Raw genomic sequence first — 144,179 nt, forward strand, 5'->3', positions numbered from 1 at the left:
CATGGGAGCAGATAAGACAATATTAAGACAAGCAGAGGTTCCCCAGAGTTGGGAACTCCTCCCAGGACCACGCTTACATGGTGTTGGAGGATTGACTCAGGCATTCCGCACACGAGATTCCCTTGTGTGGGAAGATCCAGAAGGGACTACCGGACGCTTTCAGCCTTTAATAGCTGATATAAGCACCAATTTATTGGGAAGAGACTTGCTGGAATCTTTAGATGTAGTGATATCCTCAGACACCTCTGCAGGACACCACACTCACTCCTGTGAGACTGCTAGACCCAAGCAGCACCCCCAATACTAACTGCCACTGTTCTTAACAGAACTCCCCGCTTAGATTGGCTTTCTAATGAGCCTGTCTGGGTGGAACAGTGGCCTTTGCCTAGGGAGAAGCTAGAAATTTTAAAAAAACTCGTCCAAGAGCAGTTATCTTTGGGACACATTCGTCATTCTCGGAGCCCATGGAATACTCCAGTCTTTGTAATTAAAAAGCGCTCAGGAAAATGGCGCCTCCTCCAAGATCTTCGTGCAGTTAATAAAACCATGCAGGTTTGGGGCTCCCCCCAAAGGGGTTTGCCTCTTGCTTCCGCAATTCCCACAGGAATTCCAATCATAGCTATTGATATACAGGATTGTTTTTTCTCTATTCCCTTACACCCACAAGATTGTAAACGTTTTGCTTTCTCTGTTCCTTCTATTAATAATGCCAGCCCCGCCGATAGATTTGAATGGGTGGTACTGCCCCAGGGCATGGCTAATAGTCCTACTATTTGTCAAGAGGTTGTTAAATCTGCCCTTTTCCCATATATTCATAAGGGCCTTAAGGTTTTTCATTATATGGATGACGTGTTAATATGGGGAGAATTAGATACAGATCTCTCCGCCCTACGTGATTTTCTAATCCCTGCCTTAAAGAGAAGTGGACTTAATGTAGCTCCTGAGAAGATACAGCTAATCCCTCCAATATCTTTCTTAGGCTCAGAGATTTCCCTAACGCAGATTCGTCCTTTAAAACCTTGTGTTACTTTTCCTTCTAATCTCACTCTTGCTTCTTTACAAAGTTTTCTTGGAAATTTGAATTGGCTTAGGCAGTATCTTTATCTGCCTACGAGCTGCCTGCAACCACTGTTCGATCTGTTAAAAGGAAACAAACAGCCCTCCTCAAAGCGTATGTTAACCCCCGAAGCATCCTTGGCTCTGGAAAAAGTTAACCAGGCTCTCCAGGACATGCACCTCGTTCGATTCTCCCCCTCCTCTCCAGTAAATCTTCTAATCTTTAACTCCACCCCCATGGTAGTGGGGGCATTGTGGCAGTAACATGGCGTTCTCGAATGGCTTCATATGCCAGTAGGCGGAGCTCCAAGACTCCTTACCGAGATTGATGCCTTAGCATTTATGGTTCGCCAAGGAAGAAACAGATCGGTTCAGGTCTTAGGAAGGGAACCAGATTCAATCATTCTTCCCTTTTCTCTCACTGATACAGAATGGCTCATACGCCACCATTCTCGTTTTGCCATAAGTTTAATGGGTTTTCCAGGACAATTAGATAATCATTTTCCCTCTAATAATTTGATAGCTTCTTTACCTCTGTTGCCTCTACTAGTACCTAAACTTTTCTCTTGAGATCCCATCCCCTCTGCTCCTACAGTGTTCACTGATGGTGGAAAAAAGGGAGCTGCTGCCCTTATATATTATCCAGACCAGCAATACCCCAAACCTCTCTTTACTGAACTTCCTGATAATTCCCCTCAGTACAAAGAACTTTATGCTGTTTTCCTTGCATTAAAAGCTGTACCAGAATCCTTCAACCTTTTTTCTGACAGTTTGTATACTGTTAACTTACTTCCATGGCTTGCTCGATCTTATGTAAGAATTGATGACAACCCACTTTCTCCTCTTTTAATTCAAATTGCCTCTATGCTCTGTTCTCGAACCCATCCACTGTATGTTCAGCACCTACGTTCCCACAGCCCTCTTCCTGGTCCCCTGTCTGAAGGGAATGCTGCAGCTGACCGCCTTGCCTCCACAGGAATTCTCCTAGCCTCTGTCTCTAATCCTGCTGACTTTCATTCCCTAACCCATGTTAATCTTAAAGGTCTTCAAGCTCGATTTCCTGATATTCCTCTGCCACAGTTAAAACGTATTCTTGCTACATGTTCCTCCTGTGCAGGTCTAATCAAAACACCTGCTATTCAGACTCTGGGGGTTAATCCTCGAGGTTTAAAAGCCAACACTCTTTGGCAAATTGATGTTACCCACATACCTAACTTTGGCAAACAAAAATATGTGTTCCTCTCAATTGATACCTTCTCTAAGTTTATGTGGGCTACAGCTCAGACTGGAGAAAACTCAAAAAAGCTTATAAGCCATATGCTCTCCTGTTTTGCTGTAATGGGGTTACATCTTCAACTTAAAACGGATAATGGACCTGCTTTTACCAGCAAACAATTTAAAGATTTTTGTTCCCTCTGGAACATTACTCATACTACAGGCATTCCGTATAATCCACAGGGACAAGGCATTGTTGAGAGGGCCCATCAAACTCTTAAGGCTCAATTAAATAAAGAAAAAGGGGAAATGTACCCCCCTAATATCCAGCTGGCAAAAGCCTTAACTACATTAAATCTCTTTAATATTTACAAAAACTCCGACCAACCTCCTATAATTCTTCATTGGCAAACACCACCCACCCTCCCAACTATTAAAGTCAAATGGAAAGACCCACTTGATAAAATTTGGAAAGGACCTGACCCCCTGTTGACTATGGGGAGGGGTTTCGCATGTATTTTTCCACAAAATTACTCCAAGCCTGTTTGGGTTCCTGCCCGCCATGTCCGGCAATACCCACATGATGGTGCTGATATCCCTGAAGAACAAGAAACACTGCAAGAAGACTGGCTGCAAGAGGACAGGCTACAGGATGCACCCCAGGATCCATAATACAGCATGGCAGAATAAAAAAAAAATCTGATTCACAGAACTCCCCCCCCCCCCCGAATGAATGTCTTATGCTATGACTGGCCAGTTGTGTTTTGTGAGTGAGTGAGTGAAAAAAAAAAAAAATTGAGTGACCAAAATTTTTGTATGACCCATTGTGCTCAGAGTACTCTGAAAGTTAACTGACTTTATATCAAACGGCTGGACGCAGCCATGGTTTCTGGAGACGTCCAGAAACAGTCCAAAAATTGTTCATTCCCCCTTTTGATTTCTTTTTTAAGTCTTGATACCAATATGAAATGTTTAGTCTTAAACTGTGTGAGTAAAGATGGTTCAACTATGACAGTAGTTCTAAATTCACATTTGAAATGATATATCTTATTTACAAGTTTTTCTCCTCCTGTGTGTTATAAACTATATGTTTAATATGCGTGTTTCAAGTTTGGTAAACATTAACTTAACAGTTAAATTGTAACTTCGAAGTTACATTTTTACGAGAAGAGGTAAAATCAATTCATTTAAGTAACTGAGTGTTTAAGGTAAAACTCTAAATATTCAATGTGACAATTCATCATCTCCTAAGTTAAAATACAGATTCTCTATACAGGACATTTTTGGAGGGCCCCCAAAAAAGTCCTGTAAGCTATCTTGTGGAAATTAATCCACAACAAATTTGGCATCAATCTGATATCGTAAATGTACCAAAAAAAAAAAATTGTCACTAAAATGTGTTAACTCTAGTAACCTCAGTTTGCTTAAAAACCCAATGTAAAAATAGTCAAGAATCAATATATGTAACTTAAACTCGGTATGAAAACTTTGCTATATAAAGACTGCTACATGAGGTCACGTAAGATGACCTTTACACAAAATTATAAAGATACCTAAACCAGTTATAATCATTGAGTTATCAATTGTAGTAAACTTCTAATTTGTTACAAAGTTTTTTCATAAGTAATTGACTACAGCTATGACAAGCCTTCGCATAAAGAAGCATCTGCTCATATAGAATCCCCAGAAATCCATCTTGGACCCCTGACCTCTGACATCACCCACAATTACAGCCATCCCCAGAAACCCATGATGTGACCTGACACGATCTGGAGAACCTGATTCACAGACTCCGAAGGACAAGACTTTCCTACTGCCTTTCTCTCAACCATCGGTGTCTGCTCTTCCTGCTTCTGTTTCACCCATCATGTTTTGGCGGTTCCAGGTAACTCTCTACAGAGAAGAAAAGTTCCGGTGGCCGTCCTCCTCCATCAAGATAGACGTGTGGCATTTATTTCCTGGCCGTTGACATTGGACTGATGCTTCTATAGAACTTGCTGGACACTCCTTTTATACTGCTGGACTTCTTGAAGAATAACTGTAGCAGTTCATAGAACTTACCACCAGCTGACTCAGGATTTTGCAATGCCAGATCACCCCTCTAGCCCCTCGGCTTATCAGGCCCCCACTCCTCCACCCATCAGGCTCACTCTGTCTCTTGCTACTCTTACTTATCCCTCCCTGTCTTGTGCTAGTTATTTTTGAAGACACTTACACACTATCATTCTGCTTTCTTCCCAACAGGTTTCCGTTCACCCCTACACTGCTATTCCCCTGACAGAGATGAAGCCTTTTACAGACATTGACCCAGTTATATATGGCCATTAAGTAAGAGGAAGATGTTGGGGAATTGTGAGGATATGGTTGAGCTTGGAAGGGCTTGAGCCTGAGGGGTGTGTCAATCCTGTTAGTCTCTCTCTCCACGGAGAGGTTGAGCAAGGAGGGACAGTAGAACCCCAAAAAAGGTGTGCCTCTTATCAGTCTCCCTGCCTCACAAAGTGCCCCGCACTCCTGATACTATGGCAAAAAGTTAAAAAGAAAGGGGGAGATGTTGGGTAGTTGCCATCTCCCCCTGGCTTCTGCTTAACCATATGCCTATATAGGGATTTTACTGATCCAAAGCTTTGGTCTATTTACATAAATCACTTTTACATAAAGCACTCCAGGGCATTGGTGGTTCTATGATAGGATTCTCTCCTGCTCCACCCCCTCCTTGTCACACACTGATCCCTTCTTTGTCACACTCTGATTTTCACCAGTCACTTTTCTCTCCACCCTCTCTATATCACATCCTGTTTCCACCCTACTTGGAGAGTATAAAAACAGCTGCTCTTCTGATTAAAGACACTTGGAAATTGCTTTCCGGCTCCGAGAGTTCCAGAGTGTATCTCCTGCGGAAGTTGGTGCAGCACGAGTTCCTGATCCCTCTCCCACACAGCAGCCTAGATCAGCTCCAGTTGAGTTCTCTCCAACCCAGAGAGCACTAGCTCGGGAAGAAGTACCCTCAGGCTATCCCGGCAGAGAGAAGTCTGGAAAACTCTCAGAAGGCTAGACATGGACCTTCCATATGACCCAGTAATTCCTCTCCTGGGGTTATACCCCAAGGACTCCATAACACACAACCAAAAAGAGGTGTGTACTCCTATGTTCATAGCAGCACAATTCATAATAGCTAAAACCTGGAAACAACCCAGGTGCCCAACAACAGATGAGTGGCTGAGAAAGCTGTGGTATATATACACAATGGAATACTATGCAGCTATCAAGAATAATTAACCCACCTTCTCTGACCCATCTTAGACAGAGCTAGAAGGAATTATGTTAAGTGAACTAAGTCAGAAAGATAAAGATGAGTATGGGATGATCCCACTCATCAACAGAAGCTGATTTAGAAGATCTGAAAGGGAAACTAAAAGCAGGACCTGATCAAATTGTAAGTAGGGCACCAAAGTAAAAACCCAGTGGTGAGGGGTAGACATGTAGCTTCCTGGGTCAGTGGGGGGTGGGAGTGGGTGGGAGGGATGGGTCACAGTCCTTTGGTGGTGGGAATGGTGTTTATGTACACTCCTAGCAAAATGTAGACATATAAATCAGTAGTTAATTACTATGAGAGGGGGAAATCAATTGTATGTCTCAAAGTTTCTCAAAAGACAAACTGAATCTTTTTAATATATAGGCTATGTATTTGATTTGCGGACTCTCTCAAAAGCCTAGACCAAGTAGATTAGAAGCATCCAATAGCACAGCTATATACAAGATACTGGGTACTGTACAGCAAACCATAATAAAGGGACTTTGCAAAGTTAACCCAATTAACAAATAATGTGATGATAATATTAACTATCGATTGTCTTTTTGAACCCTAAGACAGCAGGAACCTCACATCTTCACTATAGAGCCCCTACTTCCCCCAGTCCTGGAACCCTTGGATAGGGCCCACTTTCCCGTATGCATCTCCCAATCCAAACAAAATAATATTGCATCCGCCGATCACAACCTAACCAAAGGAACGATAGCCACCTCAACATGTTTCACCTCAGACTGTATCCAGAGACTTCACGTGTGTAATGACAACCCTTCAGCTTCATTACTCAGGTGAAACCTTTCCTTTTATAGTACACCCTAATTTCATCTCAGGTAGTTCACTTTCTAACAAAGTCCCATAACCTAGATATACCCCAGTTTCTGTGAGAGAGAGTTTATGTGCACACGTATCCATAAACTACTGGAAAATATATACCTGAAAGCAGTAGTACACTAGAGTTTGCAGTGAGTACCTCCCTAACACTTCCTCTCCACTATTCCAAGCTTGGGATCCATGATTGCTCAACAAATTGTTTGGCTTCGTATGTTAACTCTCTTTTCAATCACCAGGTTCCAGATGCCACCAGGATGCTGGCTAGGCTTCCCTGGATTGAAGACCCCACCAATGTGTCCTGGAGCGCAGCTTCCCCAGAGACACAACTTACTAGGGAAAGAGAGAGGCAGACTGTGGGTATGGACCAACCAGTCAAAGCCCATGTTCAGCGGGGAAGCAATTACAGAAGCCAGACCTTCTACCTTCTGCAACCCTCAATGACCCTGGGTCCATGCTCCCAGAGGGCTAGAGAATGGGAAAGCTACCATGGGAGGGGGTGGGTTATGGGTATTGGGCGGTGGGAATTGTGTGGAGTTGTATCCCTCCTACCTTATGTTTTTGTTCACTAATCATTTCTTAAATAAAAAATTAAAAAAAAAAAACCACATGATTATCTCAATAGATGCAGAGAAAGCCTTTGACATAATCCAACACCCATTCATGCTCAAAACTCTACAAAAAATGGGAATAGATGGGAAATTCCTCAAGATAGTGAAGTCTATATATAGCAAACCTACAGCCAACATCATACTCAATGGACAGAAGCTGAAAGCATTCCCCCTCAGATCGGGGAATAGACAGGGCTGTCCACTGTCACCATTACTCTTCAACATAGTATTGGAAGTTCTTGCCATAGCAATCAGGCAAGAGAAAGAAATCAAAAGTATACAGATTGGAAGGGAAGAAGTCAAGCTCTCACTATTTTCAGATAATATGATAGTATACATAGAAAGATCTAAAGATTCCAGCAGAAAATTACTGGAAGTTATTAGGCAATATAGCAAGTTATCAGACTACAAAATCAATGTACAAAAATCAGTGGCATTTCTTTATGCAAACACTAAATCTGAAGAAGAAGACATCCAGAAATCACTCCCATTTACTGTTTCAGCAAAATCAATCAAATACTTAGGAATAAAGTTGACCAAAGAAGTGAAAGACTTGTATACTTAAAACTATGAGTCGCTACTCAAGGAAATAGAAACTGATACCAAGAAATGGAAAGATATCCCATGCTCATGGATTGGAAGAATAAATATCATCAAAATGAATATTCTCCCCAGAGCCATATACAAATTTAATGCAATACCCATCAAAGTTCCAACAAGCTTCTTTAAGAGAATAGAACAAATACTACAATCATTTACCTGGAACATGAAAACACCTAGAATTTCCAAAACCATCTTAAGGAAAAGAAACAGAAATGGAGGCATCACACTCCCAGACCTTAAAATATATTATAAAGCCATCATCATCAAAATAGCATGGTACTGAAACAAAAATAGGCACACACACCAGTGGAACAGAATTGAAAGCCCAGTAATAAATCCCCACACTTATGGACATCTAATCTTTGATAAGGGGGCCCAAAGCATTAAATGGAAGAGGGAGACTCTCTTCAATAAATGCTGCTGGGAAAACTGGGTTTTAACATGCAAAAGAATGAAATTGAACCACTTTATCTCACCAGAAACAAAAATCAACTCCAAATGGATCAAAGACCTAGATGTCAGACCAGAAACAATCAAATACTTAGAGGAAAACATTGGTAAAACACTTTCCCACCTACACCTCAAGGACATCTTTGATGAATCAAACCAAGGAAGACTAAAGCAGAAACAAACCAATGGGACCACATCAAATTGAAAAGCTTCTGCACATCCAAAGAAACTATTAAACAAACAGAGAGACCCCTCACAGAATGGGAGAAGATCTTCACATGCCATATATCATACAAGAAGGTAATAACCAAAATATATAAAGAGCTCAGCAAACTTAGCACCAAAAAAGCAAATGACGCCATCCAAAAATGGGCAGAGGATATGAAAAAAACATTCACTACAGAGGAGATCCAAAAGGCTAAAAAACATATGAAAAACTGCTCTAGGTCACTGATTGTCAGAGAAATGCAAATTAAGACAACACTAAGATACCACCTCACTCCTGTAAGAATGGCATACATCAAAAAGGACAGCAGCAACAAATGCTGGAGAGAATGTGGGGACAGAGGAACCCTTTTACATTGCTGGTGGGAATGTAAATTGGTACAGCCTCTGTGGAGAGCAGTCTGGAAAACTCTCAGTAAGCTAGACATGGACTTTCCATATGATCCAGTAATTCCTATCCTGGGGTTATACCCCAAGGACTCCATAACACACAACCAAAAAGAGGTGTGTACTCCTATGTTCATAGCAGCACAATTCATAATAGCTAAAACCTGGAAGCAACCCAGGTGCCCAACAACAGATGAGTGGCTTAGAAAGCTGTGGTATATATACACAATGGAATACTATGCAGCTATCAAGAACAATGAACCCACCTTCTCTGACCCATCTTGGACAGAGCTAGAAGGAATTATGTTAAGTGAGCTAAGTCAGAAAGATAAAGATGAGTATGGGATGATCCCACTCATCAACAGAAGTTGACTAAGAAGATCTGAAAGGGAAACTAAAAGCAAGACCTGATAAAATTGTAAGTAGGGCACCAAAGTAAAAGCCTTGTGGTGAGGGGTATACATGCAGCTTCCTTGGCCAGTGGGGGGTGGAATTAAACTAATACTTAACAATCAACAAAAGATTAGTGACAGTGCTAAAATGTGGAAGCTCAACAGTACACTTCTTAACAACTTCTGGGTCAAAGAGGAAATCAAGGAAGAAATCAAAATGTTTCGAGAGTTCAATGAAAATGAAGACACAAGCTATCAAAAGATTTGGGACACAGCTAAAGCAGTCCTACGAGGGAAGTTCATAGCTATACAAGCACACATTAGGAAACAAGAAAAATCACAAATAAACAGCCTGATTACACATCTTAAATACCTAGAAGAAGAACAATAAAGGAACCCTAAAGCAATGAGAACGTCAGAAATCACTAAAGTTAGGGCAGAAATAAATAACATTTAGAAAAGGAAAGCCATACAAAAGATCAATGAAAGTAAATGTTGGTTCTTCGAAAGAGTAAACAAATCGAAAAACCTTTAGCCAGACTCACAAAACAAAAAAGGGAGAAGACCCAAATAAATTGGATAGTAAATGAAAGAGGAGATATCACAACAGATACAGGCAGAAATTCAACATATCATGCGAGGCTTCTATGAACAACTATATGCCACCAAGCTAGAGAACTGGGAAGAAATGGACGATTTCCTAGATACCTACCAACTTCCAAAACTAAGTCAAGAGGAAGTGGATAACATGAACAGGCCCATCACAGCTAATGTAATTGAAACAGTTATCAAAAATCTCCCCCAAAATAAAATCCTGGACCACATGGTTTTATGAATGAATTCTATAAACCTTCAAAGAAGAACTAATACCTCTACTTTTAAAAGTCTTCCAGAAGATTGAAGACACTGGAATACTCCCTGCCAGCTTCTATGAAGCCAACATCACCCTGATACCAAAAGCAGACAGGGACACAACCAAAAAAGAAAACTACAGAGCAATATCTCTGATGAACATAGATGCAAAAATATTGAACAAAATTCTAGCCAACCGGATACAGCAGTATATCAAAAAGATTGTTCACCATGACCAAGTGGGGTTTATCCCAGGTATGCAAGGTTGGTTTAATATATGTAAATCAATCAATGTGATCCACCACATCAACAAAAGCAAGACCAAAACCCACATGGTCATATCAATAGATGCAGAGAAAGCCTTTGACAAAATACAACATCCCTTTATGATCAAAACACTACAAAAAATGGGAATAGATGGAAAATTCCTGAAGATAGTGGAGTCTATATAGAGCAAACCTACAGCCAACATCATACTCAACGGGGAAAAACTGGAAGCATTTCCATTAAATCAGGTACTAGACAGGGCTGCTCACTATCACCATTACTATTCAACATAGTGTTGGAAGTTCTTGCCATAGCAATCAGGCAGGATCAAGGAATTAAAGGGATACAGACTGGAAGAGAAGAAGTCAAACTCTCCTTATTTGCAGATGACATAATAGTATACATGAAAAAACCTAAGGAATCCAGCAAGAAGCTTTTGGAAATCATCAGGCAATACAGTAAGGTGTCAGGCTACAAAATTAACATTCAAATGTCAAGGCATTCCTCTATGCAAACACTAAGCTAGAAGAAATTGAAATCCAGAAATCAATTCCTTTTACAGTAGCAACAAAAACAATAAAATATCTCGGAGTAAACCTAACCAAAGAAGTGAAAGACTTGTATACTGAAAATTATGAGTCACTACTCAAAGAAATTGAAAAAGACACAAAGAAGTGGAAAGATATTCCATGCTCATGGGTTGGAAGAATTAACATAATCAAAATGAATATATTACCCAGAGCCATCTACAAATTTAATGCTATCCCCATCAAGATCCCAAGCACATTTTTTAGGAGAACAGAAAAAAATGCTACAAATGTTTATCTGGAACCAGAAAAGACCTCGAATTGCCAAAACAATCTTGAGAAAAAAGAACAGAACTGGAGGCATCACACTCCCAGATCTCAAACTGTATTACAGGGTCATTGTCATCAAAACTGCTTGGTACTGGAACATGAATAGACACACTGACCAGTGGAATAGAATTGAGAGCCCAGAAATGAGGCCCCATACCTATGGACATCTAATCTTTGACAAAGGGGCCCAGACTATTACATGGGGAAAGCAGAGTCTCTTCAACAAATGGTGTTGGAAACAATGGGTTGAAACATGCAGAAGAATGAAACTGAATCACTGTATTTCACCAAAGGATGCATTGGATCTACCTTCTTGTGGTGCATCCCATGAGTACCCATTCATTGGGGAAACTGACGATCCTTCCTAGCCGACTGAATCCACATGGATCCCAGTCACTTTCAAAGCCAGCAACAAGCAGCTCCTGACAGCTTTCAACCTGACGCTGTTGACTGGCTACAGAAGAAGGGCAAACGCTAGAAGAAGAAGAACCAAATAGAAAAGTAAATTCCAAGTGGATCAAGGACTTGGATGTTAGACCACAAACTATAAAATACTTAGAGGAAAATATTAGCAGAACTCTTTTCTGCATAAATTTTAAAGACATTTTCAATGAAACGAATACAATTACAAAGAAGACTAAGGCAAGCATAAACCTATGGGACTACATCAAATTAAAAAGTTTCTTCACAGCAAAAGAAACCACTACCCAAACCAAGAGACCCCTCACAGAATGGGAGAAGATCTTTACATGCCATACATCAGATAAGAGTTTAATAACCAACATATATAAAGAGATTTTCAGACTCAACAACAAGACAACAAATAACCCCATCCAAAAATGGGGGGAGGACTTCGACAGAATATTCACCACAGAAGAGATGCAAAAGGCCGAGAAACACATGAAAAAATCCTCCAAGTCTGTGATTGTCAGAGAAATGCAAATAAAGACAACAACGAGATATCACTTCACTCCTGTGAGAATGTCATACATCAGAAAAGGTAACAGCAGCAAATGCTGGAGAGGGTGTGGGGTCAAAGGAACCCTCCTGCACTGCTGGTGGGAATGTCAATTGGTCCAACCTCTGTGGAGAACAGTCTGGAGAACTCTCAGAAGGCTAGAAATGGACCTACCCTATGATCCTGCAATTCCTCTCCTGGGGATATATCCTAAGGAACCCAACATATCCATCCAAAAAGATCTGTGTACACATATGTTCTTGGCAGCACAATTTATAATAGCCAAAACCTGGAAGCAACCCAGGTGTCCAACAACAGATGAATGGGATATAGGATTTTTATAGAGAAAGGTCAAATGATTTTAGATATCTCAGAATAATTACTATGTAAACACATATACAAATAGCTCTCAAGGACCAGGCTTAAAACCAAATGTACTTAAATAAAATAGTTAAAAGGAATCAGGTCACAAGTAAAGGAAATCAGCTCATCTCCCTCCAAACAGCATCAGGGAATGAAGACACTGGGGGAAGGGAGAACTTTTCAAGTTCATTAAGAACCTTCATTTAGCATTAGCTGCTGTCAAATGTCTTGTGCAGCTACAGAAGTGGCACTTCAGCTAGAGCACAGGGTTTGCAAGCAGGAGGATCTAGGTTTGACACCACATATGCCAGAGTGGAGTGCTCTCTCTCCACTCTCTCCACACTGCTCTCTCTCTCTCTCTCTCTCTCTCTCTCTCTCTCTCTCTTTCTCTCTCTCAGAAAGTCTTGCTGAGCTTTCTGACATTCGTCAGTAAATACAATAGTTTGTACATGCATAACATTTCCCAGTTTTCCATATAACAATACATCCCCCACTATGTCCTCTGTAATATGGAAATTTTTGTCTTGGAAAGTATTGACACACTTTTAAATGCTTATTTATCTATTTATTTATTTATTTTAGAAAGAGACAGAGAAATTAATAGGAGACAAGGAGGTAGAGAAGGGAAGAGAGAGAGAGTAATGGGAGAGGAGAGAAAGACCTGCAATACTGTTTAATCTTTCATAAAGCTTCACCCCACCCCACCACACTCCCACAGATTGGGGGTCAAGAGTTTGAACCCAGATCCTTGTTAATAATCATATGTTTGTGCTCAACCAGGCGTGTCATCATACAGCCCCTTCAGGATACATCTTAATAAATTAGTATCAATCTTATCTCAGGTTCAAACAGTATTTCCCAAATGTCAGAAAGCCTATAGTAAAGGTAGGATCAATAACAATTATGGCCACCAGAAGCAGTGTAGTCATGATGTGAGCACCAAGTCCCAGCAGTAAACTTGGTGGCAAAAAACAAACAAACCACTCCTGTATAAATCAGGTGGTTACCTGAGTTATTGTTATTTCTTATACATTAAAGCAAAGAAATTAGTTTGTTGGCCACTTACATTCTCAATAGGAGTTTACATAACTGGAACTCACATGATTTCCCCTTAGTGTTAATATAGTCAGTCAATGTTTAAGTCATTTTAATCATTACTTCATATTTATGAATCTAGTAAATAACTCCTTGATACGTTTTTCTATCTGTACAGACTAGTCATTCAATGACCAGTCAGTAATTTTATTATTTTCTTCTAGTTTCCTCACTAAACTTACTTACACATTTTAATTTATATTTTAGTAGTGATTCTTTATTCAAATGTTCATTATCATATCTGTATCAAATTTGTCAGTAGCCCTTATAAAGAGATAACCCATCTACACAATTGCCAGAAAAAAAATTCATAATGCCCCAAAACAAGCTATTTGATGTTAATCATATAGAAATGAAGATACCAAAGTAAAATTAGATTCTTCCTTTTTATTCTTGTATTAGGTAGAAACCCAGAGAACTGAGAGCTGATATACTCATCTAACTAAAATATATTCCAAATGGAAGCATATAGCAATTTTAATGTTTTGCCACATTATTTTCAACCAAAAGTAGTAAATTTAAAAATGCATTTTAGTATCCCAGATGGGGAAAGTAGAAATGGAAAATAGGAAAAAAATATTTCACTCGGTTTTGGAAGAAAAGTACGTCAATTAGCAGATTTTAAATTATTGGCCTGCTTTCACAAATTAATGTATTTTGGAGGAGTGTGTATATGCATAGAGGAAGTTTCATAGTATCTGTTACTATTTCTTTAAGAACTGTAACTTCGGTAAGAAAGTAATGAGTTCAAAGAATTAGAAAGGCAACAGGAGCCTTCTAACAATTAGAAGGATCTGTTAATTAGCACAGAATATGAATCTTAAGCTTCCTTGCTTATCGAATCACTTATTTTAATGAAGTAAATGTGGATCAGAAACCTTACTAACACACACACACACACACAAATAACTATAAGCAAATATTTAAATGAGCAAAAAGCCTTTCACAGAAATCTGATCCAGTACCACAAGATGTAAAGATACTAAAAATTACCATTACCACATTATATATTTCCTGTTAAGGATTTGTGCCAAGGTAATTCATGGGGATCAGCTTTATAAGTAATACAGAAGAGCATGAAGCATGTCCACCACACCAATTTTTGCAAACGGTTCGTTCCGTACACCATTTTTTTAAATTTATTTTTCCCTTTTGTTGCTCCCTTTTTTTATTGTTATAGTTATTGTTGTTGTTATTGATGTCATCATTGTTGGACAGGACAGAGAGAAATAGAGAGAGGAGGGGAAGACAGAGAGTAGGAGAAAAAGATAGACACCTGCAGACCTGCTTCACCACCTGTAAAGTGACCCCCCTGCAGGTGGGGAGCCAGGGCTCGAACAGGGATCCTTAGGCTGGTCCTTGAGCTTCACGCCATGTGCGCTTAACCTGCTGTGCTACTGCCTGACTCCCAGCATACACCAATTTAAGAGGTTAGAGAAAACAGAAGTGAGAAAGTTGGGGATTAGCATAAATAGGGGTGGTGAGAGTTGAAGACTCATCATTGCTCAGTAACAGCAAAGAATAAATGAAATGTCAGGATTAAAGTAAGACTAGTGAATTCAATGGAAATTCAGAAAAATATATGACATAGGACTTTTATGTTTGTGCATTTGTAGAAATGTATCATTTCACAGGATTTTAGTTTATCATTTAAGAATCTACTTTAAGTGCTCAATCAGTGCAATGTTTCTAAGTATCTCCAGTAGCCTTTACTTTCTGCTTTCATACTATAAATTTCATTACATTTGTGAAGCTTTTATTTATGTATGGCTGTCAAGTACTACAAAACACTAAGAGCTTATTTTACTTATGAACAAGACTGTTAATTAAGTATGTATGACCTTTTTACCTAAGAAGAATGTGATGGTATGAACCTAAAGTAAAAAGAAAAGAGTGAAAAAGAAGAAAAAGAAGCAGAAGAGAGCAGGATCAACAGCAGGCCAGTATCTATAATGAACTTCCATTTAGAAGTCCAAGAAAATATTTTGATTTCTTCAAAATCAGGGAAAAAAAAGTTTTGTCTGATGAAACTATTTTACTATATAGCATCACCATATTTATCTTTATATTGACATTCTTTTTAAAGTTTTATTTCCAAATATTTGTTTAATGAGAAATAGAATAGAATAGAACAGAATATATATAATTAGAATAGAATATATACAATTTTTTTTCTAGAGAGGAAGGGGAGGGAAAAAGACCACAGTACTGCTTAGTTCTGGCTTATGGTAGTGCTATGGATTGAACCTGACACCTCAGATCCTCAGGCATGAAAGCCTTTAGCATTATCATTATGCTCTCTCCCTAGCCCTATACTAACATTGTTATATTCTTTTTACTAGTTATATTTTAATGGAAGGAGAGACCCACAATAAACAAACAAACAAAAAGATCTTAGAGCAAAAGAAAATCATGATAGAGCACAGAAAGAAGTAAAAATGACGAAAGTAAGAATCTATTTGCTTCCTGTGTCGGTTTTCATATGATAACAGTAAATGTTCCCTATACCCAGAAATTCAGGAGATTTTTCTGTTGTTGTTTTTTTATCTACCATCTAATAGTGTAAGTTGGTTGTTATGGAATAATAGTTTATGCATTAGAACTGGATATAAAGTGTCAACAATATAGCTCATATGGAGAGTGTGCCTGCATTGTGACATGCAAGACCCAGGTTCGAGTCCAGCCACACATCTCTGGAAGTTTCAGTTCTGTGTTTGAAACAGCTCCTATACATAGAATGTAAATTGATATGTGAATTCATTTTTATGACAATCCAAGATAAGTGAGATTGAGTTATAGCTCTCTACGATGAGAAAATGATTACCTTGGGTAAGGATGGACGAGGTAAGTAACAAAATGGATCATCAAAATGACCCCTGGAATCCAGTAATAATCTAATTTTCTACCTGTGAGTGACTAAATAGCTATATTCACTTTGTGACAACTTATTGAACTTATTATTTATGTGTTTTAGGTATGTATATCTAAGTAAACAAATCTTTTAAAAAAGTAAGGTAAAAGCCATGAAAATAAGTTCTGACATGTACTTAATACACTCTCTTCATACTCCAAGCAAATAAATTCTGATAGTTTTGAATTGTTCCTATTAAATGTGCCAATTTATGGAGGAAATTGTTAAATGATATGCAAGCGTGGATGTTTCTGATGTAATTTGGTGGAAATAATCCATATGGGTATACTATAGGAGAAAACATGGAAGATGATAAGTGGAATATAAGAATATATTTAACTGAGATAAAAATAAAAATAAAGGCAACAGAGGAACACATTTGCTAAATTTCAGAAGCTTCAAAGTAAGTTTGCTTTATAGTTTTTAAAGCTTGCTTACGAGAGAGAGAGAGAGAGGCCACACCACAATTTTGTCCTAGTCTATAGTGCTGTCAGAGATATAATCTGAGGCCACAGGTGTGGAAGTGTTGTACTCTCAAAGCTGAGTTCTCCCTGGCCCTATCATTTTCGAGATTTAGCTATTCAAAATCAAATGAGCTGGCAAAAATATGGTAACCAAACTGCCTTAGATTTTAAGAGAAATACAGGTGTGATCAGGTAATGAAGCACAGGATACATACACCATGTATCAGCGTGAAATGATCCTGAAGTCTTATAATTTTGAAAACACTGTTAACTCACTAATAAAAAACTGAGAAGATTCAGTTCCCTACTCTGAAATATTTTTTCTGATTGTAATATAGAGTATTCCACATCGAAAAGTTAACTAATTTGATGATTTCTAACTTTTATATTTAAATTATTGTATGTAAAAGTTACAATGGGTAAAGCAAAAAAGGAAAGAACATATTCCACAATTTATTTTAGAAGTAAGGAGGAGTAAGAAGCTTAAAACTATCAATGCAACATTGGACAAATATTTATAGCCTGGTGATTCTAAATAGTTTAATGTCTTCTGTATTCTCCCTGGCACATTTGGGTCTGAAACAGATGAATGATAAAATTCATGCTGGGTTCTGCTCTAGTCTGCATGTTATTGAGCAATCATCAAAGTTAGCCAGCCATTTAAGGAGTAGGTCTATTATTATCTTGTAGTGACGAGGTCAAATCAGTCAGGTTTGAACTCTCATTAGTGACGAACAAGGATCTCTGTGCTATTGCCCTTTAATAACTTACAATACAGAGAGACGTTGTAGTATCTAATATCTAATCAACTCAGGAGCCGTAGGTTTGTTGCAAGCCTCCATACTCTCCAGTATAAATAACCAGTTATATTCTGTGTAGTCCCTTCAAACAAAACAAAACAAAACCCTGCCTGACAGCCATATGTGTGTTTTAAATAGAGGAGAGGATTCTCTCGTGTTAGCACATCATTATCACCTGGCCTAGGAGACCCCCATAGAATTACAGAAAAATAAATTACAGAAATACAATTGGCCATTTAGTTAGGCTATATAGTTTCCTTTATACTTCTTGATGACTGGTAATTTTTGAGACATCTAAGTGTACAATATCATTTACAGGATTTCTAGTCACATGAAAGTATTGTTGGTGAAAAAGTAAAGGTAAACCTCATTTTCAGTTCATAGTCAACCTACCCATTAACTCTTAACTGGGGTCCTAATTCTCACTGTGCATTATATTTCCATATCCCACAGAAACCCATTATCTCATCATTATTTATCATATCAAACACCTTCTTTTAATTTTGACTTCAATAGATTTCTTGTTAGAGTTTGGTGGCGCACGTGTGTGTGTGGGGGGTATACTCCCTTTCCTATCTCCATCCATCTATTTTTATAAAGATATTTACAACCTTTGGGAGAAAAAGAAACTGTTTACACATATAACTGCAGCTAAAATTCAGATTACTAATTCTCTGTAAACTGTTTGATCCAGAACATTGTTAGAAACTTAATTGCTTGTCAAAAAAGTAAAAATACTTTTTTTGTTATGAGTCCATCAAGCAGTTAAAGTCTGCTAGTGAAAATATGTTCTTTTATGGTAGCAGAAATTTTATTGATAGATACAAAAAATAGGAGAGAAAATGTGTAACAAACAATTCATTCAAAGATGGCTAATTTTTTAATAAAAATATTAGTGGGAAATTAATAGCTGGTTTTCATAGACAAAAAATTTTCATTTTCTTGAGGACTGAGGTGGAATTTAACTGTGATTTTTAAGGAAGTTTACCCTTCTTATATGATACACAAAAATTGGATATGAATAGAAAGTACTGTCAATTTAAATGTAAAAGGTAAAACTAGAGAATTATTATAAGAATACAGAAGTCAATATTTGTAATATCTACAAATATGATACAAAAAGCACAAACAACAAAATAAAAAGCAGAAAAAGAAAAAGCCTGGCACAAAAATAGATCTATTCTGCTTAAAAATGTCACTATCAAAAACCTGGAAGCAACCCAGGTGCCCAACAACAGATGAGTGGCTGAGAAAGCTGTGGTATATATACACAATGGAATACTATGCAGCTATCAAGAACAATGAACCCACCTTCTCTGACCCATCTTAGACAGAGCTAGAAGGAATTATGTTAACTGAACTAAGTCAGAAAGATAAAGAGTATGGGATGATCCCACTCATCAACAGAAGTTGATTAAGAAGATCTGAAAAGGGAAACTAAAAGCAGGACCTACCAAATTGTAAGTAGGGCACCAAAGTAAAAACCCAGTGGTGAGGGGTAGACATGTAGCTTCCTGGGCCAGTGGGGGGTGGGAGTGGGCGGGAGGGATGGGTCACAGTCCTTTGGTGGAGGGAATGGTATTTATGTACACTCCTAGCAAAATGTAGACATATAAATCAGTAGTTAATTAATATGAGAGGGAGAAAATCAATTGTATGTCTCAAAGTTTCTCAAAACACAAACTGAATCCTTTTAATATATAGGCTGTTTATTTTATATGCGCACTCTCTCAAAAGCCTAGACCAAGTAGATCAGAAGCATCCAATAGCACAGCTATATACAAGATACTGGATACTGTACAGCAAACCATAACAAAAGGACTTTTCAAAGTTAACCCAATTAACAAATAATGTGATGATAACATTAACTATCGATTGTCTTTTTGAACCCTAAGACAGCAGGAACCTCACATCTCCACTATAGAGCCCCTACTTCCCCCAGTCCTGGAACCCTTGGATAGGGCCCACTTTCCCGTATGCCTCTCCCAATCCAAACCAAATAATATTGCATCCGCCGATCACAACCTAACCAACGCAATGATTGCCACCTCAACATGTTTCACCTCAGACTGTGTCCAGAGACTTCACGTGTGGAATGACAACCCTTCAGCTTCATTACTCGGGTGAGACCTTTCCTTTTATAGTACACCCTAATTTCATCTCAGGTAGTTCACTTTCTAACAAAGTCCCATAACCTAGATATACACCAGTTTCTGTGAGAGAGAGCTTATGTGCACACGTATCCATAAACTACTGGAAAATATATACCTGAAAGCAGTAGTACACTAGAGTTTGCAGTGAGTACCTCCCTAACACTTCCTCTCCACTATTCCAAGCTTGGGATCCATGATTGCTCAACAAATTGTTTGGCTTCGTATGTTAACTCTCTTTTCAATCACCAGGTTCCAGATGCCACCAGGATGCTGGCCAGGCTTCCCTGGATTGAAGACCCCACCAATGTGTCCTGGAGCTCAGCTTCCCCAGAGACACACCTTACTAGGGAAAGAGAGAGGCAGACTGGCAGTATGGACCGACCAGTCAAAGCCCATGTTCAGCGCGGAAGCAATTACAGAAGCCAGACCTTCTACCTTCTGCAACCCTCAACGACCCTGGGTCCATGCTCCCAGAGGGCTAGAGAATGGGAAAGCTATCATGGGAGGGGGTGGGCTATGGAGATTGGGTGGTGGGAATTGTGTGGAGTTGTACCCCTCCTACCTTATGTTTTTGTTCATTAATCCTTTCTTAAATAAAAAATTAAAAAAAAATGTCACTATCAAGAAAATATGTGCAACTTGTATACTTGAAATGGTATATGTTTCTATAAGATTTAATGAACTGAAACTTTATAATGCAAGTGTAAATGAACCCAGTCTTACATTTCATGAAGTTATTTTTATGTAGTTTTATTTGTGATTGACAAGATCATAATATAATAGTGTTGGGATTCTTCATGTTGGTTTGGCCCCCTGCCCCCCCTAGCTCTGAGAGAAATGGTTTGGCCCTTGCTAGTTTTGCCCCCCTCTTTCTCCCCACCCCGTATGCTATGGACATGCAGAGTCCCAGCAGCAGTGGCAGAGGAAGAATGATGGGGAAGTACATGGTGTGGTGATTTGCCCCTTTGTGAATAAAGATTAAACTGCAGCTTCTCAGCCCAGCAGTGTGTCCCCGAGTCTGTCTCTGTCTACCACGGCGACGCTAGCCTGGACTGCTGGAGCCCCCGAACTTTAACAACATAATAGGGCTATAGTTCCACAGCATTCCCACCCCAAAATTCTGTCCACACCACCCCAACAATAACAAAATCTGAGATATGGGTTGACTATGCTGAGTGAAGTAAGTAAAGAATTGAAAGACAACTACCAGTTGATTCCACTCATATGTGGAATATAGATAATTGAAACACATAAGCCCATTTTAAATGAAGAAAGATCTAAACACATTTCTTCAAAGAAAATATATAAACATATAAAATAGATGTTCAAGATTATTATACGTTAAATGGATATGAGATACTAATTATGTCCAATAGATTGTAGCCAAAAGAATAAAATTAATATTAAGTGGTGTTGAGAACATGCAGAAATCTGAAACTATTTGTTGAACATAAGAATGTTGTATTGCAGCTACTTTAAAATATACGTTAAAGGAGTCAGGTGGTAGCGCAGCAGGTTAAGCACAGGTGGTGCAAAGCTCAAGGACCGGCATAAGGATCCCAGTTCAAGCCCCGGCTCTCCACCTGCAGGGAAGTTGCTTCACAGGCTGTGAAGCAGGACTGCAGCTGTCCATCTTTCTCTCCCCTCTCTGTCTTCCCCTCCTCTCTCCATTTCACTCTGTCCTATCCAACAACAACGACATCAATAACAACAACAGTAATAAAAATATTGAAAGAAAAAATATATACTTAAAAAGATCCTCAAGATACTAAATGAAGAGTTTCAATATGACCTACTCCTACTCTTAAGTAAATACTCCAAAGAAATAGAAATATATCATCACACAAAAAACAGAAACAGCAGAAGAGAAAAGAGCTTGCATGTCATGAGGTCTCAAGCTTATTCTCTAGAAGCACAGATGGTAGAGCTGAGCAGCGCTTTGGTGCCCCTTTGTCTCTTTCATTAAATAAATATATATACATCATATTCATATACTATTATGTTAAGTATAATATGTGTAAGATAATGCATATTAAAACATGCATATTTGGGAGTTGGGCTGTAGTGCAGTGGGTTAAGTGCACGGGGCGCAAAGCGCAAGGACCGGCTAAGGATCCCTGTTCAAGCCCCCGGCTCCCCACCTGCAGGGGAGTCGCTTCACAAGAGGTGAAGCAGGTCTGCAGGTGTCTATCTTTCTCTCTTCCTCTCTGTCTTCCCCTCCTTTCTCCATTTCTCTCTGTCCTATCCAACAATGACAACGACATCAATAACAACAATAATAATAACCACAACAATGTAAAAAATGCATATTTAAAATAAGGCAAATTTTCACCACAGCATTGTTCATAATAAAAAAAGAAATAACTATCATCAATGAATTACTATTAAATAAGATGTGACCTATCCATACAATAACAACTCACTCAAAAATTTGAATGAATTTCTGAAATATGGAAACATGAATTAATCTTGAAAATATCACACTAGATGAAAGAAACCCATCACACAAGGCCACATATTACATGATTCCACTTAATGAAATGTCCAGAACAGACGATCATGAAGGCAAAAGAAAGTATTCATGTAAGATGAATAGAAACTGGGAAGAAAATGATGAGTGCAGGGATAGGCAGTAACTGTTAAGGGGTAGAGTGTTTGGGAAGAATAATAAAAATGTTCCTGAATGTCTGTGATGATGGTTACACACTGAATATACTAAAAACAATTCAATTATTCACTTTAAGTGGGAGAATTATGTAATACATGACTGATAGTTCAATAAATCTGTTAAGAAAACCCATTTGGACAGGCATTATGTGGAAATAGATGTGTGTGGTACCGTACAAAAGCTTGTTGAGAAAGATACATCAAGGTGTCCTGGAAACAGAGCAGAGGGACAATTCAACTTTTCTGTGTCACTGATTAGTTTTTACTTATAGTAAAAAATAGTGTCTATCAGTGAGGGTCTCTGCATGTGTATGAAACAGAATTTGCTATACCCCTAGCTAGTGTTGTAAATATTTGGTCCATGGAGTCCTGTGACATTTCAGCCACCCAGATAGCTGTTTATATCTGCAGTTTGGTGTAAGGAGTGAGTGTGCTGAAGGCAGCTCATCTCACTTCAAGAGAGCTAAATGCAGGCATCCTTTCCCACTTCCGTGCACACACTGATAACTTGAAATTGGCCATACTGGGAGTATTTACACAATGCAAATCAGCAAATGCTACAAATCAGGGCCTCATCTCCATCCTCCCTTCTTTCCCCAATTCTGCTGCTAAATAACTGTCAGCATTCCAGTAGGTCTTCATGTCCGTCCTTTCAGAAAGTAACTCAGAAAATACCATACTTGGGATTCAGATATATTCATGAATGCTTGGAAAATTGAAGAAATTGTTCAGAAGCCAAATTGCCTAGGGGAAGCACGGAGGCTCTGAGAAAGAATTTGTTATAAGGGAGCACAGAAGCTGGCAGGATGAACCTTACTAGCAACAGAAGCTGAGAATTAGGAAGAATCAAATGTTCTGGGTACAACTCAAAAGGCACAGCAGCACCTTGGAAGGAAACAGCTTTGGAGAGAACTACAAAGTGCTAGACACAAACTTCTGGAAAGATTCAAAGCTCTAATAATCTTGGTATGAGTCCTTTGTTAGACACAAAGGAGTCCAGAGACGTCAGGTGTGGAATGACAACCCTTCAGCTTCATTACTCAGGTGAGACCTTTCCTTTCATAGTATTCTCTAATTCCATCCCAGGTGGTTCACTTTCTAACAAAGTCCCATAACCTAGATATAGACCAGGTTCTGTGAGAGAGAGCATATGTTCACACGTATCCATAAACTAGGGCAAAATATATACCTGAAAGCAGAAGTACACTAGAGTTTGCAGTGAGTACCTCCCTAACACTTCCTCTCCACTATTCCAAGCTTTGGGTCCATGATTGCTCAACAATTTGTTTGGCTTTATATGTTAACTCTCTTTTCAATCACCAGGTTCCAGATGCCATCAGGATGCCAGCCAGGCTTCCCTGGACAGAAGACCCCACCAATGTGTCCTGGAGCTCCCCTTCCCCAGAGACCCACCCTACTAGGGAAAAAGAGAGACAGACTGGGAGTATGGACTGACCAGTCAACGTCCATGTTCAGTGGGGAAGCAATTACAGAAGCCAGACCTTCCACTTTCTGCAACCCACAACAACCCTGGGTCCATGCTCCCAGAGGGACAGAGAATGGGAAAGCTATCAGGGGAGGGGATGGGATATGGAGATTGGGTGGTGGGAATTGTGTGGAGTTGTACCCCTCCTACCATATGGTTTTGTTAATTTATCCTTTCTTAAATAAAAAATCATTCAAAAAAAAAAAAAAAAAAAAGACTGAGCAGAACTCCAGAGAAGCAGCGAAGAGAAGCAGCTTGAAAGAGGAGCCCCTGAGCTGAGCATGCTGAGGCAGCCATGGCAGGGGAAGGCAGCTCAAATGAAATGACAGAAGAACAAAAGGTGGAGGAAGATGGTGTGGTACTAAGTCATTAGCAGCCAAGGCAGCAACATGGCACTAGAGAAACAGCAAAGAGAAGGGGAACCTTCACTACCACTCAAACTCATTAACATTTCTCCTTGGAGATTAAGATACTTGAGGGTTAAGGAACCTTCTGAAAAGAGACTAAACAACTGAGGTATATGCATGCATGTTTGGGAAAGGTAGCTATCACTCAGGTAAATTGGATATATATATAATCTTCAAACACATATCACGTTGACTTCTCTGCTTCTATTAACACATTATCAGCATCTTGGAGAAGAATTTATTTTATTCATCTTAGCTCCCATGACCATCATAGAGCACAATGTTGAGATTTGGTGTTTGACAATAACAGGAAAAACTAAACACTACTCTGCATAGTGTATCTTATGTATGTCTCAGCCAAAGAATTCCCTATGCCTTGCTTAATGCTATCCTTCTGTCAGATAACTCTACCATCTGACAAAACAGGCCAAAGTAGCATATGTAGCAAACAGGAGTTGTCTTGTGAAACCTGTCTTTCTATTGGGTTTAAATAAGAGAAGTTATTTATGTGTACCTGGTGATAATATAAATACAATGACTTTTCGATTCCATGTGGTTCTCTCTCCAACTCTGAGAAGCTATATTCTAGGCTGTATTAGCTAAATTGCCACTGGCTCTCAGTTTCTTCAGAGTCTATATGTGATACCTTGCAATACCTTGATGTCAATTAAAAAAAAAATAAGAAGAAAGTACCTTTTTCACAGCTGGGTGTGTGGTAACTTCTACAGTTTTAGGAGTGATACATGTCAGATTCATGAAAACATGGGATCTTTTAATGACATTGGAACCAGAGTGTTTTTGATCTTCTGCCAGGGGCCCTCTCCCTGCCTGTAGCCACTGTCTTTTTCTGTCTTACTTGTAAAAGCTAAAGATATGGAACCACCATGAAGATATCCTCAGTTGCATTACTTGTTATAGTTGTATCCTAATATCATTTGTATTTCTACACTAAGAAGAAAGCAATAATAACAATAATAATTCATAATAATAATAACTTAATTAGTTTTCATTTCTGAAGCAGTCTTCTATTATGGGGACAACCCTCTTATGATCTTCCACCCCAGAAAACAGTAAATAAGGCCTGTTGACACCACTGTATGGAAGAAAAACTGAATTGAAGAGACAGAAGATTGAAAACAATACAAGTGATCTATGATTGATTTTTGTACAGTTTCATAGGGGAAAAAACATCTAGTTATTTTTAAAAATACTTTGCTTCATTTTAATGAGAGAGATACAGAGAGGCAGACACAGAGAGAAAGACCAGAACACTGCTCAGCTCTGGTTGATGGTGGTGCTGGGGGTTGAACCTGGGACCTCAGATCCTCAAGCAAGTTATGATACATATCTATCTATCTATATATATCTATATATATATAGATATAGTTTGATTATATATATATATATACATATATATATAATCAAACAACTGTATATATTTAAGTATTTTGTGAATTATAAGCTTTGCCCAAATAGTTATTTTATCACTGAACTAGAGTATCATTTACATGAAGACAAAGAAGAATATTGCTTTTTTGTTTGTTTGTTTAATTCTTGTGGGGCTAAGTAGTATAAAGATTATGCAAAAAGACTCTCAGGCCTAAACCTCTAAAATCCCAGGCTTAGTCCCCCACAATAACATAGGCCAGAGCTGTGCAGTACTCTGGTTAAATAATAATAATAATAATAATAATAACAAATAGTTCTTACTGTGGATAGCAGTCATAAAGATTCCTCAAATAACAAATGCCTTTCAGTACAAAGTGTCAGTTTTAAAAGGTCAGAGGCCAGGGGCTGGGGAGAAGGTGGGGGGAGGGAAAGACAGCATAATGGTAATGCAAATGACTTTCATGCCTGAGGTTCTGAACTCCCAGGTTTAACTACCATAATAAACAAGAGCTGATGGCATAGAGTTCTGGTGGTGGGAATTGTGTGGAGTTGTACTCCTCTTCTCCTATAGTTTTTGTCATTGTTTCTTTTTTATAAATAAAAATAAACAAACAAACAAACAAGAGCTGCATAGTGTTCTTCCTAGAAATAAATAAATACATAAATCAGAAATGCACATATTAGCTGCCTACCTTGACTAGGAATTTTATAAATCTTATCTCATTTCAATGTCAGTAAAAAAAACTATAATATAATCGAGAAGTATTATCCTTGTTCTAGGGAAAGGAAAAGAAGGTGAAATTTTACTGGCTAGTGAAACACTTAAGATTTACACTGGTCTGTTTTCCATGTGCATATACTCTCTCTTTTACATTGAAGAGCAATTAAGGTATCAAAACAAAGGGGAAAGAAAAGTCCACTCTTCACAATAACTTAGGGATATTTTTCTGTTTTCAGAGGAGATATAATACCACAAGGAGAGGGACTGATCCATAAATAGGAGACATTTAAGCACCAGAGTGACATTTTCTTTCATTATTTCATTTCATGTCATTTGCCACATGTTTGCCTCAAATCCCGTGCATGTTCCTATACCTATGTAATATGCAGTGTGAAATTCTATGTCAGTATATTTAAACTTCCAAAAGTCAGTAGGTTCAGAGTTGTGATTCCCATAGCAACCATAATTCCACCCCTTTGTTTTTATATAGCATTTGTATAACGGGGGAAGTTGTTAAGTTTTATATCTTAATATAAATATGCAGTCATGTTGAGTGTCTTTTTATAGTTGCTGTGGGAACTACAATTTAGAATTTTCTGATTTTTCCTTGCATTTAAATTCCCGATCAGATTATCGCAATCACTGGCATTCCTCTAAATTTATTGAAGTGGAACTGGGTAAAAGGAATAGTAATTCTATTATAAATTCCCATAGTTTTTATTTTAAGATATTATTCAGCCGCCAAGGGAATTTTTTTTTTCTTACAGAAAAAGAGAACAGAAACACTGGCATATTTCAAAGTATAGTGATAAAAAGAAGAATACTATCATGAAGAAATGTAACATGATTTTAAGTATGTTCAATTCCCAAATACTTCAAAATTATTATCTTTTTTTAATTTTTAATTTTCTTTATTTATTCATTTGGATAGAGACAGCCAGAAATCAAGAGGGAAGGGGGTGATAGAGAGGGGGAGAGACACTTGTAAAGCTTTCCCCCTGCAGTTGGGGGATTTTTTTTTTTTTCTTATATTGAGTAGTGCTTACAAATAGAGACTGATGATTTTTTTTATCTTTTATTTGCAGGCATAAATGTGTATTTTACAAGAAATGAAGGGCATGAATGATTATAATACGATTATAACCTATGTGTCAGTGTGTGTGTGCACATGCACTGCATTCTTTTCACTCAGAAAAGATTGTCAGAATTAACATCAATAAAAGCAGTGTTTGCATATGATTCAGTATCCTTCTAAGTCTCGTGGGACTATGCTGTGAATGTGTGTTTATAGTCTAGAGACTTTTATTTCATAAGAACTTATACAAAAATCTTAAATTAAAAAATGCAGATATTCTTACTGAAGAAATAAGTTTGAAATAAAGATCTGTGCAGGCAAACTAGCCAAACTTCACTCCTAAAAATTTTTTATCATATAACAGACTTTGGTTACTTTTTGGTTTGTTGGATTTTTTTGCAACATTTTTTAAAACTCATATGCTAGCATTTCAGAAACATAAGTGTAAACATATCACTAATAAAACAGAAAGTAAGGGCGGGGGACACAGCATAATGGTTTTCAAACAGACTCTCATGCCTGAGGCTACTAAGTCCCAGGTTCAATCCCCCACACCACCATAAGCCTGAGCTGAGCAGTGCTCAGGTGTTTCTCTCTCTCTCTCTCTGTGTCTCTCTCAAAAATAAAATTAATAAAAAAAAATTTTAAAAAACCAGAAAGTAAACCACGTTACCTGACATAAGTTTAAATTGCCTTAGTGTTTTCCAGATAACATCTCCGAACCCATGTGAATTATAATATTTATGGTAATAGGCCCAGTTCTGTTCTTAAAAAAAGATCAGAAAAGAGTTTTTGATAAATATAGTGTTACTTTATGTTTAATAAAAAAGATAATATTTAATAATAAAGGCATATGTTTTCATTATGAAATTTTTTTGGTAAATGTTTCTTATCAAACTGAACTGACAAAAGCTCCATGGATTTTATGAAGTTAAAAGAGATGAAACATGTAGAGCTTTCTGACTTGTCTGGCAAAATGAGAACAATCCCCAAACTTCTTGATTAATAATATATGTAGATATAATGGACAAAGCTTTTCTTCAGGTTCACAGATCTCTAAACTGGACGTGTGTGTGTGTGTGTGTGTGTGTGTGTGAATTCAGAATTGAATAGACACAAACTGGCTGATTTACTCCGTCAAATTCCTAGAAAAATGAAGTTATCAACCCACTGTCAATTTAGTAATGCTTTACAAAAATATGATTAACAACCTATCTACTTGTGTTGATCAATAACTCTATTCTTTTCCTGAATTTTCTGTGCAGGATAATTGAATTAGGCAGCTGTGTGCAAGAACTGAAATCACAGCATTATAGGTTAACTGAAGAAACTTAAAGACAAGTGTCTTCTTCACTAAATGATTAACTACACAGATAAATCAAAACTCATATTTTTTGAGCTGACTGCTAAAAGGAACCATAGCCTGTCCAGCTAATATGACTCTAATCCCACAAAAAGTCAATGTGGATTCGCCCCCCCCCCCCCCACACACACACATCCTTGATCAGTTTCCCTCAAAACCTGTGTGTACTGATCTTGGAAGTTTATTAATGAAACATGAACATAGTGGGGTCTACATGAGGTGGGGAAAACTAAGATATTCAGATGTCACTATGGAACATGTCCTATATTCCTTCTTAGAAAATTCATAAATATGCTTCTCCTTGCGATGATCCAGCTAAATACAAAATTATCAAAAAATAAAAATCCTTGGCCAATGAATATAAAAGTATCTAATAAACAAGAAGCATTAAGCCTCTTTGTTAAAGTTAATGCAGATCATACGATTTGTGTAGACATTATTCACACGAACTGTATCTTACTCTTACATTTGTACAAGGATGTGTATGGTGCATGATTTATTTAATACTCTTCCCTCTGTTAGCTTGACTTCCCCATGCCTAAAGCATACATATTACATCTTCATCTTTACCTTATGCTTCAACTCCACAGCAGAACAATAGAAATTTTGCTGCCATGTCTACTCCACTGGAAATTCTGAAAATGGCACTGATTATCAATACATTTGGCCCCTCTTTAAGAATCTGAAATAAAGCAGCTATTAACCTGACAAGAGACATGGTCTAATTCTTATCTGACAATCTATGATCAAAGTTATAGTAAAACCATATTATCTGGACACTAGTGGACCCTAGGCAGATTATTTGATAGATTCAGATAAAGTCTGACACTTGTGGAACAATTCATAGTGACTCATAGTCTCCAAGAGCATAATATCATCATTAGGGGAAAAGAGTAAGCATTATGTTTAATTTCCCCCTACAGTGATATCTGGGGGGTACAGAGGAGAAATGCCCAAGAGAGAGCAATATCCATTAAACCAATGCTGGATTTTGACACTTATGATTACTCTTTCCACAAGATGGAAATGTCACTCACTGCTGTCAAATGGAACAAGTTGCCTCCGAGAGTGGTGCTACTCTGAGGACTCTGCCATGAAAGGGTCATTTATAACCCTTTATGAGAATTGTTGCTCTGAGACAGGAGATAATATTGTCACCTAAGCATGGAGTCAGGGTTATTAGTCCCTGCGGTGTGACTTATATGAGGGAAAGTTTAGTTCTGAGTATAAACTTCTCTTATCTTTATGTAGTTTTATATCCAGTATTGGTGTATAATTTAAACTGATTGACATAAATAGGAAAATAGTTTAATTCCAAGAAAGTTTAGTAATAAAATCAAGGTAAAAATTCCCATAAATAAAACATCATTGGAAATAATAAGATGAATCCTGTCAAAGAGAAACTATATTGCTGCTACCTATTTAACCTATATTTCTCTGTCATCTTTGCACACATACTTTTATTATTGATTCACATTTAGATCTCAGATAAAAAATAAAGCTGAAATTTAAATATATATATATATGTGTTTAAATTGATGCTGTTAAAAAATTGATTCCATTAAACTGTTTGGAACTAGGATCAACTATAGATTAGCAGTATGTTCTTGTGGGTGGTAAGGAACATTTCAAAATAAAATTGTTGCCTTGATCATCTTAACATGCTCCAGCCTAATTTTCTTAATTTCTCCTCACTTCATTTTCTCTATGGAATGTCCCTTTCTTCCACTGAGACCTGTGAAAGCTGTTCAGCTAAGATGTTGTCTTAATTTCTAATAATTCACTATCTTCAAAAGTAAAAGAAACAGATTCAGATGCATTAATTTCACTGGGGATATCTCCTAAAGACTAGGAAAGAATTACATAGTATTTGAAATTTCTGAATCACTGTGACTCAGAGGCAGCTGTCTAGCAGGAAAGACCATGCAAGGCAAATTACCTGGCATTTTCTATTATGTATGATTATCTGCTACTTTAGGTCATAAGCAACTGACTGTATGACAATCCTTTAACTAGGCTTCTGTACAATAATATATCAGGTTGTCGGAAAAAGTCATGGAACGCTGTTTGTTTGTTTTTCTTTTTAAAAAGCATTTATTTTTATTTTTTAAACATTATTTTATTTTGATAGAACAGAGAGAAATTGAGATGGAAGTAGAAAGGGAAAGAGACCAAGAGACATCTGAAGCACTGCTTTACAACTCATGAAGCTTTCCTGCAGGTGGGGACTTGAGGCTTGAACCTCGGTCCTTGTGCATGATGATACATGCACATAATCAGGTGCTTCACCACTTGGCCCCAGGACCCTGTTTGTTTGTTTGTTTGTTTGTTTTTCTATACAAAAATGTGTCATAACTTTTCTGACTACCCAATAGCCTTTGTTTTTACATGCATTATGTCAACAAAAAGTCTCTGATGTTTTTGAAGTCTTTTTAAATTTTTGTTTATTTATTGATAGAGGTAGAGATGGGATGAAAGGAAAAAAGGAGATTGAAGGGGGAGAAAGAGGAACACCTGCAGACCTTCTTAACTGTTTGAAAAGCTTACCCCCTGCAGGTGGGGACCAGGGGTTGGAACCCAGATCCTTGACATTGTAACATGTGTTCAACCAGATGTACTACCACTCTGAAGTCTCTGATTTTGTCCACCCTACTTCAAACTTCAATGTAACTAAAACTTTTATAAAGTGAAGATATTATTAACCGAACAGTAAACTGGCAGTTTTATCCATTTGGAAGTTATTTAAAGAAATTATTTTACCAAAACTACTTTTGACTGTAAAAGGAGGGTAAAGGCATGGCCTTTTAGGTATGAAGTATGATAGTCAATAATACTTGAAATAAGTAAGATTAACAAATCTGCCAAAGAGAAAAAAAAAGAGGGAGAGTGGAAGGAAGGAGAATATACCTCTATATGAAATGCACTACACTTTCTTGGTTGAATGTGAATTCTACCCTTGTGACAACAATCCTGTAAATCAACATTTTTTCAATAAAGTACTACTGACATTTTAAAAAAGAAGATATCTTCCACCTGCCTACATTCTTCTTTCCTCCTCCTCCTCCTCCTCATTTTCCTTCCTTCCTTCTTCTTCTTCTTCTTCTTCCTCTTCCTCTTCCTCTTATGCTTTAATATCTTCAATAGAAAGAAATGACCAATCAAGAGGAAAGATGTAAAACAATGACTAGTTAAATAGGGTTTATTTTACTGCTGTTTCATGTTAACATAAAGAAGTTGCTTTTATTAAATATATACACTACTATGTAACAGATGTTGCCAAAATTTGGAAAAATTAAACAATTGTTTGGGATCTCATACACACAAATATACATACACAGCACTTTCCTGGCTTTCCTGTGAGCCAGTGATCTGAGGAAAACTTAAGTGGATGGTTATGCATCTATGTGTGTTTGTGTAATTTTAGTCGACATCGATAGACTCATCAAAAAATCAGTAGAGAACTATTATGTGACAGCACTGCTCTAGATGTCTGTGATAAAAGAGAATATATAAGAACCCCTGTTATCAGAATGCTTATACTCTAGTGGGAGAACACAGATAACATGAATTTATGAATCAATCATATAAGATAGGTAGATATACATATATAGTTATTATAATAAGATAAGTGTTATTAAAAGAAAGAACAATGTAAAGGAAATTGTGAATTCTGGAAGAGTGGGGATGTGTGGTTTTAAAAACATAAATGTAAGGAAAGATCAAGTTTAATTGCTTATATTTGGGCAGAATCCTAAAGAAAATAAAAAGGAAAATATGCATACATGTGGAAAAAGTGTTTTCCAGTTTGGATATAAGCCAAGATAAAGGTCCTAAGTGGGAGCACCCAAGGTGTTTGACTAGAGCTGTGTAAGAATTATCAGGGTAGTAGAGAGTGATATCTCAAAGACTGAGAGGCAATACATTCGGAGAGGCTTGTAGCCCATTGAGAATACTGTTTGTTTTTTGCCGTTGGACTGTGTGCCTTTATGATGAATTTACCATTCCTGGCTTCCATGTTTTCTTTTCTCTTTTCTTCTTCTTCTTTTTTTTTTTTTAACTAGATAGACACAGAGAGAAATTGAAAATGGAGAATGAGATAGAAAAGGAAAGAGAAAGAGAAACTCCTGCAGAACTGCTTGACCATTTTGAAGCTTCCCCCTTGCAAATGGAAACTGGGGGCATGAACCCAGGTCCTTGTACATGATGACATGTGCATTCAACTGGTTGCACCACCATTTGACCCCTACAGTGAGTAGTTCTGAGTTTAAGAGAAGAAATAAAAATTAATGTAACAAATAAATGAAGGTATCAATTACAAAAAATGAATATAGATATGTCTTCACTGTTTAGGACCAATGTTGTTTCCATGGCCAATTAAATGGCATCTAAGAATAAGCAATATTGCTACTCCCTCAGTTTCACCCTCCACACTCCACCTGGCTCTCTGGGGGAGAGAAGTACTGAATGGTAAAGTGCAATTTCTGTGATATAAATACACCCTTCTTGGCTGATTCTGAAGATGGTTATGTTTAACAACCTGCTCCTGAAATGTTAAGTTAGCACAGAGAACCTGTAAAAAACAGTCACAACAAATCATTATTTGTATTCCACAGAGCAAACACAGAGTCTTTCACAGTACATGTTAAATGAATGTTTAATACGTTAATAACAACTTACCAATTTCTTAGAACCTACTATAAGCCAAGCATATAACTCATCCTTCATAAATAATTTCCTGAAAAAACATGATAGTATATAGAGAGGAAGTCATTATTTTTAGATTGAAAGTGAAGAGATTAATATTCATGAGGTAGAAATAACTTGGCACAAATCCCCTTGCTAACAAGTGACCATCAGAAATTGAACAACAAACTGTGGATACCTTTTCTCCTGTGTCGAATGAATGACTTTAAACTGGAATCCAGAATATCAAGTTTCTATTATTGATCCATTTTGTGAATTTTTCTTCACTATAAAATTATTTATTGAAGAAACAAAGCACTATTTTTAATTAAGCTGATTTCCACTAGGGCATCAAGTTTCATTTTGCACATCTTGTGGCTACAGTTTGGGAATGTTATTTTCTTCACCAGCTATAAGGACTATTGACACAGGACTACACACATCACTAAAAACATCTAAAATTCAGTTACTCATTTATAAGCACAATCCTATCACTAACATTACATCCTGTAAAATTCAATTCCATCATCATCTGTTCTGAGGACCATTTTTCTGATAACTTTCATTCCCTGTTAACTTTTAGAATAAAATAAGTTTTTTTGTCCATTTCTTTTCTTCCTTCCCTCCCCCAAATATTCTGGGATTATATCCAACAACCTATTAAAACTTAGTTACAATGACGCTTTAGTCACTACCGGCCACCCCATCATCTGGGGCCCTAGTCAGGGAATCCTGAAATTCCCAAACAGACATGATGGGCCTAGACTTTGAATAAATCCCTCTCCTTAATATTATCAGTCATCTCTATCAGGAACAACAAAATAGACCCCTTTGTGGGCCCCCATAGGATCTTGCCCTCAACTTGGATCAACAATGGTAGAGAATGTTCCATCCTCTGAAGAGAGAATGGACAACATACTCTGTGCTCCACCCTAGAAAGATGGGTCCCGAAATTGGGACAGCTTGGAACGTTCCTACTAATGACCACAGAATGTGAGCTCAGATTTACAAGGATGCAGAGGTCACATAGGCTCCTAAGCTGAATATGAACCCCAGATCACATCAAATCTATGAATCAACAATATTTATACACCTTTCCCATATTTGGGAGCTACTCTCTTCCCTGATCCAGCTTTCTGGTCCTTTTTCCAGCCACAATATCATCTCCTCAGACAATAACTTGGATCCACTTGCATTTCAGATTTAAGGCTCAGGAAAACAAACAAAAACAAAAACAAAAAAACACTAGTGTAGCCACAGGCCCTTTGGAATATAACTAAACTATGCCTACTAGCTATCTATAAAATGGAGATACCCCTCCCCCAACTCTTCATCTACACTATTCCAGCCTTTAGGTTCATGATTACTCAACAATTTTTTTGGCTTTATATGTTAACTTTCTTTTCAACCACCAGGTTCCAGATGCTAGCATGATGCCAACCAGACTTCCCTGGACAGAGGACCCCAACAGTATGTCCTGGAGCCTCACTTCCCCAGAGCTACGCCCAACTAGGGAAAGAGAGACAGGCTGGGAGTATGGATCAACCCATCAACACCTATGTTCAGTGAGGAAGCAATTACAGAAGCCAGACCTTCCACCTTCTGCACCCCATAACGACCCTGGGTCCATACTCCCAGAGGTATAAAGAATAGGAAAGATATCAGGGACGGGACACAAAGTTCTGATGGTGGAAATTGTGTGGAGTTGTACCCCTTTTATAAATAAAAAAATGAAAAATAAAAATTAGTCACATGGCAAGCATTCATTTTAGTTTCCTGTTAAGATTTTTTTAAAGGAAAGGAGTTGTATCTTATTTATATTTATATAAATACAACCAGAACCAAAATATCTTTCTTTGAAACAATGAATGACTAAACAAATTAACTGAAGAGTAAGGGTGACTGGATAGTTTAGTTTGACATGTCTATTTATATTAGATGGTCCCATAACAACTTTAGAATAATATTTCAACTACCATATATCTCAATAATCAAAATGAAGTATTAGATAGATGAATGAGTTCTATAATGGAGCTACCTGGGCTTGGGTTTTTGTTTTCATTCTTTCAAGCCAAAAAGTTCATTTCATTTTAAAGACCTCAGTTTCTTCATCTATAAAATGAAAAATTATCTTTCTGAGATAAGTAAATGTGTAAAGCATAAAACAGAAATTAGCAAATAAAAATCTCAGAAGTAAATATTACCAATTATTGTGTAGTATATTTGTAAATATATATGTTTACTAAAGCACAATTTGCATTAATGGCCATAGCAATCGTTAATTGCTTTGCTTAACAAGAGGTTATTATTAAAGTAATACAAAAAATATAATTGGCACTACTAATTTTCTCACAGAAGTATATAACACTGAAGTATAACTTCATACTCTTAACCATTTTCTTTAAGGGAACTAAAAATGGTGACGGTATGATAACTACATATTGTCTGTTTCCTTAACGGGATATACTGTGCTCTTAAAGCATAGTAAATACTTGAGAATCACCATTTCCCTTTTAGCCCTGGGTTATGATTCAGTATCAGTATTTTAAATCCAAAATCTGCATAAAACAAACAATTTGGGAGGAAAACTGGGTATATTTTACTGTGAAAAAGCAAGCTAGTTATATTCCACCATATGTGACCTCTTGTTGAAATCATTCTATTTAAGTCATTTTTAACCAAAAAAAGCAACTTTTCCTAAATTCTCTTATTCCTAGCATTTCCTTTACACAGTTCCAGTTAAACTTAATGTTTCAAAATATAAGTTTTATGATATTTTAAACTTTAAACTAAAGCTATTTTTAAAGTATTTTAGTATGGTTAAATACTATTTCCTAGTCCTACAATTTCCTTATTTCCAAGATCCAGTAGTTTATCTAACTAGTTTTTGTTTCCACATATTAGGTAGCATATAACTCTTAAGTAGCATGTATTTATTTTCTTCAGGAAGAGTTTAAATTGTCAGGGCGGGGCAGTGGCACACCAGATTAAGCTCACAGCTCACATAGTATGACAAAGCACAAGGACCCAGGCAAGGATCCACTCAAGCATACTGGTTTAAGCCAACACCTCCTCCACCCCCTCCCTATGCAGCTCCCCACCTGCACGGGGCTACCTCACAAGTGGTGTAACAGATCTGAAGTCTATCTCTCCCCCCTCTCCATCTCCCTTCCCCTATTTCTCTCCCCCCCCCCTCCGAAAGGCCACCAGAAACAATGGAAGACCCAGTGATAATCATGGAAGCCAAAAAAAAAGGGGGGGCTTACGTTGTCTTGTAAATCTTGTGAATACTGATTTCAAGGTCACTGGCATGATAATCTATATACCTAAAGCTTAGGCTTCCATGATGGGTACAAACTTTTCTGTAAACAAGTCTTATGTAATATTTAGCAAAACTGGCTATTTTTCAAGGGCTGTCAATTCATTGAAAGCCCCTCAAATAATTCTGTTAACTGTCATCACAAATCCTATACATTTTTTCCTTTTCTGAAGCTATACTTTCAACCCTATGACCCAGAGAATTAATACATTTATGTGTAATATGTAAAACTTAACTTTATATAATATCTATATACAGCTCAAGTTGTGTTTAGTGAGGGTTATATTTTTTTAAATTTTTATTGCCCTTGTTTTTCATTGGTGTTGTATTGTTGTTGTTATTGATACTGTTGTTTTTAGATAGGACAGTGATAAATGGAGAGAGGAAGGGAAGACAGAGAGGGGAAGAGAAAGATAGACACCTGCAGACCTGCTTCACCGCCTGTGTAGTGACTCCCCTACAGATGGGGAGCTGGGGGCTCGAACTGGGATCCTTATGCTGGTTCTTGTGCTTTGTGCCACGTGCACTTAACCTGCTGCACTACTGCCTGACTCCCGAGGGTTATAATTTTTATAGGTAATTCTTAAGGCTGATATGATGATTTATTACAAAAATTATCCAAAATACAAATGAGGAAAAAAAAAAAACTGAACTTCCATTTGGGTTATTCTTTCTCCTTATTTTATCACTTCAAGCTCTGTAAAACACCATAGCCTCCCAGTCCTTCTTAAAATTATATTTAAGGGAGTCGGGCGGTAGCGCAACGGGTTAAGCGCAGGTGGTGCAAAGCGAAGGACCGGCGTAAGAATCCGGGTTCCAGCCACGGCTCCCCACCTGCAGGGGAGTCGCTTCACAGGCGGTGAAGCAAGTCTGCAGGTGTCTGTCTTTCTCTGCCCCTCTCTGTCTTCCACTCCTCTCTCCATTTCTCTCTGTCCTATCCAAGAAGGACGGCATCAATAACAACAACAATAACTACAACAAGAAAATAACAAGGGCGACAAAAGGGAATAAATACATAAAATAAATAATTTTTTAAAAATTATATTTAAATATATAATAAAAATAAATTATATTTAAATAATCTGATTACCACTTTCTTGAACTATCTTTTCCCATTGATTAACCCCACTCACATAAGATTCCTGTACACAATGTATAGCATCAGCTCTTTTGTTAATGGCCAACTGAAAGGGAGGGAAAGGAGGGAAAGATCTGTTTTCCTTTAAATATACATATATTTACAAGAGGGGCAGAGAGCTCTTTGATTCTCTGGTTTCATGAAATTCCATGTTAAGTCTACTTAAATCAATCACTATTTGATATGACATAGCTTTACTACGATCTGATTTTAAATGGGCAAAGTCATCTCAGAAGGAGACTTCGAGCATACGGCCATAAAAAGTGTCCGGCTCTTTCTTTCATCTCTTCCCGACACTATCTTTGTGTGGGATGTGCTGTGACATTAATAGAGGACATCAAGTCTAATAGAGACGTGCCAAGGTTCTGCTGAGGGTGAATTATTAACTCGGGTATACAAGAAAGTATTAGACAAATCTGGAAAGCAGAAGGGATTGTTTAATTCACTGCTTGTATCTGATTCTTTTGTTTTGTTTTGTTTTGTTTTGTTTTCATATACCAATGGAAAACCAGATAGGAATGCTAACAAGAAATTTCAAACAGATAAGAGAGAATTTTAAACTGTTGGCATCAGTCTCAGCTTTTGTCAGTGCATGAAGTAAACAACTTCAAATGAATTAGACAATGAGGAGAGACAGCAAGAAAGGATATGGCAGACAGATAAGTCAGCACCCACAGACATTCTTCCTGGGCAGTAATTATCAAAGCCCAATTAACTTAACCTGAAATTCAACCGAGACAGAGATCCAATAGTTCTGTTTCATTCCCTGTATTACTTTATGGGGAATTTGAGGTCCTGGTAGAGAAACTGGCCTAGAAATACTTAGTGATGATTCTGTATTATATTACTCTCTTACTGAAATACAGATTTATTTATAAAGTATCTCATGGTTACCATAAAACAAAAAAACTTGAACAACACAGAAAAGAGCACTCATGTCAGGAAAAATCAAGAACTTTGAATATTCATTCACTTGGGGAAATTAAGTTACAGTGTGACTGTTTCTTTTTTATTATTTCATTGGGGGGGGTAATGCATTACAGTACAGTTGTTGATACATAAGTACAATTTTCTCATCTCTATGTGTCAGGTGTCTGCAAAACACTCTCACCTCTGGCTTAGGTCTCCTTTGTCCATCATGCATCAAAACTAAAAGCCTCTAGCCCTACCCTTAGCATTTCCTTGAGATATGCTCATCATAGACTGTTGTTCATTGTGTCTGCTGCATTGCTTGATGTTGTGGTCTATTTACATAATCCCCATTGGTTTAATCCCCACTGGTTCCTGCTCTTTTTCCACTCCGCCCCCTCTTCTAGTCAATTCCTTTTTTCCACCCTGCCACTTCCTTCCTGGAAATTATAAATGCAGATTCTTTTTTAATCAGTAAACATTGGATTGCGTTGCTGCTCAGCCATGAGCTCCAGGTCGTCTCTCGAAGCTATTCTATTCTTTTCCCTCCCATAAAGCTAGCCCGGTAATAGACAGTTTGTTTGGTGGCTTTCTTTCTTTCTTTTTTATTTGTAAAAAGGAAACTCTGACAAAAACCATAGGATAAAAGGGGTACAACTCCACACAATCCCCACCACCAGAACTCCATATCCCATCCCCTTCCTTGATAGCTTTCCTATTCTTTAACTTTCTGGGAGTATGGACCCAGGGTCATTATGAGGTGCAGAAGGTGGAAGGTCTGGCTTCCGTAATTGCTTCCCCACTGAACATGGGCATTGACAGGCTGATCCATACTCCCAACCTGTCTCTCTCTTTCCCTAGTGGGGCAGGGTTCTGGGGAATCAGAGCTCCAGGACACATTGATTGGGTTGTCCGTCCAGGGAAGTCTGGTTGGCATCTTGCTAGCATCGGGAACTGGGTGGCTGAAAAGACAGTTAACATACAAAGTTAAACAAATTGCTGACTAATCATGAACCTAAAGGCTAGAATAGTGCAGATGAAGAGTTGGGGGGGTCCTCTGTTTTGTAGATAGATAGTAGGCATATTTTAGTTATATTCATGTGTCTATGGCTATATAAGTTTTTTTTTTCCCCTTATCCTGAAATCTTATATGCAGGTGGATCCAAGTTACTGTCTGGGAAGATAATGTCATGGCTGGAAAAAAAGATCAGAAAGCTGGATCAGGGAAAAGAGTAGCTCCCAAATATGGGAAAGGTGTATAAATATTGTTGACTGTAAACCCCATTGATTTGATGTGATCTGGGGCCCATATTCAGCTTATGTTTGGTGGCTTTCTTTGTAAAAGAGTATGTATCTCTGAATTCTTCTTTTCTTCTCAGCAAGACAAAATTCTTTGTTTTTAGAGAGTTCTGCATTTTGCCGAGGTCCATCCAGATAGAATAATCTCTGTTTAATCAGGATTTCAATATGTGTCCTTAGAAGACATGATTTCACCCTTCTCTTGGAAACCTTAAGTAGAAAAATCCAGTTATACTATTTCCAATCTGATAAAAAACATTCCCTACATAATAAAATAGTATAATTCATTAACATTAACTTTGTTCTAATACATTGGCAGCAATAGAAAAGTAATCTAGCAAGAGAGTCGGGTGGTAGGTGCATATGGCACAAAGTGCAAGGACCTGCATAAGGATCCTGGTTGAGCCCCTGGTTCCCAACCTGCAGGGGAGTTGCTTCAGGTGGTGAAGCAGGTCTACAAACGTCTTTCTCTCTCCTTCTTTGTCTTCCCCTCCTCTCTTCATTTCTCTCTGTCCTATCCAACAATGATGACATCAGTAACCACAACAATAATAACTATAACAATAAGGCAACAAAGGAAATAAATAAATATTAAAAAAAGAAAAGTATTCTAGCATTTTGTAAGTGTCTAGATTTTTACGATATAAAGGAAGTCTTGTGGATAAACAAAACAGCATTTCTTTATTTTATTTTAATAGAAATAAAGTAATTTGTTATAATACCCTACTATTTAAAAAAAAGTAGGCACTTTTAATGGGAAGTTATTTTCATCAAGAATTCTTGAGTATGAGAATACCAGAGATAGCAGAAAATTACTTTGTGTGAAGAAAAAGAAAGGAAGGACATATTAAGAGACAAAGGATCATTTCTTTTCTTTCTTTCTTTTTTTTCTTTATTAAGAGGATTAATGGTTTACAGTCAACAGTAAAATATTGTAGTCTGTACATATATAGAATTTCTCAGTTTTCCACATAACAATTCAACACCCTCGGGGTCCTCTTCTGCCAACATCTTCCAGAACCTGAACACCCCCCCCAATCTTTAACTTTAGTGAAATACACCAACTCCTGTCCAAGTTTTGCTTTGTGTTTTCTTATTTTTCAAATATATATATGGGAGAGCACAAACACAGTCTTCTGCTACCACAAAATATGCAGTCGAGTTTCCCACATCTGGGGAAATAGCAGGGGTCAGCACATCCAGAGTGCAATGTATAAATAACCTCACCCTAGAAAAACCACCTTCGTGATCATGTTACTGTGACAGGCAGTAACTAGCTGTTACTTTAAAATCCCCTTGTATTCAAGCTAACTTTAAGTCCCCCCCTTTTTCATTTTAGGTTTAGATGTTAAGTTTTTGAGTGTTTAGTGTTAAGTTCCCTTTTTTCCCTACAAGTTCCCCTTCTTATTCCTGTTTGTGAAAGCCCCTTGCCCTTTCCCTTTTGAAAAACAGGACTAATCAGTGAAGGCCATCAGGTGTTTTGCAGAAGTTCTGTGTGAGGGCTAGCCTTATCAGGACCTCTGCACAGCCCCAGCGGTATACTGGTTGCCAGATGGCCTGGTATGATGGTAGGGGGATGTGAGGACCTAATACCTGGTCAAGTCTTATTGGTTGTCTGGTTTTGCAAAGTTTGAAATTAGCCCGCGCTTCGCTTTGTATGGACCCCGCTTTTTGCTTGGTTTAAATTGATTGGATTCCGCGTTTTTTGTAATATGTAATTGGACATAGATTGTAAGATAGAATGGACCCCCTCCTCAAGTGTGTTCTGAATTCCTATAAATTGTGTGGTTTGAGCCCTGTTCAGGGTCGAGCTTGGTAGACTGCTGTCAGTCACCATCTCGGCCCGGATTGCAATTCGTCAATAAACATCTTTGCTTCCTTTTAGTGGATGGTGGTCTGATTTGTGCTCACCAACATTTGGAGGCCCCAGCGAGATTCCTCAGATGGGAATTCCTGAGGACACCCCCATCCCGGGTCCAGACCCCTGGAGGCCTTGGAAGCCCTGCCCGGCGCCGGTAAGTCAGGCCTAAATTTTGTGCGGTACCGTTTTCAGTTTTGTGCCTCCAGAGGACTGGTAAGTCAAGCTTGATTTTTGTGCACGTCCCCGCGGGGCCTGGGGGTCTGTGGATTGCAGGACGCCGCGTTGAAATCCCAGACCACAGCGCTGGGAAGTGACGACTTCTAGGCTGCTAGGGTTGGGTGATAACTGGATCTGAGACAGGGTCCGCGCCCTAAGGATCTGAAACAGGGTCCGACAGCCCAGGGTTGGGTGATAATTGGATCTGAAACAGGGTCCGACCGCGTTTTGTCTCTTGTGGCCACACTTTGTCTGCCTTCTTTGTCTTTTCTCACTTTGGCGATTCGCGAAAAGGCTGAGCCTGTTAGTGCAACTGAGGGGTCTGGCCGGAGCTACTCTCCGGTGATTCCTGAAGGCCTAACTAGCAATATTCCTTAGTAGCGGCGGCCAGAATGGTAATTGCCCTATCTTGACTGAGTGAGTGATCTGCTATAAGTGTCTGTGTTTGAATGCTATGTGCCTCACGGCCTAAAAGCTATGGGGCTTGAGTGGGCTCTAAACTGCGTGTCCGTGGGGTAGTTTCAGCTGAGTGGGGGGTCTCAATTCGTTTGAGACCTGGACCGGGGATCATATGGTCACCCCTAAGCTAAGACCCCTTAAGGTCCCGCGAGGGGCCTGGCCAGGCGAGCACTGTCGAGTGTCTGACGTCCTTCGGATGTCAGTTCTTTTTCCCACTTGTAATCTGTCTTGTTGAGCTCGCAGTATTTGAGGTCTGTCTCTTTGTTTGTCTCTCCCCCTGTTTTGTGTTACGGTACCACGAGAGGCTAAAAATTGAAGATTAAAAAACTGGAGTCTCCACTAATAGAACTCTCCCATAGTTCTGAAAGGGGAGAAGGTCCCAAGTGGACACCCTTTGGGTTGATAGGGAGAAGGTGTGAGAGTGGGAGAACGTATGAGAGCATTTTGTGTGCTGGCCAGCAAGTGAGTAAAGGTGGTTCTTAGTGTGACTGCTGTGATAATTGTTATCTTGTTTGTTTCCTTACTATTCCATTTTGACAGGGAAATGGGACAGACCCAGTCGAAGACCTACCCTCTCTCACCCCTGGAATGTCTAATTAAAAATTTCCCAGACTTCTCTTGCAGGGCTGCCAGGTTTGGGGTTCGGGTGGATGTCTTCATGCTGCGGAAGTTTTGTGCCAGAGAATGGATCATGTTTGGAGTGGGCTGGACGGAGAAAGGGAGCCTGGACCCAGGCACCTGCATGGCCGTGCAAGATGTGATTTTTGGGGACCCGGGGCACCCCGACCAGATGCCATACATAGAGATTTGGGCTGGTATTATTTATGATAAGCCTAAGTATTTACAAGAGTGTCAGAAGGGTTCCAAGGAGAAGGGAGAGTCCAAAAGAAAATCAGGAGTGTACATGGTATGGGGGGACAGGAGAGCTGGGACACTTTGGCGCCCCTCCTATCCTGTTCTCCTGAGGCCCCCTGAGTCTCCTCTGAGACCAGGTAGATGGAGGATTGGGGGCCCCCCTCCATACTCCGGCTCCTTTAAGGCCACTGCTCCCGAACCAGACTCCACCACAGGGGTCCCTTCGGGTCTCTTAAGCCCGCCCCACACTAGGGCGGGGACGACCTTTGCACCCGAGACAGCACCAGCGGGAGCTTTCCCCTTAAGGGAGGTGGGGGAGTCAGGTGCTAGAGGGAGGCCCCTAAGAGTGTATGTTCCTTTCACTACTTCCAACTTATATAATTAGAAGAATCAAAACCCTCCCTTCTCAGTGGACCCAGAAGGAGTAGCTACCCTGCTTGAGTCTGTCTTTTACACTCACCAACCTACTTGGGATGACTGTCAGCAGCTGTTAAATACTTTGTTTACGGTGGAAGAAAGGGAAAGAATTAAGCAGGAGGGAAGGAAGCAGGTTCAGAATCATCGGGGAGAAACACTCGCAGACCCAGAGGTGGAGGAGGTGTCTCCTCAAACCCGCCCTAAATGGAACCTGAACACAAGTGCCAGGTTTGAAGCCCTTGCCAGGTACCACCAGACTCTATTAAGAGGAATTCGGGCTGCTGGACGAAAGCCTACTAATTTGTCTAAGGTGACCGAGTGTAGGCAGGAGGCGAACAAAAGCCCAACCGCTTTTCTGGAGAGGCTTTACCAAGTGTATCGCACTTGGACTCCTATAGACCCTAAAGCCCCAGAGAATGCACAAGCTATTGTTCTCCAGTTCGTAGCCCAATCCGCCCCAGATATTAGAAAGAAGTTGCAGAAATTAGAAGGTTTTGAAGGGAAGTCTCTTTCTGAGTTACTGGCAGTAGCCCAGAAGGTCTTTGAGAATAGAGAAGATCTGGCATAGGCTACGGTGGAGCTTAGTAAAAAGATGACCCAGGTTCTTATGGCAAGAGAGACAAAAGGCAGAGAAGGGAAAAGAAGTTTTAAAAAGGAAAGCAGAGGAGGAAAGAGTTGTTGACTGCCTAGGAATCCAGGGAAAACCAAACCTTTGGGGACCAGTGTGCATTTTGTAAGAAGGAGGGACATTGGAAGAAGGACTGTCCGGAGTACCAGAAGACTAATAAGTCTCCCCTGGAAGAGGAGGCACCCCTATTGGTTTTTGATTAGGAAGGTCAGGGCTCCCTCAGCCCCCAGGAGCCCAGGATAAAACTCTCGGTAGGGGAAAAGTTAGTTGATTTCTTAGTGGATACCGGGGCCACTCATTCAGTAATTCAGCAACCAGTAGGGCCCACTGGACAAGAAAAAGTAAAGATTGTGGGTGCTACTGGGGAAGTAAAGAGTTATCCAAAGTCTATAGGGAAAATTGCTGGCCCTGGCCTACAAACTATCACCCATTCCTTCCTGGTAATCCCTGAATGCCCAGAACCACTCCTAGGAAGAGATCTCCTCCATAAACTTCAGGCGACTGTCTCATTTGAAGCAGATAAGGGACCCACAGTGCAACTTGGTGGGCGGATCCTGCTCACTATGCCAGCAAGTGAGGAGTACCGGCTGTATGAGGACCCAGAAAAGGTAAACAATTTGGACTTGCTAAAGCAGTGGAAGAAGGAGGTTCCTAATGTCTGGGCCGAGACCAACCCTCCTGGGTTAGCTAAACATGTGACCCCTATAGTGGTGCAATTAATCAGTTCTGCCACTCCAGCCCATGTTCGTCAGTATCCCATGAGCTGAGAAGCCCAGAAAGTCATCAGGACACATATCCAGCGCCTGAAGGAGGCTGGTATATTGGTACCCTGTAAATCAGTGTAGAACACGCCTCTTCTCCGGGTGTGGAAGCCTGGAACAAATGACTACAGGCTGGTGCAGGACCTGGGAGAGGTAAATAAGAGAGTAGAGACTGTTCACCCCACAGTTCCTAATCCTTACACTCTCCTCAGCTTCTTGCCACCGGAACGGACTTCGTATAGTGTCTTAGAATTGAAGGACGCCTTCTTCAGCATCCCTCTGGCCCCCCAGAGCCAGCCCATATTTGCTTTTGAATGGACAGACCCTGAAGAAGGGGAGACCGGACAGCTGACTTGGACCCGTCTTCCACAAGGGTTCAAGAACTCCCCTACCCTGTTTGATGAAGCCTTGAGCAAAGACCTATCTAGCTTTCAGGGTGAACATCCAGGGTGCAGCCTCTTGCAGTACATGGACGACCTTTTAATTGCTGCCTCCTCCCAGAGAGATTGTGAAGAGGCTACTCGAGACCTGTTAAAGGTACTGGGGGCCCTGGGGTACAGAGTGTCCACCAAGAAAGCCCAACTGTGTGCCCAAGAAGTAACCTACTTGGGCTACCGAATAAAGGAGGGCCACCGGGCGTTGTCCCAGGGAAGGATCCAGATGGTCCTGAAGATCCCGACCCCTTCCACAAAAAGACAGATTCGGGAATTCCTAGGGGCAGTAGGCTACTGCAGGTTATGGATCCCAGGGTTTGCAGAATTGGCCAAGCCCCTCTACACTGCCACCGGTGGAGGTGATGCACCCTTGAAGTGGACAGAGACGGAGGAGAAGGCCTTCCAGGCACTGAAAAAAGCCCTGGTGAGTGCCCCTGCCTTGAGTCTCCCTGACCTCAATAAACCTTTCTAGCTGTTCATCACAGAAACTGCTGGGGTGGCCAAGGGGGTGCTCACCCAGACACTGGGACCCTGGAAGAAACCTATAGCCTGTCTGTCTAAATTCCTGGATCCTGTGGCAGCTGGGTGGCCAGGATGCCTGCGAACAGTGGCTGCCACTGCTTTACTGGTAAAGGAGGCTACTAAACTGACATTTGGACAGACTCTAGAAATTTTTACTTCCCATAATCTGGCTAGCCTACTTTACTCTCCCCCGGACCGGTGGATGACCAACTCCTGGATCACACATTATCAGGTACTGTTGCTTGACCCACCCCGTGTCACTTTCAAGCAGACAGCAGCTTTAAATCCTGCCACCCTGCTCCCCAACCCAGAGGATGAAGTCAACCATGACTGTGGAGAAATCCTGGAAGCCCTGATCTCACTAAGAGCTGATTTGACAGATGTCCTGCTGCCAGATGCACTGGTAACCCTCTACACGGATGGAAGCAGCTTTGTGGAAGACAGTGTAAGGTATGCGGGGGCAGGCGTGGTCACTAACCAAGAGGTCCTGTGGGCTGCTTCATTATCACAAGGGACTTCAGCCCAGAAGGCGGAGTTAATAGCACTGACGCAAGCACTCAAATGGGGAGCAGGAAAAAAGATAAATGTGTACACTGACAGCAGATACGTTTTTGCCACTGTCCATGTCCATGGGGCACTGTATCAAGAGAGAGGACTGCTAACAGCAGGAGGAAAAGCCATCAAACATGCACCAGAAATTTTAGCCTTGCTGGCGGCTGTGTGGGGACCGGAGAAGGTGGCTGTGATCCACTGTAAGGGGCACCAAAAAGATAACTCAGATATCACAAAGGGTAATCAATTGGCAGACAAGACTGCCCGGGAGGTGGCAAAAAGACTAGTGGGGACCCATACTCAGCTAGTAGTGTCCTCACCCAAGGAACTACTACAAGGACAAAAGCCAGACTATTCAAAACAAGAGGAAGAATTAGGCAAAAGACTCAGAGGGAAGCCAAGTAAAGATAGATAGATGATCCTCCCAGATGAAAAGATCCTGTTGCCTCAACAGCTGGGAAGACAGGTGGTAACGTTGGCACATGGAAGCACTCATCTCGGGGGAGAAAAATTAAGAAAATTAATAAATAAATTCTGTTTGATAGTAGGTTTGCCTAAGATCTCCCAAAGTGTGGCGAGCTGCTGTGTCACATGTGCCAGGGTGAATGCCAACCCCATCCAGGTTAAGAGATCCGGAACCCGATGGAGAGGAGAAGAACCTGGGAAGAGAACACTGGGAAGTGGACTTCACTGAGATGCCTACAACTCCAGGAGGCTATAAGTATCTCTTAGTTATGATAGACACCTTCTCAGGATGGGCTGAGGCCTTCCCCACTAAGAAGGAGACTTCCCAGGTAGTGGTAAAACAATTGGTCCTTGAAATTATTCCAAGGTTTGGACTCCCTTATTCACTGGGGTCTGATAATGGTCCGGAGTTTATCGCCAAGGTCACCCAACAATTGGCTGAGACTTTACAAATTAAATGGAAGCTACATTGCATCTATCGCCCCCAGAGTTCAGGGCAAGTGGAAAAGATGAATAAGATACTTAAAGAAAGTTTGACCAAGTTAAAAATAGAGACTGACGGGAACTGGGTCTCCCTTTTATCTTTTGCATTGTTAAAAAGTAGAAATACCCCCTATGTGTCTAGATTTGAAATTGTGTATGGCAAGTTGCCTACCCTTGTGCCCCGGATAGGGGCTGAAAAACTGGCTGAGGTGGCGCCAGGTAATTTCTTAGAATCTCTCCAGGCTCTTCAGGTGGTGTGTGGGAAGGCCAGGTGTGCCATCCGGACTGTGAAACCTGGAACCCGGAGGGAGGAAGGCCGAGACCAAATCATCCCCCTGTTCGAGCCTGGTGACTCCGTGCTGGTGAAGAAACTGCATCCTGATCATCTTGAGGCTCTGTGGGAAGGACCGTTCACTGTAATCTTGAGCACACCAACCGCTGCGAGAGTCGCAAGAAAACGACACTAGATTCACCACACCCGCCTAAAGAAGTTTGCTGTGGACGCTGCAGACCCTCCAGAGGCTGAAAAACAGAAGAGATGGCGCACCGTGCCCATCGCCGACCCAATGAAGGTCCGACTGCTCTTGGACTAGTCCCGGTGCTCCTGTTTTGCCTCGGCTGGTACTCCCGAGCCAATTGACCTGCAGTCTCCCCTTTATATGTGTGAAAGGTGATGAATGCAGATGAACGGGTAATCCTTGAGTACCTCACCTCTGGACAGCCCATATTCGTTTTTGACCTTTGCGACTTATTTAGTTCCAGCTGGAGTGGAAGGAATGATTCCAGCCAAATCACCAACAATGGAGGGTGCGGCACCATAGATAGAGAGCGCCACCTGAGGGACAGACCGCTCACTGTCTGTGCTCAGAGACCCTGGAGCCAACCTCCCAGGGGGACTGGACCTCATGGACGTCAATATATACAACCTCAATGTTATACAATCTCCCCAGCGAGAAACGCTGTCCCTCATATAGCCAATACATATATAAAACTCCAGAAGATCCATCAGAATGACGACAGCAACTCTCATCGCCGGGAGCCTCACCCTGGAGGCTCTTGCACCATAAGAGACTGTAACCCGTTGAGCATAAAAGTTAAAACCTGGTATGATGCTGACTTATAGAAAAAGGGTAAGACATGGGGCATGGTGGTAGATTTCACTGGGCAGAACCCCAGTACTTTCTTCACCATCCAGTTGGAAGTGCAGCCATGGTCCCAGAACCCCATTGAACCTTTGAGACCAATTCTTTTGGGTCAGGACCCCCGGGTCACTTCACCATCCCCGACTGTAGCGGAGGCTGGGGAAAACCAGATCGGCCCAGAGCCAACCGGGATAGTGAGGCAAGGCGCCAATATCCCACCTGAAGTACATCCCAGAGTGAAGATGCTGGTGAGGTCAGTAGAACTGATGTATAACCTTTTAAATGACTCTGCCCCAAATGTAACTCATGATTGTTGGTTGTGTCTACACCCTGAACCCCCTTATTACATAAGAGTGACAGCCATAACAGAAATAGGCTCAAGCAAAGGAGACATTAAGAAGCTGACCCTCTCATCAGGAAATTCCAATGGCCCAGAGTGTAGGTGGGGAACAAAACCCCACATGACCCTAGAAGATATCCAAGGAAGAGGAATGTGAATTATCACTATTAACTATAAGTTGTACCTCTCTCCTTTTCAGGGTAACTGCAATAATACCATTAGGGTTAACAAAACCCAGGAATGGGCAGTTCTTTTAAAGGCTCCAGAGGGGACCTGGTGGGCCTGTACTTCAGGTATGGCTCCCTGCATATCCCCTTATGGGATACCTAAGGAGAGCCTTTGTGTTCTGGTCCACATCCTGTCCCATGTATACTATGCTCACAGTGGGGCAGGATGGGAGCACCTAGAAAGGCAGGAGGACCACTACCTCAGGCCAAGAAGGCAGAAGTGAGCCCTGGTATTAGTCCCCCTATTGGCAGGAGCTGCAATAGTTGGGTCACTTGCTGTTGGAGCCACCGTGTTAGCAAAAGAGTCCACTATAGTGCAGCTGGACCAAGCGGTAAATAAAGATTTAATGACACTAGAAGGCTCCATTGAAGCCCTAGAGGGGTCGCTAACCTCCCTGGCTGAGATGGTTCTCCAAAACCGTAGAGGACTTGATTTGATCTTCCTGAAACAGGGAGGATTATGTGTGGCTCTCAACGAGGCCTGCTGCTTCTATGCAAACCATTCTGGGCTAATAAAAAAAACTTTGAGTGAAATAAAAGCCAAAATAGAAGACAGGGCCCAGAAATGGAAGGAGTTGAGTGAGGACAACTGGTTCACCGGCTGGTTTTCAAACCTATTTGCCAGGTGGCCATCTTGGGTTAAGACATTGATTAGCACCATAGCTAGACCCATGATTGCTTTGCTTTTGATTATCACTCTGGGTCCCTGCTTATAAAAGACTCTGATATCTATGACTCAGAAGAGAATTGGTAAAACTATGCTTCTTGAAACCTACATAGAGACGGGGGGATACATTGATTATGACACAGAAAAAAAAAAAAGAAAAGGTGAAAAAAAAATCAAAGATTTGATTTACAGCCAAGACTAGTGGGGAATGTGACAGGCAGTAACTAGCTGTTACTTTAAAATCCCCTTGTATTCAAGCTAACTTTAAGTCCCCCCCTTTTTCATTTTAGGTTTAGATGTTAAGTTTTTGAGTGTTTAGTGTTAAGTTCCCTTTTTTCCCTACAAGTTCCCCTTCTTATTCCTGTTTGTGAAAGCCCCTTGCCCTTTCCCTTTTGAAAAACAGGACTAATCAGTGAAGGCCATCAGGTGTTTTGCAGAAGTTCTGTGTGAGGGCTAGCCTTATCAGGACCTCTGCACAGCCCCAGCGGTATACTGGTTGCCAGATGGCCTGGTATGATGGTAGGGGGATGTGAGGACCTAATACCTGGTCAAGTCTTATTGGTTGTCTGGTTTTGCAAAGTTTGAAATTAGCCCGCGCTTCGCTTTGTATGGACCCCGCTTTTTGCTTGGTTTAAATTGATTGGATTCCGCGTTTTTTGTAATATGTAATTGGACATAGATTGTAAGATAGAATGGACCCCCTCCTCAAGTGTGTTCTGAATTCCTATAAATTGTGTGGTTTGAGCCCTGTTCAGGGTCGAGCTTGGTAGACTGCTGTCAGTCACCATCTCGGCCCGGATTGCAATTCGTCAATAAACATCTTTGCTTCCTTTTAGTGGACGGTGGTTTGATTTATGCTTGCCAACAGTTACCCCCCTGCCAAGTAAGTATTCAACTTCTTTTTTCAAAATTATTATTATAGGGAGTCTGGCGGTAGCGCAGCAGTTAAGCAAGGTGGCACAAAGCACAAAGACAGGGTAAGGATCAGGGTTCCAGTCTCGGCTCCCCACCTGCAGAGGAGTTGCTTCACAGGCAGTGAAGCAGGTCTGCAGGTGTCTATCTTTCTCTCCCCCTCTCTGTCTTCCCCTCCTCTCTCCATTTCTCTCTGACCTATCCAACAATGACAACATCAGCAACAACAATAAAACAACAAGGGCTACAAAAAGGGAAAATGAATAAATAAATATTAAAACAAATTTCAGGGAAGTCTGGCGGTAGTGCAGTGGGTTAAAGGCAGTGGCTCAAAGAGCAAGGACCCACTTAAGGATCCCGGTTGGAGCCCCGGACTCCCCACCTACAAGGAGTCACTTCACAACAGGTGAAGTAGGCCTGCACGTTGTCTTTCTCTCCCCCTCTCTGTCTTCCCCTCCTCTCTCCATTTCTCTCTGTCCTATCCAGCAATGACGACATAAATAACAACAACAACAATAATAACTACAACAATGAAAAACAACAAGGGCAACAAAAGAAAAAATAAATAAATATAAAAATTATTATTATCTATTTAATAATAGTTGACAAGATTGTGGGATAAATGGGGTGCACTTTATACAGTTCCCACCACCAGAGTTTCAGATCCTATTCCCCTATATTAGGCGCTTCCCTATTCTTTATCCCCTTGGGAGTAAGGACCAAAGATCACTGTGGGGAGCAGAAGGTCAGGGGTCTGACTTCTGTAATTGCTTCTCCTCTAGACATGAGGGTTGACAGGTCCATCCATACCTCTAGCCTGTCTCCACCTTTGTGTGGATTGACTTTTATGTAAATAAGGTACTTAAGAGTTCACAGCTTCGAATCTTAACCTTGTTTCAGGTTATCTTAATCTCTGAAGTGAAGCACAATGGCTGTTAAACTTTCCCCTCAGGTTATGGGACCCTGAGGGCTTTTTAAGTATAAATTGATTTTTTTTTTAGCTTACTCACTCACAGGTGACCAAGAGATAAAACAGGGTGGAGGATAGATAGACAACACAATGGTTAAGCAAAGAAACTCCTATGCCCTGAAGGTCCAAAGTTTGAGACCCAACCCCCAACCCCACCACCAGCCAGAATACAACTGAGTGATACTTTTTGGTCCTGTGAGTTTCTGAATAAATCCAGGCTGTATTTGATCAGTTCTGAAGCAGTTATTCACTGTGTTTCCTAATTCATCAGGAGAACCACATGAAAAAGCTCTACTATATAAGGTGTACTATATACATCTCCAGACCACCAGGAGTATAGCTTTTCTCCTGAGTCAACCAGCCAGTTCTCTGTCCCCAGATGTCAGTATAGGGCTTCCCTGCTGTTGTTCCAGCCTGTGAGTGGCAACAGCAATGAAGACTCACAGTTGTAAATTTGTGAGTTTTAGGTGATTTTCTCCTCCTTCAGCAGTCTTTTTGTTGATAAAACTCAGACCAGAGGCAGTTACTCAACTGGCAACCTGCAGGTCTGGTACCAGCCACTCCTGAGTATGGGTGTTTAACCCCAGGAATCTCTCCTTAAGTCCCTCTCTGTCCATGAACCACATGTGTTTGCATTTGTCTGTGGCTTGGTGGATTCCCAAAATGATGATAGTCGTATCCTGTTGTGTTCTTAGGTGATTATCTTTGCTATTCCTAGTTGATTGGGGAGAGCAAAAGACAGCTGCTGTACAAGTTTCTTATATTTAGTTGTAAAGTTCAGGAATTGAATATTTAAGGTCCTGAGTTCAATCCCTGGCACCTCAGATACTAGAGTTATTCTCTGATTCGTTTTTGCCCATTTTTAAAATTTTTAAAATTATCCTTATTTATTTATTGGATAGAAACAGCTAGAAATTGAGAGGGAAAGGGGAGACAGAGAGACAGAGAGACACCTGCATCCCTGCTTCACCACTCCTAAAGCTTTCCCCCTGTAGGCAGGGACTGGGGACTCAAACTCAGGTCTCTCTGCACATGGTAACATATGTGCTCAACCAGGTGTGCTACCACTCAGCTTATTTTCTGGTTCTTTATCTTTTTTTCTCTATGTATCATTTAATAATTTTTAAGATTTATTCATTAATGAGAGAAAGAGACAACCAGAGAATCACTCTGACATATTCAGTGTGGAGGATGAAACTCAAGAAGTCCTGCCCATGAAACTAAAGCATCCTCTGAGCCACTTACCAGGCTTCAGCAAATGAATCTTTTAAAGACAATAAAATGTGATGATTGAGGTCATCATCTATGATCTATTAGGAAATTTTATTTAGTGGATTACAAAGCATTAGTCAAATAAAATTCTCTTTTCTAGTTATCCATAAAATGTTCAGTATGTATGCCATTCTCACAGGGGTGAGGTGATATCTCAGTGTTGTCTTTATTTGCATTTCTCTGACCTTTCCTGTATTTGGAAACTATTCTCTTCCCTGATCCAGCTTTCTGGTCCTTTTTCTAGCCATGATATATTCTCCCCCAGACAATAACTTGGATCCACCTGCATATCAGATTTCAGGCTCAGGGGAGAAAAAAAAAACTTATATAGCCATAGCCATAGGAATATAACTAAAATAGGCATACTAGCTATCTACAAAATGGAGACCCCCCCCCAACTCTTCATCTGCACTATTCCAGCCTTGAGGTTCATGATTAGTCAAAAATTTGTTTGACTTTGTATGCTGACTCTCTTTTCAGCCACCAGGTTCCAGATGCCAACATTGACGCCAACCAGACTTCCCTAAACAAACAACCCCACTAATGTGTCCTGGAGCTCTGATTCCCTAGAGCCCCGCCCCACTAGGAAAAGAGAGAAACAGGCTGGGAGTATGGATCGACCTGTCAACACCCATGATTAGCAGGGAAGCAATTACAGAAGCCAGACCTTCCACCTTCTGCATCCCATATTGGCCTTGGGTCCTTACTCCCAGAGGGTTAAAGACTAGGAAAGCTATCAACGGAGGGGATAGGATATGGACTTTTGGGGGTGGGAATTGTGTAGAGTTGCACCCCTCTTATCCTATGGTTTTTGTCAGTGTTTCCTTTTTATAAATAAAATAAAAAACGAGATAAATGAGAGAAAGAAAAGAAATGTTCAGTAGAGTCAACATCTACTTCTATAGTAAATTATCTGTGATTATCTCTGGATGTTGATAATATGACTGCATTTCATTTTATTTATTTTTTTAAGAATGTTTTTATACATGAGAAAGATAGGAGGAGAGAGAGAAAGAATCAGCTGTCACTGGTGCATGTGATGCCGGGAATGAACTCAGGACCTCATGGTTGAGAATTCTATGCATTATTCACTGCATTTCATTTTACTCTTTATTTCTTTCCACTTAAATTTTATCCAATGAGCATGTATTATATTTTTAACCAAGAAAGCATAACAGTTTTTTATGAGTATTGACACAGTTTAATTACTAATTTTTTTTTCAGAGTATGAAATAAAGAGGTGAGAATTGCTTTATGGGAATGCAAAGAACAAACAAAGGGCACTTATGGATAATTGGTGACAAATAGCTTATAGATATTCCTGAACATCAAATTATTCTCTGAATTCCAGTTTTGGTTATTGAATCTTAATGGTTATTATCAATTTTCATGTGTTCTAATGAAATAGCAAGGCATAAATTTAAGCATAAGAATTACTAAGACAGTTAGATATTCCCTCAATGTAGGTGATTCTCCAACTATGTTTTCCAGATGAAAAGCATTAGCATTATCTGGAAACTTGTAGGAAATTCTAAGCCTCAATCCAGATCCACTAAATTAGAAACTGACAGTGAGCGTAGAAAGTATGCCCTGAGAGTGATTCTGAAGCCTAATCAAGTTTTACAGATGCTGTTTCAGAGGAACTGATTATTGTAACCTCAGTGGTTACATCAGTCACATCCCACTAAGGCCATTATAAACATTGTTGCCTCTATCAGAACCTCTGTGCATTTCATGTCACAGATGCATCATTCCTTACAATTTTTCTATTTCCTTTGTAAGTGTTCACTTTTCTAAAAATGATAGTTTTAAATGTATCTATTTAGAATGTTGTGTTTAACATGGTGTTTGGGCAAAAGTCAACTACACAAAAATGCAATTTAATGAACAGAAGACAGACTATCAGAGCATTCTTGTGGTCCCAAATATATATTGTTAGGTTTCCTAATATTTACGTGTAAGCAGGTGACTTTGAATTTAAAAAAAAAACAGCAATATATCCCTTAAATTAATCCATGCATGAGTACTAGTAGATTTCTAAAGCCATTTCACTTGTTCACTGGCACAAATTTGTTACCAGTAGACTTCCGCAAGGATCAAGACTACTGCCGTAAAATATATTATTCCAGAACTGAAAGCAGCTCATAACATCCCAAGTGTCTAATGGACCCATTCATTATAAGGGGAAAAAAAGATGAAAATGTGTATGGGACATAAATGTTTAACCACCACATAGACTTTGAATAATTAATGGAATGATACACTTCAGTGCAAAGTCCCATATCTTATAATGTGGAAGGATGTAATAAACTATTTCAATATTTAAATCAAAGGAACTGATGCAGTTTCTACCTGTGATCTATATATCTGGGCAATGGACTGAAAAAAAAATGCATCATCATAATAAAATGGCTTTTAAATGTGAATTGGTCTCATAAGGTAGAAGGATTTCCCTGACCAACATAATTTATACAGACTCAGATTGGCAAAGTCAAGTTTTGAAGCGATAATATTCATTACCTCTACATTTCATAATACTGTTAGTTCTGTATGTCTGAAGTGGTCCAGTGTGTTTAGAGTGAACTTTCATGATGTCTAAACAGCTTAACTGATAGTTTCTTGATAACTCTTTTATGAAGCAGTTTTTTAATAATGCTTTCATATTTCTGGTTTATAGTGCCATTAAAGTCATCATTTGTCACATTAGTAATAGAGAGATTCTTAAAATATCCCTAGCAGCAATTCAGTATGGCTTTTAATGTCAGCATAAATTCCTGTGTTACTAAACTAGCTACTTGAAATATTAACAGTGGTGGTTGCAATTTCAAAATATATATATGACAACATAAGTACATACCAGAGATCCCTGGTTTCAGGGAAAGTAGTTAGAAGAGCTAAAGAAATGAAGTCAAAGTAGGTTGGCTTAACCTTGTGATGACTTAACAGCCATATCAAAAAAAAAAAAAAATCCCATTGATTGTGTTAACAAGTCAGTGAAGTTTATGTCATAGTTATTTTTTGTTCAGAGACTAAGATATTCAAAGTCTTAAAATGGGGAAAAATGAATGAAAAGATTCACCTTGTCCACACATGTATATAGGCATATATCATCATCCTTATTACACATCCTCCAAATTAAAAAAAAAAAAAAAAAGATAAAGCTGCAACACTTTTTTTTTTCTTTCCCACACTCATTTCCTGATATGGGGAACTTTTCTAGAGGACTGAGGATGAGGCTCCAGAGTGCTAAAATTAGAGCAGACCAGCTGTGCAGTTACTTTGCTGCCAGCCGGGCCGTGTGCATATGTAACACAATCACATCACACTGGCAGGCTCTCTGTACTTGGAAACAAATGGAGTATTAATGTCCACAAGCCCTGCTGTTGGACTGCTTTGAAGGCATGCCCCACAGAATGTCTGCTTCTGCCTTGCTTCTGCAGCATCAGTGAGAGAAGGGCTTTACCTTCATGGGTGTGTGAGGACAACAGACCTCATCTTTGAAGATAAGTTTCTCTTCACAGAGGGTTAGTGAGCTGTTATGTTTGGCTGGGATGTTGTGCATTCTCTCTCTCTCTCTCTCTCTCTCTCTCTTCTCTCTTCTCTCTTCTTTCCCTTTCTCCCTCTCTCGTCCTTCTCTCTCCCAGTCTTGGTACTGTGTGGTAAAAGAGTGATTGGCAAATGGAGAAACTGACAGAAAAACGGTGACTTCTACTGAGAAACTCCACTCTCTGAAACTGTGGAGTACCTGTGCATTTCCCTTGGAACTGTTATCATTTAATCTCAGAGAGCATCACAATAATGTAATAAAAGTAGGGGTGAAATAGAAATCTTTCTTCTAAACACAGTCATATCCTGTAGCGAGCCAACCTTATAATCTTGCTGACCTGCTTTTGAAATATTTTTTTATTGGATATGACAGAGAGAAACTAAGAGGGGAACAGGGGACACAAGGAGAGAGACACCTGCTGCACTGCTTCACCACTCATGAAACTTCCCCTCTGCAAATGGAGAGCAAGGAATTGAACCTAGTCTCTGTGCATGGTAACTTAACAGGTTTGCAACCACCTGACCCCCACTCCTTTCATATTACTAATGTTATATGCTTTATTTACTGAAAATTATTGTAAAATATAATATAATATATAATGTAATATGATGCAATCAGGGTTATTAAATAAACTATACTTAACATGTTGAAGTGCTAAATCAGTAGTTATTTTGACTTGAATTTATTATTTGTGAATTGTGTCCTCATATACTCATCACTAAAATATTTTTTTCTTATAGATAAGTTATCTTTTTTTTTTCTCTTGCCTCCGGGGTTATTGCTGGGGCTTGGTGTCTGTACTATGAATCTACTGCTCCTGGAGGCTATTTTTTTTTTCCTTTTGTGAAGTTTTCCCCCTGCAGGTGGAGACCCAGAGGCTCCAACCGGGATCCTTATGTGGGTCCTTGCACTTTCAGATACAGAGACAAAAAATCAGTGGAAGAGAGAGAGAGGGACATCTCAGCTCCAAAGATTTCCCTCAGTGAGGTGTGAGATGGGCTCAAACCTAGTTCATACACAAGCCAAGCAGATACCTTCCCAATGGAACTACCTTGCCAGTCTCAGTGTTCCATTTTATTTTTAATATTATTTAATTACCTATTGATTTTCATGAAAGATGGAGGCCAAAACACTGGCATATGGTGATCTCTGGGCTTTTACAAACTTTGTTTCTGTGGGCATAGGAGTGCATCGATCTCTTTGGGTGGGTGTGTTTATTTTCTTAGAATATATACCCAGAGGAGGAATTGCTGAATCATAGGGTAGGTCTATTTCTAGCATTTTGAGACTGTTTTCCATATGAGTTGGACCAATGTGCATTCCCACTAGCAGTGTATAAGGTTTCCTTTTTTCTCCACATTTTCACCAACAGTCAGTGTTTTTGTCATTTATGATGCATAATGCTCTCACAGGTCTAAAGTAATATCTCATTGTTGTCTTCATTTGCATTTTTTCTAATAATCAGTGTCTTAAGAATTTTTTTATGTTTGAATCTCTTCAGAAAATTCTGCTATATCCTCTTCCTATTTTTTTGATGGAGTTTGTCTTATTTGTGATTTTCACTTCTGGGTATAGTGAGGTCATTATGCACTTCGGTTATTAGCATTATATCTGATGTGTGCCTTTCTATCTGGTGGTATCTTGCTGTTTTGGTGATGGTTCACTTTCCTTTACAGAAACTTTTAAGTTTCATATTGTCCCACTGGTTTATTTTTGTTTTTGTTTCCTTTACAGTTAGACTTGAGTCTTTGAAGATATTTCCAAAGCATAGATTGTGAAATGCCCTGCCAATGTTTTTCTTCTATGCACTTGATGGTTTCTGGTCTAATGTCTATGTCTTTGATTCATTTTGAGTTGACTTTTGTGCATGAAGATGCAGCTTTGTTCGTCCACACATTTCAACCTAATTTTTTCCAAGACCATTTGTTGAAAATATTCTCTTTTCTCCATTTACTGTTTTGGACCCCTTTGATCATTAAAGGATATCAAATATAATTAAGAGCTTTGTCTACATCTATTGAAATAATCATATGATTTTTTATTTTCCTTTTGTTAATGTGATGGTTCACATTAATGTATTTACATAAAATGAACCAAGCTTGCATAATGGCATGAAGATAAAAAAAAAAGAATGACATAAAATTTTCATGCTTTGGGATTTCAGGAGGTAATACTATGGAATAGGAACCATTTCAGACCATGCTTTTGGTAAACTAAAAAAGCAACAAAAATTCACCTAAAAACTCAACAAAATATAATCAGGATTTCTTCAGAAACTCACTAAGCCACAGCTACCAAACTGCAGATGCTACTGTGATTCCATCCTAAACTCCCTGGGCAATGACCACACCAATGTGTCCCAGACCTCTGGTTCATGTTCAACTATACAAAGTTTTTTCTTTTTCAGATGATGTTCCATTCGATAAATAACGTTAATTGTCACCACTGTGAGTGTGTTGTGAATTGGTTTTGTTTTTTATTGAAATCACTTACTCACTGAAAGTGTATTGTAATTCTCACAGGAATAAGCCTTGTCCTCACTCCAGGTATTAACTGGATCCATGAGGAATAGAAGTTTCATAAGTGAAAGATTATGTGACTATCAGCAAATAAGAACAGGGCATGTTCATCATATGTTTTCACCTATCTTTATTTGTCAGGGTTTTCTAAAGAAACAGAAGATACAGTGTGTGTGTGTGTGTGTGTGTGTGTGTGTGTGTGTGTGTGTGTGTGTGTGTGTGTAGATACACTATATTTAATACACAGGCAAACATTTAAGAGAGAGTGGACCAGGAAGTGGCACTAAAGTGCACACACTACAGTGTACTAGAACCAAGGCTCAAGCCCCTGGTGCCTATCTTCAGCGGGGGAAGCTTCATTAGTGGTAAAGAAGTACTGCAAGTTTCTCTCTTTCTCTTTCTCCTTTCTTATTTATCCCACTCTCTCAATCTCTGACCCTATCAGAAAAAAAAAATGGCCACCAGGATACCAGGATTGGTCGATTCCTTGTGCCTTCATCAAGCCCCAACAAGAGAAAAGAAAAAGTAAGGAAGGAGGGAGAGAAAGAAGGAAGGGATATAGAAAGGAAACTGAGAATATAATTTGGAGATCTAGTAGAAGAAATGCTGTTAGTCTTCACTCTGAAAGTCAGTGACTCAAGACTCAAAGAAAACTAATGTTCAGTTCATATCTATAAGCCATAAAATATAGGCGATGTATTATAAAGTAGTCATGCAGAAGGAGATACCTCTTATTAGTGGGCAGGCCAGCTTTTTGGTCTTAGCCAGGTCTGCAACCTGCTTCACTAAGTCAGTTTAAATGTTGATTGCATCTAAAAACGTACTCAGGCTATTTCTGGATTAACATTTAACCACCTATCTAGACATCAGTTGATCCAGGCAAATGGACACACTAAAATTAACCACCACACTTTCAGTGCCCATAAAACTATTATTTTTTGAGACTTGCTTCTGACAATCCAACTAGAGTGGAGACAATCTCAAAATAAAGTTTGATAGTACCTACTGAACTATATCCTTGAAAAGTAAGATTAGAATTCAGGAGGCTGAATGATGTTAAACATTCTAGTACAAAAGTTTTTTCTTGGAATTTCAGATTTGTTAAAAGTCCATTTACCCTGAATCTCGTAGACAGTGGTTCTTTTACTTTGGATCACATGTCAGTGTGATCCATGCCCCACCTCCACCCCATAATGAACTAAATTGACTTTAAGTATTCTGAAGGTTATTAGATAACACTAAAAATTTACATTTAAACAGACACATTAAGCAAATTACATTGTTGTCTCTGAATGCAAATATTCTTCCTAATTTGCTAGTAAGAATTTCCCTTCTAACCCAAGATTACCTGCCACTGAAAGAGGATTAATAGGAAGATTAATAGTAGATATGACAAAGAATATTTTATTAAAACTTTTTGAAAAGCAATAATTTAACTAAATTACTGTATACTACTATATTGAAAGTTTAATTCTGAAATTCAAACAACTATAACCATTTTTGTGAAATATGTAAAGAAAATATCAAATTGAGTAGCAAGCTTATCTGTAACTTCCAACTAATAACAAATATTTAAGCCAAGATATGTATATCCATACATATAATCAAGTGTATGATTTTTTTTGGAAAAATAAGTGAACAATTTCACTCTCTTTATAAAAATACATGATAATATTCACACTCTATTTTCTGTGCAAAGTAGTAAATTTAAATAAATAATAAACGTTTGTTGTGAATTGCTACTATATCAAATTATAACAAACTAAATAATACAATATAACTCCTGCATTCAATTCTAAAAGTGTTAAGAAGGAATCTACTTCCTTGTCTTTTCTAGATACGAGAGCTGCCTGCATTCCTTGGCTTGTGGCCATTTCATCCACCTTAAGTGCTAGTATGGCAGAATTTACCATTCCCTTCTTAAATCCTCACATTTCTCTGACTATAGCAGGAGAAAGTTCTTCACTTTAAAGAGCGTATGTAATTAAACTGAGCCCACCCAGAGAATAAAAGATAATGTCTCTTCTCAGTATCCTTAATCTAAGTCATATCTGCAACGTCATTTTGCCTATAAGCTATCATATTTACAGGTCAGTGATGAGGGTCAATTGTAAAATTATTTTAAATATATATATATATATATATATACTAACAAGGAAAATCAATATTTTAATATTTTTCTTTTCATCAGAGCAGTTTGTACAATATTACCCCTTCAACTGGAAGAATTAGAAAAAAAAAACTTTCACAACAATCAGAAGCAAGAATATTTAAAGACATAAAAAAAAACAGTTACAGTATTAATGGTATATCTTAACAAATATCCCATCTTAATTACTAAGAAAGCAGTCTGTATTACAATTCAAATCAATTTGTCTTCATTTAAAAATATTTTCTGCACAGTTGTGGCTTGATAATTAAAACGCTGTGTCGGGGGACCATCTTCTTCTAAATCAGAGTCATTATTGTCTAGTGAATTCATTAACTTGGATTAATTGGGGAAAAGTGGTATAATAATCTGTGGATGACTTTCCACACCAAGAAAAACACTGAGAAACTATTTATTAGTTTTAGCAAAGTACTGAGAAACTATTCCTGTTGTCTTTAGCATAACATAAATTTAAGTCGATGAAGTCAGATGCTATTTATTTCATGCTTATTACAAAGTAAGAGAGAGAGAGAGAGAGAGAGAGAGAGAGGAATGTGAGTACTACTCAGTCCTGACTGAGAGATTTAGAAGCATAAGAAAAGAAGCCAGAAAGCATTTAGAAGAAAGGTAAAGTCTGACTGCAATTTACATTTAGTAATGATTTTACTAATTAAAATCTTAGTTACATCTATAGTAACTTTTTGTAGTGGAGGGAGCTGTGGCTTCACGCATGTACAAAGTTTCACTGTTATGGCTCACTTTTTTAATTTTATATTTAATTGATTGATTGATTGATTGATTGCCTCCAGGGTTATCGCCGGGGTTCGGTGCCTGCACTATGAATCCACTGCTCCTAGAGGCCATATTTCCCATTTTGTTGCCCCTGTTTTTGGCCTTGTTATTATTGTTATTGTTGCTGTTGTTGTTGGATATGATAGAGAGAAAACAAGAGAGAAGGGGAAGAGAGAGAAAGGGAGAGAAAGATACCTGCAGACCTGCTTCACATCTTGTGAAGCGACCCCCCTACAAGTGAGGAGCCAGGGGCTCGAACTGGGATCCTTGTGTCAGTGCTTGCACTTAGCGCCATGTGCACTTAACCCACTGCACTACTGCCCGGCCCCTTGGCTCACTTTTTCATTCACCTAGAAGTGCAGAAACACCAGAGACATTATAACATCATTTTCCTTCAGTGCTGTAACAAAAGGGAATAAATAAATAAAATAAATATTTTTAAAAAATCATTTGGTAAACAGGCAAAGGATTTGCCAATTAGGTTATCATTGCATCACAGCCTGCCACAATGGGAAAAAAGATTTAATTAGACACCAACACAAAGAAGATATAAAATTGAGTGAGATCTTTCAGGAAGAGGTCTTATAACCAATGATCTCACTCATAGGTGGGACTTAAGGGGGAAAGGACAGTAAGGGAAAATATAAAGTGAAGTTTGGACTAGGCGACGTGTATTGCAACAAAGCAAAAGACCCTGGGGAAGGAGAGAAAGGGTTGACCTGGGTTTCAGACCATCTCTCAGGCATCTTTGGATTGAAGAGCGGTTGTGCCCATTTGTCAATGACAGTACAGTACACCATTAACTTCCCAATAAAGTGTTTTAAAAATAGCCAATAAGCATATAAAATATCTGACAGAACTAATGACTAGAAAAATATGCATAAAAAATCTCAGAGAGTTATCATTTCACAGTTATTAGAGAAAAACTAGACAATAGACAATAAGCCTTGGAGAAGATGTGTAGACATTGGAACTCCTCGCATTGTTGGCTGGAAAGGAAAAATGGTGGGGACATTATGCAAATGGTATGGTAATTTTTTGAAGGCATTAAAATATAAAATCACCATTATTATCCAGCAATTCTATTCCCTGTATATATGCCCAAAGAACTGAAAGCAAGGACTCATACATATTCACCAGTTTTCTACACACATAAGAATGAAAGAACGGGGGCCAGGTGGTGGCGCACCTGGTTGAGCGCACATGTTACAATGTACAAGTCCCCACCTGCAGAGGGAAAGTTTTGCAAGTGGTGAAGCGGGGCTGCAGGAGTCTCTGTGTCACTCTCCGTCACTATTCCCCCCTTCCCTCTCGATTTCTGGCTGTCTCTATGCAATAAATAAATAAAGATAATAAAAATTTTAAAAAAATGAAAGAATGTCAGGGGCTAGGTGGTGGTACACCTGGTTGAGAGCCCATATTACCATGCACACAAAGGGGCTAGGTGGTGGTACACCTGGTTGAGAGCCCATATTACCATGCACACAAAAAGAAAATTGCCATATATACACAAAATGGAAGTTAAAATTCTAAAACATACACAACATAGATTTAAAACTGAAGAAGATGTGTTAAACATTACAAATCAGTATGAAAGAAAGGATGGAAAGTGAAGCTTTTCCCTTGCAGGTGGAGAGCTTGAACTCAGGTCCTTGCACATAGTAACATGTGCATTCAACTGGGTTTACTGCTGTTCAGCCCATAACATACAATTTTAATAATGAAATATATTTTACAGTTTAATTTTTTTGGTCATCTGCAGGGCTGCACCACTTCAGGATGACTTTTGAAGTGGGGGGGGGGGAGAGGGAGAGAGAGAGAGAGACAGAGAGAGAGACAGAGAGAGAGAGACTACCACACTTCAGTGTGTTGGAGGCCAAGCTACAATCTCAACTGTGAAAGTGGCAAAGCAGTAAGCTATTTGTCCAGCGCAATAAAATATGTTTTAAATGGGAGGCCGGGCAGTAGCTCAGCGGGTTAAGTGCACATAGTGCAAACCTCAAGGACCAGCGTAAGGAAACCAGTTAGATCCCCCTCCACTCCCCACCTGCAGTGGAGTCGCTTCACAGGCGGTGAAACAGTTCTGCAGGTGTCTATCTTTCTCACCCCCTCTCAGTCTTCCCTTTCTCTCTCGATTTCTCTCTGTCCTATCCAACAACAATGACAACAATAAAAATAAAATGGTAAACAATCAGGGCAATGAAAGGGAAAAAATAGCCTGCAGGAGCAGTGGATTTATAGTGCAGGCACTGAGCCCAGTAATAAAAAAAAAAAGAAAAAGAAAGAAAGAAGAGAAAAGAAAAGAAAAGAAGAAAATATGTTTTAAATGGATCAAATTACTTGTTCTATGTTCCTAAATTGTTATGGGGGGGTAAAAAATAAGTGATGAGTTAAAACAGGTTTACATTCTACTATATGCTATAAAAATATTCTTATATTTTCAGGTCTTTGGAATACACTGAACTTCAATCCCTTGTCTTGTTTTAAAGTCTGTAGTGATCAATATTGTATATGCTTGGTTTTGTGTGTGAAGATCTGCCATGTGGGGAAAAAAAGTACATTTTTCTATGTGCAATCAATCAAAAAAGTGTAGTTTTTTTTTTTCCTCTGGGAATGACTGTATCAGAAATTCTCTGGAGACAGAAGACAGTAGTCTTTACACTTTTTCAAACAGTGCATTTTGAAAATGATTATGAGTGTATTGTTACATGCCTCATCTGCCCTACCCACCCATATTATGAATCACATTTCTCTATTATCTGCATTTTATTGTATCAAATTAGGTCACCAGAAAGAAGCATGATTGAACTGTATTGTCTCAGCCTCAGTATAAGTGCCTTTACTAGTATGATTTTATTTAATTTTTTTAAGTTTTAATTTATAAAATGGAAATACTGACAAGACCATAGGATAAGAGTGGTACAATTTCATACAATTCTTATCACCAGAACTCCGTATCCCATCCCCCCCCCATAGCTTTCCTATTTTTTTTTTAAATTTTTATTTATAAAAAGGAAATACTGAGAAAAACCATAGGAAAAGAGGGATATAACTCCACACAGTCCCCACCACCAGAACTCTGTATTCCATCCACTTTCCTGATAGCTTTCCTATTCTTTATTCCTCTAGGAGTATGGACCCAGGGTTATTATGGGGTGCAGAAGGTGGAAGGTCTGGCTTCTGTACTTGCTTCCAGGCTGAACATGGGCACTGACAGCTTGATCCATACTCTCAGCCTTTCTCTCTCTTTCCCTAGTGGGGCAGGGCTCTGGGAAAGTAAGACTCCAGGACCATTAGTCTGCCCAGGGAAGTCTGGTTGACTTTATTTTAAATCAGTGTTTGATCTAATAAAGAGGCAAACAGAATTTTTTTTTTTGCATCTGTTGTAAAACTGCTAAGTGTCAGACAAAATTGAATGGCCCTTAACTTAAGAGCACAAAAGTAGGTAGAATGTAAAAACAAACAAACAAACAAACAAACAAAACAACTTATTTCTGGTAAGGAGTCATTGCTGATCCATGTACCTGACACTGGTATATAGCTAAGCAAATGTTAAATATCAGTCTATCATCATCATTCCCTCCTCACATCAGCTTCCAGAGCCAGACTGAATTTTAGACTTTGTTATAGGAATTCCTCATTGTTTCTTTTCTCTTCTTCTGATGCCCCCTTGTATCTTTAAAGTAATTGAAAATATTTTGATTTTTATTTAGCACTGTAAGAGATAATTATAAAGAAGATAGAAAATAAACTATAAATAAAAATTAGGAAGACTAAGGCCCAGAAAATTTTCAGTTTGATAAGTGAAGGAAAAAAATAAAAGAAAAGCCTCTTGGGTCAGAGCACGAGTAGATATGTGAGGGGCAACTTAAGGAGTAAAAAGAAGTGAGGACTGAATGTGTTTATCAATAGAGAATGCACCTATTTGAGGGCATATGTTACAATGAACTTTACAATGACCTTCATACAGAAATGGGGTCCTCAGTCAAATACCTACTTATCAGTTCAGATAAACTATAGTTTTCCCAGGAAGTAGAGTCACCATTAGAAAGTGACAGACACACAGTATTCTCTACTAAACTGGTAGCTCAAAAAAAGGACTATGATGGCTTAAGCAAAAGTTCAGTAATGAAATTCTAGTTAACGGCTTCCCACATGTTACTGTGCTCATTTTACACAGTTCTTGGGATCAAACCTTCTCTGTGTCTTCTCTTTTCCAAGCCATCAAACATTCCTTTGTGCATTAGACTACATTCTTATTGATTTTTTTCTTTTGTATGATAAATGAAACACTGTAGATTAATACGCTGCTAAAGTCCTTCGTATAGTACACTTTGCTTTTAAAGAGAAGAAGGCTCTTTCTCTAACTCAGACCAAACTAACAGGTGAAATCACACAGTGATAGGCATTATCAATTTAGAAGTTGCCTGTCTCTTATTTAGTGTAAACAGTGACAACTATTAGTGGTAGCAGGGACATTATCTTTACCTACTACCTTATTTTTTTTTTCTCATAGATCCTACTGATAAGAAAAAAGCCAAAAAGTAACAGTGTTAGAATACAGATATTTGTTTTCAAATGACAACACTAGCACAGTAAATAGAACACATGAATATCTTGTTTTGTTTTCAAGTTTGGTTGGACGGTTGTTACAATTACAGAATACAGAAATAACTCAATGAAACTGCATAGGAAACCCTTATTCAACACTTTGCTTGGCTCTCCCCTTTCTCTGAGTAAATCTGACGTTATAAGCATAACTGGTTCTCTGTGGACCTCTTAAATAATTTAAAGATGCTGAGCCTCATATTCTACAGCCCAAAGATGCTGACATTATTTTAAATTAGGTTTTTACACTTAAAATTTATTGAAGTACATTTGGGGAAGATGAAGTTTTGCTACCTGTGCTTTTTTTTTTTTCTGAAAGCAGTGTTCAGCAGACAGAGTCAGAACAAAATAGTATGTCCACATTTGTTTTTAATCCTTTACCTCCAGTCAAACAATATGAGTTAAGGTAACACATATGTCAACCTGGTAATTTTAGAGCAGTGATTTTGTTTTAGTTCTTTAATTCTAGTCAAATGAAATAAGCTAGAATCATACACATATATGACAACCTAGAAATTTTAGAATAAATTTTAAATGTAAAAAGAGTTCTTCACATCAACTGAAAAGAACAAAAATCAAAATATTTACTAAGAAAAGCATTGAAATCTTTTATGGCTTTCCTCACTATCTACAATTCAAAAGATTAGTTGTGGTACACAATGCCATCTATAAGGAATCTCGGAAAGGCTGAGATGTAGTCATTATGTATCTGAATAATCTCAAAACTAAGCTGTGCGCTCTTCTTTGTTGGCACTTTCATCCCTTCCAACATGAAGCCAGAAAGTCAGTTCCATCCCATTTCCTCGTGTAACTGCCACATGTGGTTTTCAAATCCCTGGGTTGTACATATCTGGGTCAGAGGCAAGGCTCAAAGTTGAAGGAGGGTTACATACACAGCATGGCCTCAATCAGAATTTTCCTTGTGTGATCAGACATGTTCCCAGTTGCCATTCAACACAAGTTGGCAAGGGAAAAGGAAAGTAAAAAAAAAAAAAAATAATCAAGAAATGGGCACTATGCCAAGTTTTCATAGAGAGAAAAAATTTGGAGCCCCAAAGAGAAACAAATGTTTGGAACCGCTAACCCTTCTGCCCTATCCCATTCCAATTCAGTCAGATGGTCACACTCATATCTGCCAAAATATGCTGTGTTACTTAGCATGGAGACAGGTTTTAGCCTCACAGAATATGGTACAGTGTGTTTGAAATTCACAGGAGTTCACACAGATGATTCTTTTATTTTTTACACTGATACCTGCTGTCTAGGTTTCAACTGCTTCCTTTATCCTGCCTGTCCTGCCCCTCTACGAGGTTTTGTTTCTTACTGAATCTAAGCTTGTATATATACCTCTAGTTCAATTCATCACATTTTGCTTTCCATCACACATGGAAAATTTATGGGTACTAGTAAAATGTTGAATATCCAATAAGCAAAACTGAGTGTTGAGAAAAAAACACCCTGCTTAAGAAAAAGGGAAAATATAAAAGCAGAAAAAAAAAGATCTGACTGTGTACAGAAAGTAAGCATCTTGACTAGCAATCCTCTTGAAAAAGTTTAAGTCAATCACAAATGGCAGAAGAACAGTAGTCTTAGATTTTTCATTTGCTAGAGATAAAACATTGGGAAAATCACATAAATTCTCAGACTTGTAGTCACTCATCTGCTAGTAAGGAATATAGTAATTGATATGTTCATATCAAAAGATTATAAGATCAAACTGGCACAGTAAATATGTATGTATTATAAATATAAAACATTGTATAAGGGGAGATAATTCCTTTTTATTTTATTTATAAAAGGAAACATTGACAAAACCATAGGATAAGAGAGGTACAACTCCACACAATTCCCACCACCAGAACTCCGTATCCCATCCCCTCCCTTGATAGCTTTCCTAGTCTTTATTCCTCTGGGAGTATGAACCCAAGGTCATTGTGGGATTCAGAAGGTGAAAGGTCTGGCTTCTGTAATTGCTTCCCTGCTGGACATGGGCATTGACAGGTGGATCCATACTCCCAGCCTGCCTCTCTCTTTCCCTAGTAGGATGGGGCTCTGGGGAATCGGAGCTCCAGGACACATTGGTGGGGTCTTCAGTCCAGGGAAGTCTGGTTGGTGTCATGCTAGCATCTGGAACCTGGTGCCTGAAAATAGAGTTAACATATAAAGCCAAACAAATTGTTGACTAATCATGAACCTAAAGGATGGAATAGTACAGATGAAAAGTTGGGGAGGGGGTTGTCTCCATTTTATAGATAGCTAGTAGGCATATTTTAGTTATATTCCAAAGGGCCAGTGACTATACTAGTTTTTTTTTTTCTTTTTTTTTTCCCCTGAGCCTGAAATCTGAAATGTAGGTGGATCCAAGTTATTGTCTGGGGAGATGATGTCATGGCTGGAAAAGGACCAGAAAGTTGCATCAGGGAAAATCTGGGAGCTACTGCATACAGTAGCTCCCAGATATGGGAAAGGTGTATAGATATTGTTGACTGTAAACCCCATCAATTTGATGTGATATGGTACCCATACTCAGCTTAGGAACCTATCTTACCTCTACATCCCTGTAGATCTGAGCTCACATTCTGTGGTCATGAGTAGGAACATTCCAAGCTGCCCCAATATCAACCCATCTTCCTCAGGTGTTGCATGGAGTATGTTGTCCATCCTGCCTTCAGAGGATGGAATATTTCCTACCATTGTTGATCCAAGTTGAGGCAAGGTCCCGGGGGGCGGGCACAAAGGGGTCTATTTTGTTGTTCCTGATAGCGATGACCAGTAACAATGGAGAGAGGGATTTATTCGAGGTCTAGGCCCATCATATGTCTGTTTGGGAATCTCAGGAAGGGGAGAGAATTCTTATCTGCTTTTTTTTTTAACAGTCCCTACAAAGGAGCTGATGTGTCATCCTTTCCAGAGGCGAAACTCCACTAAAAAGTAAGATTAGTTTTTGACCTAAAGCCTTTAACAATCAGAGACTTTATTTAGTTTTGTATATGTGTGCAGTTTGTTTTGTTCTGTTCCTATTTTAACCAATCCATTCTTTTTAAAAAATATTTATTTTATTTATTTATTCCCTTTTGTTGCCCTTGTTCTTTTATTGTTGTAGTTATTATTGTTGTTGGATAGGACAGAGAGAAATGGAGAGAGAAGGGGAAGACAGAGAGTGACTCCCTTGCAGGTAGGGAACCAAGGCTCAAACTGGTCTCCTTACGCTGGTCCTTGTGCTTTGTGCTACCTGCGCTTAACTCGCTGCGCTACAGCCTGACTCCCAACCAATCCATTCTTTTAAAAACATTTATTTATTCAACTTAATAGAACAGAGATAAAATGAGAAAGAAGGGAGATATAGAGGAGAGACAGAGAAACAACTGCAGCATTACATCACTGCTCAAGAAGCTTCTTCCCTGCATGTAAGGAAGAGGGGATTGAACCCGGTCCTTGCACATAGTAATACATGCACTCAACCAGACTCTCAATATTTAGTTCATATGTCATACAATTCTCCTATTACAAATATATCATTAATATATATCATATATTGCATATATTATATACATATGGCATATATATCATAAATGTATATAAATATATGTCATAAATATATCCCTGAGGAACCCTACTACAGGTGCCTGGTTAACCCCTATGAAATCTTCTGTCATGACAGCTTTGTCTACTATGACATTTTATATGGATGGGATATATACAATATGTGGTATTTGGGAACTGGTATTGATCATTGACAATGTTTTTAAATTTTCAATTTGTAGCTTGTATTATTATTTTTGATGATTGAATAGTATGCCGTTGTGTATATGTGTGTATACATATACATATATATGTATATATGTATCACTTTTATTTATTCCGTCATCAGTTGATAGACATTTGAAATTTTCAACATTTTTATGACTATGAATAGTGTCATGAATATTCACCTGTACATTTCTGTGAAGGCAGTTGCTTCTCCTGAGTAGATAAATAGGAATAATTATGACTAATCTCAGATTAACTCTCTTTAAGTTTTCAAGGAGTTTCTAGACTCCTTTCAATTAGCTGCACCATTTTAAAGTTCCATCAGTCAAGAATGGGAGTTCCATTCTCTGCAGCCTTTATAAAGTGTGCTGTTATCTACATTTTTTAAAATTATAGCTACCCTAAAATATGTCAAAATGCATATTGTCATGATTTTTATTTGTATTTCTTGATGTTGAGCATCACCTCATGCAATTATTGGCAGTTTATGCATTTTCTTAAGAGAAGCATCCATTCAGATAAGTTTATATTTGTTAATTGAATTTCTATCTTTAAAAAAAAAGTTGTCAGGGGCTGGGTGGTGGTGCACCTGGTTGAGCGCACATGTTACAATGCTCAGGGACCCAGATTTGAGCTCAAGGTCCACAGGAGTGTTGAAGCAGTGATGAAAGTGTCTCTCTATCTATCTCCCTATATCCCCCACCCTATCAATTTCTGACTGTCTCTATCCAATAAATAAACATAATAATTTTTTAAATTTTATTTATAAAAAAGGAAACATTGACAAAACCATAGGATAAGAGGTGTACAACTTCATACAGTTCCCACCACCAGAGCTCCTTATCCCATCCCTTCCCCTGATAGCTTTCCTAGTCTTTAAACCTCTGGGAGTATGGATCCAGGGTCATTGTGGGATGCAGAAGGTGGAAGGTCTGGCTTCTGGAATTGCTTCCCCGCTGAACATGGGCGTTGACGGGTCTATTCATACTCCCAGACTGTCTCTTTCTTTTCCTAGTAGGGTGGGACTCTGGGGAATCTGAGCTCCAGGACACATTGGTGGGGTTGTCTGTCCAGGGAATTCTGGTTGGCATCATGCTAGCATATGGAGCCTGGTAGCTGAAAAGAAGCTAACATAAGGAGGAGGAGGAGGAAGGAGGAAGAGGAGGAAGGAGGAGGAGGAAGAGGAAGGAGGAGGAGGAGCAGGAGGAGGAGAAGAAGGAAAAGAAGGAGAAGAAGAAACTGTTCTTCTCTTAAAAAAATACTTATAGGGACCAGGTGGTGGCATATCCAATTGAGTGCCCATGTTATGATGCACAAGGACCTGGTTCAAACCCCTAGTCCCCACCTGCAAGGGCAAGCTTCACAAGTGGTGAAGCAGTGTTACAAGTATCTCTCTTGCTCTCTCCCTGCTTCCCCTTCACTTCTTAGTTTCTCTCTTTCCAAAAATAAGTGCATAAATACATAAATAAAACCTTTTTTAAAAGTCATCTATAGTTCTCTATATGTTTCAATAAATTCATTTAAAATATATAATACTTGCAAATGCTTTGCCCTTCTATTTTCTTTATGATATTACTTTCAGTACAAAAGTTGATGCATATAATTCCTGCAATATGAAATTATATTTATGCCAGCCAAGTTGCTTTTTTCTTTTACTGCTTATATCTTTGGAGTTGAAAGTGAGTGTTACCCTTATATTTATTAGTTTCTAAAAATTGCATAGTTCAAGCCTTACATTTAGGCTTATGACCCATTTTGTGTTAATTTTCTGAATATGACTTGAAATTCATTTTGCAAGTTGATAGCTAGTTCTCCCTAATATATTTGTGGAAATGACTGTGTTCTTGATTGTATTCTCTTCATACACTATCAAAAACTCAACTGACCTTAGTTTATGAATTTATTTCTAGAATGTCTATTCTACTCTTTGACTAATATGCCTACTTTTGCCAGTATAAGATTGCTTTGATTACTGTAAATTTTTTTGTAATTTTTGAATTTGAAATTGTGAGGCCTCCAACTTCGTACTTTTTCAAAATTGTTAGAGCTATTCTGGGTCTCTTAAATTTCCATATGCATTTTACGATCAGCTTGTCAACTTCTGAATAGAAACCAGCTGGAATTTTATTAGGATAGGCTTTCAATCTGTTGATGTATTGCAGACGACTGCTATATTAACAATATTAGATAGTCCAATTTATGATCATTGAATATCTATGCATTTAGGCACTATATGATTTAACTGTGTTTTATAGTTTTCAGAGTACAAATAGTGCATGATTTTGTTAAATTCAGATCTTGGTATTTTAGTCCTGCAATGATATTACAAATGAAACTGCTTACTAAATTTAACTTTTGGGATGTTCACATAAAATACACACTGCTGCAATTACTCTCTATATGTTTACCTTGTAGCCTCAAACCTTGCTGAATTATTAGTTCTAATACTTTGAGTATATTCCTTCAGATTTTCTTTTCTTTTTAATTAGGTGGGACAGGGAGAAATTGAGAGAGGACAGGGAGATAGAGAGAGGAAAAGATGTGGGCAGACCTGCTTCATGGCTACAGCTAGTAAAGCAGATGCCCTGCAGGTGGGGAGCAGGCAGGGAACAGGCTGGGGATGGGTGGGGGGTGGCAGAAAAACTCAAACTCTGATCCTTGAGCTTGGTAATATGTACACTTACAGTGTGCCACCACCTGGTCCCGTCCTTAGGATTTACTATATGAAAGATCATTATCTGCAAATAGAGCTAGATTTGTTTCTTCCTTTCTAATTTAAACATATTTTATTTATTTTATTCCCTAATTGCACTGGCAAGTACCTTCAGAACTTTTTACTCAATGTAAGTCAAAGAGTTCAATCTGTTACTTTAAGAGAAGAAACAGATAATAGAAAGAGCTTAGAAATAAGTACAATGACTTCTTTTGTGTTTGTTTTGCTTTGCTTTGCTGCTATGATTATATTAGTGTATTGTGGATTTTAGTTGTTTATTGTTGATTTGAATTGCAATTAAATGTGTAATCCTTCCTGAATTTTTTGGGGGGTTGTTTGTTTGTTTGTTTGTACCTGACCTCGTCTCTACAAGGTTATAAGGGAAGCTAAGGAGCTAACTGTGAAGACAGAGAAGCAATGCCGCTGTTCCTATCACACTTTTGAGTTTACAAGGATTTTGAAAAACATTTCAGAACCTCTTGCACTTTATAGTTGGTTTAATTAAATAGCCCTCTAGGAGCTGGACAGTGGCACACTTAGTTAAGTGCACACATTACAGCACATAAGGACCTGAGTTTAAGCCCAGGTCCCCACCTGCAGAGGGAAAGTTTCACAAGCAGTGAGACAGTGCTGTCTCTTTCCCTTTTTATCTCTCTCTCTCTGCTCTAAATATCTGTCAAATAAAATAAAGTTTTAAAAAAGGGTTAGTTGAAAACACAATTAAATAGCCCATTATTTTTATATATTTATTTACTTATTCCCTTTTGTTGCCCTTGTTGTTTTGTTGTAGTTATTATCATTGTTATTGATGCCATTGTTGTTGAATAGGATAGAGAGAAATGGAGAGAGGAGGGGAAGACAGATGGGGAGAGAAAGATAGACACCTGAAGACCTGCTTCACTGCTTGTGAAGCAATTCCCCTGCAGGTGGGGATCCCGGGAATCGAACCTGCATCCTTATGCAGGTCCTTGCGCTTCGAGCCACGTGCTCTTAACCTGCTGCGCTACGACCAGAATCCCTAAAATAGCCCATTATGTAGTAACTTGGAAGCAAGTGCATTTTTTAACACAAAAGTTTCAACTAATAAATGAATTTTTATTATTTCACAAGCTTATAGGGATACTCATATAGAAATAACCAGGTCTATTTATCTGAGTAACCAGAAAGTGTATGTTTGCTACCATATACCAAAGATTCATTTTTAAGAAGTAAAAGGATAGAAATCTATTATCAGTGCATATTACATATAGTATATTACTGACGTAACACCATTCTTCCACTAGTCCATTTGTATAAGAACTCTTTTTTATATATAAATCTATGCTTTCTTCAAAGTAGTCCTTTAATTTATCTTAATATATGAAAGTAGCTTATTTGCAACAGTTCATCAAATGCTGGACAATATATATCTTTGTTTTTTTCTTTAACATGCATACATATATAATATATTTCACTATTTTAATAAAATTATTTTCTTTTTTGTGAATAATGAGGTATTCAAGTATGAGGGGAAGGTACTACAGCACAGAAACTTTCTTCAGTGGGGCGCAGGTTCGAACCTAGGTCATGTTCACAGCGAAGTAAAGCACTATTCAAGTGAGATATTTTTGTCAGTCACACAATAAAATTATCCTCACCCTATACTCTTCACTGGCTTTTACTTTCCACCACTAAGGTGATAAGTAAGCCTAGAAGCAGCTTTGTTTGCAACTTTCTGCATGTACAGGTATAAATACAAATATATATATATATATATTTGAGTTTACAGATCTGATATTTTATAAACAAATAGGAATCACCAGTCCACATTATAGAAATCAATTTTATCATTAGCAGTATAATATGAATATTGTTCCAGTTTAGATCAATCTTAGCTGTCTTTATCTTTTAGGAATTACAATCCTATGTACAAAGCAATATAGATGATGGAGCCCTGGTTCAGTGATTCAAACATAAGTTCTGATAAATAGTCCTGATAAATTTTTTTAATATTATGACTTGATTTTAATCTCTTCTTTTAAAGGTTTTTTTTTTTTTTTTAATATTTATTTTTTATTCCCTTTTGTTGCCCTTGTTGTTTTATTGTTGTAGTTATTATTGTTGTTGTCGTTGTCAGATAGGACAGAGAGAAATGGAGAGAGGAGGAGAAGACAGAGAGGAGGAGAGAAAGATAGACACCTGCAGACCTGCTTCACCGCCTGTGAAGCGACTCCCCTGCAGGTGGGGAGCCGGGGTCAAACCGGGATCCTTATGCCGGTCCTTGTGCTTTGCGCCACCTGCGCTTAACCCACTGCACTACAGCCCGACTCCCTTTTAAAGGGTTTTTTAAAAAATATATTTTCTAATTTCTAGAGCAGATTATTACCCTATCACGAAGCAGTATCATTGATTGCCTTATTAGTTAAATTAGATAGGTTTCCATTTTTACTCTCTTTACTTGATTACTCATGAACTGAGAAAAGTAAATTAAAATCTCATATGACCTGTGTGTTTCAATTTTTCATATATCAGAATTATTGTTTCATTTGTAATTAAATGGGGTATTTTTAAAAATATTACTGCTTTAGAAAACAATTTTTTAATAATGATCAACAAGACCATAGGGTAAGAGAGGTACAATTTCACACAATTCCCACCTACAGAGTTCCACATCTCATCCCCTCCATTAGAAGCTTTCCTATTCTTTATCCCTTTGGGTGTATGGACCCAGATTATTCTGGGTTGCAATATATATATATAATCTTAACAGAATATAAATTAATAGGGCTAGTCCATGTCATCTCTTTTACTTTTACTGTTTCTCTTTTTTGATGCAAATGAGACGGTGATACAACTAACTGAAAGGTTTACTTTCACGGAATCAGAATAAAGTATTTTTAAAGCTAATAAAAGGGGAAAATTTTGTCTGACAAGGTTAGCTTTGGAGTGATTGAGGGACATGTAATAGGAGGTAGATGAGGAGGATATCTAAGTCTAAGTAGAAACTTTCATTAGATACTTTAAGGTGTCTTTTTAGGTCTTTCTACTTATTTGCTTCATTTATTGACTCACTGCAGACTATTGTGCACTTTTGCTTTCAGGTTTAGATTTCCCCCTAACTTATGGATACATGTACATATGCCCTATCTCATGGGCCCTGCTCTATCTCTAGGGTTTGAGGTTTTGCTAACAAGTGCACCACCCAAAAGGGAATTAAAGAGTCCTATGAGCTAGGAAAGTTCTCACCAGAGTAATAAAGCTGAAGGATTGACATTCCACACTTGATGTCTCTGGACACAGTCTGAAGTGAAGCATGCCAAGGTGGTACTGGTTGCTTTGGTTAGGCTGGGATCCGCAGATTCAGTATCAGTTAGTATGAACTGAGAGAAGAATGCAGGAAAGTGAGCCCCACCCTAAAGGTTCCAGGCCTGGGAGAAATATGGGTTTTATAGAGAAAAGGGAAGGTTCCTTCTGTCTTGGGATTTAAGAAGGCAGTAGAAAGTTACTACTATAACCAAATTATTTGGCAATTTGGCTAACTTTGAAAATCCTATTGTTAGGATTTGTTGTATTATACAAGACCTCACCATAATTTTTGTCCTTTTATGCTATTTACATATAGCTGTATCATTAAGTAATACCACCAGTTGCTTCTGTTCTCCCTGGTCTAAGCTTCTAGGAGATTTAATATTTCAAAGAACTCCATAATGGTCCTGGGTCCATACTCCCAGAGGGATAAAGAATAGAAAAGCTATGGGAGGGGAGTGTGTGGATATGGAGTCCTAGTGGTGACAATTGTGTGGAATTATGCCCCTCTTATACTATGGTCTTGTCAATATTTCCATTTTATAAATAAAAATTTAAAATAAATAACTTTATTTTAAAAAATGAAAATGGCAATAAAATGGGGGGGGACTTATGGAATATTGGCATGAAGCCAAACAAGCAGAACAAACCACAGCTCACACATAGCCATCACAAATCTTATGCCTCAATAAGAATACCAAGCTGTTGTAAATATCACCTGCATGGAGTAAGCATCCCTCTCAGTTGAAAGAAAAGCTTCTATGGGCCATGATCAGTCAAGCTTAGAAAACTGGATCTTTTCCTGCCTGATCACCACATACTAGAAGATGGGAGAGAGCAGTCTTAGTTTATTTATCTGGGATAAAGCCCCCCATTCTCCACCTACAGAAGAAAGCAGTGTTGCAGGTGTTTTCTATTTATTTTTTGCATTCTATTCCTCTTTTTCTCCATCATGAAAGGAAAGAGGAAGGAAGGAAGGAAGGAAGGAAGGAAGGAAGGAAGGAAGGAAGGAAGGGAGGGAGGGAAGGAAGGAAGGAAGGAAGGAAGGAAGGAAGGAAGGAAGGAAGGAAGGAGAAATGGAAGGAAGGAAAGGAGGAAGGAAGGAAGGATGGATGGAAAAAAGGAAGGAAGGGAGGGAGGAAGGAAGGAAGGAAAGATGGAAGGAAGAAGAAGGGAAGGGAAGGAATGGAAGAGAAGAGAAAGAAAGCAAAAAGTAGCTGCCCAGACCAGTGGAGTCATTCATAGGTATCAAGGACCAGTAGTAAGCCTGCTGGCAATAAAAATAAAACAATAAAATAAAAAAGAGTAATTTCAATGGGATACTTTAAATGAATTTAGGAAGAGTGTATATATACATGTCAAGCTTTGACAGCACTCCATTGCCACACAATACACAATGTTCAACTGGTGAACAATGAAGTTCTGGTGAGAAACCATAGGCCTATTTAAGCTTATCACTCTACTCAATGTTATTCCATAGCACATTTCCTGGGATGGGGAGATAGAGCCCAGGGAAGTGTATCCAGCTTATGTCCCTGAGTCCAGTGGTCCCTGGTTCAAACCCCTGAATCAACACACGCCAGAGCTGAACAGTAGTCAGTCTCATGTGCTCCGTCTCTCATGAAAACAAAATAAATACATTTTAAATAAAAATGTCTTATTCGGTTGAGGTAAGTAACAGGGAAACAGACCTTTGGCTTGGGAAAGCAGAACAGGTGGCTCATGTTTCTAAAGCTAGAATCTGTGTAGGCTGTAGATAGAGTTCAAACAGAGGATGTCACTTAGAATGTGAGCCAGGATTTGGGGGAAAGCCACAGGGTACTTATGCATATGACAGTCAGTCAGCCACATTTCTGGGGAACATGGAGTCATCATCCCTCCCTGTCAAGGCCCAAGGGTTTTAGCTTTGTGAAGTCTGAAATGAAGAATAAATAATGCTTTTTAGTCTCAGAAAGATCCCAACATCCATGTGTTTGATTGTCACTACAGCTAACTACTAAGTAAGTTCACTCTGAAAGTATCCCCATAGGAGTATGTCCATCATTTAAAGCTGATAAACCAACTGACCACAGATACAATATTAATTTGAATAGATTAGTATTATTTTTCAAAAAAGTTAAATCAAATAAAGCACAAAAGCAGGAAATACATGCACATATTTCTTTATTCACATAAAAAGCCTTGTGAAAAAGAGACAAGGAGGCCAGGCAGAAGTTCCCTGGGTAAGTACATGCCTTGCCATGTATGAGGCTCAGCTTCCAACCCTGGTACCATATGGGAGATCCCACGGCATTAGGGAGAGCTCTGGTGTCTCTCTCTCACTCCACCTTTAAAATCAAAATTCCACATGAGAGCCCCAGCTTCCTTCAAGATTTTTCAGAAAGAGGGTATGACTAGCAGAATGATTAACTGACATACCAAAGCTCAGCTAAAGAAGTTTCCAAAGCCAGGCACCAAACCTTTCATATTTCCTCTACTTTGATCTTTAAAGATCTGATTTCTAGTGCCTTTAACACTATGAGGTTGGTATTTTGACCTAGCACATTTCTGGAAAGCACTCATATTAAAAAGAGGAAGACTATGAAGAGGAGATAGCAGTTTTGCAAAAAGACATTCATGCCTGAGGCTCCAAAGCCTCAAGGTTCAGTCCTCAGTAACACTAAAAGCTAGAGATGAGTAGAGCTCTGGTGTTTCAAACTCACTCTCTCTCTCTTCTTTCTCTTTATATTTCCTTATCTCTCTCATTAAAATAAAACAAACAAAACATTTAAAAAATAATATAAATAAATGTACAACAGAGCTTTGTGCGTTGAATTTATTTTCCCAGAGTAAAGTGGACAAAAGGGACAGGAGAAATCAGTCTGCTTCTCTCTTTGTCTCTCTCTTTCCTTCCCTCTCTTTCTTCTACTTTTGTTGTTTGGTTTAATTTTTCCAATAAAAAATATTAATATGAAGATGAAACGCCTCATGGAGATCTAGTTATCCTGAAAGAGAATCCGTTCTGTCTACATTGAACTGGACATCATTTTCATTTTTCTTTTTAAAATTTTATATCTTATCTCACCAGAATGAGTTTGAAACTCAACCTTTCTCACGCCAACATCATCTAATGCCCCCCCCTTTTTACACTGCAACTATTGCTGGAGCTCAGTGCCTATGTGACAGATTTATTGCTCTTGGCAACCGTTTTTCTTCTTTATTTTATTTGATAAGACAGAGAAATTGAGAGGGGAGGAAGATAAAGAGGGAGAGAGAAATAGAGGCACCTGCAGCACTGCTTCACCACTCATGAAGCTTCCCACACGCAGGTGGGGAACAGGGGTTTGAACCAGATTCCTACGCCTGCAAACTTGTGGTTTACCAAGTGTGCTACCACCCAGCCCCCTAGATGTTTGCCTTTTAGCAGCGTCCTTTCACTGCACCCACTTGGCCAACACCCAGAATTGAATACATCCTTTACTCTGCCTACACTAGTGTGAGGACTGGCTGGAAATTAGACACATCTCATGTGTCCAATAAATCATTCAGCAGATTAGCAAATGCATAGTGAGTGCACAAAACAAACACCTATCACTTTTTCACTATTCTTAACACTGGCTATTATAGAAATACTCTGCTCCCATCTCTACTGATGACCTATCTTATCATTTAATGGCTCTCTTAGCTTCTTGCCACCAAATAAGTAGGCTTAGTTGTATCCACATCTATGACTGACTTTCCCCAAACAGGAGGGAAGGCTAATTCCTTGTTTCACTGTCTATTCTTCCATGGGCATTTTGGTGTTCTGGACCTAGACCTTTCCTGTTTTTTCAGAACTTCAGATGGTCAGTCTCCCCTTCTTATTCCCATTGCTTCTCTTTCTCTTCTTAACTGAAAACATATTGTATAATCATCAGAAAATGTTTTCATTTCTTCATTCCCTAGACTCATTCATTCATTCCTAGACTCACTGAAAATTGATTCTCCAACACATCCTAATAGTGTCTTAGTATAATCACCAATTATTTTACAATCATTATATAATCTGGGGGTTTATCTTGAAGAACTTATTCATAATGTGAGAAACAATACAATCACCAGATGTTATGGAAACATATTTCTTTTTTCCACCAAAAAATACCTAGCTGTCTATTCAAATATTAAAGCAAATCACATGACTACTTAAATACATTGCATATATGCCGATATAACATTTAAAATGATAACTTATGTATCAGTATAGATGCATACTACTTTCCTTAATCTAACTTGAATGAGAAGGAGCGAAGTACTTTTGAGTGCATTATGATTGCCAGAATTGAAAGTTTACTGCATGTAGGGAAAACAAAAAGAATAGAACCTATAAATATTGTACTTGGTTTAGTGTGTGAGTGTTGGGATTATGATTGATAACTAGTCCTTTATTTGCCAAACTCCTTATAATGTTGTGACATTGTTTTCACAATTAAGGAAAAAGGGAGACTGTTTTTTCATAGACCAGACAATTCTTACATAATTTTTGACATATCAGTAAATCTGCCAAGTTTTTGCAGTCTTTCTCACATTTACCAAATGTACTGAAGGACTGAGCATCTTTAGCCTGAAGATGGCTGGGGGGTAATTTTTTTTTTATTTCCAGCTGACATCTCTTTTTTAAAATTTATTTATTTTCCCTTTTGTTGCCCTTATTGTTTTTTACTGTTGTTGTAGTTATTATTGTTCTTGTTATTGATGTCATTGTTGTTAGATAGGACAGAGAGGGAGAGAGGTGGGGAAGACAGAGGGGGGAGAGAAAGACACCTGCAGCCCTGCTTCACTGCCTGTGAAGGGACTCCTCTGCAGGTGGGGAGCCGGGGGCTCAAACTGGCATTCTTACTCTGGTCCATGTGCTTTGCGCCACATGCGCTTAACCTGATGCGCTACTGCCTGATTTCCTCCAGCTGACATCTCTTAAGCTTCTGTTTGCTGAACCTTCTTTTAAACTTAGGACTAGTCAACAAGTAAATTGAACTTGAATTTTGGCACAAACTGTATTTATCTTTTCAGATATGAAATCAAGAGCAGCAGTGGAGTCACGCTTGATTACTAGCATATCTAAGGTTAATATAATACCCAAGTTAAAAATCTTGAACATTAGAGATAAAATTTGAAGCTCTATAACACAGTAAGCCTCATCTGCAATCCTTCATCTTTTACTAAGAGGATGGAATATGTTTCCATTAATTAGCACATCAGAGCAATTTCACAGGGAAATAGGTTACATTTACCACTGTAACTAACAGAGCTTCTTTTAAAAGGCATATATGTACCACAGGATATTAGTGACATTCTAATGAATTTAATAGTCAAAAACACTATTTAAAAAGATTAAATGGCAACCAAGTAAAAGTGATACACACAAAGTCTTTCGCACAATATAACTTTTATTCCTCTTAACCACAACATGTATCCTTGACTTTCTAATCTCTAATTTCTGTCTGAAATATTTGCCAGAAATGCATGGATTATGAATCAAAGTCCCTGGAAGGGGCTTACATTTCCTTGAAGTTGTGGTACCTTATCTAGATCTACCTATGAAAGGGAAGTGAAAAGTATTCACCACAGTCTGTCATTTTGGCAAGCTTTTGCAAAAACAGATCTCAACTCTAGATTAATGTTATTGGAGTTGAAGGGACAGTAGAACGGGGAAAGAGTGGACTATCTGAATTTTATCTGGACTTTTTTAGGTACTTCTCACCACTGTGTGTTTACATTAAACACAACCGCACCTACTGTTCTAATCTCACTGCTGTGATGGGGGTGTGTTCATATTCATCCACTGTGTTGACAACAGACCAAAAAAAAAGGAGAACTCCTGATTGAGCCAACCAGAAGAATGCAGTCATACCTTGTACAGAACAGAGCAAGAGAGAAAATTTGAAAACAGCCCAAGGGAGATCAAGATTAGATAAATTTATTGCTGATTCTAGAACACTGGTACTCATTCTCATTCTGATAAGAGACTGCCCAGTGAAACCACATGTGTTTACTTTAGGGAAAGAAGCAGCAGGTTGAGTAATTAATGATGTCTGTTGAAAGGATACTAGGCAAAAACAGACAAGAAGGTTGGCATGTTAGATTAGGAGGTAAGCTTCCAGCAATGATGTTCAAATAGTCTGGAATCAGGCTTTTATTTTTTTTAATGGTAATATTGACAAGACCATAGGATAAGAGGGGTACAGTTCCACACAATTCCCACCACCAGAACTCCATATCCTATCCCCTCCTTTGAAAGCTTTTCTACTCTTTATTTCTCTGGGAGTATGGACCCAGGATCATTATGGGGTGCAGAAGGTGGGAAGTCTGGCTTTTGTAATTACTTCCCCGCTGAACATGTATGTTGGCAGGTGGATCCATATTCCCAGCCTGTATCTTTCCCTAGTGGGTTAGGGCTCTGGGGAAGAGGGGCTGCCTGCAGGACATACTGGTGGGGTTGTCTGTCCAGGAAAGTCTGGTTGGCATCATGGTAGCATCTTGAACCTGGTGGCTGAAAATGCATTAAGATATAAAGTGCAATCAGTTTTAACCTGCTGCTGTTGAAACCATGAAATAGATGCTAAATTTGTATGTCCATCAGGTAGACAGAGGAGATAACACAATGGTCACACAAATAAACTCTCATGCCTGAGGCTCTGGTGTCCCAGGTTTAGTCTTCAGCACCATTATAAGCCTGAAATAAGCCATATTCAGATTAAAACTATATAAAATAAAAATCATAAATACATGCTCAGTAGAAGTATAACTCCATTCCCATCATTGCTAGGACTAGTCCCACCAGGACTAGTACCACTTCTCCATAAGAGATTTGAAACTTGATATACATAAATATCTCTGCCAATCTCCCCTGAAAAGCTGGTTCACACAGTTCACCTCCCAGCCAACTCTTGGGTGAGTGAGTCTCATTTGTGGTGGCATAACTGTGTCTCACCTGAAAGAGTATTTTCTGGTTTCTTTCTTAGGAGATTCTGATTCACAAGAAAATGAGTACTCCAGGGGACAAGATAACTCACTGGATAAGGCATGTGCCTGGCTATGTATGAGAGCTGAATTCAAAGCCCAACACCATATAGGAATGCCATCACCCTGGGGGATGTTCTGACATATTCTCTCTCTCTTACCCTCTGTTTCTCTCTCTCTTGCCCTCTGTTTCTCTATCTCTCTCTTCCTCTCCCTCTCTTCCTCACTTTCTATCCCTCAATATTCAATTTGAAGTAAATGCATAACAGTTTGCTACACTTCATCACCTAATTTAAATTTATGCAAAGAATTAACATTACCAATGGAATTTTGCCATTTCCTTTTCTGTCTCACTCATGTTTTTGTTTTACTTGGATCATATGATTTTTTTCTAATAAGTACATATTTTTCCTTTTTATTTATTATGAGATATATATATAGAGAGAAATTGAGAGGGGAGTGGGAGATAGAGGGAAAAAGACAGAGAGACACCAGAAGCCCTGATTCAACACTTGTGAACCTTTTCTAGTAATTTGCTACTCTGCAATCAAAAATGATAATACTGTGGTGGTGGGTGAGGTGTGGAACTATACATTGTAATCTTACAATCTTGTAACATACTATTACTTACAAATAAAAAGTTTATAATTCTATATCAGAAGAGTCTCCCAAGTCTTTTCAAAGGTCAGCACAACACTTCAATTACTAACAAGCCATCTCGAAAGAAAAACAGGACATTTAATAGCATTTTCCAAAGGTGACTGTATCTGATATAAATAAAACACTGAAATGTTTACCAAAGCTTGAGTTGTATACGTGTACAAAAGAGAACATTATCGTAGGGTGTCTTTACAGCACAGCTGCTAGGTCATTTCAGAAAATATGGGTCTAACAGATGGAGAGAAACTAGAATTAAACCTGCAGGTATTTCTTGTTCTTTCTCAAGTCATGTTTATTTTAATTAAATTAGGGAAAAGAGAGTCTCCTATCTAAAAAGGAGAAGTCTTAAAGGAGTTTCTCCTTCCTATCATTGCTTTCCCTGTAGAGTTCTGAATGGGGACAGGGTGAGGCTCAAAAAGGACAGCCTATGGCATTTTATGATTGGAATGAACCTCTTTCAAAGGGGAATGACATATCTCCTTTTCCAGAAATATTTAACGGATTAAGCTATGTGAACTGTTAAGGTAAAGCATCTTCATTGTGGAGGTGAAATATAGAAAGGAAAGCAAAACCAAATTAAGTATCAAACTAATTCCAATCAATTAGTTCCTGCTCCTGAATTGTGCCTTTGTAGCTACTGTGTTATAAAACACATGCTCTTTTTTTTAAAAGGTAATTATCTGACCACCATAGCAAGATAAGAATTTATAGACACTTTGACCCACTTGTGAAATAGTGAGTTTACTGATGCCTACTACCCCTTGCAATGAGAATTTAGTACTCTGTAGTTTTAATTCCACTCTATCTTGATAAACAAGCCAACATTTCTTCTCCCTACTATTTTTTCCTTCCTCATAGGCTTTTGAGAGGTTGACCAGATATCTCTCAACAGTCTTGTCAATTTTAACAATCATTATCCTGGACAATATTATTACTTCAGCATTTAAGTACTTCAGAATGGACTTAAATACAGATCAGGAAACTGAAAAATTGAGAGGTTAAGTGTCATGCCCAGATCTAATAATAGTGAAGTTCTCAGTTTAGGCATTAAGAGAAAAGCTATGATCTCCCGTCACTAAGTACTCACATATCTTCTTGTTCTCGAGACATGCCATTGTTTTATATGTCTGCACGGAAATTCAGAAAGTGTTTTTTCAAGCTGACCTCTTAAGGAATAGTAGCTATAGACTACCTAAAAGTCTACCTAAAAAGTTTCCCGTCCTGGTGTATTGCACCAAAGTAAAAGACTGGGGTGGAAGGGAGGATTCAGGTCCTGGAACATGATGATGAAGGCCTTAGTAGGGGTTGAATGGAAATGTGGAAAACTTAGAAATGTTGCACAAAATAAAACACAAACTGTTGTATTTTACTGTTGACTGTCAGCCATCAATCCCTCAATAAAGAAATTTACAAAAAAAAAAAAAAGTTTCCCCTTAAACTCATCTGCCATTAAGGAAGCTTTTTGATACTAGGAATAGAGGCATAAGACTAGTAGCAGAAAAGTCAGCATATAAGCCACAGAAATCAATGTATTTGCTGTACTTAGAGAGGTAGCAAGATTCCAGAGAGATGCTATATGATGCTTCACATAAGTGGGGCCAGTCAGCCTGGCAAAAAGCTCTATATTATCCACTTGGTACTGAAAAAGTAGAAAAAGGTAGGGATGAGACTGGGTGGTGCTGCACCTGGTTAAGTGCACACATTGCAGTGCACTGTGCCCCAGGTTCAAGTCCCGTATCCCCATTTGCCACACCGAAACACCACAAAAGCTAAAGAAGGGCTGTAGGCATCTCCCTCCCTCCTTCTTGCCCTCTGTTTTCCATTTCCCTTTCAATTTCTCTCTGTCTCTATCCAAAATAAAATAAAATAAAATAAATAAAATAGTTTTATTTATTTATTTTTATTTAAGAAATGATAAATTAACAAATCCATAGGGTAGGAGGGGTACAACTCCACACAATTCCCACCACCCAATCTCCATATCCCACCCCCTCCCCTGATAGCTTTCCCATTCTCTGTCCCTCGGGGAGCATGGACCCAGGGTCATTGAGGGTTGCAGAAAGTAGAAGGTCTGGCTTCTGTAATTGCTTCCCCACTGAACATGGGCATTGACTGGTCTGTCCATACTCCCAGTCTGCCTCTCCTTTCCCTATTAGGGTGGGTCTCTGGGGAAGCTGAGCTCCAGGACACATTGGTGGGGTCTTCAGTCCAGGGAAGCCTGGCTGGCATCCTGATGGCATCTGGAACCTGGTGACTGAAAAGAGTTAACATACAAACCCAAACAAATTGTTGAGCAATCATGGACCCAAAGCTTGGAATAGTGGAGAGGAAGTGTTAGGGGGGTACTCACTGCAAACTCTAGTGCACTTCTGCTTTCAGGTATATATTTTGCAGTAGTTTATGGATACATGTGAACATATGCTCTCTCTCACAGAAACCGGAGTATATCCAGGTTTTGGGACTTTATTAGAAAGTGAACCACCTGGATGGAATTAGAGTATACTATGAAAGGAAAGGTCTCACCTGAGTAGTGAAGCTGAAGGGTTGTCATTCCACACGTGAAATCTCTGGACACAGTCTGAAGTGAAGCATGTTGAGGTGGCAATCATTGTGTTGATTAGGTTGCGATCGGCAGATGCAATATTATTTGATACGAATTGGGAGAGGCATGTGGGAAAGTGGGCCCTATCCGAAAGTTCCAGGACTGAGGGAAGTAGAGGCTCTATAGTGGAGAGGTATGGTTCCTGCTGTCTTAGGGTTCAGAAAGACAATGGATAGTTAATGTTATCATCACATTATTTGGTAATTGGGTTAACTTTGAAAAGTCCTTTTGTTATGGTTTGCTGTACAGTACCCAGTATCTTGTATATAGCTGTGCTATTGGTTGCTTCTGATCTACTTGGTCTAGGATTTTGAGAGAGTCTGCATATCAAATACACAGCCTATATATTAAAAAGACTCAGTCTGTGTTTTAAAAACTTTGAGCCATACAATTAATTTTCCCCCTCTCATATTAATTAACTAGTGATTTATATGACTACACTTTACTAGGAGTGTACATGAACACCATTCCCACCACGAAAAGACTGTGACCCATCCTTCCCACCCACTCCCACCCCCCACTGGCCCAGGAAGCTGCATGTCTACCCCTCACCACAGGGTTTTTACTTTGGTGCCCTACTTACAATTTAGTCAGGTCCTGTTTTTAGTTTCCCTTTCAGATCTTCTTACTCAACTTCTGTTGGTGAGTGGGATCATCCCATACTCATCTTTATCTTTCTGACTTAGCTCACTTAACATAATTTCTTCTAGCTCTGTCCAAGATGGGTCAGATAAGGTGGGTTCATTGTTCTTGATGGCTGCGTAGTATTCCATTGTGTATATATACCACAGCTTCCTCAGCCACTCATCTGTTGTTGGGCACCTGGGTTGCTTCCAGGTTTTAGCTGTTATGAATTGTGCTGCTATGAACATAGGAGTACACACCTCTTTTTGGTTGGGTGTTATGGAGTCAAGATTTACTTAAAAGAGGGGGGACTAGGCAGTGGCACACCCAGTTAAGCACACATGGTCATTTCAAGCACCTGGGTTTGAGCCTCTGCAGTGAGGACATTTCACAAGCCATGAAGCAGGTCTTCAGGTGTCTTTCTCCTTCCCTCTCAATTTCTCTCTGTCTTATCAAGTAAAATAGAAAGAATAACAAAGTGGGTGGTGGGGGGCTGTGGATGGCCACTGGGAGTAATGGATTTGTAGTGCTGGCACAGAACCCCAGCGATAACCCTGGTGGCAATTTAAGCAAACAAACAAACAAAATTGGGGTTGGGTAGGACGAATGAGATGTGTGGACAGAAGCAGGGAATATCTCAGTAGTCATCAGCGCAGACAGAATGCATTAGCCACCTTGCACTGCTATAACAAAATGCTATAGACTGAGGGAGTGACATTCATTTCTTGTGGTTTAAAAGGCTGGAAAGTCCAACGTAAAGTGACAGCAAATTTGGTTCCTGGCTTGCAAATGCTTATGATGTCATCTAAACTCAAGTAACCTCCGAAAGCTGAATACCATCACACTGGGAGTTAAGGTTCTAACATCTGAGTTCCTGAGCCCTCTACATATACAGTCCACATCACAGATGGCAAATGTCATGGTCCTCCTTTCAAATCCCTTTTCTTTCTAAAAGGTTCCAGATCCTTGGTTCAACCTACAAGAAAGAAATAAATGCTGAGATGAAAAAGAAATATATTGAAATTCAAATCATCACAATAGGAAAGATCCCTAGAGTTGTGGTTTATAGTTCATTCACAGGGGGAAAAAAAAAAGGAACTTGTGTATTGGGTGGATATCTGAGTATAGATTAAATGCCATCCCTCCAACCTACTACTACTACTTTTAAGAATGAAACATATATATTCTTGATTGATTGGATAGAGACAGAGAAATTGAGATAGAAGGGGAGAGAGAGAGAGAAGAAAAAGGACTGACTTGTGGCACTGCTTCACCACTCATGAAACCCCTCCCCCGCCACAGATGGGCAGCAGGATCCCTATGCACTGTAGTATGTGTTCTCTACCAGATACACCACCACTTGGCCCCATGTTTTAGAATTCTAAGGGGAACGTACAGTTGTCAAGAAAGTATAGGAATACAACTTAGAACATTCCATTTTAAAAGCTTGGATAAAAGTTCACTTTTCTCCAGCATCCTTGAGGGAATTTTTTCATAGTATGTAGACATCGATTATTAACTAGAGTCATAGTTGCCTACATTCTGTGCTAGTGATCTAGAAGTATCTAGATTCTGTGCTAGTGATCTAGAAGTGGGAGAAATGACTAAATTGAGATGTTCTGACTGGGGGCCAGGTTGAAAAACAATGGGTTAAGCTCACATGGCGCAAAGTGCAAGGACTGGAGTAAGGATCCTGGTTTCAGCCCCTTGCTCCCTACCTGCAGGGGTCGCTTCATAAGCAGTGAAGTAGGTCTACAGGTGTCTGTCTTTCTCTTCCCCTCTCTGTCTTCCCCTCCTCTCTCCATTTCTCTCTGTCCTATCCAACAACAATGACAATAATAATAATAATAAACAATAATAATAACAACAGTGATAAATAAGGGCAACAAAAGGGAAAAAGTAGCCTCCAAGAGGAGTGGATTCATAGTGCAAGCACCAAGCCCCAGCAATAACCCTGGAGACAACAACAACAAAAAAAGAAGTTCTGACTCAACAACCAATACTTACATAATCCAGGAACACTTTGAAATTGTCTGTGGATATGTCTTGCATATTGTGAATTCCTTCCAATTTGAATGATAGGAAAATTAAATCAAACTGGTTCAGACACCAGTTAGCCTGAACACACAGATGCTAGAACTCCACTATGCCTGGCAGACATGGCTGGCTCACTCCTGTTAGGATGAGCTCTAAGTTGTTCTCTAGACAGGTGTTTCCTGAAAAATGACACCCAGAGTGTCAAAATAAAACCACAATAACAAGTTTATTCCAGCATACCAGAAACATTCACAGAAAAAAAAAAAAAAAAAAAAACTTGAGCTGTTTAAATGATAGAAATCACAAAACAAGATGGAAAATAAATTCAGAGAACTATTGGAAATATTATTCTTCACACATTACAGAAATGACAAAATACTTCTGGCTCCTAACAAAATGATGCTTTCAACATCTGGGACCCAAAGAAGAATTTTTTTTTTAAACAGGATAAGGTATATGACGTTACTTATGTATGAATTTCAGATGCTCAAAAATATGGCAGTTGGAGGGGGCTGGGTGGTGGCGCACCTGGTTGAGCGCACATGTTACAGTGTGCAAGGACCCAGGTTCGAGCCCCCGGTCTCCACCTGCAGGGGGAAAGCTTCACGAGTGGTGAATCAGGACTGCAAGTGTCTCTCTATCTCTATCCCTCTCTATCATGCCCTTCCCTCTTGATTTCTGGCTGTCTCTATCCAATAAATAAATAAAGATAAAAAAGTTTTAAAAAATATATTTAACAAAAGTATGGCAGTTAGAGGCCATGATGAAACTGTTAGTTATTGGTCATGGTTTAAGTTCAGTTGAAATTATCTCAGTCTACATGATTTGGTTCTGAATATACAGTTAATTAGGGGGAGGGGAAGTCTTCAAAGTTGTTAAAATAGAACACATGAATATTTTAGGATGTCTTGTGACTGCAGAAGTTGAAGAGCAAGACAGAACCATAAGAGCAGTGTAGACTCATGTAGGGAACCAACTGCCTTAACAAAATGGCTGCCCCATGTCCTGAGTCAGGCTATGTTACAGGCGTTGGAGTGAACAATCAGCTGGTAAACGGGTAAGCCCTTTCATGTCTACGCACTGGAGCTATTGCAGGCTGGGTTTCCTGGGAAACAGATTCAGAAGGGAGAACAGGGAGCTGCTGAGAAGGATTGTATGATCAGCACAAGTAGAGGGGAGGCAAAAAGCAGGACTGGGAGATGGTGAGCTGTAATAGATGGACCACATGGATGGAAAGTCTCAGGTGAACACAAGGGAAGTCAATCCTGAAGCAACATTCACTTGAGAGATTCCTGATTGGGAAGGAAGGCCAAGCCTTTCTAAGTCTTCTCACTTGCCACCCGCACCAAGTCCTGGTAAAGGTGACCTGACCTTGAACAAATGAACATCCTTCAACTAAGGGGTTCCCTGAAAAGGGGTCACATCTGAAGGTGGCTATTCTGCCAGTCAATCATGTTGAGATAGTTCTATCCATGGTCATGAGTCACTAGGTTTTAGAAACATATTCACATTGGTCAAGGTTTCCATTTTAGATGAATCTGTTGTGATGTCCAATGTGAGTAGAGATACCGTTTATGTAATTTAACTAGTCAAATCATGTGGTCATTGAAAGGGCCCCTTTGACATCATTGATAAGAAGATGCAACATATCCAAGTCACAAGCAGTCTCATTCTATTGACTGAAAGCTATCTAAAACATGGATCACTGGCCATCATATGTCTAACATGCATGTATCATATCATAGCCTATTTAGAAAATTCACTGAGAAAAATTCAAAACACCCTCTGCAATTAATAACCAAGACTGCTAGAAAATGAATTCAATAGCTACACACAGAGAAAATAAGGGTCAGAAGATCAAATATTGTTTAAAAATAGAATTTACTATCATCAGAGTGTATTAGCATTTTTCCTCTTTCTGTTCTGCACCACAGACATTATGCTGCCTTTGTGGAGCTTTCTCAACTTTCTTTATAGACAAGAAAAAGTGCAAAGTATTCATAAAAATATGTTAGAGGTTATATCTCTATATCCCAGGTTTTTATTTAACCATGAAATGTTTATTATTGTTATTACTTTCCTCCATGAACAGAGAATCTTTAAACTATCATCCACAGTCAATCACCCAGGGTGATACCATTTTAATTAGCTTTACAGCTTTCTCAGGGTACAGCTTTCTCTTTGGTTGTTTTTTTTTTTTTTTTGACAAATTAAGGGGAAAAAAGAAGCCTGTCTGGGTTTGTCCTAGTGATTTCAAGTATCCTAGAATGAAATGTTTTGAACTAGAAGGAAATATATGTTTCAGATGAATAGCAAAATATGTTTTGTGTCAAAATCTAACCAGCTTGACCTAGTCTCTTATAGTCTGAGTAGCCTTAATGAATCCTTCATCAAAAAGATAACTTTTTATTTAGCTGTTGCAGAAAAAAAAAATCATTAAGTATATGTTACTCGAAGACTTTCCTTTATCAACCCAATTCTGAACTAAACACTAAAGAGAAGCCCTTAAAAATAATGGTAAAAAAAAAAAAAACTGAGCTAAGAACTTCAAGTTTCATTTCACTCCTTAGTCCCTAAGCTCTAAATATTATAACAAGTTCAGTGTGAATTCGTGAAGGTTTCAGGATAGAGAAAGTTCATGCACCGACCTGCAGACACAAAGAACAACGGGAATAGGCAGAGATGACATGTGTTGCTCTAACAGCTTCAATTAAAGTTAGACCTTATGCCCAGAGGTTCTGCAGTTTAGCTCCTCTTATAAAAATGTCCTTCTCTTGACATCAGCATTTTGTCTCCTAGCAGAAGCATTCCGCTGAGATTTGAAGCCATCTCATCAACACTCCTATGTTAAGCGTGCTGTTGAGAGAGGGCTGCAGTGTCTGGGAGCTGGAGGCTGTGCAAGGCTACTCTCTCAGCTCAGCTCCTGAGCTGGCGCTCCTCCAGCTTCTCTGCTAAATACATAATTAAATCTTACGGCCGACGTGGTGTGATTCATTCCCATAAAGTGTGAAAACAAACAACTGTGCATGCACTGTCCCCAATTTCAAATTGAAAACAAAAATATCCTGGAATCTTCCATTTCCCTTAAGTTCCAAACGCAATTAGACCATTTTAAAAGATGAGTCGTCTTCCAGTTTCCATGTGTTAAATCCAATCTGTCAGTGACAGGGGGGCGGGGGGGGGGGGGGAGGTGTTGGGGGGGGGTGGACCGCAAACGGCTGTAAAATGTAACATCTTGGTTTTCACTCTTCATAATCAAGTGCTCAACTTGACTTTGTCCCCCCCTCAGAATTACCAAAATGTCATTGCTCTCTCATGTCGAGCCTTTGTTTATTTACCAGTTTACAGCCATGAGCAAATGTTCACAAGTAAGTAACCAGACCCTCCAAGCACTGTTGACAAATGCAAGCTCAGGAACAAGCAGCAGTGTGACAAAGGGCAGCTATGATGTTAACTCTGGCCTCCTTCCATAGACCTAAGTCAGGGCTCTAAAGGAGAAGCCCCAATCCTCTCCCAACACCCTGACTAATTTCTTCCTGCAGGTCACAGGTCTGTTTATACTTCCAGACAAACTTCACATGAAATGAATTAAATTCTCCCAACTGCTTCTGAGAAAGAACTCACCATGTGAGAGCAGAGAGTAAAACTCCCACTCCCCAGATATTTACAGGAGGTTTGTCCTAGTAGAAGGCAAGCTAGAACAGTAGATATATCCGGAAGAGAGGCAAAGCACAAGGATCCATTCAATAATAAGTTATATGTATGTACACACACACACACACACACACACACACACACACACACACACACACATATATATATATATATATATATATATATATATATTGATTTTATTTTAATGAGAGAGAATACAGAGAGAAAGAACAGAGCCCTCCTCAGCTCTGGCTGATGGTGGTGCTGGGGATTGAACCTGAACTCTCAGAACCTCAGGCAGGAAAAATTTTTTCTATTTTTATTAAGTGGATAGAGACAGTCAGAAATTAAGAGGGGGAGGAGGAGATAGAAATGGGGAGAAACAGAGAGATACACTGCTTCACCACTTGCAAAGCTTTCCCTCTGCAGGTGGGGACCGGGGGCTTGAACCAGGGTCCTTGTGCATTGTAATGTATGTACTCAACCAGGTGGGCCACCACTCGGCCCTCAGGAAGTCTTTAACAGAAGCAAAGTAAAAGAGTCTGGGGTGGGTAGGAGGGGAGAGTACAGGTCCAAAAAGGATCACAGAGTACCTAGTGGAGGTTGTATTGTTATGCGGAAAACAGAAATATCATTATGCATGTACAAATTATTGTATTTACTGTCAAATAGAAAACATTAATCCCCCAATAAAGAAATTTTTTAAAAACTTATATATATATATATATATATATATATTCCCTTTTGTTGTCCTTGTTGTTTTATTGTTGTAGTTATTATTGATGTCATTATTGTTGGATAGGATAGAGAGAAATGGAGAGAGGAGGAGAAGACAGAGAAAGGGAGAGAAAGATACATGCCTGCAGACCAACTTCGCCGCCTGTGAAGTGACTCCCCTGCAGGTGGGGAGCTAGGGGCTCGAACCAGGATCCTTATGCCGGTCCTTGCACTTTGCGCCATGTGCGCTTAACCCTCTGTGCTACGGCCCAACTCCCCTGGCCAAAAAAAAAAAAAACTTTAACAGAACCATTATGTCATTTCCCCAGCCCCATTAAATAATAATTTAATATTATTCAAATTATTATTAGCATTTAAATAACAATAATAGCAAAAACTTAAAATTTTAATCCTCATACCCTAAAGGCAGATTTTAGCTAGCATGTAGATGTAAAATGTATGACAGTTATTGTGGTAGATTCCATGCAGAAGTACAGTATCTGCCCTCAGAGCACATATCTATCCCCATCGCCAATAACCAATACTCTCCTGACACATGGTCTTCTATGGCCCATATCTGGCTCCATTCTATTGCACTAACACATTTCCTTACACCACACATACACACTTTCAAATAGGCACTCCCCAAAGCTGATGCCATGATCATCTATGCCTTCTACACTCTAGCCATGTAATTTGTCTTCTTGGTATATGGTGCATGCATTGCTGCTTCTATTTTTTTCAAATGTTTTATTTGTTTGTTTGTTTGTTTGTTGGACAGAGGCAGAGAAAAATTAGGAGACGGGAGAAAAGAAGAAGATAGAGAAGGAGATTGACAGAGAAATACCTGCAGACCTGCTTCAACACTATTGAAGCTTCCCCCTACAGACATATTGGTATATTTGCTGGTATGTATTCTTTTCTCTCCACCTATAAAACTATCAAGAATTCACTCATTTTTAATATTTTTCAAGGAAAACCAAGAACAGAATTTAAAGATGTCCCTACTTAAAAAAAAAAGATTACTGCTTAAATAGACAAAAAAATGAAGAATAAATAAGTAAAAATCTCTGACAAACTTATAAATGCAGGAGATTAAAATAAGAATATTTAAAAGGGCTGGGGATATAGCATAAAGGTTATGCAAAAGATTTTTTTGTACCTGACATGCAGAAGTCCCAGGTTCAATGCCCAGCACCACCATAAACCAGAGCTGAGCAGTGCTCTGGTCTTTGTCTCTTTCTTTCTCTCTCTGTATATCTCTCACTAAAATAAATAAATAGAATATTTTAAAAAGAAGAAATAGCATTTAAAAATATCTCTAATCAATGTGTTTATTATACTTGTTTCCTTCCTTTTTCCTCTATATGTACAAATATCATAGATATTTTACACTTATGAAAATACAGCAGTTTTTTGATAGATGATCACATTTACTTAACACTTCCACCTAGCATGACTTGCTCTGTTATTATGATATTTGTGCATAGTTTATACACTTTATATAATATCGCATCAACACAATATAACTTAGAAAATCCTCTACTATCAAATACTCCCTCTTCATTGCTACTGATACCTTCAAGCATTATTATGACATTAAAAACAAAATTCTACTGAGTAAATGGTAAAAATTTCACTGGCTTTATTCAGTGATTCATAAATCAGACCAGAAGCATACAATCTAACAGATAAAAACAGCTACAAGGAGTTTTGCAAGTTATAAAGGCAAATGGAGCCAGAACAAAGGAATTATACCACTCCGAAAAGCAGAGTGATTGTTGTAAGTGCTTTAGGATATGTGGTGCATTAACTAACTAATGCTGAATAAGCTAGTTTTTAATATGATTACTGATTTAACTTAATCTTCTGGGAAAAAAAGTCAAAGATGTAGCTAAGTCTAGTTTTAGTGATGTGGGATTTACCAACAGTGGGCTGGCTCCCTTTGGGACATACTCTTACACTTTTCACAATAATATAATTTTCCACTTTCATTGTTAGTTCTTCTGCTTGGAATTACAAGCATCACTACAGTTTCACCTATGCACTTTTCATAAAATTATTTTGATTTTTTTATATTACCACCAGGGTTATCACTCGGGCTCTGTGATTGAACTATAAACCTATTGTTCCTGGCAGACATTTTTTTTTCTTTTCTCTCTCCCTCTCCTCCCTTTATTTTGTTGTTAGAGGCAAAGATGAATGTAGAAGGAAGACAGAGATAGAAAGGGAGAGAGAAATAGAGACAACTACAGCACTGTTTCACTGCTTATGAAACCTCCCCCCTGTAGTTGGAACTGGGGGGGTTGAACCTGTATCCTTGCAAATGGTAATGGATACACTCAGCTGGCTTTGCCACCACTTGGTCCCTCTAATATGCACTCTTGCAGTAGTTTACTACCTGGTCCTTGGGATACCCTTCACTGAGTACTCTCACCTAATAGACTGTGCCTCTCCCCACTCAAAATCCTCCCATATCTTCCTCAAATTAAAAGCCAAAGTCCCAATAAAAACCTTGATGAATCTATTTGCAACTGACCTGTTACCCAGCCCCTTGTTATTTTTCTGACCCAGTTTATAATCCTTCCCACACATGCACACCCAGCATCAGACTCAAGAGTGTCCTTATTGCCCATTAGACTAGCAATCCAGTCCTCCCCACATGGATGTAAAGGCTGTCTCATCTAAACCCCATTATATTTATTGCATTAAGGTATATTCATTCCCTCCTCTCCTTCACATCTTTACTGAAACAGAGACTTGTCGATGGAGTCTTAAAACCATAATTTCTATGTCAAATCCTACTATATATTTCCCACAGAGTTCTTTCACACAATCTTATACTTTGAATTAAATGTCCTTCTCTACCACATATACTACAGACTCTATTCTATAAGTCAAGATTTATAACTTCTTTATTTATATTGTATCCATGGCCCCTTGAAAAAAAATTTATGTGGCAACTAATTGGTACAGGCTATTGAATACAGGTTGAATACGTGACTATTATGAACTGACTTTAGCTTTAGTCTTTGTCTACATTCAAGAATATCTCTCAGTGAGCTGAGTAGAAGTTGTTCTGACTCCATTTAGGTATAAAATCAAAAAGAATTGAATCTCATCTTTCCATCTCAAAAATGTCCAGACTTTTTAGGTCATTGTTACTCATGACTAGTAGAGTACCCACAAAACACTTAGACACTGTTTCAGTTAGTTGTGTTTCCTGATTAATAAGAGTTAGCTGTTTTTGTTCCCACCTATTTATGTTTATAGTATTTGCTATAATTATAGAGTTATATTAAATATATATCCACAAACAAGAAGACTATGGATATTGAAACAGTATATATATAATTTCTTTATTGGGGAATTAATGTTTTACATTCAACAGTAAATACAATTGTTTGTACATGCATAACATTTCCCAGTTTTCCATATAACAATACAAACCCCACTAGGTCCTCTGCCATCCTTCTTGGACCTGTATTCTTCCCCCCACCCCCACTCCAGAGTCTTTTACTTTGGTGCAATACACCAATTCCAGTTCAGGTTCTACTTGTGTTTTCTCTTCTGATCTTGTTCTTCAACTTCTGCCTGGGAGTAAGATCATCCCATATTCATCCTTCTGTTTCTGACTTATTTCACTCAACATGATTTTTTCAAGGTCAATCCAAGATCAGCTGAAAACAGTGAAGTCACCATTTTTTATAGCTGAGTAGTATTCCATTGTGTATATATACCACAAGTGCTCAGCCACTCATCTGTTGTTGGACACCTAGGTTGCTTCCAGGTTTTGGCTATTACAAATTGTGCTGCTAAGAACATATGTGTACACAGATCTTTTTGGATGGGTGTGTTAGGTTCCTTAGGATATATCCCCAGAAGCTTTTCAATTTGATATAGTCCCATTTGTTTGTTTCTGCTTTAGTCTTCCTTGCAATTGGGTTTGTTTCATCAAAGATATTCTTGAGGTTTAGGTGGGAAAGTGTTTTACCAATGTTTTCCTCTAAGTATTTGATTGTTTCTGGTCTAACATCTAGGTCTTTAATCCATTTGGAGTTGATTTTTGTTTCTGGTGAGATAAAGTGGTTCAGTTTCATTCTTCTGCATGTTACAACCCAGTTTTCCCGGCACCATTTATTGAAGAGAAACTCCTTCTTCCATTTAATACTTTGGGCCCCCTTATCAAAGATTAGATGTCCATAGGTGTGGGAGTTTAGTTCTGGGCTTTCAATTCTGTTCCACTGGTCTGTTTGCCTATTTTTGTTCTAGTACCATGCTGTTTTGATTATGATGGCTTTATAATAAACTTTGAAGTCTGGGAGTGTGATGTCTCCATTTCTGTTTCTTTTCCTCAAGATAGTTTTAGCAATTCTAGGTGTTTTCTAGTTCCAGATGAATTATTGTAGTTTTTGTTCAATTATTTTAAAGAAGTTTGGTGGAACTTTGATGGGTATCACATTAAATTTGTATATTGCTCTGGGTAGAATATTCATTTGATGATGAGCCCTAAGACAGCAGGAACCTCACATTCCCACTATAGAGCCTAAACTTCCTCCAGTCCTGGCACCCTAGAGGAGGGCCCACTTTCCCATATGCTTCTCCCAATTCTTATCAAATAATATTGCATCCGCTGATGGCAACCTAATCAACGCAATGAGTGCCACCCCGGCATGCTTCACTTCAGACTGTGTCCAGAGACTTCAGGTGTGGAATGACAACCCTTCACTATCATTACTCGGGTAAAACCTTTCCTTTCATAGTATTCTCTAATTCCATCCCACGTGGTTCACTTCCTAACAAAATCCCAAACCCTATATATAGACCAAGTTTCATTAGATAGAGCATATGTCCACACGTATCCATAAACTAGGGCAAATATATACCTGAAAATAGTAATACACTAGAGTTTGCAGTGAGTACCCCCCTAACACTTCATTTCCACTATTCCAAGCTTTGGGTCCATGATTCTTCAACAATTTGTTTGGCTTTGTATGTTAACTCTCTTTTCAGCCAACAGGTTCCAGATGCCATCAGGATGCCGGCCAGGCTTCCCTGGACTGAAGACCCCACCAATGTGTCCTGGAGCTCAGCTTCCCCAGAGACCCACCCTACTAGGGAAAGAGAGAGGCAGACTGGGAGTATGGATCAACCAGTCAAAGCCCATGTTCAAAGGGGAAGCAATTACAGAAGCCAGACCTTCCACCTTCTGCAACCCACAATGACCCTGAGTCCATGCTCCCAGAGGGATAGAGAAAGGGAAAGCTACTGGGGAGGGGATGAGATGTGGAAATTGGGTGGTGGGAATTTTGTGGAGTTGTACCCGCCCCATCCCATGATTTTGTTAATGTCTCCTTTCTTAAATAAAATATAAAACCCTAGAAGAAGAAAAAAAAAAAAAAGATATATCCCCAGGAGAAGAATTGCAGGGTCATAGGGTAGGTCCATTTCTAGCCTTCTGAGAGTTCTCCAGATTGTTGTCCACAGAGGTTGGACGAATTTACATACCACCAGCAGTGTAGAAGGGTTCCTTTGACCCCCACAACCTCTCCAGCATTTGCTGCTGTTACCTTTTCTGATGTATGACATTCTCACAGGAGTAAAGTAGTATCTCATTGTTGTCTTTATTTGCATTTCTCTGACAATCAAAGACTTGGAGCATTTTTTCATGTGTTTCTCATCCTTTTGGACTTCTTCTGTGGTGAGTATTCTGTCCAGATCCTCCCCCCCATTTTTGGATGGGGTTATTTGAAACAGTGTATATTATTATCAATGTACCAAAGAATGCTTTAGTAAAACTCATTAATGGCAAGTCACTAAAAGAAAAGATGGCAAGTCTGGTAATAATAAAAAAAATAATAGCTGTAAAATATAGAAAAAGATTTCACTTAATTGTTGTTCTGCAAACCATTCTTAAGTACTTACTACCCAGCCTTCCAACTGTAAAAACCTGAAAACTAAGAATGATTCAATAGGGTATGATTTATGTAAAAGTAAATCACAAAAATATGCCAACCATTAAAGTATAGGCAATGTCAACATGCAGATTTTATGTTTAAAGTTAAAATGAAATACTGGGGGTTGGGCGGTAGCACAATGGATTAAGCCACATGGTGCAAAGGAACCTGTTAGAGCCCCCAGCTCCCCACCTGTAGAGGGGTCAGTTGTTTCACAAGCAGTGAAGCTGGTTTGCAGGCATCTATCTTTCTCTTCCCCTCTCTTCCCCTCCTTTCTCAATTTCTCTCTGTCCTATCCAGCAATAACTACAACAAGAGCAACAAGGGCAACAAAAATGAGAAAAAAAATAGCCTCCAGGAGCAGTGGATTCATAGTGCAGGCACCAAGCCCCAGCAATAACCCAGGAGGCAAAAAAAAAAAAAAAAATTAAATTAAATATTAAGGCATAATTATAAGTAGAAAATGTGCTTCAAAAATTAATCAACTTTATAATTTAACTAACCCCCAGTACTAACACTCAGCTTTGTGTCCCTCAGTTTTCTTATCAACAAAATGGCATTGCCTACAATGAACATGTATTGTGAGAATAAAACAGTCACACATCACATAGTGCCCTGAAAATCTATTAGAAATGTAAGCCACTGTTATAATTAAGTGGGTTTAAGGAAAAGCTGAAAGTAATAAAAAACACCTTTGCTTCTTCATCCCCCTTAGACATATTCTGTTCTGGAATTATCAAGGTATTTTTACATAATACTGTTCTAAACTTGAGAATTCAAATGTATCAGGTATTCCAAGCATAACTGGAACAAATTCAAATGAACATCATATTTCCATTCAAATCCAATTTTACTCCATTTCCCCCTTGCTTGGTTTCAAGTCTCAGAACACTCTCTTTATAACTGATTTCACCTCTCTAGAGTCTAGAAATTCACTTGGGTCAGCCCCCTACCTGGGGCTTCAGCTAGCTTCCGAGAGCTGTATACCAAGGAGATTCCTACCACAGAGGCTTGGTTGTTTGCTGAGATTCAGTCCTGAAGTGATCCATGCATGTAAATTACCTGCAAAGAGAAGACAGGACAGCTGCTAGGGAAGGATACCCAGTTTTAGATGGGTTGAACCATCTTAACCTTTCCAACCCATTGCCTGGACTAAATTAGCAACAATCACTCTCCTCCTGGCTAAGTAGCCATTCTTCATCCTTCTGTGAATGGAAGCCATTGATTTCATCAACGATGTGGTAGTGAGCCCTAAGATGTGTTTCAATGCTAATGTGAGGCAATGGAAAGGGTTCTACAGATTTCTAAAGATTCCCAATAGGATAAGCACAGGAATTGATTTGCTGGACGTGAAATTTGGGCTGAAATCTTTGCTGATTAAAATAGAGTAATTTTATTTCAGTTCAGCTCTTTTTTTTTTTGTTTTGTTACGATCAGGTACAATTGTTTTTTATTGTCTTTGTTTTATTTAGTGGATAGAAACAGCCAGAAATTTATAGGAAAGAGGATGATAGGGAGAGTGACAGAGAGAAACCTTCAACACTACTTCACCGCTTGTAAAGCTTTCTCACCTACAGATGAAGACCTGACACTCAAACCCAGGTGCTTGCACATTGTAACATGCACTCTACCAGCTTCACACCACCACTTGGCCCGCTTAAGTTAAACTCTTTAGTCTCGATTTTCTCATTTCTACAGTAGGAATAAAAATGCCAACCTTGTAGTAATGGAGACTATATATATTAACATTTAATAGTTATGTGCTATTTTTCAGTTATTTATTTATTCCCTTTTGTTGCCCTTGTTGTTTTATTATTGCAGTTATTACTGTTGTTGGATAGGACAGAGAAATGGAGAGAGGAGGGGAAGACAGAGAGGGGAAGAGGATGATAGATACCTTCAGATCTACTTTAATGCCTGTGAAATGACTCCCCTGCCCCTGCGTGTGGGGAGCCAAGGGCTCGAACCCAGGATTCTTACACCCATCCATCCATGTGCTTTGCGCCATATGCGCTTAACCTGTTGCGCTACTGCCCAACTCCCTAGTTATGTGCTATTTTAATTAAGATATATTTCAAGTATCTATTTGTCAGAACATATAAATGAATAGATTTTTTACTGTCATTCTGTAACTGGAAATAATAAAATTCTATCTTAAAACTATATATGACTGAAAGACAAATCAAACCGGTGAGGTATGGTAAACTTAAAAAAAAAAGTTTCCTTACTTTTTCAGTAGGGATAAAAGATGTTTGTGCAATTTGAAGAATTCGAGATTTCTCTCTTTGGAAGTTGTCACACACAGATTTTCCACTTACATACAGGTATGCATCCTCCTTACTAGTGTCAGTCAAACAGAATGTAGCCATTACAGAAATATTCCAAATCAAAAAACAGCAGCAAACATGAAGATAGACACACAAATTTCTTGTTTTAACTCTGTCTTCAGCATTCCACAAGTCCTAGATGTTCAATTTTGTCTCAAAAAGAGTTTTAAAATTGAAAGTCATATAGGTTTGGCTCATATTTTTTAAAAAATATTTCAAGATACTTGATTTATTCTGTGTATTTCAAATAACAATTTACCTAGTAAGTATAATAGAAATGGTGCCTCTGCTCTTATATTATTTCTAGTGGATCAAAATATGATAATTTAAAAGATCTAAGTGAATAAATTTTTAGTAAATCACTATATATATATATATATTTCTATACATATATTTGCTCATTATTTTCTATAGTTTTTTACTTCCTTTCTAAGTCACTCCTATACCTATTACTACTTCGAAATGTCTCCCTCCTTTTTTTTTCTTTTTCTGAGTCATGATGCAATTGGAGTTTAGAGCCCTCTAGCAATCTTCCCTTAACATTTATCCCACTCTGGGAATACGGAACAAGTTTATTTTTGGGGTGCAGAAGTTAGAAGTTCTGGCTTCTGTAGTTTCTTCTCCACTGGACATAGGCATTGGTAGGTGGATCCTTAAGTCCAGCCTGCTTTTATCTTTCCCTAGTGGGGTAGGGCTCTGGGGAGGTGAGGTTCTAGCATATTAGTGAGGTCATCTACCCAGAGAGGTCATGATGGAATCATAGTGAAGCTTTCGTTTAAAGACCTGTTAAAAAAACTTTCCTCCCAGTTGGCACACAACCAGCTTCAATTTTCTCTCTTTTAATTATCTTTTATTTATTTATTAGATAGAGACAGTCAGAAATGCAGAGGGATGAGGTAGATAGAGAAAGAGACACAGGGAGACACCCGCAGCACTGCTCCACCACTTGCAAAGCTTTCCCCCTGCAGGTAGGGACTAGGGTTTCGAACCTAGATCCTTTTGTATGAATGCATGAATGCATTCATGCTCAACCGGGTGTGCCATGAATGCTCAACCGGGTGTGCCACCACCCGGCCCCCAACTTCAAATTTTCTAAAGGCTAAAGTTAAATGCTCATTGAACTGCTGTTTTCTGAGAAATATTACTGAGTAAAATTGAATGGTTGTTATGAGTGATTGCATTGAGAACATCAGTAAATATTGCTAAATTAATGTTTGAATTAATGAATCAATCAACTCAGATGCACTCAATAATAAGTTGACTAGTAACATAACACAAATAATACAATAAAAAGTAACAAATGGCTGGTGGACCTTGAGACAGTGCCAAGCTCTTTTATTATTTTCAATTACATTTCTTACTCTGATCACTGCAGATATACATGCAGCTGTGAGAAAACACCAGAGAACTTGCTAGCTATTGCCAAGTTTCCCACAATAATAACTTTCTGCCAAACTACTCTACCATGCCATTAGGAAGAGACTTTGGCATATCAAGGACGGTACCCTTTCATCACTACAAGGGTCCCTGGAGTTGGCCTTTATTTGAAGATATTTATTTGCTTTATTAATTACATATGAGAAAATATTATACATGAGTCAGTGGGAATGAAAGGCAAAAGCCAGAGCACCACTCAGACTGTCATGGGGGATTTAACTGGGAACTTGAGCCAGTAAAGTCTGAGGCTCTGCCAGTTGGGCAATCTCCCCAGACATTGGTGTTATAATTTTACATACACATCATCGTCATCACCATCACCACACACCCCATGTGTCCAAGAAGACTGACTTAAAACATGACAAGCATAGCTGACATACTTCTACTGCTGAGTTGAATTCTTTGGTTTTTCTTTATCACAGTTTGCTTGGTCCTCTAGGTTTGAATTAAGCTGGGCTGAGGTGACCCAGGGGAAGCTATTCTTCTCCCCAACCGTAGCCAACATCTAGATCTAGTGAGCATCTGCCCACCTATACCCACACACACAGACTTCTTTCGCAGGTTCTTACACTCCAAGCTAATAAGCTCCTTTCTTTTTCTTTTTTGTTTTATTATTGATTTAATAATCACTAGATTGTGGGATAAGTGGGGTACAATTCCACACAGTTCCCACCACCAGAGTTCCATGTCACATCCTCTCCACCGGAAGCTTCCCTATTCTTTATCCCTCTGGAAGTATGGATCAAAATTCCTTATGGGGAACAGAAAGTGGAAGGTCTGGCTTCTGTAACTGCTTCAATGCTAAGACATGGGCATTGACAGGTCAATCCATACACTCAGCCTGTTTCTATCTTTCCCTGGGCAGATGCCTTCACCAATGAGTCCTGGAACCCCACCTCCCTAGAGCCCTACCTCACTAGGGAAAAATAACCCCTTTTCTAAAAACCTCAGGGCTAGCTTGAAACATTCTTGACATCCCAGGGGTCCAGTAACTAGCTCACCTGGGTAGTGTACTACTTTACCACGTGTACAACCCAGGTTCTAGCTAGCCCGCATCACATTGAAGGAAGCTTCAGTGCTGTGGTCTCTCTCCATATATATGTATTTTAAAAATAAATGAGTATTAGAGCCCCTGGCTCCCCACCTGCAGGGGAGTCGCTTCACAAGTGGTGAAGCAGGTCTGTAGGTGTCTATCCTTCTCTCTCTCTCTGTTTTCCCATCCTCTCTCTATTTCTCTCTGTCCTATCCAACAATGATGACATCAACAATAATAATAACAACAACAATAAAACAACAAGGGCAACAAAAGGAAAAATAAATAATTAAAAAAAATTTTTTTAATGAGCAAATGACCCAGTGGTGGCTCACCTAGTTGAACACACACATTGTAGTCCACAAGGACATGGGTTCAGGCCACTAGTTTCCACCTTTAGTGGGGAAGCTATATGAACAGTGAAACATGGCTGCAGGTGTCTCTTCTTGTCTCTCCCTCTGTAATTTTTTCTTTTCCTACGGGGTTATTGCTGGGTCTTAGTCCTGGCCCTCTTTTCCATCTCTACCTCCTCTTTTCTATCAATTTCTCTCTGTTTCTTTTTCTGAAATAAATATTTTTTTAAAGAATTAAATAGAGGGAAATACTCTAACCCTCCACTTTCTCAGACTATATGAGTCATCAAAACTATATCAGCTAGGTTCCAATTTTTGCCAATATATACATACACACATCCTCAATGGAGAGGCATGAAGCATCATGGGAGAGGGAAGTCATGGGAGAGGGAAAATTTCATCCTTTATTCTAAGAGTTGAAAGATGAGTTATTCAGGTAGATGTGACATGTTTACTGATAAATCCCACTTCCTGACTACTTTCTTCTGGGTCTTAAAAAAGGGGGAGCAGTGATTGTTTCGTCTGTTAGGAAGAGGACCCAGAACAAAAGTTCTTCAATCTTTAGGGTCTTAGTTACTCTTATATAAGAATAAACATTGTTTAAGAAATGATCAGGGACCCGGCTGTGGTGCAGCAAATTAAACTCACATAGTATGAAGCACAAAGACCTGCACAAGGATCCTGGTTCAAGCCCCCAGCTCCCCACCTGCAAAGGGGTTGCTTCAGAAACAGCGGAGAAGGTGTCTGCAGTATCTTTCTCTTTCCCTCTCTATCTTTTACTCCTCTCTCAATTTCTCTCTGTCCAATACAAACAAAAAATTGATATGGATAAAGAGGGTATGGAGAGGGCTGGGGATAGGGGAACTACTTTGGTGTCCTGATGCATAATGGTGGAAAAGGACTTATGTTGGAGGTGAGAATGTTTAGCAAACATCTATTACATGGACATGAGAAATTTTATCCATGTGTAAACAACTGTTTTATAAACCATTAACTCCCCAATAAAATAAAAAGAATGAATTAATGAGAGAGAAAAGAAGAGAGAAAGAAAGAAAAAGAAAATTTGTAGACTTTGAAGGCTTACAGGGCCTTGATTAGCCTTAATTTCCCATACAAAGGTATGGAAAATTAATAAGTTTAGTCTGAGCATATTTTTGGTCCTTTTTTAAAATTTATTTATAAAAAGGAAACACTGACAAACCATAGGATAAGAAGTGTACAACTCCACACAATTCCCACCACCAGAACTCTGTATCCCATTAACTCCCTTGATAGCTTTCCTATTCTTTTTTGTTTTTAATTTTTTTATTTATAAAAAGGAAACATTGACTAAACCATAGGATAAGAGGAGTACAACTTCACACAATTCCCACCACCAGAACTCTGTATCCCATCCCCCTCCCTGATAGATTTCCTATTCTTTACCCCTCTGGGAGTATGGACCCAGGGTCATTATGGAGTGCAGAAGGTGGAAGGTCTGGCTTCTGTAACTGCTTCCCCACTGAACATGGGTATTGACAGGTTGATCCATACTCCCAGCCTGTCTCTCTCTTTCCCTAGTGGGGCAGGGTTTTGGGGAATCGGGGCATATTTTTTATTTAAAGTCTGTCTGGCTCTTTGGGAGAGTTTGATCCCATAGAATACATCAGTCATAGAATATAACCAGCTGTTTAACTGACATGAAAAGATAGCAACTTTTAGCATTAATTTTAACTTAGTCTTCTACTCTCCCTTTATATATTGGATTCTTTTTTTTTTATTTCACTAGGGTTATCAGTGGGCCTTAATGCCTATATGATCAACGTATCACTTCTGGTAGTATTTTTTTTTAATTCCTTTTTTCATAGAAACAGAAAGAAATTGAGAAAGGAAACACAGAGAGGAGAAAAGAAAGGGAGACACCTGAGCCCTGCTTCACAATGCAATAAGCTTTCCCCCAGAAGGTGTAGACAGGGGGGTTGAATCTGGGTCCTTACTCTTGGTACACTGTGTGTTCTACTGGACGTGCCACTGTCCAGCCCCTGGATGTTGGGTTTTGTGTTAGTGGAAATCTGTCAGCTTAACAGGAAAAAGTATAATAGTTCCAAAACTGCACATGCAACTTACTGAGTCGTTCTTTTAAAAATGTCTGGTCTCCTTTCTAATTAAGCTGAAAAACATGATCACGCTCTCACACTGAAGCCTTCTTTACCAGGAAAATATGCTAAATGTTTTACCCTATTTTAAAAGCGTTATTCACCATTGCCCTGAAAGCATCGCCATGTTATATACTTCAAATATCAATGCTATAAATAAATCCATTGAGCAAAATACTTTATCAGGAAATCCAGTAATATAGCTGTGCTAAACTGAAAGCTGTGAAAGTAAATATCACTTATGCAAATGAAGTACTAGTGCAGCTCATGCATCACTGGAGGGAAGTTTATATATTTATTGTCTAGAGAACAGAAACAAACCCCCCAGTCTGAAGTTTGGTAGAAATTTTCAAACTTATTATAAAATGTATATGAAATGTTAAATGCCTAGAATAGTAAAATGTTTCTTGAAAAATTAAGACTGATATGAAGGATTACTAAATTTTAAGACTTGCCCTACAACTAAAGTATATATTTTTATTTATTCAGGTTAACATGATACTGGCAAAATAATGAGATATATTAATAGAGCAGACTAAATAATCTATTAGTATATATTCTCTATTATAAAAAATCTAAAAGGACAAAGAAAAATATTATATCTGGTAATAATGCTGTGAACATGCAGGCATTGAGCCCCAGTGGTAACTCTGGTGGAAATAAATAAATAAATGAATATAAAAAGTAGATGCATTAACTCACTTGGATAGTGTACAATCCAGGTATGAGCCTGGGTCTCACCACATTGAAAGAAATTTTGATGCTATAGTTTCTCTCTCTCTCTCTCTCTCCTACTCAGTCACTGTCTCTATCAAAGAAAAAGGAAAGAAGGGAGGAAGAAGTGAAAGAGGGAAGAAAGGAAGGAACAGGAAAGGAAAAAGAAAAATTGACCACCAGATGTATTTGGTGGGAATGTAAACTGGGGTAGCCCCTATGGAAAACAGTATAAAGAATCCTTTAAAATAAAAATGACAACATGTCACAATACTACTATACCACTTCTAGGCATTTATATAAAGGAAGCTAGACAATAATTTGGAAAAAAAACAAAACATATGCAGTGCCAGATGATGGTGCACCTGGTTAAATGCACACACTGCAGTGAGAAAAGATGCAGGTTCAAGACCCTGGTCCCACCTGCAGGGGGAAAACTTTGCCAGTGTTGAAGCAGGTCTGCAGATGTCTCTTTGTCTCTCTCCCTCTCTATCTCCCCTCCCTTCTCAATTTCTCTCTGTCTCTATCTAATAATAAATAAGTAAAAATTTCAAAAAGTTATGCACTACTGTGCTTACAGGCACATGTTTTACAATGTGCTCATTGACAGAAAGACTGAATAAGGAAGTTGTGGGGTCAGCGAGCTAGGTTAGCACGAGGAGACAAAGAACTTACATGCCTGAGGCCCCAGATGTCCAGTGTTTCATCCTTGGCACCACCCTATACTAGAATAGAGCAATGTTTTGGACTCTTCCTCACATTATTTCTCTCATTAAAAAGGGAGGAGGAAAAGGAGAAGAAGAGGTAAAAGAGGTTGTTGTTTTGGGGTATATGTCATCCAATGGGATACTACTATACCATAAAATGATATCCTGTCTTTTGAGAGAAAATGGACAAAACTGGAGGTGATTATGTTAAAGGGAATAAACAAAAAAGTAAAGGTCAACTTCCAGATGGTTTCACTAATAGGAAAATCATAAATAACTAGATCAAGAAAATATTAATAATAATAACAATATACTGACAACCTCTGAATTACATGGCAGTTTGAAGAGGTGGTTATGAGGGGGAGTAGAATAGTGTAATGTCATTAAGATTTTAGCAGCAGTTATGGTGAATCATATATGTATGTGTGTATGTGTATGTGTGTGTATGTGTTTGTGTGTGTGTGAAACTACTAATATACTACTAAAGTCTTATGATACTGTGAACTAATATTAAATAATTCTATTAAAAAACATCAAAAATTAAACAACTCACTCTCCCAAATGAATGAAACATGAGGAAATATATAAGCTGTACAGAGAAAACATTGTCCAAATATAAACAAATAACTTGAATCTAGACTACACAAATACCCAGACAACTCCTTAATAAAAGTCATACACTAAGCATGAAAGTAAGTAAGAAAAAAATTGGCTTAAAGAGATACTTTATAAAATAAGTTATCATTGGTCAGTATACTTATGATCTGAAAAGTGGTCAACATCATTTGTCACCATGAAGAATCAAATTAAGGAAATGACACTCTAATATTGGAAATTGAAAAAGAAAGGACAACAGTAATTGTTGGCACAATGAAATTCTCACAAATTTCTGATGACTGATAAAACTTTTATTTTAAAAACTTAACATTTCCTTAGAAATCTACCTCATGGTCCATTAATTCAATTGTTTTATATTTATCTAGGCAAATGACATATATATTCCCAAAATCTTTTATATATAAAGAATGTTCATGAAAGCTTATGTCTTGTTATAACTACACCAAACAGGGAATAGTCTGGTTTATATCAGTAGCTGAACTCACAGTTAGTGGCATACTGGCACAATGTAAAACTACTCAAAGACTGGGGAGACAGCATAATGGTTATGCAAAATGACTGCCCTGCCTGAGGCTCTGAGGCTCTGAGGTCCCATGTCCAGTCCCTAGCACCACCATCAGCCAGAGATGAGCAGGGCTCTGGTCTCTCTCTCTCTCTCTCTTAATTGCTCTCATTAAAATGTAAAAAAAAAAATGAACAATTAAAAAAAACCTACTCAGCAACTACAGAAAGCAACTAATATATGCAATAGCATGCATAATATTTTGCCAAATAAAAGAGCCTTGTATAATAGAGTACATGCATTGCAATTCCGTGTGTATATTAAGAACTGAATAAGCAAAAGCAACTATGATACAAATAGTGTTGAAACAGTATGGGCTGGCAAACTAGCTTATGTGGATAGTGCACTTATTGTTTCTTTTTGTTTTGTTTTTTCTTCCACACATACAACACACATTCAAGCTCAGTTACCACTGTACTGAAGAAAGGAAAAAAAAAAAAAAGAAAAAAGAAAGCTTCAGTTCTGTGGTCCCTTTCTCTCTCACTTTAAATTTCTCTCTTTCTGTCTGAAAGTCGGTCCAGAATGGTGAAGACCTGCCTATGAAAAATAAATAAATAAATAAATAAATAAATAAATAAATAAATGGAAATGCCACTCAAGGAAGATGGGGTTTGAAATGAGTGAAGCCCAGAATGTTCCTAGCTGTATCATAGACTGTGAGTTCAGCCTAACAGGGATCTTATAGGCTGAATATGAATATACATGGGTCCTGTGTAAATTGATGTGGTAAACAGTTCATTGATGTGGTAAACAGTTCATTGTCTTTACATATTCTCTTCAAGTTTGGGAGCTATTCTGCCCTAATCCAGTTTTCTAGTTCTATTCTCAATTCCAACTGTATCTTCTCAGACAATATTCTTAGTCCACCTCCATGTTAACTATCAAGCTCAATCAAAAAGTACTAGTCATGAGCCCCTGGGAACATAACCTAACATAGATACTAGTTTCTTACCACCTAAAAAACCTATTCTCATCTTCTCTATTTCTACTTTCTGGTTCTTTTTTATTAAACATTTTGTCCTGCTCATATCTTAATTGTCTTTCAGACTCCAAGTTGCACATGCTATTATGATGCCATCCTGATTTCCCTGAGCAGATGACCTTACCACTGTGGTCCAGAACCTTGCCTTTACAGAAGCCTACCCCACTCGGGAAAGATAGAAACAGGCTGGGGGGTTGTGTATGGAATGACCTGCCAATGCCCATGTCCAGCAGAAAAGCAATTGCAGAAGCCAGAAGTCCCTCCTTCTGCCCTACAAAAACAATTTTGTCACTAGAAGTCCAATGAGCTCTCCATTGTGCTACAGAGCCACCTCTCCAAAAATAATTCTGTTCCATAGTCCCAGAAGGGGAAAAATGCTAGGGGAAGATAATTAGAGGGCTCTGGAACTCAGTTTCATCAGGACCCTGAAAAAGAAAAGGAAGAATGAAAAGACATTTGGAAGTTGTAGTAGGTATAGGTATGACTTGGAAGAGAAGGCAGGAGAATAGAAAAAATGAGCAATAAAATGAAATAGATGATAGATAGGTAATTGACATAGATAAATAGATATATAATAGGTATATAGACAGATAGATTGACAGATAGATAATCAGTCATAGAAATAATGTTCAACCTGTATCAGTGACCTTGGGAGAACTACTGCAATTTCCACTCAAGGGAATGGTGACACAGAATTCTGGTGGCAGGAATGGTATGGAAGTGTACCCCTGTTATCTTGTAATTTTGTAACCCAATATTAAATCACTAATAAAAATTTTAAAAAAAGGAAAAGAGAGAGACAGGCTGGGAATATGGATCTACCTATCAACGTCCATGTTCAGCAGGGAAGCAATAACAGAAGCCAGACCTTCAACCTTCCGCATCCCACAATAATCTTGGGTCCATACTCCGAGAGGGTTAAAGAATAGGAAAGCTATCAGGGGAGGGAATGGTATATGGAGGTCTGGTGGTGGGAATTGTGCGAAGCTGTACCCCCCTTATCCTATGGTTTTGTCAATGTTACCTTTTTATAAATAAAAAAATTTAAAAAGATAAATAAATAAAATCTTTAAAAAAAAAAAAAGGAAAAGGGTAGAAGGTTCAAAATGGAGCTCTTTTTTTATCAGACTTAGACTTAAGCCTTAGTTACAATTACATCTCTCCCCCAAGTAGAATTTCAAGCCAATCACTCAGAAGTAAGTTTGGTAATGTACCTTGTTGTGGGGGAAGGAGGCTGAAGAGACTCCTCCCATGATGGTTAGTTCACTGTGGTTTCATTCCCAAAGATTAGAGGAGGAAACCATATTTTTAGGCATTTGAAGCATCTATTCATGAAAACTGAGAGCATGTTCATGGATATATGCAAAATGGAGACTAATCTGGTCTCTTCTTCACTTCTAAGGCCCCTCCTTCACTTTCTTTCTAAGCCACACCCACACTTATTACAACTTCAGGAAATCATTCTGCTCAGTTAAGGGAAACAAAAGCCTGACTTCTTAAGACTTTCTCAAAATTATCTTCCCTCTCACCAATGGGGTAGAAACAAAGGTTCTTGGCCACAAAAAATTCTGGATCCTGGTGGAAGTGGGGTTCAGGGACCTCTTGTCATCTACTCCTAACATACCTGCTAGGCCACACCATCACCTAAGAAAAGTAACTTGTGCAAAAAAGAAATTCTTTTTATGTTCATATAATTTCCTTGTAACTGTACCTGCTTCCTTTACTAATGAGACCCCTTTTTTCTTCTTTTTCCTCTAGGGTTATCACTGGGGCTCGGCGCCAGCACTGTAAATCCATTGCTCCTTGCAGCCATTTTTTTCCATTTTACAGGATAGGACAGAAAGAAATTGAGAGAGGTTGAGAGAGGAGAGGAAGGTAATGAAGGAGAGAGAAAGAGACTCCTGCAATCGAGTTTCACCTCGTGTGAAGCAGACCCCTTGCCGATGGAGAGAAGGGGTGGGGGATGCAGGGCTCAGGATCCTTGTGCATATCTTCACCCTTCCTTCCTTGCCCTCCCTGCTATGGTCAGGCACCCAAGCTTTCCATTTTGTATAGCTCCTTGGAAATACAAATGATTGTTTCTTAAACTGTACGTTAACTGAAGAGAGACATAAAAGAAATTTCTGGGATTATAAAAATATAATAGTTTGTTTCTTGATACTAGTATGGGTTGAATTAGAATCTTTTAAAATTCCTGGAACTGTATACAATGTGTACATTGAATTTAAATTGTTTATTACTTCATCCTGGTCCTGGCTAAACTCAAATTTTATTTTATTTATTTTATTATTTCTTTAATTTTTTTTTTATTTAAGAAAGGATTAATTAACAAAACCATAGGGTAGGAGGGGTACAACTCCACACAATTCCCACCACCCAATCTCCATATCCCACCCCCTCCCCTGATAGTAAACTCAAATTTTAAATGTTGATTACTTTGTCCTGGTGCCTACAGCACTGGATGAAGCTTTGTTGCTATGGTGTATTTGGTGTCTCTGTCTCTCTGTCTCCCTCTCTATCTCAAAGTCAACCCAGAGTAATGAAACTTTGTTGAAGACTAATAGAAGATTATTGCTTTGAATAAATGGATTGGTCACTTTGATACTAAAAAAAAAAGTTAGAACATATTATTAAGTAATACATTCACCTAAAACCTTATAACTGTAGGAAAGAAATCATACTTCTTCTTATCTTAATTTTTATATTTGGACACCTACTTTCCTACTTTCATTCACAGACCTTTGGTGATGCGAGTGATGAAAAAAAAAAAAAAGAACTATGGTGGTTATCTCTGGGAGGTTGGAAGGTAAAAATATGGAATGTTCCAAGCTGCCCCAATTTCAGGACCCATCTTTCTCAGGAGGAACATAGAGTATGTTGTCCAACCTCCCTTAAGAGGATGGAACATTTTCTACCATTGTTGATCCACATTGAGGGCAAGGTCTTATGGGGGCCTACAAAGGGGTCTATTGTGTTGTTCCTGATAGAGATGACCAGCAAAAAAGGAGAGAGGGGTTTATTCAAGTTCTAGGCCCATCATGTCTGTTTGGGAATCTCTGGACTCCCCGAATAGGGCCCCAGCCTATAGGGTGGCCTGCTAGTGACTAAAGACTCATCATTAAAGTATGCCAGTCTCTTGCCTTTATTCAGCTTTTGTAATGCTTACTTTGATAAAGTTAGCTTTCGAGTGAGTGAGGGAAGTATAATAGGAAGTAGATGAGGACAGTATCTAAGTCTAAGGAGAAATTATTTCATTATTAACTTTATGGTATCTTTTTAGGTCTTTCTACTTGCTTGCTGCATATACTGACTCACTGAAGACAATTGTGCACTTTTGTATATATTTTGCCCTAAATTATGGATACATGTGAACATATGCCCTGTCTCATGGGACCTAATCTATATCTAGGTTTTTGGGACTTTGTTAGGAAGTGAGCCACCTGAAATAGAATTAGAGAATCCTATGAAAGAAAAGGTCTCACTCAAGTAATGAGTCTGAATTCAGGGTTGACATTCCACACCTGACATCTCTGGACACAGTCTGAAGTGAAGCATGCTGAGGTGGTACTCATTGCCTTGATTAGGTTGGGATCATTAGATGCAATATCATTTGGTATGAATTGAGAGAAGCATGCAGGAAAGTGAGCCACACCCTAGAGGTTCCAGGACTGGAGCAAATACAGGCTATATAGAGGAAGTGGGAGGTTCCTGCTGTCTTAGGGTTTAAGATAGTTATTGCTGTAATCAAATTATTTGGCAATTGGGTTAACTTTGAAAATCCCTCTGTTAGGATTTCCTGTATCATACCCAGCATCACCATAATTTATGTCCTTTGACATTATTTGTATATAGCTCTGTCTTAGAGAATAATGTCACCGGTTGCTTCTGTTCTCCTTGGTCTAAGCTTTTAAGAGTCCACATTTAAAAAACACAGCCTATGGTCTGTGCATTAAAAAGTAGGGATGCAGAGGTCACATAGGCTCCTAAGCTGAATATGGGCCCCAGATCACATCAAATCGATGGTGTTTACAGTCAACAATATTTATACAGCTTTCCCATATTTGGGAGCTACTCTCTTCCTTGATCCAGCTTTCTGGTCCTTTTTCCAGCCATGACATCATCTCCCTAGACAATAACTTGGATCCATTTGCATATCAGATGTCAGGCTCAGGAAAAAAAAAATAGTATAGTCATGGGCTCTTTGAATATAAATAAAATAGGACTACTAACTATCTATAAAACGGAGACCCCCCCAACTCTTCATCTGAACTATACCAACCTTTAGGTTCATGATTAGTCAACAATTTGGCTCTATATGTTAACTCTTTTTTCATCTACTAGGTTCCAGATGCCAACTGGACTTCTCTGAACAGACGACACCACCAATGTGTCTTGGAGCCAGCTTCCCAAAAACCCCGCCCCATCAGAGAAAGAGAGAGACAGGCTGGAAGTATGGATAGACCTGACAACACCCATGTTCAGCAGGGAAGCAATTACAGAAGCCAGACCTTTCACCTTCTGCACCCCATAATAACCCTGGGTCCATACTCCCAGAGGGATAAAGATAGAAAGGCTATCATGGGAGGGGATGGGATACAGAGTTCTGGTGGTGGGAATTGTGTGGAGTTGTACCCCTCTTATCCTATGGTTTTTGTTAGTGTTTCCTTTTTATAAATAAAAATTAAGAAAAAAAAAGAATATGGAATTTTGCCCATGGGTATGATGTGGAGCTATGCATTGTAATCTTATAATCTTGTAACAAACCATGAATAAAAATAAATATATATTTAAAAAATATTTTGAATTAAACTTTTAGAATATGTGATATGTTAAAAATAATTTTTGGATTAAGTTCAAGAACAGAATAAATGTTCCCACAAGTGTTGGAAACTAAAATGTAGGTACAATATTCATGGAGATCTATACAATTATTAAATTGAAGCTATAATTTTAGTTTGAAGATTCCTGATCACCAAAATAATCACATGCATTCAATATGAGGTCCTTTAAAAGTCTTTCCAGAGGGAAAGTGTTTGATCTTGTATTTAATCTTGTTAGAAGTTCTTGTTATAAAGAACAAAGGAACCAAAGGAAGAAAATGTCTAATTTTTATAAGAAACTTAGCACGAAACTAATGTAGACTTGCTCTAAAAGTTTAACAGGGTTAAGTAACCAGTAACCTTTATATAAAAAAGAAGAATTAAAAAATACAACTGAAACAAATAATAAATGAATTGACAAAAAAAGATACTAAGAAAATACAATCTGACTGAGGGTGGGAGGGTATGTAGCAAATGAATAGTTTCAGGAATGAATAGAGAAAGGACAGAACTCAACCAATTCTAGATCCCGTTTGCCTTTGGAAGCAACAAATGCAAATGTCTTTAGTGTCAGTGGAGGACACTTACGGGAAAAGTGTTAGATATGATATTAGTCCAAATCTATATATACAAGGATAGTGCTTTCTTTTTTTCTTGAATGATATTGAGACACACATTAATTACGGCCAATGCAGAAATGAAAATGGAGAATAAGGGAGAAAGGACTGGGCCGCAGACAAGGTCCCAGGGTTTTGTCAAAGAAATGACCACATGTTTCATATATGCAGCCCTGCTGTGAAGTCACTTAGTGATTTGCAGACTTTGGTGAACCTCAGTGGCCTCAGGGGAGTTTCTTCACCTGCAGATATAATACCCTGATAGCAAAGATTAGAATCAGTGAAGATGCAGAAATTTGAGGCCCTGCTTGTTTATCTATTCATTTCTTTTACCACCAGAGTGATCACTGGGGTTTGATGCTTGCACAAGAAATTCACCACTTCTGGCCGAGGTTTTTCCCTGGTTTTGTTCCTTTATATTTGATAGGACAGAGAGAAATTGAGAGGGAAGAGGAGATGGAGAGGGAAGAGGAGATGGAGAGGGAGGGGGGAAAAAGACATCTGCAGCACTGTTTCACCACTCCTGAAGCTTCCCCCCTGCAAGTGGGGACCAAGGGCTTGAACACAGATCCTCGGGTATGATAACATGTGCATTAAACAAGGCCTAACTTCTCCTGAGAGAAATAAGGGCTAACTTCTTAGTTGAAATTACAGTTGGTGGCAATTCTTACCTTCCTCTCTGCATGAACAGGGCTTTCTGCTGCTGTCATCAAAGTGGCCTTTGTCATCAGCCTTAGAATCTGTTACTTCTACCCAAGAGTCTGCTGACAACCCAAACAAGCTGTACTTTCTATATACAGAAAAGAAATAATAATAATAATAGTGTTGTTTTACACCGGGGCTGGCTTCACGGGTGGGTAACAGAGACGACCAGAGACACACCGCTGAGCTGAGAACCCAGTTTAATCTTTATTCACGAGGGCAAACGTGCTCTTCTGCCTTCTCCTCCTGGGACAGAGAGGGACTCCTAAACTAATCATCACACAGATCTGTCTTGCATCTTTCTCCTCGGTTGTGGCTGCGGCAGGAACTCAGGAAGTACGTAGGATAGGGGTCGGGGAGAAGGGAGTAGCCCGAAAACAAGCAAGGGCTAAACCAGATCTCCCGGCGGAGAGAGTGAGACCAAACCAATGTGAAGCATAGCAACATAACAGTAATTATTATTATTATTATTATTATTATTACTAGTATTATTATTATAACCTGTTAAGTTTGTTGCTATGAGTTTCTAAGGGAAAGCTGATAACTGTATAAAAGGGCAAGCACCATTGTGCTCAGGACCCAGCCATTTCTGGACATGAGTCTGGCTGGGTCTGTTGGCCTAATCAATACTCTTCCTATTTGAAAGCCTCAGTGTGTCTTGTCTCCCTGAGAAGCCGATAACACTAGAGATTCTGATTTTTAAGAAATACTCACATCTAGACATTTATGTTGAGTATTCTTTCGTTTTTGTTTCATTTATGTAGACAACTAATGCACGCTAAATAGGCAAAAGCAAATATGCAGGTGTCACCAAAGCACAAATACGCAAACGTTGACCTTGATATTGGTCCTGTTCCATCAAGTCTGATTTCAGACATTTTAAGTCTAACTAGGCATCCAGAAATTTGAAAATTACAGTCAACAGGATTTTTGGGGGAAAAGAGAATTACCCCTGTATTGTAATTAATGAATGAGGTCCATAGCCATTTTATGCCTGATAATTTTGTGGTATGTTTGCAATTTTTATGCAAACTATGATCCTCACTAACCAGAAAGATTGTCACAATTTATACAGGGATTGGAATCATAGATGCCAGTTTTTTTGTTTGTTTGTTTGTTTTTGTTTCAAGGAAAAGAAAGGAAAGAAAATCTGCCTAAATATGTAAACAAGGACTTGGTGTGGACTTAAAACTTCTATTGTATGTGGTTTGAAAAGAAGAGTTGACTGAGACAAATTTCAAGGCTGCGAAGGTATTTGTATTCAATACTTGAAAGTTCTTGCAAGAAGGTCAGTGTGAATCCATGGAATGCCTGACTTTGCCTAAACTCTCTCCTGCTGAGGTCATTTACATAAATTACTGACAAGAAAAGCAATCTTGCCACCCTCTCCAATTTTGACAAAGATATTTTGATGTGAACTTTCAAAACATATTCATAGGTCAGCCTTAGTCTACAGAGTATAGAAAAATATGACAAAAATTACATGGCTCCTAATTTCCAATGAAATTAAGCAAGGCAGTTAATCCCCACCATGAAACAGCCATAACTGAAGGCCATCCTGAATAATGCTACTATCAAAAATCACAAAAGTGAAAGAAAATCAAAAGAATGGAAATTAAAAGTTACTTTTTTAAAATAATGCTTTTTAAATACTAATCATTCCTCTAAGGTTTGCATATATTGATTTATTCAAGATGTCAAAAATAGATCTTAGGATTTGAAGAAATATTAGGCAAGTAGTTGCTTAATTTGTTATTTCCACTTAAAGCAAAAGCCAAGAATCGATAATCATATTGTTTTTTATTTCTATTCAGTATCTATCTATTATTATTGCTTCACTTGATGTGATAAGAGGAGTAGAAATTGCATAAACTTATGAGCAATTTTTCCTAGTATCAAAGAGTTTATTTTTTATATATTTATTTATTTTCCCTTTTGTTGCCCTTTTTTTTAAATTGTTGTTGTAGTTACTATTGTTTTTATTGATATCATCATTGTTAGAGAGGACAGAGAAATGGAGAGAGGAGGGGAAGACAGAGAGAGGGAGATATTGATATTAATATCGTCGTTGTTAGGTAGGACAGAGAGAAATGGAGAGAGGAGGGGAAGACAGAGAGAGAGAGAGACAGATAGACACTTACAGACTTCACTGCTTGTGAAGCGAATCCCCTGAAGGTGGGGAGCCTGGGCTAGAACCTGGATCCTTATACCAGTCCTTGCGCTTCTTACCACATGTGCTTAACCTGCTCACTACCGCCTGATTCCCCCAAAGTGCTTCTAACCAAAGTGTTGTTTCCATATTTTGGAGAACAATTGTGTAAACCACCTTAGTTTGATACAGCATATTTGTCTTAGAATTCTGTAAACAAGAGACACTCAGCCCCCTCCCTTGACCATAACACAATACATTTCAAATGCTTTAGATGTCCTAATCTCTAATATATCCTTGCTTCGTATATACCTTTATAAATCTATGGAGAATAGGGAAAAAAGAATTGAGAGAGTATTTACAGCATTGTGGAATTTCTTTTTTCCTTTTACATTTTTTTTATTATCATCATGGACTTAAAATCAAATCTTTCTCATCTCACTCAGTCCTTTAATATCTACTACTAGAACATGAAAAATGACTACAAGAGCTTTGTTGTGTGGAGGGGCTTAGGATGGAATCAGAGAAGTCAAAATCTATGCCCAGCCAAGTCCATGACATGATGCTTTGATCACACAAAGATGTCAAGTCTTACATGCAGGAAGAGAGAAGGAAGGGAGGGAGGGAGGAAGGAAGGAAGGAAGGAAGGAAGGAAGGAAGGAAGGAAGGAAGGAAGGAAGGAAGGAAGAAAAAGGTAAGGGAAGAAAGGGAGGGAAGAAGAGTAGAGAAAGAAGAGAGGGGAAGAGGAGGGAAGAGGAGAGAAGGGAAATGGTGGGAGGTTTAACACAATAGATAAAAGACTCAAAGGAATCTTCTGAGAATGGCCTGTAGTTGTGACATTTTGGTTCAGTACCCATTTTATTATTACAAGAATATGCTGGGCTCCTTTCAAGATATGGGAGTAGGGTGAGATGGCACAGTGGTTCTCCAAAAGGACTCTTGTGCTTGAGATCTGAGGTGCCAGGTTCAATTCCCAGTACCACCATCAACCAGAGCCAAGAAATGCTGTGGGGAAAAAAAAAAAAAAAAAAGAAGACACAAAGTTAAAAATTAAATCATGTGATACAGAAGAGGGATGGATGACACCATTCTGGAAGTCAGAAAGCATGCCCAGACATATAAAAGAGGGACCACTGGGAAGACAAAATTAACTGAGATACAGATGATAGACAAGGCACTATGGGAGTGCAGAGAAAAGCATGGTTCTAAAGATATATTTCTAAGGATATATTTGAATAAAGTTCAATTCAGTCTCTGTATTATCACAGACACATTGTTTGACTTCTTGGAACCTCATGTTCCTCACCTATGACATGAGATTTCAGGGGCTAGGCTATGCATACTTGGTTGAGTACACACATTACCATGTGTAAGGACCCAAGTTCAAGCCCCAGTCCCCACCTACAAGAAGGGAAAGAGCTTCACAAACTATAAAGCAGGGGTACAGGTGTCTCTCTATCTGTACCTTTTCTTTTAATTTCTCTGTCCTATCTAAATAAATATTTAAGTATTTAAAAAAAATTAAAATTCATTTTCCTCCTCGACTCCAGAGCTTCCATGAAGCTACATGTCTATGATTCCATTGCTTCTTTGTTTTATTTATTTATTTATTTACTTACTTACTTGTTTATTTTGGATAGAGAAAGAGACAAATTTAAAGGGAATAGAGGGATAGAGAGGGACACACACACACACACACACACACACACACACACATTTGCAGTATTGCTTCACCACTTCTGAAGCTTCTCCCATACAGGTGGGGGCCAGGATCTTGAACTTGGGTCCTTACTATAATAAGTGTAGTGTACTCAACCAGGTGAGCCGCCATCTGGTCCCTCGTAGACTCTTGTATTTTTTCTTTCCAGATAGAGAGTGAAAAAGACAGAAAAAAACCATAGTACAGTTCCACAGCTAGTGAGGCTTCATCTTGTGCAAGTGCTCCCATGTGATGCCCAGGAGCTCGACATTGTGTCCTTCAGATAGTGAAGTGTGTGCGCCATTGGATTAACTATCTCCTAGTTCCCTGAAATAATATGTCTGTGTATATATATATATATATATATATATATATATATATATATATATATAGTTTTTATTTATAAAAAGGAAACATTGACTAAACCATAGGATAAGAGGGGTACAACTCCACACAATTCCCACCACCAGAACTCTATCCCATCCCCTCCTCTGATAGCTTTCTGATTCTTTAACCCTCTGGGAGTATGAACACAAGGTCATTGTGGGATGCAGAGGGTGGAAGGTCTGGCTTCTGGAATTGCTTCCCCGCTGAACACGGGTGTCGACACATACTCCCAGCCTGTCTCTCTCTTTCCCTAGTGGGGAAGTGGTCTGGGGATGTGGAATATATATTTTTGAATCTTAAAGAGCTTCAGGTTTTAATTTTTAGTATCATTTATATACTTATTATTGGATAGATACAGAGAGAATTTTAATGGGAAGGGAGAGATAGAGAGACAGAGAGATACCTGTAGCCCTACTCCAACCACTCCTGAAGCTTTCCCTCTGTGGGTAGGGATGAGGGCAGTGAACCTGTGTCCTTGTGCACTGTAATGTGTGCACTTAACCAGGTGCACCACCACCTGGCCCTCCTGAAATAATATTTCAATCTGACTAAATTAGAAAACTATTGTGAGGACTGAGCTTATTGTACAGAATACTCAGTGTATCATCAAGTACCACGCAAGCATTCCCAATTATATATCATAGAAATTATTAATGAAAACTAAGTCAACATGTTATAAATTCAGCATTTGAATGTTGAGCATGCATTTTATGATACTCTATATTAGTACAGAATTGATATTTAAGTCAAGGGAGCTGACTGGCAGCACCCAGGTTAAGTGCACATAGTAGGAAGCACAAGGACCCACTCAAGGATCCCAGCTCAAGGCATGGCTCCCCACCTGCAGGCGGGTTGCTTCACAAGAGATCTGCAGGTGTCTCCTGTATCCCTCCCTCTCTATCTTCCCCTCCCCTCTCGACTTCTCTCTGTCCCATTAAAAAAAAAAATAGCAACAAAGCAGTGTGTTTGTAGTGAAGGCACCCAGCCCCAGCAGTAACCCTAGAGGCAAAAAAAAAAAAAAAACACAAGAAAGAAAGAAAGAAAGAAAGAAAGAAAGAAAGAAAGAAAGAAAGAAAGAAAGAAGTTTTAATTCACTCTGATTTCATGGATCAAATACTGTAAGATCAAAATTAAAACCATCCTACTGTCGTGGCAACTGTATGGAATAAAATGCTGCTCATATTAGATGCTTTTACTCATCTTTAGCTTGATAATGTTGAATTGTTTTTTACTCCAAATATGGAAAATTCAAGACAGTGAGATGGTTATCTGATCTGATTTCCATCCCATATTTGTAAGAGTAATCTGACAACAATAAGAATAAAGTGTACATCAAAAAAGGGAGTCTGAGATATGTATTCCATTTTTCTTGCACATCAAATTTTCCTTGACATAAGAGATTTGAGTTTGTTGTTTTTATTCTATCTATCATGGTGACTATTATGCTATTTTGGCATTGTTAATATTAAAAATAATAGTAGCTAGCTATTTCAAAAAGATAAGGAAGGAGGGCAGGGACACAAGTATTCCTTCAATTATTATAGATTTTATCACTTTTTCCATCAATTCATAATGAGGACATTCAGTTTCCCAGTTAAAAATCAGTAGAAGCTGCAGTACCTTACTTAGGAAATGCATCATTCAAATTACTAATCGATCTAATGAATTCTAATGAATCCTTTCCTCCTACATGGAAGCTTAATCCCTATTCAAAGTGGATTAGTTAGTATTTAAATTTATCATAGGATCAAGAGTGATTAGTGGTCTATCATAAAAAGAGAACCCCATGAAATTTGTGATTCTTTATTACATGCCAGACGGAGGGTGAGCTATTCGCAAAGCTCAGGGGATGGTGTATTGTCCTGAGAATTTTGCCAAGGAGGCCTGTTCCTGAGGTAAAATGCAGCCCAGAAAAACTGAGGTTTGCTTGTAAAGAGATTTATTCCCCAAGGCAGGAAACAGCTGCATGCTAATGGCTTACTACATTCTTATTATCTGCTTGCACATTGACTGTTGAGCATTAGAACTGCAACTCTTAAGTCTCCTTTGCCTGAAAGATTTTTCTAAGGAGCTTCTGAAAACATTAAAGTTCCTGAAAGACTTAGATAAGTTTGAACTTCAACTGCAATAGATCTATCAGAGTTGTCTTTTCATAATTGAAATAGCCCTCGTTCTGCGGTTGTGCGAATAGTTTTTCAGGATAAATGTAGCCATGAAGTAGATTTGAGGGCACCTACTGACAACAGAGATGCCATAAGAGTCAGAGAAATGATGGCATATGAATGTCTTGTTTGCTAAGAGCTGCATGCGACTTCTGGGAAAGTGACTGATAAAAAAAATTAAAACTGCTTTTCGGTATATTGTAATAAAAAGCAACCTCCAAGCTTTCCAGGATTTTTCTTAATGAACAGAATGGAGAGAACATCCCCTGAACTCACATATACCTGCTTCCACAATGCCTTTAGATTCAGTGGTTTTATGATCTAAGAATTAATATATAAATAAGTTAATAGGTAGTTTCATACTTTCTCTAGAAAGATACAAAATGATGACAATGATTATATGTAGGAAGTGAGATTGGACCAGCAAGATTGTCATCAGGAAGGGAGCCCATTTTGACAAGAACATGACCGAGGTTTGAGCTCTGGAAGAGGGTTTGGTAGTATAGTGTCTTTCCTTCTCTGTCTCTCTTTATTTTTCACCTGAAAAAAAAAGTTAGGTAGTCCCAATAACAACAACGATTAGAAAGTGAGATGGGGTGGTATGACTGAAGTTATCTTTTCAAATATCTTCTTCATTGTGGTTGCTTTAGATGGTTGCTTAATTGTCTTATGAACTAAAGAAGATGTTCTTTTTAAGGTTGTCAAAATATCTGATCTGAGTAGAGAAGTTTCCCTCTCTCATTTAGTCCACCTATTAATCTTCTTGTAATTATGATTAGCTTTTTGTGCTCTTAGATTTTTATTTATTTTTTAAAATTTCTTTATTGGGGAATTAATGTTTTACATTCGACAGTAAATACAATAGTTTGTACATGCATAACATGTGTCAGTTTCCCATATAACAATACAACCCCCACTAAGTCCTCTGTCATCCTTCTTGGACTTATATTCTCCCCACCCCATCCACCCCACAGTGCTCTTAGACTTTTTTTCAATTTTTATTATATTTATTTACTAGATAGAGACAGCCAGAAATCAAGAGGATAGGGGAGACACTGCTTCACCTCTCACAAAGCTTTCCCCTTGCAAGTGGGGACCAGGGGCTCAAACCTGGGTCTTTGTGCATTGTAATGAGCACTCAACCAGGTGCGCGACCACCCAGACCCATATGTGTTCTTAGTATAAGGCTCTAACCATCCCTCCTTTTCTTTCCCAGTATTTTAACTATTACTGTACCTTCACTGTGTAGGGGATGGGGGGCAGAGATTTTTATTTTGCATGTAGGTCATTTAATTATTTTTGTAGGTTCAATGTAAAAGTGATACAGTATAAACATTTTCAACTTACTTTTTAAATTTATTTTAAAAGGAGACATTGAAAACACCATAAGATAAAAGGGGTACAACTCCACACAATCCCCACCACCAGGTCTCCATATCCCATTCCCTCCCCTGATAGCTTTCCTATTCTTTATTCCTCTGGGAGTATGGATCCAAGGTCATTGTGGGTTGCAGAAGGTGGAAGGTCTGGCTTCTGTAATTGCTTCCCTGCTGAACGTGGGCATTGACTGGTAATCCATACTCCCCGCCTGCCTCTCTCTTTCCCTAGTAGGTTGGGGCTCTGGGGAAGCAGAGCTCCAGGACACATTGGTGGGGCTGTCTGTCCAAGGAAGTCTGGTCAGCATCATTCTAGCATGTGGAACTTGGTGGCTGAAAAGAGAGTTAACATACAAAGCCAAATTGTTGAACAATCATGGACCTAAAGGCTGGAATAGTGCGGATGAAGTATTGGGGGTATTCTCCATTTTGTAGATAGCTAGTAGGCATATTTTAGTTATATTACAAAGGGCCTGTAGCTATACTAGTTTTTTTTTTTTTCCCTGAGCCTGAAATCTGATATGCAGGTGAATCCAACTTATTTTTGAGGTTGAGTGGATATGTCCTTGTTTAACAGTCATGCCTTTAGGTTCCTGATTAGTCAACAACTTGTTCTGCTTAACAGAACAATACGTTAACTCTTTTCAGCCACCAGATTCCAGATGCTACCATGATGCAAGCCTGACTTCCCAAGGCAGATGACCTGACCATGTGTCCTGGAACCCTGCCTCTCCAGAGCCCTGCCCCACTAGGGAAAGAGAGAGACGGGCTGGAAGTATGGATCAACCTGCCCATACCCATGTTCAGTGGAGAAGCAATTACAGAAGCGAGACCTTCCACCTTCTGCACCCCATAATGATTCTGGGTCCATACTCCCAGAGGATTAAAGAATCAGAAAGCTTTAGAGGGAGGGGAGGGGATACAGAATTCTGGTGGTAGAAATTGTGTGGAATTGTACCTCTCTTATCCTATGGTCTTGTCAGTATTTCCATTTTATAAATAAATTTTTAAAATGTTAAAAGAAAAAAAAATTCATGGGGCCAGGTGGTGGCATGACTGTATTACAGCACATATTACAGTGCACAAGAATCAGGGCTCAAGACACTGGTCCCCACTTGCAGAGAGGAAGTTCAGAAGTGGTGGAGCATAACTGCACATCTCTCTCTCCATGTCTATCTCCCCATCCCTCTCAGTTTCTGTCTCTATCCAATAAACAAACAATTCAAATATAAATAATAATAAAATAAAGCACTTATGAGCTGAAACTTACATCTTTTCTTGGTCTTTATTCTTTTTTTTTTTTTTTTGCCTCCAGGGTTATTGCTGGGGTTTAGTGCCTGCACTATGAATCCACTGCTCCTGGAAGCTATTTTTCCCTTTTGATGCCCTTCTTTATTGTTGTTGTTGCTGCTGCTGCTGGATAAGACAGAGAGGAATCAGAAGAGGAGGGGAAGACAGAGAGGAGGAGAGAAAGACACCTACAGGCCAGCTTCATAGTTTGTGAGGCGACCACCCGGGCAGGTGGGGAGCCAGGGGTTCGAAAGGTATCTTTAAGCTGGTCCTTGCATTTTGTGCCATGTGCACTTAACCCACGGTGCTACTGCCCGGCCCCCTCTTGGTCTTTATTCTGTATAAACCAGCTCAATTGTTATAGCAAAGAACTTCTTAAAAGGGGCACAGAGGACATTTTGGACATGCTAATAGTGTATTCAGTATCTTGGGAGATATTTAGCAGCTTCCTTGACAAATACCCACTAGATGCCACTAACATCTTAAAATTGTAATCAAACATATCTTCAGATTTTTCCAGATGTCACTTAGGGAGTGAAAGCATGAGCCCTGGCACCACATAGGAGATCCCACTAGTGCCAGGAGACATTCTGGTCCTCTGGTGTCTCTCTCTTTCTCTGTCTCTCTACCTGAGTGAAAAAGCATCCTGAGATCACTGAAATTGTGCTTGCATGTAGATCTAGTGCCAAATTAAAAAAAAACTTAAATAACAGGAAAAATGTCTGGATTGCCTCTTATTAAGTAAAAAGAGAGAAAAAAGTAAGATAAATATTGAATATCTCAAATGAACTCCATCTGTAGTTCCCTCTTGTCTTAAAGCATGTACTCCTCCACTTCCTTCTAAAGATTAGGACATGGGTATCTCTGAGGATATTATTCTGCCTATTATAATGAGCAAGTATAAACCAAGCCTTTCTTTTTAAAAATATTTTATTTATTTATTTACTTTGCCTCCAGCGTTATTGCTGGGGCTCAGTGCCTGAACTACGAATCTTCTGCTCCAAGAGGCTATTTTTCCCAATTTGTTGCCCTTGTTGTTGCACTTGTTGTAGTTATTATTATTGTTGTTATAGCTGTTGTTGTTGGTTAGGAAAGAGAAATCGAGAAAGGAGCAGAAACAGACAGGAGGAGAGAAAGACAGACACCTGCAGACCTACTTCACTGCTTGCGAAGCAAACCCCAACCCCCCACCCCCCTCAGGGGGGATCCAGGGACTCGAACCCAGATCCTTACGCCAGCCCTTGTGCTTTCCTTTGTGCCATATACGCTTAAACAGCTGCACTAACGCCCAGCCCCCTATTTTATTTTATTTTATTTTATTTTATTTTATTTTATTTTATTGGGACAGAAAGTGAGAGGGAAGGGAAAGATAGAGAAGGAGAGATACCTCTTTCACCACTCATGAAGCTTCCCCCCATGTAGTTGGGGACCAGGAGCTTACACCAAGGTCCTTGTACAGTGTAGCCCCAGCCTGGCACCCAAAACATGTCTTTCTAAAAATCTGCTTTAGGGGTGGGGGGATGATAGAGGAGGAGATGGAACAGCAGTGGAGTCAATGGAGTGATAACTCAAAGACAGGAGACTTTGTGTCCAGCTTATGTGTGAGAAAGGATTAACAGTGGGGTAGATAGCATAATGGTTATGCAAAGACTCTCCTGTCTGAGGTTCCGAAGTCCCAGGTTCAATTCCCCACACCACCATAAGTCAGAGCTGATCCACTGCACCACCTCCTGGATCACAGCCAGAGCTGATCAGTGCTTTAGTTAAAAAAGAAAAAGAAAAAGAGAGGAAGAAAAGAATAACAGATACTATAACTTCTGAGGAAGAGATGCAAAGTGAGGTAAGGAAGTCCTAGCTTTAGAAAGGAGAGGAGAAAAGCACTATGATATAAAGATGCCTATAGGTTTAGTGGCAAGAAATGGAAGTTCGTTTCTTGTGTCATCTCTATGAAACACAGTGAATCAAAACAGTCTTCTAGGGATAATAGTGTGTTCTAAAACCTGGATGTTGGGATGTGGGGAGGGTGATATATATATATATATATATATATATATATATATATATATATATATATATATATATATATATCTGACAAGCGTGTGTGTCATTCACGTAAATCCCGCAAAAGAAACACAACAGGAATTATGTAAGTTGTCACCTAAGATTCTCATTATGTTAGAGAGTAGAATAAACCACAAGAAGCAAATGAGAAGCCAAAACATTCATGACATGACATATTCCTGTTCCTTCCTGAGAGCCATATCTTCACTGAAGTATAATAGTCAAAAGATTGCTACTATTTGTGTATACCTGTGTTCATAGCAGCACAATTTGTAATAGCCAAAACCTGGAAGCAACCCAGGTGTCCAACAACAAATGAGTGGCTGAGTAAGTTCTGATATATATATACACAATGGGATACTATTTAGCTATTGAAAGTGGTGAATTCACCTTCTTTACCCCAACTTGGATGGAGTTTGAAGAAATCATGTTAAGTGAGATAAATCAGAAACAGAAGGATGAATATGGGATGATCTCACTCATAGGCAGAAGCTGAAAAACAAGATCAGAAGGGAAAACTCTAAGCAGAACTTGGACTGGAGTTGGTGTATTGCACCAAAGTAAAAGACTCTGGGGTAGGTGGGGAGAGTTCAGGTCGTGGAACATGATGGCAGAGGACCTAGTGGGGGTTGTATTGTTATGTGAAAAGCTGGGAAATGTTATGCATGTACAAACTATTGCATTTACTATTAACTGTAAAATATTGATCCTCCAATAAAGAAATAAAAAAAATTAAAAAGACTCTGGGGTGGGGGGGGAGGGTTCATGTCCTAGAACATGATGGCAGAGGAGGACCTACTGGGGGTTGTATCATTATGTGGAAATGTTATGCATGCACAAACTATTATATCTTACTGTTTACTGTAAATAATTAATCCTCTAGTGTTGTTAAAATTTTCGGAGGCTCCAGCTGGCCGGGCTTGCTAGCTTCACGGACGGGTAACAGAGACGCGGAGGCAACGGCTGGGCAGGGAAGCTGTATTTCTTTATTCAGGAACAACGATTCATAAACTAAGACAAACTATTCACCAAACAGAACTCTGCTGTCTCTTTGTGGTGGCGCAAGCACTCTCTCTTACTCTGGAACTCAGGAACTCTGTCTCTCTGGGACTCTCTCTTACTCTGAAACCGTGAAACTCTCGAACTCAGGAACTCCAGAACTCTGTCTAACTCAGGAACTCAGGAACTCTGGCTAACTCAGGAACTCAGGAACTCTCGAACTCAGGAACTCTGTCACTCTCTCACTCTGGAACTCTCGGACTCAGGAACTCAGGAACTCTCGGACTCAGGAACCCTCTCCCGGGGTCCTTTCGGGGCGGGGCCAAGCGGGCCCGCGAAATTAGCAGGCCTGATCCAATTCTCTTGGCGGGGGGAGGGCTAGAACAAACCAATGTAAAGCATACGACACTCTAGTAAAGGGGGAGGGAAGATTGCTACTATTGGGGTGTGGTGGTAGCTCACCTGGTTAAGCACATGTGCTACTATGTGCAAAGACCCAGGTTTAAGCTCCCATTCCCAACCTGCAAGAAGGCAGCTTCATAAGTGGTGAAACAGGTCCCCAACTTCCCCTCACCTCAAATATTTTACAGTCATTGTCCTCTGGGAGTGTTTGTTTATTTGTCTAAAGACCTAATAGAAATTCCATTCTTATTATAACCAACAATATACCTTGCTTAACTTGGCTCAGTTTCTGACTTTAGTTTTCCTTCTCAAGACAAATAGCTAAGCAGTGAATATTTTAATTTATAGTAGTAAATCCCCATCATAAAATTTTCCATCCATGCTGACTTATAGTGTGAAACGCAGTAGAAAGATGTTCAGATCAATGTCTTCTCTTCTGCAAAGGCTTCTTCAAGAATGAGTCCACTTACACAAGATAGTTATTCCAATCTTTAAATGTTAGCATCATGTTCCAAATAAACACCATAGTTCTTTCAACCATTTTTATGATGCACATTTTAGGACCCTCATGTCCCTTTTCTCTATGTGTATTCATATATCATTCTTATCCAGATATTGAAAGATAGCTTTAAATGAAATAGGTCCTTTATGCCCACTGGTTTAGTCACTTTGTCTCTAAATAATGCAAAAGTGTGTTGTAAATTGTTCTTGTTTATAGAGGTTCTACTACCAAAACCAGGTTACTTGTAAAGTCAATGTAATCAACTAATATCTGTGTCATCCTAAATAAAATTTTTAAAAGCATACAGAGACACATAGAATATGTTTATGGAAGTTGATTTGATTTATGAAGTAAGGTGAGGCATCTGTTGTCTTGCAAGTAAACAAAATGACTCATATATTATCTGACAACTAAATGGACAACATGGAGCCAGACCACTCCAGGGTACTAGACTTTGGTTCATTGCTATATCCTAGTTATTAGGAGCCGCTGTAGAAAGTTAAATGAGGATGATGACTTGAACTGCATTAGGAACTCTCTGTCATAGTCCAAAATATACACAGAGCATGGCATTGTAAATTACATCAACCCATGATATGGTTACAGCTATTCACCATTTAACTCTATTTGTCTGCCAAAATGGAAAATAATAGCAAAAGGCAAAACATTGTCAAATATTCATTGTGTCTCTTATTTCCCTAATTACTGAAGAAACTGCTTCTCTTCTCATTCCTCCAAATTCTTCTGCCAAACTGGAGCTAGGGATTTGGCCATTCAAGGGAAGCAGAGGCAAGCTATGTGGTTCAGAAGTAGACTTAGACTTGAGTGTTAACATGCAAGATGAGCTCATGAAAAAGGGTTTTTTTTTTTTTTTTTACAAAGATTTATTTATGAAAGAGAGAACTTGACTATGATCCTGGCATGGGAGATGATGGAAATCTAGCTTAGAAGCACATTCAGTATGTCCAACATTTATACACTGAATCACCTCCTGGGCCACATCTGCAGCATGTGTTCTATGAACTATAATATATATGTATATGTATATTTTAGGCATCATCCCAACATTTTAAAATAGAATTCCTTCACTGTTCTTACTGTATTTTTAGTTATGCAGGTGTGACTTTCCTGGGGCTCCTCAGCTCTGAGCTCCCTTCTATTCTTTGTTTAAAACTTTTAAAAATATTTATTTATTTATTCCCTTTTGTTGTCTGGTTGTTTTATTGTTATAGTTATTATTGTTGTTGTCATTGATGTCATCGTTGTTGGATAGGACAGAAAGAAATGGAGAGAGGAGGGGAAGACAGAGAGGGGGAGAGAAAGAGAGACACCTGCAGACCTGCTTCACGGCTTGTGAGATCCCCTCTATTCTAACGATCCCAGAGCTACTCAAGGAGACACCCACACTCTGTAGAACTCAGATCTAGTGTCTCTCTTTGATTTCCTTCTAAGAGATTCGTTAAAACTAACTAAAGTGGGGGGGGAGGTCGGGCTGTAGCGCAGTGGATTAAGTGCACATGGCGTGAAGTGCAAGGACCAGATAAGGATCCCGATTTGAGCCCCTGGCTTCCCACCTGCAGGGGAGTCGCTTCACAGGCAGTGAAGCAGGTCTGCTTTCTCTCCCCCTCTGTCTTCCCCTCCCCCTCCATTTCTCTCTGTCCTATCCAACATTTACGACATCAGCAACAACAACAATAATAACTACAACAATAAAAACAACAATGGCAACAAAAGGGGAAATAAATTAATTAATTAAAAAAAAAACTAACTGAAGTGAAAGAATCCCTCACTTTGGGCTAGAATTATGTCTGTTCAATTTGTTAGCAGCTACATGTTTCCTGAGAACTTTCTAAATGACGGCATGCATCAGTTGACATTGCATAGTTATTGTGAAGGTTATGGAAAATTTGCATGAGTTGAAGAACAGTGATCTGTAACTTCTCAAGAGCTTTCAGGTGGCTGGGGAAATAGCTAAACTTCTAGAGCATCAATCTTTCATGCCTTGATATGCCTGGTTTAATCTTTGATACCACATGTACTTAAGTGGTACTTTGATCTCTTCTTCTCTCTTCTCCACTCCCTCTTTTCTCCTCTCCACTCCTCTCCTCTCCTCTCCTCTCTTCTTTTCTCTTCTCTTCTCTCTCTCTCTCCCTCTCTCTCTCTCCCCCTCCATTCTCTATCTTTCCCCCTTCTCCTCCTTCACCTCATGTGAATCTGACTCACATGTAATAAATAAAATGATTCCTAAAAAAAGAGTGATAACATTTCACCAGAAAACCCCAATGCTTCTATTCAAAATTATTCACGGTAAATAAGTAAGAATAAGTGAAAAATGGAATGCCCATTCTATTTAAAACAAGCCCAAACCAAACATTTGAGAACTTTTAGTGGGTAAAGACAGGGTTCTGGATAAACCCTAGAATTTAGAAGTACCAGACAAAGTAGAGAAGAAAAAAAATACAGAGCAGAAATATTAGGAAAGCAAAAGCCAGACTTGACCATGTTACAATTCTGTAGAATGGTGCTGATGGTCGTGTCTCAAGGGTTAAAGTGATCATTTCTCTTCTGGTTTCAGCAAGCAGTTTTCCTTTAGAGCTGCATCCTGTGAGTTTGCATCAATTACTTCAGCCAGGTTATATAGTAACACACCGGCTCCACAGCTGGCTCTGCTGCTGCTGCTGAAACACGTTATGGATTATGATGCCTTTTGACCAGGTATTAATAGAGCTCTCCTCAGCAGCCCACAAGTGATTAATGAGATGAGCATATAAACTACCCCTACCTGCTGCAGCCACTCTGAAAATGGAATTAATGAGAGAAGGAAAGAGTAAAATATCAAGAAAGAGATAGGGCTCTGAAGCTGCTTCTCTGTATGGTACAAAGCAAACCGTCTGCCTGTTTGGCTTGGCTTTTAATGATCCTATTTGCGAATAACTTAGTGCCTGCTGAATTAGTGCTCTAGGAACAGCCAATTTAAGAGAAATTAAGTATTCCCAAAATAATTACCATGTGCATCAAGAACTGTTTTTTTTTAACCTGACTCTAGGACTATGAACTTAAGGGGGATAAAAACCGTATCCTCATTACTCACTATTTAAACAAAATAAATGGACTGCGGGAATTTTAAAAGAAAAACTCCAGCTGTGAGAACACAGTGCAGAGATGTTCTCTCAATAGAGAGATCAGACTGGCTCCTCTGGTCTATGAGCACTTTTTATCTGTATTTCCAGAGGATGAATACAATGAGGTTAGAGGAACTCTCTGTCTATGGAGGAGGACAGCCCAAACAGGAGAATATTTTTGAGTTACATAGATGAGTAGTCTCTCCATGAGAATGGTGAATCTCTGGTTCCTATAGGGCCAGCAAGGAGGAAGGGCTTCTGGAGCTCACCATCCTCCTATTACTTCTAATTCAGTGTCTCTTCATTTTCAATATGCCAATATTGTCCCAAGCAGAAATTAAAGTTTTGATTGGTTTGATTATGACATTGTAATACTCATTTGTTATTGATACTTTACTAGTAGGCAAGATCACTGACATAAGCCCTCTCTGCTGTCTCTCACTTATGCTGTGGGTACAGTTTCTTCACCAAAATGAGTACAGTGGCTATTAGAAATACAACAGAAGGGAGCTAGGCGGTAGCACAGTGGTTAAGCACAGGTGACACAAAGCCCAAGGACCAGCATAAGGATCCTGGTTCAAGCCCCCTGCAGGGGAGTCCCTTCACAATCTGTGAAGCAGGTCAGCAGGTGTCTATCTTTCTCTCTCCCTCTCTGTCTCCCCCTCCTCTTTCCATTTCTCTCTGTCCTATCCAACAAGGAAGACATCAATAACAACAACAATAATAACTACAACAATAAAAAAAAAAGCTACAAGGGCAACAAAAAGGGAAAATGAATGAATAAATATATAAAAAAAGAAATACAACAAAAGATGAAAGAAGAACTTTGCTGGGAAATTGTGCAGATGCAGTCACATCTGCCATGTTGTCCCCTCAAGCTATTGCTAGTTCCCATGAGAGTTGGGACATTCTTGGAGCACCTGTTCCACCATGTTGTGCCCTCAGGGCATTGTCTATTCCCCGCAATAGTTGCAGTGCTCTGGTTACTCCTCCCCTTTCCCATTCTCATGAAACCTACTCCCATAAAAGCCCTTCTTCTTCCACACCTCTCTCTCTTGCCGGCCCTTCACTTCGGTATTTAGACTCAGGAAAGGTTACTGCATGAGGCGGCCATTTTTGCTACCTCCATGTGGCCCAACCTGCTTCACTCTCACCCAATTCTGAGGTGCTAGCGCAAATAAGGATTCATGTTCCCTCTTCGCTCCAGATCTCCTCTCTCTCTTCTCTGCGGCGCAGCTCGACAGAACTTAAACCAGTTCTAATACAAAAATCTTTTTAGGGATAAGAGACGACAATCATTCAGATTAGTTTTTAAAGTCAATCTCCCACGTTCCATGTTGCATTGATTTGCTAACTAGAATGTAAATGACTTATAGCTGGTGTTTCTTAGAACTTAGAATAGTGCCAAGCATGTAGTAGATATTCACCAAAAAAGGGTTTTCTCTTATTTATCTATTTATTTATTTAAAAAAGGAGACATTAACAAAACCGTAGTATAGTAGGGGTACAACCCCATACAGTTCCCACCACCAGATCTCTATATCCTATCCCCTCCCCTGATATCTTTCTCATTCTTTATCCCTCTGGGAGTATGGATGGACCCAAGGTCATTGTGGGTTGCAGAAGGTGGAAGGTCTGGCTTCTGTAATTGCTTCCCCGCTGAACATGGACCTTGACTGGTCGATCTATACTCCCAGTCTGCTTCTCTCTTTCCCTAGTAGGGTAGGTCTCTGGGGAAGTGGAGCTCCAGGACACATTGGTGAGGTCATCTGCAGGGAAGTCTGGTCGGCATCCTGCTGGCATCTGGAACCTGGTGGCTGAAAAGAGAGTTAACATACAAAGCCAAACAAATTGTTGAACAATGATGGACCTAAAGTCTGGAATAGTGGAGATGAAGTGTTGGGGGGTACTCACTGCAGTCTATTGTGTACTTTTGCTGTCAGGTATATATTTTGCCCTAGTTTATGGATACATGTGAACATATGCTCTATCTCAGGGGACCTGGTTTATATCTAGGTTTTGGGACTTTGTTAGGAAGTGAACCACCTGGAATGGAATTAGAGAATACTATGAAAGGAAAGGTCTCACCCGAGTAATGAAGCTGAAGGGTTGTCATTCTACACCTGAAGAATCTGGACACAGTCTGAAGTGAAACATGCTGAGGTGGTACTCGTGTTGATTAGGTTGTGATCAGTGGATGCAATATTATTTGATATGAAATGAGAGAAGCATGCAGGAAAGTGCGCCCCACCCTAAAGTTCCAGGACTGGGGGAAATATAGGCTCTATAATGGAAATGTGAGGTTCCTGCTGTCTTAGGGTTCAAGAAGACAATGGATAGTTATTGTTATCATCACATTAATTGGTAATTGGTTCAACTTTGAAAAGTCCCTTTGTTAGGATTTGCTGTATTACACCAAAAAGTTTTGAAATCATGATGTCTTGATTGCCATATACACTACACCTTAAATGTACAACTCTGTTAGTTCACAGAAATGGAGCAGAATGTCAAAGGAACACCTGATGTATCTGGGTTACCTGAATATGCTACCACTTTGAGATCACCATTAATCCTGGTCTTATCAAAATTGGCTAACATGAAAAGTCAGTGCTCGGGGCAGGGGTAGATAGCATAATGGTTATGCAAAGAGACTCTCATACCAGAGGCTCAAAAGTCCCAGGTTTAATCCCCTGTACTACCATAAGCTAGAGCTGAGCAATGCTCTGATAAGAAAGATAAAGTCAGTGCTCATTATGAGGGGAAACTTTTTTAAAATTCATAGTAAAAGTAAATATATATATATATATGTATACATACATAAAGCTTAACTTATATTTTTTACTCAGTTAATAAACATGCAATAATATTATGGCATCTTTTTTATAATCCAAATGAAGGAAGTTGAAAGTAGATGGAATATCAGTTCCTTCAGGCATCCTGGCATCTTTTGGTAGATGTTCTGCTATGAAAACTTTTCCTGTATTTGATTCTAACAAATGTTATAATACAGTCTTTTTATTTTCATGACTTTTTAGGGGCACCTGGGATTTATGAAAAACAGAATGCATCTTTCCACTATGAAAAAGAAAATGGATGGATCTCTAGCTACAGTTAATGAGAAAAAATATTTTCATTAATCAATATATTAATAGTTTGTTATAAATAATTGTCTTCAATTATAATATAAATATTAAATATCCACTAAAAAGGCCACTTAAGATTAATCAATAATTTTGTATATATAAATATATGCATATATGTATCTGAATACATGTGTGTATCTGTGTATTATATTTTGAGATGTATTGCCTTTGGAACCAGAAATTAGTCTTTCTAGTGAGGTGTCTATTGTCTTAAATATGAGATTTATAAGTTAATTTTACAATGAAAATAATTTTTGTTTTGTTAGTTTCTCTAACAATGAGGAGCCAACAATGCCCCAATATGCCAATAAAAAGGCTAGGGATATAGTCCAAGTTAGAAATAGTCTACCTGCTAATGAAATAAAATTTGTTTTCTTTTAGGTACTATTTAACCATCTTTCATAGATTCCTAAAGACAGTATATTGTTCCATTACTCAAACATGTTTTCACTAGATGTGGCCAAAAAACTATATAGAAAGACTCAAAGAATACAAAGCTCTTTGCTAGATATAATGTGAAAGGGGCATGACAAATATATATGTTCTCCAAGAGTATTTACTTGGTTTAAAAATTCCTAGAAGATATACATAGATCTCTTCAGATAGGTGTTCTTTGAAAGAATTCCTTGGAGGAGAATTGCTATATCATAGGCTAGGTTCATTTCTTCCTTTTTTTTTTTTAAATTTTTATTTATAAAAAGAAAACACTGCCCCACCTGCAGGGGAGTCGCTTCACAGGTGGTGAAGCAGGTCTGCAGGTGTCTATCTTTCTCTCCTCCTCTCTGTCTTTCCCTCCTCTCTCCATTTCTCTCTGTCCTATCCAACAATGACAACAACAATAATAACTACAACAATAAAACAAGGGCAACAAAAGGGAATAAATAAATAAAATAAATAATAAAAAAAGAAAGAAAACACTGACAAAAACCATAGGATAAGAAGGGTACAACTCCACACATTTCCCACCACCAAAACTCTGTATCCCATCCCCTCCCCTGATAGCTTTCCTAGGTTCATTTCTAATGTTCTGAGGAATCTTCAGACTGTTTTTCACAAGATTGGAGCCTATTTACAACTGTGACAATGTAGAAAAGTTCCTTTCCCCAGCATTCTTACCAGCAATACGTTCTTAGCAGAAAGATTAGTAATAGCCTAAACTAGGAAGCAACACAGATGTCCAATGGCACATGAGTGGTTTAAAAGGTTGTGGTGCAACAGAGTTGGTGCAGGGGATAAAGCACTGGACTCCAAAGCAGGAGGTTCTGGGTTCAGGCTCTGGTACTATATGTGCAGAGTTATGGTTGATGTCTCTATATTCTAATTAATGAATTAATCTTTTAAAAAGTTGCAGGGCAAGCTCTGGAAGGCCTGCCTTGTCCAACCCATGCCCACCACTCCATTGGCCACCAGAAAGGTGTCACAGAGGAGAAGAAGAGGCCGCGGTGGGGGTGAGTGCGCAGAGTGAAGACCCTGGGCACTGTGGCAGAGAACAGTGCATTTAATAGAGAAAAAGGCAGGGTTTCTATGTGGTAAAAAGAAGCAGGGTGCTGGGGCAATAAGCCTAATAGGGGCAAACGTTTGACAGCAAGAACCAATCAGATATTTTTAGACTCTAGCTTCCTTTTAAAGACTCTGGCTCTTGACTTCCCCTTACCCAGGGCATAGGACTTAAGAATGAAGAAGGGGCTCTTCAGTTTTATCCACATTTCAATGAGCAATTCAGGTTTATCCAGACCAGGTGAAGGGGAAATGGTTACAGCCTCTGGGTCTAACAAGATGGAGGTCAGGGAGGGGTGGGGAGGCTTATAGGTGAATGACTTCCGTCCTTACCGAGAGGTATCCGGGGTTCCAACCAGGCTCAACCCACTATATCCCTACAAAAAGTAACTTGTGGTATATATAGATGATGGAGTACAGGGAGTCCGGCAGTAGCGCAGCGGGTTAAGCGCACCGTGGCGGTGCAAAGCGCAAGGACCAGCGTCAGGATTTCGGTTCAAGCCTCCCATACACACACCTGCAGGGAAGTCGCTTCACAGGCGGTGAAGCCCGTCTGCAGATGTCTATCTTTCTCTCCCCCTCTCTGTCTTCCCCTCCTCTCTCCATTTCTCTCTGTCCTATCCAACAATGACGACAATAGTAACTACAACAACAACAAAACAACAAGGGCGACAAAAGGGAATAAATAAATAAATAAATTTTTAAAAGATAATGGAGTACAATTCAACTGTAAGAAATCTTCTTCGCGGGCAGAGGGTAGATAGCATAATGGTTATGCAAACAGACTCTCATGCCTGAGGCTCCAAAGTCCCAGGTTCAATCCCTCAGACCACCATAAACCAGAGCTGAACAGTGCTCTGGTTAAAAAAATTAAAAAAAAGAAAAAGAAATCTCCTTCACCACATCTTATATAGAACTTGAAGAAATCATATTAAATGAGATAAATAAAAAGGAGGAGTACAAATACCAGATGATGTTATATGTATGTGGAACTTAAAATACACAGAAAGAGGGGCAAGGTGGTAATGCACATAATTAGCACACAGACCAAGTTTAAGCCCCAGTCCCCATCGACAAGGGGGTAGCTACACCAGTGGTCAAGCAGGTCTGCAAGTGTCTCTCCCTCTCTATGTCCTTCCCCCCTCTCAATTTCTGTGTCCATTTAATAGATAAAGATAACTAACAAATTAAAATATATATTTATTAAAACAGAAACAGGGATCCCAGGGGTGACACACCCATTAAGTACACATGCAAGGACCCAACTTGAAACACCACTTCTCACCTGAAGGGGGGACACTTCACAAGTGGTGAAGCAGGTCTGCAGGTGTCTGTCTTTATCCTTGTATTCTATCTCCCCCTCCCTTCTCAATTTCTCTTTGTTCTACTCAGAAAAACAACAACAACAACAACATAGTAATAGAAAGAAAAAAGAAAAAATGTCTTCTGGGAGTAGTGGATTTGTAGTGTGGACACTGAGCCCCAGCCGTAACCCTGGAGGAAAGAAAGAAAAAAAGAAAGAAAGAGAGAGAGGAAGAAAGAAAAAGAAGGAAGGAAGGAAGGAAGGAAGGAAGGAAGGAAGGAAGGAAGGAAGGAAGAAAATGCATAGGAAATTTGGACAATAAGTGGTCTGATGCAGCAAAGATAAAGTCTCTGGAAGCAGAGGGAGCTGAGAAATTGGACACTCATAGCATAAAGGTGGAAGAAGGATTGATTAAGCATTGTGGGATGGTGGGGGTGGCCTGCAGCCACCTATCACAGGGAGATAAGATATAGCATTCATTGTTTCTATAATAAAACTATAAAAGTAAAAGCAAATGGCAAATGTACTTTGAAAGAAATTTCCTGGGGCTACTCTGGAGATTCAGGATCAAGAAATTTCTTCTGAGCAACCTGTGTTCTTTACTTTTAGAACTCCCTTCTTTTTATACCAATAATGCCATTATGCTGTGTGAATTTCCAAGAAGCTCAGTCAAAATTCAGTGACAAGAATACATGCACTTGTGGTTTGCATTTATAGTGTACTAACTCAAACTCTGTTCCAAGTAGTGTTGGCTGGGGTTGGGGGGGGGGGGGGCAGAGAAGGAACAAAAAATTTTCTTTCTTTTTTTTTTTTTTCTTTTTCCCATTTTCACAAATTTTATCACCACCAAGTTATTAGTAGGATTCTGTGCCTGCCTTCATGGTAAATCCAGTGTTCATGGTAGCCACTTTTATTTTCCATTTTTTTTTTTTTTGGGTGGTGGGGGTATAGGTGGAGAGTGAGGTTTGTAGCTTACAGTACAGTTGTTGGCACATAGGTACAATTTCTCAGCTCATCATGATAAGTGTCTGTGGAACATTCTCATCCCTAGCCTAGGTCCTTTTCCATCATCATACACCAAGACCTGAAAGCCTGAGTGAAATGATAAACTCTGGGGCCAGAAAGTGGCTCAGTAGTAGAGGTCCTGGAGAGAGTATAGTTTATCTCGTAAGTGCTAGACAGTACTGACTTCCAACTCAAGATGGGTAATTTTCAATGATTCTTTCATGAATTTCCTTGGTTTTCTGTAATAAGACTTTCCTGAAAAGAGAGAGTTATAAAACGGTTAGCTCATGGACCAGGTGGTGGTGCACCTAGTTAAGCATATACAGTACAGTGTGCAAGGACTCAGGTTCAAGCCCCTGTTCCCCACCTGCAGGGGGAAAGCTTCACAAAGCAGGGTTGCAGGTGTTTGCTTCTCTCCTACTCTACCCCCCCACCATTCTCAATTTCTCCTTGTATCTAAAAATAAATAAGTAAAATATTTAAAATTATAAGTAAATAAATAAATAATAAAAAGATTAGCTCATGAGTATTGGTTTATCTGTAGGATTAAAGGGTTTTTTTTTTCAGGATTATAAAAAATAACTTGCAAGTGAGAAAAAAAAATGGAGGAAGAGATTACAATGATAACCCTTACAATGTAAAGCCAATAAAGTTCTAGTGGTAGTTCGAAAGAGAACTTGCTGAACAATTTTAGAAAGCTAAAGTATTTTGCTGATGCTTCAGTTTGGGATCTTTATTTATAAAACTGATAGGCATCGTGTTAATAAGAGATTCAGTATCAGAATTTCTGGTCAGCTGAAATTCCACAAATCAGGTAGGAATATACTCTTAAATTACTATTGAACCATCTAGTGATTTACTACAGTTTTATGAAAATAGCTCTTAGAAACTCTTCAAAAATGTTTAAGAAGCCCTGAGAAAATTAATTTGGTAATTTCCAGATGTTATTCATGCCACTTGTTGCCTGTTTTCAAAGTGCAATGGTAAATTAAAGGTTTTAAATATTTCAAAGGAATAAATCTGTTCAACTTCATTTAATTCCAATGTTTATGGTCTGTGTGCATGCAGATATCCATATACTTCATATGGCATATGGATCTCTTTCTCTTCACATCACAGACAAACATTTCTAGATGTATTTTTCTTTACTCATAATACCTAGTAACATCCCATTTAACACCCCATGAAAAAAGTATTCTGCTGAATATGCTTTGGGAAACTCTGCTGTGAGAGAAGCTGCCCATCTGGTCCATCTATTCTGGACTCTCAAATCCCAACTACAGTTGGCATTGCAGTACACTTTGACCATATATCTACATATGTGTGTGTGTGTGTGTGTGTTGTGTGCGTGTGTGTGTGTGTTCTAGAAATTTTGAATGCAACAGAAAGATTAGTGGGAACAATTATGCCAACACTGTGAAATGAATAATTTCCAGTTCATTAGTGAATTTTATTCTAAATATGCATGGGTGGGTTAGTACACCCACAAATATAGACAAACAGCAAACTCTGTGTAGTAAGAAGTACCACTGGAGGCTGTCAGACTCCTCCATGGGACAGTTTATGAAGATGCTGTCTAGTGGATAGCTGAATGTGAATCAATGACCTAGACCCTGATATGAATCCCAGTCTAACGAGGTGTTTCTTAAATGGCATTCCTTTGTATTTTAATTCCCTTATTTCACTCAATAAACATACATGTGTGTTCTTGCTATATAGCAATGCCAGATACTGAATACAAGCTGGAGAAATAAGTGTTAATTTTAGCTAAGGACATAATTCAGATATGGAGAGTGACAAAGAAAAGTTTTTAAAAAGTGACTGTAAAAGCATCCTAGAGAAGTGTCTTTTGTATAGTGATACAGGGCAGTGAAGTCTAGTGGCAAAAACACTTCAATTTCTCTCTCTCTTCTCCCCCCACCCCGTGTGTGTGCGTGTGTGTGTGTGTGTGTGTGTGTGTGTGTGTGTGTGTGTGTGTGTGTGTGTGTGTGGTGAAAAGAAGGAGGAGGAAGAAAAGCAGAAAGTAGATATGCAGGAACATGAAAAAAATAACAGAGAGCACTCCTTCACTGCTGTCTTCAGTGGCAAAAATCCAACTAGGTAGAAGCAAGAATACCTCTCAGGGAGTTACATAAATTAGTTGACCATGTTAAGAGGAAACCAAGAAATTACTATAAGAAAAGAGAATGGGTGTTATACACATTTGACATTGAGTTGGGAGGTGGGGCACATTTTCTGTAAAGTTCTCACCTTCAAAGGAGGCCTCAGTTTAATTCAAAGAAATGAGGGCATTATAAAAGAATTGCAAATTTCAGTAATCTACATTCCTCGGCTGTCTCCTCCATATCTAAAACACACACAGGTAAACCCTGTCTTACTTCTTATGCTTCCTGATGAACAGATATATTCAGGGTTCCAAGAATAAAAACAGAACACCAAGCAAATGAAGGATCTTTGAGAAAGAAGATTAATTATTGTTGTTGTTGTTGATGTTATTTATTATTGTTATTTCATGAAAGAAAAGCTTTTGTTTGTGTTTTTTATGTCTAATATTTTCTCCTTTTTTTTTTTATCCCTTAAACTCTGAACCTGTTTGTTCAGATATTTCTGACTGGTACTTCCCTTCCCCCTCTTCCTCATGGAGTAAGAGGCTCTACCTACCTATTCCATTTAAGAGCTAAAATAGAAGTTTAGAAGTTTATTGAAAATCATTTTAATATACAGTGTAGTGTGAATATTGATATATTGAATGTTGCAACAAGTAGATGGATTTTATCATCAATAGGTAGTGATCCCTGGGTTCTACAAACTTTGGCCCATTTCCTAGAACTATTCCTCTGAAAACTAATTTGTGTCTTGGGCAATAGAGGTAGCTAGTCAATATCAGTGCTTGTATTTCTATCATTAGTATAGTTTCTAAGGTATTAAAACTTATAGTGAACAAGCATTGCCTTAGACATAGAGATGTATATAAAGGTTTTGTAAAAGTGACTCCACAAAGTCTTTGAAACAATCAAATTAACCTTCATGAATGGCATTTTGAAGAAAGTCCATGAATTTTAGTCTTGCTCAATGAAGAATATCCTCAAGAAGGTGCAATTTTCTGCAATATGACTTCTGTAAAGATGATAATGATGGGCCAGGCAGTGGAGCACCCGGTTAAACATATACATTACAGTGTGCAAGGACCGGATTTCAAGACCCTGATCCCACTTGCAGGGGGAAAGCTTCATGAGTGGTGACACAAGGCTGCAGGTGCTTGTCGGTTTCTTTTCCTCTTCACCTGCCCTCAATTTCTCTTACTCTCTATCAAAAAATAAATAAATACATTTAAAAATAAGTAGATAAATTATAGCAATTAACTATACAATCTGCATCACAGAGGCTGTGATTTGTACTGTGTGAGTTCTAAAAGAAGTTTTCAATATTATTCAATCGATTATTTTAATTTAACAGATGAACCACATGATACCTGAGAGGGGATCCCCCTCAGGATCATTGGCAGTGTACAAATTAGAACACATGTTTTAGTCCCTGTATGAATTACAACAGGCTGCCTCAGATATTCTTCAGAGGTGTCATACTGTTGATGCAACATATTCTAAGTACAAAGCGTCAATCAGACCCCCTAATCCCACTTGTCTTTTACACAGATATTGCCATTTCAATGTGTAACTTCTCATTTTGCTGAGAGGTTTTTCTTCCTCACCCACCCTCTCCTTAAATCAGGCAAAGAGACAAGTAACTGACTTGGGTTTTTCAAAATTGTAACCCACAAGTGCATAATTCTTCCTGTCATATTTCCTTTTTTGTAAGTTGGTGAGTTTATTGTGGTAGCACTCAAAAGGCTGAGCCTGAAAAGTTCTATAACATATGGCATCCATTTAACATGGCTTGTGATTTAAAAATAACAGCCTGCCATCTGCCTCTGCAAGTTGATTTTATCAAAACCTAAATGAGAAGCTCAAAGATGTGAATGTTGTCAATTACAATAAGAAATACTCAGGTTTAATACAGAGCAGCTAATCCCTGTTTCCTTGCTTTATTTTTTAA

The 144,179-nt window shown here is 38.8% G+C and overlaps 1 long non-coding RNA gene and 1 other non-coding gene across 2 annotated transcripts; one reads left to right on the plus strand and one right to left on the minus strand.

Moving 5' to 3' along the window:
- Positions 1–41,361: 41,361 nt before the first annotated feature.
- LOC132540990 (U1 spliceosomal RNA) lies at positions 41,362–41,527 on the minus strand. Its single transcript, XR_009552194.1, has one exon. It is a non-coding gene; the product is annotated as a U1 spliceosomal RNA (small nuclear RNA).
- Positions 41,528–56,750: 15,223 nt separating this feature from the next.
- On the plus strand, positions 56,751–111,039 carry LOC132540717 (uncharacterized). The gene is made up of 4 exons (XR_009551879.1): positions 56,751–56,957; positions 57,353–57,486; positions 94,847–94,973; positions 110,955–111,039. It is a non-coding gene; the product is annotated as an uncharacterized LOC132540717 (long non-coding RNA).
- Positions 111,040–144,179: the final 33,140 nt, after the last annotated feature.

Source organism: Erinaceus europaeus, chromosome 10, assembly GCF_950295315.1.
Source record: "Erinaceus europaeus chromosome 10, mEriEur2.1, whole genome shotgun sequence".
NCBI classification, from domain to species: domain Eukaryota; kingdom Metazoa; phylum Chordata; class Mammalia; order Eulipotyphla; family Erinaceidae; genus Erinaceus; species Erinaceus europaeus.